The sequence below is a fragment of the Xiphias gladius genome, chromosome 10, assembly GCF_016859285.1.
Source record: "Xiphias gladius isolate SHS-SW01 ecotype Sanya breed wild chromosome 10, ASM1685928v1, whole genome shotgun sequence".
Taxonomy (NCBI): domain Eukaryota; kingdom Metazoa; phylum Chordata; class Actinopteri; order Istiophoriformes; family Xiphiidae; genus Xiphias; species Xiphias gladius.
In genome coordinates, this window is record NC_053409.1 from 17,015,292 (window position 1) to 17,159,470 (window position 144,179).

At 40.8% G+C, this 144,179-nt stretch overlaps 3 protein-coding genes across 5 annotated transcripts in view; all 3 read left to right on the forward strand.

Annotated features, from left to right (window-relative positions):
• The first annotated feature begins 54,593 nt into the window (after positions 1–54,593).
• Positions 54,594–114,191, forward strand: dph6 (diphthamine biosynthesis 6). 2 transcript variants are annotated; one of them, XM_040137298.1, is made up of 15 exons: positions 54,594–54,752; positions 54,950–55,085; positions 56,522–56,706; positions 70,520–70,593; positions 71,583–71,701; positions 79,378–79,439; positions 79,976–80,070; positions 80,198–80,291; positions 82,149–82,299; positions 82,727–82,852; positions 84,354–84,483; positions 84,637–84,811; positions 101,708–101,956; positions 107,307–107,694; positions 112,427–114,191. In XM_040137298.1, exons 2-15 carry the CDS (start codon positions 55,019–55,021, stop codon positions 112,543–112,545), a joined length of 2,034 nt encoding a protein of 677 aa, XP_039993232.1. In that variant the 5' UTR covers positions 54,594–54,752; positions 54,950–55,018; the 3' UTR covers positions 112,546–114,191. The 2 variants fall into 2 exon arrangements, with proteins under 2 accessions (XP_039993232.1, XP_039993231.1); XM_040137297.1 differs by having other exon boundaries at positions 54,994–55,085.
• A 2,611-nt stretch (positions 114,192–116,802) lies between these two features.
• On the forward strand, positions 116,803–120,915 carry LOC120794991 (zinc finger protein 770-like). Of its 2 annotated transcripts, none has more exons than XM_040136417.1 (2): positions 116,803–116,910; positions 117,265–120,915. In XM_040136417.1, the coding sequence occupies exon 2, from the start codon at positions 117,321–117,323 to the stop codon at positions 120,714–120,716; it is 3,396 nt and encodes a 1,131-aa protein (XP_039992351.1). In that variant the 5' UTR covers positions 116,803–116,910; positions 117,265–117,320; the 3' UTR covers positions 120,717–120,915. The 2 variants fall into 2 exon arrangements, with proteins under 2 accessions (XP_039992351.1, XP_039992352.1); XM_040136418.1 differs by having other exon boundaries at positions 116,819–116,917.
• A 263-nt stretch (positions 120,916–121,178) lies between these two features.
• aqr (aquarius intron-binding spliceosomal factor) overlaps positions 121,179–144,179 on the forward strand; it is a 54,444-nt gene continuing 31,443 nt past the window's right edge. Inside the window, exons 1-22 of the mRNA XM_040137409.1 lie at positions 121,179–121,299; positions 121,765–121,869; positions 122,417–122,473; positions 122,789–122,829; positions 122,930–122,965; positions 123,079–123,199; positions 123,385–123,525; positions 124,358–124,426; positions 124,593–124,693; positions 124,809–124,885; positions 125,811–125,875; positions 128,238–128,354; positions 128,491–128,604; positions 129,100–129,203; positions 132,193–132,295; positions 135,108–135,228; positions 135,790–135,931; positions 136,726–136,904; positions 140,769–141,073; positions 142,143–142,384; positions 142,594–142,743; positions 143,498–143,567. Coding sequence (XP_039993343.1) covers positions 121,795–121,869; positions 122,417–122,473; positions 122,789–122,829; positions 122,930–122,965; positions 123,079–123,199; positions 123,385–123,525; positions 124,358–124,426; positions 124,593–124,693; positions 124,809–124,885; positions 125,811–125,875; positions 128,238–128,354; positions 128,491–128,604; positions 129,100–129,203; positions 132,193–132,295; positions 135,108–135,228; positions 135,790–135,931; positions 136,726–136,904; positions 140,769–141,073; positions 142,143–142,384; positions 142,594–142,743; positions 143,498–143,567 — 2,430 coding nt within the window. The 5' untranslated portion in view covers positions 121,179–121,299; positions 121,765–121,794. The remainder of the gene's footprint in view (positions 121,300–121,764; positions 121,870–122,416; positions 122,474–122,788; positions 122,830–122,929; positions 122,966–123,078; positions 123,200–123,384; positions 123,526–124,357; positions 124,427–124,592; positions 124,694–124,808; positions 124,886–125,810; positions 125,876–128,237; positions 128,355–128,490; positions 128,605–129,099; positions 129,204–132,192; positions 132,296–135,107; positions 135,229–135,789; positions 135,932–136,725; positions 136,905–140,768; positions 141,074–142,142; positions 142,385–142,593; positions 142,744–143,497; positions 143,568–144,179) is intronic.

Genomic DNA, 144,179 nt, shown 5'->3' on the forward strand with positions numbered 1-144,179 from the left:
AGGACACAGTGCGGGGTCACATTGGGGCTCTTCCTGCTCTGCATGTTCCATGCCCCAATGCTCTGAAGGCCAGAGCCTGATTACTGCACTGGGATCTAGCCGCAGAGCGTTTTCATTAGGGAGAGGGCCAAGATCATCCAGGAAGGTTCCGGCCCATTAATACATTTGAAACGGCGAATGAAGGGGGGGGGGGGGCTGTCAGGGGATTTGAAAGGGGGGCTGTGGGTTATTTTGAAAGGGGAGAGCCCTGTGGAACGACCATGAGAGCCTTAGTGAATAAATACCCTGTGGATCATCTTAACCTCATTCTACTTTTTTTTCTGTCCTTTCCCTAAGATCTGCAGCCAATTTTCCTGCAATTTAGGATAAATTGTTTGTGAAATCCATGTCGATCCTTCCACTGGGAATCCATTCACAAAAGATAGAGAAAGGAGGACTTGGCTGGACGGATAACTGCAGTGAGAATGGGAACAATGTATGGAGAATCTGGTTAATCATCTGCTTCCTGTTTCAGCCTTATGCTTTTCATACAGACAATCATAACATGCTGTAGAAACAGATTTTGCATTCACACTTGAAGTAGCTTGGAGTGATCAAAGTAACTTCATTCATGGGATACCTTACAATATGACACTGACAGATGTTTGTACAAAGCAGTGATACTTTTGATATGTGTTTTGAGGTCTGGGGATTGGGGTCAATACAAGCTGACAAAGGCAGGAACTGAATTTCCCAGGGTTTTTGTTACCTAACATGTTCTCTGCTCAAACACCTTCGTCTGGCTGTACTAGAAAATACAAGAAAGCAGATTGGTATAATTACAATGAAGGTTAACTGCTCGTCTTCCCTCTCTTTAGTAAATATGATACTTCCCCAGCTAGTATTTGCACCACTGTAGGTGTTTTATTACCAATAACCATATCAAGTCTTTACTGCCGGAGGAAAAGAAATATCCCTTGGTTATTTTCCAAACTAGTTAATATTTTGTCCTGCGTAGTGGTGTAATGACTACAATTGATTTTTCATCATCTCTTATTAATGTAGCCTGGTGCCCCTGCAAATGCTAATCATATATTATGCTTCTCTACAATTTTCACTTTAACTTCTTCAATTACTGTAACTTAAAGTATGTCTCAATTCAAGGTCTTCCAAACCTGATGGCTGTATTTAAGTAGTCTGATGTGATGCTTCTCCCAGCTGGGTGTTTAATGTGAGTTGTTTTAGACTTTAAATAAAATTGTAAGTGCTCTCACCAGCCAGGGAAATTGCAGTCTATGTATTTCTGCACTGATTGGGGCTTTTTGAGTAGTTTAATATATTAATATGAACAATAGAGACCAAATATGACCTTGCATGCTCCACTGGCCCAGCACACATCCCAGACAGTGACCCTGCCAATAACACAAAAGCCAGACTGGGCTCACCAACCCAGTGCAAAGTGAGCTGTTAAAGCCTGACGTGTGTTTTGTCATTGACGCACGACAGGGAAGAGGCTGATGGTAAGCACTGAGCAGTGCTCAGGGAGCAGCGGGGGTAAAAAGGCTCTGTGACTTGGCAGCAAGGATCACAGTCTGTGCCAGCACAGCTGTCCGGCAGGCGTCTCATTCAGCGCTGCTCCCAACGTGAAAGCGATGACCAATTTATCACTACAGCAGCCGGGCACACAAGGACACAAAGGTGTAAGCCCAGCCTGCAGAGGAGAAGGGCTCAGCAGTGTGCTGACAGAGTGCAAGAGCTTTACACATCATTATCTGTCCTCGTAGACTTACATGTGCTAAAGTGAATTAATTGGCTTGTCTATCTAGACAGGAAACTAACAGAATATTTTGATGTCTTCATTATATTCATGGGTCACTTTTGCAATTATATTGTGATCTTTGGAAGGATTCCCAACAGCACATTCATCGTATCCCTTCCATACAAAGTTCTCCTTGTTTACTCAGTCCTTTTAAGGACATCTACTCATGCTCTCTGACAAGGGAAAAGCTAGGGCAACACTCAAATCACTTAAAGTTTTCAAGTATGTAATCCAGTCAACTGTTAATAACTCGCAGGGCGCCAGGCCTGTGGAATCTCTTTTGTGAGGAAGACAATGGTGAGAGGAGATTTTATGAGCAGGCGTTTCTCTCTTGTGCCAGGTTTTTGTTTACACTTTCATTATATCTCTACTATATTATCTGATGCCTACATCCTGAGTCCAATCTCGCGGTTAGGTTTTAATCTCCTGACGCACTCAGCTCACTCGCCTTGCTGTCCTGTGCCACACAGGGAATCGGAGAGGGGTTATATTACAGCACATGAATCAAGGCAAAATGAAATGCACTCCAGACGCTTTCAGATGGTTTTAATTTATGGCAGAGGCCTGCGGATACAAAAAAATGCATTAAATGTAATCTGATCACTTTATTCGATGCTGAATTTATGAGCAGTTGGACTCTGTCTGGCTGAGTGACTTATTTTAAAAATAGACCCCGCGATAGATTACAGATCTTTAACCTTAAAATTTGTTGATAATAGTATTAGCGATAATGAGAAATATAATTTCTATTTGTACATATTCTTTCAAGTAAAAAGGAAAGTATTCCAGCAACAACAATCTACGTAAAAGTAAGAGGAAACTTTACACACTAGTTATAGAATTAGCTCCAGTTACATGCTTTGGGATTTAAATTAGTTTAGGATTTACTTAATAAATCTAAGTGAATCTGTGACCTCACAAAAAACAAGATAAAAGCAGTTCAGAGATCCTAATAATCAGTCACTTGAGTAACACGTTTGATTTTTCCAGTACCAGTTTAGCAGGGATCGACTTTCTCCATCTCCTCTGTTGTGGTCTATGTTCCATTGATGTCTCAGTTGTAAAAATCATCTCTCATTCTGTGTCCTCAGAGATCAAATCAATTTATGTGAGCTGGATATCTGTCGTTGGACCAAATCCATTACGGTCAATCCAACCCGGCAGGGCATTTGGCTTGCACATTAAGAGGTCCACAGGCATTTACAGTGAAGTGAGGAGATGCATCAAGTTTTAATGCTCAAAGCCACAGAAACCAATGAAGGATTTGTCTGACTCATTACTTGACATTAATGCCTTGTGGCATTAAAAGAGAAGTGCAAAATGCTGTCAAACAAATATTTTTTTCTGCAAAACACAAGTGATCTGAGGTTGTTTTTAATCTTTTGCTCTGTTGAGCAGATAATGCATGGCCACAAGCAAGAACATTAGCATACAATCACACCATTTGTTCCAGCTTGTGTGTGGATGCGAAGACTTAGGAAGTGCATCCATCAGCAATTTCAGGGCCCGAGCTGAAAAACAAAATTGCCTCTTCCTTCCTTCAACTTTGACCCCTGTGCAACCAGTGACACCTGGTAAGCAAGGATGTTCCAGTGAATGGAGAAGGATGTGTCTCCTTCAAATTTACTGTGTTTTTGGAAAACCACAAGATGTGAACTATCATATCGTGTTCTCAGGCTTGGAGTTTCTTCATATGGAGATATGTCGATGTTCTTCTAACAGCAGCTTTTGAACATCTGTATGAGGAGGATTTTCTTATTTTATCCACATCCACTGTGAAATCAAGATCAATTTCACGTTTGGTGCTTGTGCATCTGCCTGCTCGCTCACCCTGCTCCATGGATGCATTCCTTACTCTCCCATTTCCAAAGTTCCCTTAAGTAAAATACCTGTCATCAAATTTTAGCCACGTTAGCAGCATGCTCTGTAGATGGCATCGTCAGCCTGTTTGTAAATCAGCCATTCCACTGCTTTGGTCCAGACTGAAATATCGCAACAACTATTGTGTGGATTGCCATGAAACTTGATGCATCCCATGAAACATACCTGCTTAACACACCTAAATGGCTATTGGCTCTTGGTCAACAGAGAAGTGAAATGAAAAATTCTGACCTTTTCCTTCATCATACTGCTTGAATGATACTTAACTTTTAACAACGCCCTTCATTTTCATCGTAGATCTCCAACTAACAGATACTGCAAAACATACAAATGAAAAACAGTTCAGATTTTACAGCAGTTTACATCTGACACCACAGTGAGAAAAAAGTGCGTATCTGCAATCTTTTGTCCAAAGATGATGCACAAAGGCTGAAGATAAAGCCCAAGAATGAGGCAATAATTGTGATAAATCATGTCATTCTGTTGTTTCTCCAGCTGCGCAGCACCTATCTTTGAGTAATTGCAAAACTGTACTCTCAAACTGGAATTACAAAAGGCCTGTCTGAATGTAAACAAAATCTTTAGCAAACAGCAGAACCACAGCACGGCGAAATCACAGGCAGCCATGTTTTGACAAGTGCACGATGAGTGTCCACACACTTGCGTGCTCGTTTACAAATAGAAAAGCTAACTCCTACCCACAATCCCTTTCAGAGCCTGCCACCCTGACTTTCTTTCTGCCTGACTGCTCACATAAGCTGTTCTTTTAATGTCAAGTTCTGAGCCCAGTTTTGCAAACTTTCTTCAGTTAAACAAAGAGAGACTACTACTGTATTCCATCTCTTTGCTTTCTCCACTGCAAGTGTTGAAATAGTTACAAGGACTTGGTGGTTGGTTCTGTAAAGATATTGTTAAAAAAAAAAAAAGAAAAAGAAAGACTTTTGGATCTTGAAGAAATTATTCACGGCTGTAGTTCAGAGGAACGCTCTTATGATGGGCTGTGACAAGTGTACCGCTCTAAGCACGTCCCTGCCAGCCTGGAACTCAGTGCTGCATGCCTTCCACAGACACCATTAGTGCTCTGAACTGGGAGAATGGCTCGTCATCACACTCTCACAGAGGAACAGAGGAACCGTGGTAACATTTCTGAGATTTGGCAGCAGTGAAGTTTGTTTTGAAGGCTCGCCAAAGTGAAACATATGATCTGAAATTTGAGTTTTGCTTTTAGTCTGGAGTAACATGTCAAGAGCTTCTCAATATTATTATCCCATTTGTAGCTGAGGGAGCAGATAAACACTTTTCATGTCTGGTGGTTGTTTTTTACCAAGATTACATCTGACGGTCACATTAAAATCCTATTTTTTGTTTTAATTTGAATGATTTGTAATAAATGGTATTTCAATAATAATTCATATAAGAAAACATCCATTGATGCATTTGTTCCATAAAGCGATTCAAAGTCATTTTTGAGACATACTTAAAAAGCAACTGGAAAAAAATGACAGAAAATGATTTCAAAATGACTTCAAGACGCTGCGGTGTTTTGTCTATAATTGCCCTGCGCTCTGTTTTGAGGTCCAGACAAGAAGGGTTTATGCATTCAGAGACGATAACAAAGGAGCTTCGCTTTAGGCCGAGCATAAGGACAATGACATGTCACCCTAGTACGCGCACATCAGAGAAAGTGATGGGACTGGGGCCATCCCAGACTACCATAACGACCCTGCACTTTCCGCTCATACATGTATTGAGATATGTGTGCCTTTGTACCTTTGGTCTATTATGTGTCTCCGACTAGGCCTCCAGCTATCCAGATGAGCCGGGGAGTTGAAGTTGTGCGCGGCCGCAGACCTAGTGCTGTCTGATGGGGAGAAAGAGGGTTCAAACAAACCAAGCCTGTGAATTATGGAGTAAAGCTTGCTCAGAGCGTTGTGTAAATTAGCCTGGTTACATATGCACAGGCCTCCTCATGCCCAGAGGTCCTACACCAACCTAAAGACATTGGTGACATCACTTAGGCGTCCTGTGCTTTTGGGCGGACAACAAAATTTTCACAGAACCATAACTATAGAGGGCGTGTTTTGATTTATTTATGTCTTACTTATTTTTTATTTTTTAACCAATGAAGTGGAAATTCTCCAAGGACATCTTTTTCCAAAATTTTGTTCTTTTCGTCTCCCATCTATGTGCTTGCAACTCGTCAGACACAGACTCACCTTTATCACTAAATGAGAGGGAATGGCTGCGTTCTCCTGACAGTCTATTATTGATCCTTTTCGGTGTGCTGTCAAAGATAGATCTGCCAAATTGCGAGTTGGTCTTAGCATGTTGTCTATCCATCTTGGAGCTGTGAGCTGTTAGGCAGGTCACCAGCTGACCAGTCAAACATCTGTCTTAAAGGGCATTTCAATCATTTCAATTCTGACACTGACAGCGTTAGAGGAGAGCAGCCAGGGTCAGAAACAAACAAATCTGTCTGTCAGGACTGTAACTAGAGTGTGGAATCTTGTCTGCCCCTGATTGCTCCCTCAGCAACACAGAGTTTTTATCCCCAAAGATCTGTGAAAACTTCTGTGGATATGATTCGCTTTACTAGTTTGCAATACGTGTCAATTCTTAAATGTCAGCGATGAGTACTGAAACTTCGAATAGAAGTATGGTTAGTGCAGTGAGCAGAAGCTTTGGAATCTATCGGAGGTCTGTCAGACCTAAGATACTAAACATGCCATACCAGTAATCATGTTAAAGGAACAGTTTTACATTTTGGAGAACTACATTTATTTACTTTCTTTCTGAGAGTTAGATGAGAAGATCGATACAACTCTCCTGTTTGCACACTAAATATGAAGCTTTGGTTTAAGAACATTTTACCCAAAGACTGGAGTTGAAAATGAAGCAGCTGGCTAACACTGGAACATTTGCAGACACGTTGATTAAAATTTGTTGAAAATGAAATGAAATGAAGCAAGAGCCAGGAGACAGCTAACTTAGCTGGGTGCCAAGCAACCAGAGGACACTGCAGGAAGCCATTGTGTCCATTTTGACTTTGAGATGTCATATAAGTTCTTTATCTTTTAGTTCTTATGTTAAATATTAAGGATATAAGGATAACCATCAGTGCAATGAGAACTGTATGTACCGTTGCATCACTACAACAGCTTTACCCTTATGTTTGCAGGAAATCCTGTACCTGTAGAAAGTGCACTGTAAGTAATGCATACCGGACATAGCTCAGTACTTTGCCTCACGCTAATGTTCCTGAAGTGTAACATATTTTGGATGTTGCTGTGCATGTATGTGCAACCTATTGTTTATGAGAGGGTCTTATCAGAGGACGAGTTTCAGAGGAGCTGCCTGTGTTGTCTGCCCAAGCAGAACCTGGTGAACCAATGAACCTGCAAACCTTGAAATGCAGATCTGAGGCCTGCTGAGGAGTGATGACAGCTGTCATAGCTCTGTGATAAAGTCAAACAATAGAGAGAGGGGGAGAAAAAAAGAGAAGAAGCAGCAACTTCAACACTTTTGTGCTGAAGACACAAGCGGATTTTTCTGGGGGGGGGGTGCGCTGAATTTTGCTACTCAGCATAAAATGTGTCGGATTGAGAAATAAATAAAGGCTATGAGTGACCACTTGAAACGCTGCTGCGCTGCAGGGGATTCTGCTTCCTTTGTTTAGATGCTAATATGCTGCTGTGATAGCAATATAGAATGAAGGGGTCCTCCTCTGCCTTTGATACACATTATCCCCCTGCATCTTTTTTACTAGCCTGGCACAACAAGAATACTATCCCTTGGAGATTAAATGAGGGCCTTTTGTTGCAGGCTGACCTGCAGGCACTGAGCAGCCATTAACATAAGCATATGGGTAATATCTAACATTGCTGTCTTCTGCTTTTGTGTACAAGAAATAATTACGCCTCAATAATATGGGGTTTGTTGTATGTACAGTATTGTGGAGTTCTCTGGGGGGATGACAATATGGCCTTAGATGGTCAAAGAATGTTTCCAATTCAGGCTTCAGTCTCTTAACATATTCATATTTAATGTAATGGTAAGATTATTTTCAGAACATTATCTGCTGCACAGGCTCAGACTATCTCATAAGTGACCTGGTCATGTCCTTGGTTTTCTGTGTAAAATGAGCCTGGCTGCCACACACAGGGTCACAGCACTGGATCACTGTGTGAGCTGCTACAGTGTGCTGAGGGTGTGCGGGCAAGCTTAAGTGAGACCCTGAGCAGGAAATGGACAGGAGGGGATCAAAATGAGTGATGGAGAGACAGAGTTCGACTGGGAAAAAAAGGAAAACACCAAACTAAGAGCAAAGACCTTCTCAAGTTTCATTTTAATAGCACAGGGCCATTTTTCTCCCTTTACACTAAGCACAGGCCTGGCCATTAGGGCCTCTGTAGAATGTGTAAACCTCCTGCTATTAAAACCACAATTTGCACTGTCAGCTCCTATGAGCCTAATCTATGACCACACTACAACCCCTCCCCCTTCTGCACGACTCAGACCCCTTTTTTCCCCTTTTGTAACAACTTTCAGGCCACAATAACCATCATCAGTTAAAGGCGGCGGGTCCATTACACTTCCCCTGTTCGCACAGCCCTGCATTAAGCTAATATTATCTATTCCCAGATTGGCCCAGCCCTTCACACACCCCATCAATTATTAATCTCCCTGCTCACAGCTAATGTTTGGTCTGAATTATTTAAACCTATCTTCATTTATCAATAAACATAAATGTTAAACAAAGAATGCTGATGAGCATGAATTACACTGTAAAAAAGTTTATGAGATTATTTGGATGGGAGGTGATTTATAGATGCGATATTCACCGGTAATGTTTCAAAGGAAGGAGAGAGGATTGTAAGGGCAGGGAGAGAGAGAGAGAGAGGGAAAGCACTCTCCCACCAGGGCTGGTCATTTTGTTTATGGTCAATACTGTCAGCACTTTAGCAGTCAAAGAGACAACACCATTTTCAAGCCACATTTCAAACTATAACTTGGTTTTAATCTAATCCTGTTTTTTAATGAATTAATTATTTCACGCATAAGTGAACCCAAATCTGTGCTCCAGATATCTGCTGCTGTTGAAAGCTCTTATATATTATACCAGTCCTCCCTGGGGTGCCATTACTGGTCAATACCCCTGCAGTGAGAACAAAATGAACCATCGCCTCTGAGATGTCCAACCTGTTAAAAGGAGAAATGAGCAGACATGAACACAACTTCTGTGATGGGTCTTGCTCCGACATAGAGGACCGTCCCGCTGCAGCGTTTTTAGTAATGAGGGAAAAAAGACAAACAACAAAGTTCTCTTTAGGCAAACATGTTTGGATATTATGGATGATTTATGGAGGCAGGAACAATACCAGTCCTGAAGGGTGTGAAGGAGCTCAGCTCAGGGCTGGCAGACAGATGTCACCTAAGAAGTCCATGCCACCTTCACCGCGGAATGCCGTGAACTCGTCGCCATCTTGCCCTGTAGCGGAGAGGATGGCTCAGAAGATACGAAGGAATAAATACCACCTTTACATATATATCAGTATAGAATTTATGTTAGACAAAGAAAGAGTGTTCTGGGTGTACATGTGCTTGGGATGGATGTCAGTAGAGTGGGTGGGATTGGTTCATCCCCAAGACTCTCATATACAATCCACCTGTTGTTCAAACAGGCTGAATGGACAGATTACATTTCACAGAACACAAAGAATAGCAGGCTGCAATCACAGAGATATGGGAAAGAGCAGCTACGCATTTATAGTGAAACCCAGGGGTATATTTCTTCATGTGATTTGAGATCACTCACTGACATTTTCCTACCATCGTTGTAGTCTAAATTTGATCATTCCCCACCCCCCCCTCCCCCTCACCACCTCACCACACCACCTAAATCCCCACCCTCTCTACCTCCATGCTGCCGTCTCCTGTGTTGAGTAAACAAGGCGGAACCCTCGTCAGCATGGTTAAGCTGGCGGCTCGTGACAGAACGCTGAATGAGTGATTTAAGGTTTCAAGTGAGCAGCTTTCACAGTTAATTAACCTGCTGATGGCTGTGAATGTATGGAGAGGACCAAGGGATTCTGGGGAGGAAACCGTCCTCAGTTGCTTTGCCGTTTCAAGTTTAGACAGCCACAAGCATTACAGTTACACAAGGGCTAAAGTCTACAAGGGGAGCGCCCACTCATTTGTTTCTATGCAAGCTGCCGGTTCTCCAGGTTTAGCCTTGTCTTCTCTCCTCACCTTCAAACATAAGAAAGGGATTTGAGCAAGAACATGGCTCTGAGCCCTTAGAGTATGGACAGGTGAGGAAACATTAATCAAAAGTATATGTGTACTTGATTCTCAAACCAATGCATATCTGGCCTGCTGGAACGGTGGAAAGCTTACTGAAGTTTGAAGACATTTCAAGTCAAATCCCATGCTTAATTATTATACAGTGTTTTTTCATTTGGATACGATTTCACTCTTTCCACCTTAAAGTCTGATACACAGGCCAGGAAAAATTTCCAAGTCCTAAATCCGTAATTACGGAAGCCCTGCGCCACTCACTTAGGAAGACTTGCTACCACAGGGGTGGCTAAATACCAGCGACTACTTGTCCCCCTGTGAAAGTTTCAGGAAGTTGGCTGTTAAGCTGCATTTCAATATGAGCTAATCACTCCCGCTGTAAATTTCCTAAACACTTGCCATTCACACTGGGAGGTCAGGGACTTTGGGGGTAGATGTGCGCCTGATTTGCTCTAGACCGATTGGAGAAAAACACACATACACACACACACACACACAAACACGCACACACATACACACAAACGCATACACACACTTTGAACGTGGAACATTAACAGTCATCAATGCTCACGCACTCTCACCAGGTTTCTTCAGAAACTTGATATCTGGCATGCTGAAAGCTGGGTCTTCACCTGTTAGCAGAACACCCACCGGTCTCCGGGGTCACTGTGTGTTTTTCTCTGGTTTGCCACCCAGGCAGGAATGCATGGTAATGGGAGGATAGTGTGTGTGATTCATGCCCTGATAATTACAGTGTGCTTCTTCTCATGTTTAGCAGCTGACTATTCAAACAGATGCTGTGGAGATATGCCCAGACAGAAATTTGTGTGTTTCTTTAGATGTACCTACTAGCCTACTATGTAATTTAACTGAAGCATAAATTTTCTAGAAGTAGAGTGTAATATTTTAATTGCATTTCATGAAACAAAGCTTGTAAAGATAATCTTTATTTCCATCAGCAATTTATTTTAAATTTTGCTATAACCAATTAATCTGAATGTAAATGGGTACTGCACTGACAATCTACATAAATGAAGTAATTGTCCTCCAAAATGGAGCTTTCGCATATTCATCTGCGCGGCAGTAATGTAGAATCTTGGCTAATTTACATCATCCTTGAGGCAGTGCAGCAAAACAATTTCCCAGTTAGGGCAAAAGCATTGACAAAACCAAATAAGAACATGTAAGTCATTATTGACTCTTAGCCTTTTTTAACTACTCTCTTAAGGACGCTATAATTGTCTATCCATGTATATGAGTAGCTCCAGGTTGTTTCAGATTGCTCTTTGATGAGTTCATGTAGCCTCAGTAAATTTTACAATCATAGTTTGTGTTGATATGGATTGCAGGGTAATCAGGAGAGCATTTGATAACCGAGTTCTTTTGCATTTCCTTGTTTAAGGGTTTTTTTTAAATCAGTTAAGTCTTTTAATAGTTCTAACAAAGTATTATGTATCCAAGCTGATAGAACTAATTGAGACTATTCTATGAATTTGTAAAATTGAAAAGAATCAAGATTGTATTACCTTCACTGTTTAAATGATTATAAAAAAAATATCATATTTATTTATTATATACTGTGCATATACCATTTTAACTATATTCTTGAGCTCTGTGTGAAAATCATGACATTTACAAATTCAGCATACACTTGCAATACTCATTTCTAAACTCAAAATAACACACTTCTTAAAGTGCTGAAATGCTGAGTGAATAATATCTGTATGCATCCATGTATGCTTTTTTTTTTTCTAAAGAAATGGGAATGTAGAATAGAATGCTGCACCACTGATCTATGGGACTCAATGATGCAGCCCTCTCCCAAGGCACTCCGGGATGCATTTAGGACATGCATGGAGAAAACAATGGCGGGTGTATTACCAGAAAAGATAAATCTATCTCATTAATCCCTTATTCTCCCAGGCTGGGAGGCACATCTAAGGGAACATGCAGAAGCAGTATTGTATGCTAGGATCTTTCATACAGATGGGCAGAAGAGAGGAAAGGAAGAGAGGAGGGGCCACAGTGTCAATCTGTGCATCATTAGACAGTGCAGCGATGGCGAGAGGAAGCGAGGGATTACCAAGATGTGGCTTTCAAAACAAAATGATCAATGATGTCTTTGTCTTGTCATATATAACATGCTGTATGCCTTCTTCTCTGAAGCCATGCATTAAAATTAAATCACTTTTTTAGAACATATGAAACTGAAGTATACAGACACTATGGAATTAAAACTAAAAATGAAAACAAATTATATATATGTATTTTATAATATTTTGCAGTGATTTGGTTATTTTGATATCTTTTCCATTTTTATATATATAGTATTCAATCTAAAGTTCAGATGTAGTATACATTGACGAGATGGAAATCTCCCTGTTCTGTAGCTCACAATTCCCTCTTAACCTTATTCTGGTGCATGTTCAAATTACCACCAGTAAATTCGATTGATTTCAGTCAAAAATGACATTGATTTTTGCCCATCTGAAATGGCCGGGGAGTCCATAAAACAGATAAAGAGGTCATAACCATTTTACCACCCTGTAGAATCCCACAGAAAGATTTAAGGGGTCATGAAGGTCTGATGGTTAAAAATGAGGCTTGTAGAGCGTCCTGCAAAAGGACAACAAAATGTACCAAGGATGCTGAATCACAAAAAGCTCCATCTATAAATTAGTAAGTGTCAGTAACTGATGGCTTTGAAACCGGATGTTTAGAGAAAATATTTTACTTTTGTGTAGAAAAATCTTGAGTTTATACCAGGACCTAAAAGTATCATTTGAAGATTTACATGGAAATATTTATCTCCTCAATAGTGCTACAAAGAACACAAATGGAAGTAGACAAACCGGGAAACCTAAGTTGATCGCAAATTCAATTAGGCAAATTCCTCTGCTAATTTCAGAGGTTAGCTGATATCCGATACATCTGAAGCTGGGAGAATCTCATATGGATAAGGCCTCTAAATGAAAAGCCTTTGGTTTAAGTGGTAGTGTGTCATTTGAATAGCTCCACTGTGCAGCTAACTAACGCTTTCCATAGTTACCAGGACCACTGTTTAGTATATTACTGAAATAACTACGTATAGACAAAATATGAGCTATTTGCTTAATATCAAGCAATATCTTGCAAGTGTCTCATTACACACACTCACTGTTATATGACTGCTTAACAATTTTCAGTATAAGGTAGTTTTGTAGATTGTGGAAATGTGTATTTTTCAGTTTTTTCCACTCACTTTATTAGACTTTGAAAGTCAACTTGCAGACTTTAAACTTGTTACAGAAAAAAAGCTGTTAATTATATATTGTTTTCACTAAACAGTAATCAAATTAAAAATGTCTAGACATTTGAAGTCTACCACTGGCCTTGATGCCTTGCTCCAGGGCACTTCAGCGGTGGCAAATGAGGTAGCAGCAATGTTATAGATTCACTTCCCACCCAACTTTATTTTGCCCATGTAGGGGTCACACTTCCATTTTTCTGAATCCTTTTCTCGAGTGCATTATTATATATCAATCATTAACTTTTACACTTTAGGTGAATGTGTTTGAGTTCTGTGAGCACACACCAGTGAGTTGATAGCCGGTGCCTGTATTGCTGACAGGTAAAGCAGTATTACTAATTTAATTCTCACGTTTATTTCTTACCTTTCCCTAGTCTGGACTTAGAGGTGAGGAGGCCGTGTCTGGGGGGGCAAGCTAGATTTCAGTCCTGTCAACCTTTTATTTCACCTCTCAGAGCGGTGACGGACGTACAAGTGCTTGTTTGCCCTTCCCGACATCTTCAGCTGCATTGGCCGTGACAGACTGCATGGAGGAAATAGACGGAGGGCACTTTCAAGGACCCATCAATCTAAAGAAAGATGAGATGTTCAATCCTAGTCGGGCAAACAAAAAAACCACACCCAAAAACTGTACTCAACACCATATTCATACAACCCTTCAAATCAGTAGATGATAGCTGGTATTCTGGTGAGAATGATGAGAGCTTTTTGGCAATCCTCCAGATCACCCAGATCCTTCAGGAAGTATCATATGGTCTCCTGAAATGTGTTCAATGCAAAATGAAAACTGAAATATATGATCATCGCTTACACATTACGGGTGCTCACAGATACGTAGGCCTTTAAAAAAAACTTGTCTTTTTCGGTGCTGATTTCAAAACTATAACCATACCAGTCTGCTGTAGACGTTCAGCTCAGCCAAATCCACATAATGACATCAGATTATACCTCTCAAAACCATGAAAATAAATATGTCTTTCTGCAGCCTTGGCATTGGGGTTTGCGAGGCTGGAGGGCCGCTGCTTTTTGGACATGCATGAAAGGTTTTGTCTTTATTTCACTGATCTATCTGGAAGTACTGAGACTTCCTCTCTGTAAACCACGGAAGTTTTAATGATAGAGTTGTAGAACACAGAGAAGACAGCTCTGCTGGACTCATTGCAACACTGTTACAGTCCCATGTGGTGAGCTCGGAAACAGTTCTAATTTTAAGCTAAGTGGACATCAGCATCACTGGATCAGCCTCAAATAAAGACCCTTTGAATGTATTTGATTTATGCAGTCAGTGCCTTTCAGTGGTAACCATTAACTAAGTCTTCCAAGTAACTCGTTAAATTTACTCAAGTGTTGTATTTAAGTACAATTTTGAGGTAGTACACAACAAAATATTTAATGATGTCTTTGTCTTGTCATATAAGAGATGCTGTATACCTTTTTAGAACACATAAAATTGAAGTACAATATGTGGAAGCTGTAGAACTGAACCATACAAATGTAAACAAATAATGTTTTTCATAAAGGTTATTGGTGATCATCCGTACCATTTTTCTTCACATTCAATCTAAAGTTCAGATATAACATTAATTGATGAGGCACCAAATTTCCCTGTTCGTGGTTTTCTAGCCCACAATTTCCTTATATCTTTATTCCACTATATATTCCACTTACCGTCAGTAAGTTTGATTGATTTCAGTCAAGAGCATCATTGATTTTTGCCATCTGGTGAAAAGTCATAGAGTTAATTTACTCAACTTCTCTACTTAAGTATAATTGTGAGGTATTTGTACTTTAGTATTTAAACTTCATGCTACTTTATATTTCTACTTCACAGCATTTTAGAGGGAAGTATTGTATTTTTTATTCCACTACATGTATCTGAGAGCGTACTTACTAGTTACTTTGCAGGTTCTCGTGTAACATACGACCAACAAGTAAAATATGGTGCATTTTCTATATATAAACTTATCAAACTGTATATAAATTTGTCAAAATGAAGCCCCTCCTCAATCAAGATGCAGGAGATTTACATGTAACACTATTTTTACACTGGGATATTACTACTTTTACTAAAGTAAAGTATCCGAGCACTTCTTCCACCGCTATTGTCTTCTAAACTGCTGTAAGTGTAATGTAAAAATGTATTTTTTTTATGGAGAAAATGTACCTAACAAGATGAAATTAACCTACATTCACAAAATTATTACTGATCATACAGAGCTATGTATCCTCCAGTCAACATGGGCATGCATACTTGGACCTGATGCTGAATGTTCTTTGTATGTAAAATACAGAGATGAATCAAATGACAGGGACTCGTTCGTTGCATGTGATGTGTCCACTGGCACAAATGAGCGCTGGCTCAGGGGTGGAGTCCATGTCTCTCCCTCTCTGTCAGCCGGTAAGGAACCCTACACAAGTGAACTTTAGAATGAGCCTTTGTTTTGATTGACTCTCCTCCTCTAGCTCGCCTGTCTTCCTTTGATCATGTCAGGCTTCTTGCTCTCCTCCTCACTCTGTCTACCCTCATGGGTCTGACGGGAGAGAAGACGCGTTCAGGGCTGCAACAGGAGAGAGACAAAAGGATCCCATTCACCTCGTCCGTTTCCCCCCGCAGGGCCATTCCTACCCTCACCTCCCAGCCCCCTCCTCAAGATCCTCAGTCAGGTGGCAGTCAGTAAGAAAACACAGGTTTTTCCCAGATACAAGGAGATTAGTCTCCCTCCATGCACTGTCAGTGGTACTCCTCTAACCAAGACCGGGGTCAGCACCTGTGGATATCATACCATGCAGCTGAAGAAGGATGTCAAAATGTGCCAATCTGCTGTCTAGATTTAGCCATTTTAGGAATGAAGAACATTTCTAGGGTGTTATTGTTGCATTTAGAAGTCCTCACCCACGATCATGGACAGCCATTCGCTTGTCTTGTCTTTATTGTTCAAATTATTAACTCTAACGGTGGCTAAAAGGTCAAGGCATGGCTGATTTTAACCATTGCAAATCTGTTTGAAAAGCTGTATTTTAACTCATCACAGTAAAATCCACACCCCTACTCTAATCGTCTTTTTTTATTTTAGGCAGTGTATTGATTTTTGGTATTTGTCCTGGTCGAGCCCATACATCTTTTGCTCTCTCATCTTCTCCCAGGCTCCCTGTAATACCTTGGTGCAAACACAGGAAGTGTCAGTCCTCTGCTATGCATTTGATGCTGCTGCCCAGCTTTAAATGCCCCCAAACTCTGTCAATAATATTGATGTAATCCACAGGCATTTTTGAGTGATCCTGCTGTCACGGGGACATAATGACAGGCAGTGAAGGCCTGATTGGATCTGCACTACAGCGAGGTCGGCCGGCGCACAGCCAACGCAGCCAGGCATTGATAAAGTGTCACAGACTTCAGTGCTTTGATTAGCCCTTCGACTAATGCCATGCTAAGCAGAAACATTACTCTGCCCCCGCTAGCTATACAGCTAGAGGAGGGGAGGGCCGGCTGAGGGAAAGGGAGAAAATATACTCTACAGGGAAATTAACCAATGCGGATGAAATGGTGTACCAAGGAAATTCTTGGATAAATTAACAACGCAATTACATTACATGACACACTGCAAGATGGATGAGGAAAACTTGGCTGGTATTATGTTCTGTTTTCCAAATTGCAATTTATTTGAGGGCTCTAATGGATGCCGTATTAAAACATCTTGGGCTGCGGTCAGATTTCATTGTGTGTCACCCAGACGTGATTGATGACCCTCTCTTCCACGCCCCACGACCCCCCACCCCCCCACCCACCCATGTCCTCTCTTGCAACCCTTTACTCCACCCTCCTACGTTTCCCCTCCATGCTGCATTCTCTCCACATTCACTGAGAGTTTTAAACATTAGCAACATTTATATGGATCTGGGAGTATGCAATTGATTTTCTTATCACTTAATTTCCTTGCTTGCTCCTGCTAGCGGACAATAAATTCTCCGCTATTTGCATAGTGAGAGCCGATATTTCCTTTTCTCTCACCCCATAGTAAAATTCTATCAATAATGCTCTTTTCCTGGAATCCCACCCTCTCATCATCTCCCTCTGATCTTCCTTTTGCCTTTTCATGTGCTTTTGTTTCAGTTGCAACGATAGCTCCAGCTATTCTTGGGATGAAAATATAATCAAAAGTATTTTTATTGCTGTAGCAAATGCATTAGTGTGTAAGGGACATCTGGAAATCATCCACAGCGAGCTTGCTCAGTTATGGCAATATCATAGTGACTTTATTTTACCATTCATAATTACTCACAGGACAGTGAAAGACCACATATGCTATGCTATCTGCTTTGAACTTGGGGGAACAGGGTTTGCCCAGATTGACCCGAACAAACGTGAAGCAACCCAATCCTTGATGCCCCCCCCTCTCTCACTCTGAGGTGAGTGGAGCCTTCTGGGAAGGGAAAGGTTAATAACATTCAGAATAAATCAGCATGCAGCACATCCCCTGGATGACATCAGCGAGTGCTCCTCCAACCCATAGGGCCATAAACAGCTTTGTTTTTTTTCAGGTTTGTTTCAGATGTGAGCAAACGGATAAATAATGAATGAGCCGCACTGACGGGACACATATTTCACTTAGCGGAAATGGCTTTAATGCAGTCGGCCTGTATTACACTCCCAATCACTGAAAAGCTGAGAAGCGGCATGGGGGAAAGGATGTTCAAACTAAAATCAAAGAGTGTTGAAGTCAGGTGTATCTCCAATGTAAATGACCTAGTTTTCAACAAAACTCCTGAACCAGCTCCTACCTGCTGTAGCCTAGGAAAGAATATGTTACATAGGGAGATGTGGAGTTGAAATTAGAGTTGGTAATTTGTAAACATTAATTTGTAGTGATTGGTTGTATTCATGCAACATAATCTCTGAAAAACAAGGAAATGCAAATAAAATTCTGGTTTAAGAAAACCATCTGGGAAATGCCATAATATTGACTGCTTTTTTAATTGTTTAATTTCTCTCAGACATTACACTTTCCTGTCAAAGCATTTCCCATTCCTCAAAACTGCATTGCTTATACATTCCAAGCATTTAAAATAAATGATTATTTTTACTTTTCGGGAGGGATATAATATCATATGCAGCCCCATGAATTTCAACTTTATGGACTTTGATTTCTGGTATGCAAAACGTCTTATTCTAATTCTCTATTTATTTACATATTCCCAACAGAAGTATTCGCTTTGTGGTTTTGGTGAAATTCAGCGTGACTTTCCCTTTTCCCAGGTCTCGATGGTTAAAAACAAAAGTCAGCCTGAAGTTTTTTTTTGGCCGTCACATGGCTTTTAGAGGGTTTGTCTAAACAAAGTTTGGGGTTTGTAAATAGCGAAGGTTATCTGGCCATCGAGGCCTCCAGATGGCGACTGAGCCAGACCACCTGCTATGGAAATGCCTTTGCTGTGAGGACTGGGTGGAAATAATCAGGCCCTGATTCTTTTTCTTACTCTCTGTGTCTCTCTCTCCCATACATACACACACATCTTCGTGGTTAACATGGTCGGAGCTATGATGAGAAGAAGCCCTTTGCTCATTTTCCCCTTTGAGCGCTGCTCTCGACTCCCCCTTTGCCCCCTCCTCTCTCCCCCATGTTGACCCCCCATGACTCTCCCCAGACTTTGCCCTCAGAAAAAAACAGCTGGACAGGGGAGGGCTTTCCTGCAGGTCCAGACCTATCATGTAAAAAGATGACACATCTTTTGAAGAAACTGGGCAAGAGGGAGAAGAGGCAGTTTCTGGAGAGAAAACATAAACAAAAGTGTTTTAATATGATAGTCGCCAGTGGCACACAAAGACGAGTGGAATGGGGCAAAAGAAAAATTGCTTGCAATACAAAGTCTTTGAATGACAGCCTGGAGACCTAAAGCATGAAACATAAACCTTGTTTTTAGAGTCTGAATGCAGAGGAATAGATTTTGTGTTTGTCTCATACTTTTTCTGTTAGAGTCAAATCCAAGTGAATGTATCTTTACTTTTTGTGTCTTTTATCCGGTATTTTTAATATGTTATAATCCAGTTAAAGTCTCCCTGTTTCAAAGCTGAACAACTTCAGTAAATAAGTAGAAAATATTAGTGCAATGTGTATCTTTGTTTCTAAGAACACTGTCCCACAGATGCATAGCCCCTTCTCCACTGTTTTAAAGAGAAAAACTCCTCGGATACCCTACTGTCTGTTTTGACACTTGACTTTGATCGATAGAGGTTCAGCATTGTGGGTGAACACACGCCCCCTTCCCCACAACCTGTTAAGAGGTCATGAAAAGCACCATTGTACATCAAAACAACCAACGCACTCCCTGCCACATCATCCAACATGACACATGTGAGACAACACTGACCACAACAATGGCTCAACGCCTTTGATGGTAAAATGCCTGAGTGTTTATTTACATCGCGCAGCCTCCTCGCCTGTCCGTCAGTTGTGTGCAGTGCGTTGGGTCTTTGAAGTCATCGGGGCACAGCAGTGATGCAGCATCCTGCCCAGGGCGTGTGAAGAAAGGCGGCCATATTGGCAGCACTTGTTGTTCTACACACATGGGCAGTATCAGACACAGAGTGTTTGATCAGGGAGAGTTTTTGGCCTTAATGGCAGAGGAGGATGAGCATGCAGCTGCACTGTGGTTTTTTGTTTGGACGGATGCAAAGTGTGGTTCAGAGATAATTGAATTCAAAGCGTTTTGGATCAGAACAATCTTTGCCTGTCCTAAAGATGTGCGTTAATCCGCAATCTTCTTGATTGTGTCAGTGATAATAGGCAGTAACTGGAAAATGCAGGAAATATGGAGGAAAGATGCATGCATGCTCACTGACAGCCATTTTCCCATGAACAAAACTGCACAAAAACACAATTACACCTCATGGACAGTCACATAGACACACACACATTTTGCATCACTGACACGGCCACAAATATGCATACAGGCGCCAACCTACACCCTCTACCCCCAGCCCCCGCTTTATCCCACAGTGTTAATTAAAGCTGAAAGGTTACAAAAGGTAGGAGCCATTAACAAGGCTACATATTACATTTAAGTTGCTTCTTTTCCTTACACCCTCTCAATAATTCATGCTATCAGAGTGTCTACAAGGAAGTGAGGCTTCTCTTCCTCCCAGGAAGCCTCAGACAAGGATCATCTGTCCACTGGACTCACCGTAAGTAAGAAAGTGTGGGCCACAATACATAACAAGCCAGCCCCAGCCTCATAAATAAATATGGTGATTGTTAATGGGGTTTAAAATTACTCTTCCCCTGTTCCCCAGCCGACTACTAGTGTGACCACTGTGGCATACAAGTGCATGGAGACTAGATGTCCCTCCAGATAGAATGTCTGGCACCGGTGATACCACAAAATGGCCACGATGCCTCCACTTCCACTTCGTCCTTGTCCTCTTTCTTTTCTCCAGATGCGTCATCTTCCTCACCTTTTCCCTTCTTCCAAGGTGGACCTTTTTTCCACATCTTTACTCTAGTTTCAAGGCGGCTGTTTTACACCAATGGATAGCGAATTTTTTTTTTCTCCCAATGTTTGCCTCTATCCAGAGCTGCTTTTCATTTTTATGCTCCTGAGTGTTTACTGATTTCTATCAGTGTTTGAATGTCATTACACCTGCGGCCACCAAGGCTATCATTCTTGAGGTGTATTTTGTTTATCTTCTTACTGAATTGATTTCACTCTGTTTGAGCATATGCATTCAGCAGACTGATAGCCCTACTTGACTCGTGTAAGGAAATACTGCTCAGGCATGTTGAGATATAGAATTATGCTGTGTGTTGACTCTGTGCTTTTTAAAAAATATCCCACTTATGTGGATGCTGTTTTGACTTTTGTTTTTATAATTGAAATATAATACAAAAGCAGTCTTCCATTTCCACCCACTTGTACTTGAAAATATATATTTCTTCTAATACTGAGAGAGCACAGAACATGCTCTCTAATAGAAATGTAAACTGTCTGTGGTCCATGTTTATACTAGCATTGATAAACATCATAAATTCAGGCAGCATCTGGTCTTAAGGACAGTGTTTATTTTTAAACTTTATAAGAGAGATGATATATTTTCTCCAGATTCCTTTGGTTCTGTTGCAATATTTCTGCTTGTTCATGTTCATTTCCCTTTCTAATTAATCATTTGGAACATACACTATAAACTTACCGAACAGGTTTTTTGAATTGTTGCATTAATACTTATTATTATTATTATTGTTGTTGTTGTGATTATTTTTATTATTATTATTGTTATTATCATTGTCATTATTACATGTGTAGTCTCAGTTTTACTGAGGAGTAGATCTTGTCTCTCCTGTTTTCTCCACCATAGTGTGGTGTAGTGTTTCTTGGTGCTCCAGCTCGATTGCATGCCTGTATCTCCCCCTCCAGGACAACTTGCATTATGGTCCCATTCTCCCGCAGCATTAAGGCTGGAGAAAGCAGCAGTTGGAGAACCACATCTCCAGCTCCATCCTCAGATTCTGAAATCTGTCATTCAAACCACTGGAGAAAAAAAAAAAATCTAAAATAAAACATCCAACAGCCAAATGATGCTCTGTTCTGTGACAAAATAGTTCTAGGGGGGACTCAGGCAATTTGCCTGAATTCTGTTATTCGCAGCCCCATTCTCATCTGTGTTCTGTACTCCCGAGCGCCAGCCTGAGCTGATAACAAGTGAGTGCACTCTCTAGAATGATGGATGGGCCTTAGCCATGGGCTTGTCAGGAGAGGGTGCAGGGCCATATGGAAGTGGCATATGGAAGCTCATAGTAGAAGATGGGGCAAAAGGAGGGGAGTGACAGAGATATACATTAAAGACACTGCTTTGCTCTTAAAAATGCAAGGTTCATCAGTTTAGTGGGGAATATCAGTCAGTAGCGCTTCCTTCCGTGGGACTGGAGGCAGACAAACATAGGCAGATGCAGGAAGATGTTTTTTTGTGATTGTGGCCCATTTCTTTTATGATTCCTTTTTAAGTTATGGCTACAGTAATGGCAGTAAAGACCAGAAAGCTATGGAAGAAACTGAAGAATTCATTTTAAAAAAAGAAAGAATCCCAATGGGCAGAAAATAACTATTGTTAGACTTCTGTTTTATATTCTGTGCATCTTCGTATTGATTCAGTGGTGTTGTTGTCAGTCACATTTAATTTCCACTTTAATTCAGAGGGATTCCTGCACACAAGTTCAGCCATGCAGTCCTGTGAACGAGCATTAATTATGTCTTCAGATCAAGCCATGATCAGTCTATTTTTACCTTTCTGTCTTTTTGTATGTGCATGGGTGCGAGACTGCGTGATTGTGTACTATCAGGCAAGGATGTGTGTGTGTGTGTGTGTGTGTGTGTGTGTGTGTGTGTGTGTGTGTGTGTGTGTGTGTGTGTGTGCGTGTATGTCCGTCTGTCTGTCTTTCTTAGTGGCCTGTGGAGTGTCTGTGGGCCCTGAGGAACTCTGTTTGATTGTTTAAAGCCTCTCTTAATTGGTGCTTTGTCTGTGCGCTCCTAAATGAGGCGGGACACCCACGGTGGGGGATCCCGTGGAGACTGTGGGCCGTTTGACAGCCCCCACAGTGGGGCCTGTCCCACAACCCCTCAAACTGCCAGCCGCATGACAGCGGCCCATGCTGCACCACCCTGGCCAATTAAAACTCAGCTGTCAGGACCAGACACTATACCAACACTGGGTGACTGAGTGTGACTGGGAGATAGCAGTGAGAGAGCGAGGGAGTGTGTGTACTTGCGTGTGTGTGTGTTGGGGGTGTTCATGTGCTCTGGCAGTCATTAGCTGATGAATAGACCCCCTCTCTCCTTTGCCTCCTATGCATTTGTTTGTATACACTATGTATTCATTCCAGCGTCATAAGGTGTACATAAATCACTCATGCCCATGCATGCTTTCAAACATCCACCCCTGGTTAGGATGTTTAAATTGTGAGTGTTCATGTCTGTGTGAAGGGTGTGTGGACGTGTTCTTTGTGAACTGAAGTGCTCTGTAGATAGGCTGCATTGGGTTACATGCAGACAGATTTGTAATTCGGGAGTAATCACTTAGGACAAGCCCGTAGACCATTTTATCTGGTCATGACTCTAGGCCAAAGTCAATACTCATAGTATAGTAATGAGTAGGGGCTGACTGACCACGTTTTATTAAAGCTCTGAGGAGTGAATCTGATGCCAACCTGCTTCCCCTTGAAAATATCTCATTCTCTTTCTTTCACACATTTTCTCCTCTCTCTGTTCCTCTGCCTCTCTCACTCACGGTCTGTCCACCCACAGCAGCTATCAGACCGTAGGCCTTCTGTTCATAGGTGGTAACAGCACCTCATTCCTTGCTTTTGTTGTCTAACAAACATAAACAAATCCCTTCCAAGCAGGATAAGGGGAATTATGGGCACTAGGAAGGATCTTGCACAAACCGAGCAGTTCTTCACAAATCCCTAAAACATCGAGCAAGTCTCTGCAACGTGTTTGGTAAAAATCTCATATTTATGTTTAAGACATAAAATCACTGCAAAACAGGTATTATGTGAGGAGATTATTCTGGATTGACAAAAGTGTGTTAAACCCCCCTTTTGGCAGGATCCAGATTTGTAATCTGAGATTCCAGCATTTGGCATAGATTCAGTTTAATCCCCGCTGAAGGCAAAATACAGTTATTGGAAACTTCTCACCTCGTCATAACCATGTTCGAGCATCACATAAAAGCTCACCTCAGCAATATAAAATCCTCAGCATTCTTTTCAACAAAGGGGATCATCTTACCTTATGGTCTCCTTATTGAATACTCTGCCTCTCTGTGGTAGATATGCTGTATGTAGCTAAGAATGTAACATTGTTGAAAAGGTGCACTAGCACTCTACCCTTGGGCTAGTCTCTGAAGGAGCATGATTTGATTGACAGACAGTTTCTATGGGGCAAAGTAATAAAGTCAGAGTCAGAAACAGTGTAGCTGCATATCCACCTTTTACTTGCTGTGTGGCTGAATAAAAATACAAGATGTTCTTTTTTAGTTTTGCTTGTAAGATAAAAATGCTCCCTACAAGGTTAAGGACTGATAAATAAGTAGAGCAGCATTAATATAGATATGGCTTTGCAAATTTTTATTTTGCAGCCAAAAGAAATAAAATGTCTCACGTGGTCAAGGTACAAAAAAACGGCAAAGAAAAATGGACCAATCTTAATGTCCACCCGTAGAAACCCTAACTTTTTTACTTCCTTCATTAGAGATATCGACATAGATTGTGCTTGACTACAAACGTGGTAAAGTAATGACAGACACATGGAAAAATACACACACGCTCAAACACACAGATGCACTCATCTTATCCTCTATGTCCTGCATCTGGAAGTTGCTCCATGAAAAGTGGCTTCTTCCTGCTCTCGCTGGAAACATTTTCCAACCAGTAAAAGGCTTCTTCTGGGAGCTGGCCCACATCCAGGAACACTCAGGCTTCACAGCTGTCCTACAGCGTTTAAATGCGGCATATGGTACACAAGTACCATTGTTTCACCACTAAACACCCTGTTTTTTCATCAAGGAAGAAAGGCCATTTAATGTCAGTTTTAGTTGAAGAGAAGAAAGAAGTTTTGAAAATGAAAACTAAGCTGTGAGAAAGAATGGTGCAGTTTTTTTTTTCTTTTAGGTTATTTTCTCAGACCATCACTAATTTTGGCAGTGATGACATTTTGATTCTCAGCCTGTGAGTTTGTGAAACAACACCATCTGTGTGCTTTCCTCTAATTAGGGTAATAGCCACAAATATTACTGCAACAGTTCCTCATGACAAGCTGTTACATGCCAATGTGTGAAGACTTTTCTGGGTTTGATAGGCACAAGTTAGCAATTGCACCAATGTAATTGAACAGCACTGCTGCATTTTAATAACATTCAGGAGGCCTCATGTTTATCGCATTTAGAATAGATCCCATGTAATAAATCACATATTGTTCTTTTCTTTTTAAGTGCGTTTTTTAAAAATTACCTGCGTATTTTTAATTTTCTGTATTTTCAGTATCCAATTTTTTAAAGTCACATCTTATGAAATGGAAAAAGACAGTACATATTATCATGTTTTCTAAAAACAATAAGACCTTTGTGCTGCACGCGATGAGAGCACGACTGCAATTACCGAGCTTCACCTGCTGTGCAACACGCTTCTCATTACCTCAAAAACAATATCATATTCATCATCAAAACCTGACAAAACATTTCATTTTAGGACACACGATACATCACATTATCTTCTCAATCTCCTTACTTCATTTTCTTCGGTACCATTTGAACCCAAAATCTGACATTAACAAATGGAAGTTAATTTGCCTCCCTCAGAACATGTTATAATCAGTCTAAAGGTTAATGTTTCTGCTAATTTATAAATGCAGGATTGCTGTCAGCGTGAGGGGGAAATGGTTTTGAAAGGCCTGACATTGTAAATTAAGCCTGTCAGATCGTCTCTCTGTGCCGGCGGATCAGAAGATGCCGCAGTCTATGATGTCAGACAGGCAGGCAAACAGCCCTGGGGGACAGACCTTGCTCCCTCACTTCGAAACACCGGAACGCCGGAAATTATGTGGCTTTAGAGAGGTAGCTTGGCGAACAGGCAGGATGGCGGGGGGTCTCACCTTTAGGGCCTGCGCTCAATGGTCGAAACTGTGTGTGATGTTGATGGCTGATGAGATTTTAGCTAATTCAGGGAGACTCACAGAAGAGGATCACTGGAATGAAGATGTCATGATTTGCCAATGCAGTGCATTGTGGGAGCATGGCAGCCAGACTCTCAAGCCATGTGTCTGTGATTAAATTTGCACTGTATAGCTATTTTTCCCCTTGTCTTTTTTACCCGTCCAAGAGAGAAAGGAAAATAAGCTCCATCAATGGCAGTCTTGCTGTACGCATTAACTGAATAGTTAAAGTTAGTAATGAATGGCACGTGTGGAGTAGAAGTCTCTTTCTGTCTAATTCAGACATGGTCAATAATTCAGGACTGGGTCGAACCAGCTATTCATAAATCCATTAGCAGGTTTTTGTGTCAAGTCCCCTATAAGTTTTTAACTACAAGCTAGTTTCAAACTAGTGATTTGCAAAATTGTGTTACACCAGTGCCTTAGCAAGTAAAGACTTTAGTAATGTGTAGATCTGTTGCTGGGAAACTTTTGTAGCACCATCCAATCAAAAGTTAGCTACGCAGCAGTTACACCTGGTGGTTACTGGGTGTAAATGTTGAGTAACAACTAATCACTATCTAAGAATTAGTGTGTGTGTGGTACACTCCTTTTAACTTATGCAATGTGAAAATATCTGCTTAGCAAACTCATACGTTATAACTAGGCCAAGTTTAAACTTAGAAAGTACAGTTTGTGCTTGATGAGTCTTTCTTCTACTTTCTTGTAGTTTATCATTGGTCCCTTTTATATTCACAGAAATGTTGGATTGCTAAATTTGCCTGCAAGGAACAAAACTCAGCAATGCCAAGTTCACATCAACTATCTTCCCCTCTGGAATTGCTCCATTCATGCTAAGTGTTTCAGACCCTTGTGGGATGGAAAGAATTACAGCTCTATAGCAGACCCTATAAGCCAATCGGACATTGGGGGATTGTTACAGAGGTACGAGGAAACAGCCAAGCTCTGACAAGCACCAATCTAGTCCTGCTGGTGAGATGATGAGGCCAAGAAGTAAGATAAAGATTATGTCAAACCTGTGGTAGAATCTTCGCCCATAAAAAAAAACAAAAATCTGATCCAGGCAAATTTCTTTCTCAGTGGGAGGAAATGGCAACCGACAGATTAGACATCTCCTACTGTAATCTGTATAAAGCTTTGAAATATATGTCGGCCGCAGGCCAATTTTTTTCTCTCTCTATCTATCTCTCTCTCTGTCATCCCATTACACACACACACACACACACACACACACACACACCCTCAGAAGCAAAATGAACAGAGGAGTTACTATAGCTGCAGATAGAGAGAGGCCTGGACTAACTGGACTCCTGTCCGTCAAGTATTTGTAGTAGTTGCATGTGTGCATGCGTATATGTGTGTCTCGTGTGCAAAAACATTCACCCTCTCCTCTACATTGGCCATCATTACTGCAGCCTGTCAGGACCCAGTCTAATGGTGTTTCACCTGACAGCCTCACAACCTTGCACCAAACAAGCAGCAGAGGGGCAGGAGGCAGAGGAGGGGAAGAGTTGGGAAGGTGGTAAATAAGAAACTAGAAGAAAATGTGAGAAAGTATCAAATTTATTGACAAGATGCTGTTTAAAGAGAAAGATGTCTTCAGTAACTTGTAGGCCAGTGTGATCACTATGTTATATGTATGTATAAGTATAGATATATATATGCAGAAGATTCTTTTGATAAGGGACAAATATCGCTCTGCTGTGTGAATAGGGTGCAACTCACTAGGCTTTCCATAGTCCCTGTACCATACTGTATCTGTCCAGTCTGTAGCTTCTGACAGATGAGTAAAAGAGCAGGTGTGTTGGATTTTTTGCCCCATCATCAAATTTTCTAGTTTCAGTCTAGAAAAAGGAGCATGTTGAGAAATATGAATGTTGTTTTTTCTGGCAGAGGCATCCATAAACGTAATCGATGTAGTCAGATTCATTACATCATGACTTTTTAATTTAGCAGGGTGTGCTGTGTATGTTAGCAACAGAATTAGATCTCATTTAGCCTTCCTTCTTTGCCATCATTAGTGGAGGACAGAGCTTTTTTTTTTTTCTTTTTCTTGTCCTGGAGCCTGTACATGTCTGGTTATGTCTTTGAGTTGACATTCCACGCTGTCTGTATGTCCCTGGGCTGTGCTGACCCCATGCTGGGGCTCCAGGGCCCCGCCAGAAGGGCCCGAGGTGCTTCATCAGGGTGACTTATAGCAGCTCTGATGAGACACACTTTCAGACAGAAAGACACACACATGCAGCCTCATGCAGACAGACAGAAACACTAATTCACACTAGTGCATCAGGCTCATGAATGCAGACACAAGAATAAATGCGTCCGTTTTCAACAGAGATGATGCATTTTGTCAACCACTGAATCGGTGTAATTTAAAATCTTAGAAAATAGTCCTTATTCTGTTCTCTGAACAATTTTGTTACAGTAAGTGCCACTTTTTTTTACAAATTAAAAAAGATATTGATTTCAAAATTTAATCATCACAACATGAAACAACAGGAGGGACATGGAGTGGCAAGCTCCACTACTAATTGCATACTCCTTTAATAAATCACTCTCCACACAATAGCAAGCACACACACACACGTGCATACATACACCTGGCCACCCCTTTTAATCACTATATTCTTGCTGCTCCATAGCCCCACCCAGTGTAGAACAAGAAGTGCATGACAGTGCTCTCTTGGACATGAGGATTTAATAGGTGACCCTGGGCTGCATGCTGGGTCCCCCGCTGCCTGGGCTCATCCAGCCGTAAAATGAGGCACAGGCAGGACCCGGCTGGTAATGAGAACTGGCATTTTGCTCAGGATAACCTCGGGAAAATCACTTCTATAAATACCTTCTATAAATAAAAGTTTACCTTGGCCCAAGACTGTGTAAGGGGCTTTCTCTGAAAAGGTCATCTATTGCCCCGACTCCGCCACGACTCACCATGTTCTTGTTTTCTTCCTCTCCCATACCTCTCTCTCTTTGTCTTGGTCTTCTGCCCCTTTTTTCTTTCTTCCTTTTATTTTATAAGGTCTTTGTGTTTTAACTGCAAAGAATATGGTGTGTTATCATTCATGGCATGTGACCCTTGAAGGGCCCCTTCATCTTTCTCCTGTGTACCCTCTCCTCTAATGATTCTGTGTATCATTGACCTTGGTCAGGCCAGAACATACATCCTGCAGTGAGAGAAAAGAGAAGGAGAGAGGGAAGGAGAGAAAGATACAGATTCAGCATGTAAAAGAAAAAGTTAGATAGAGAAGTAATGAGCAAACTCAGCAAATTTGCTTACATGTAGGAGGAAAAGGTTTTGGGGTTAGATGCACTGGCCCTGTGTTAAATACCCCCTAAAAGGCTTGTGTGTGTGTGTGTGTGTGTGTGTGTGTGTGTGTGTGTGTGTGTGTGTGTGTGTGTGTGTGTGTGTGTGTGTGTGTGTGTGTGTGTGTGTGTGTGTGTGTGTGTGTTTGTGTGTGTGTGTGTCTCTGTGTGTGTCAGCACCATGGCACCATGACACCAACATGACACCATGGCCATGTCTCATTCGTCAATGCCTCATGTAATCCGTCAGATTGAAGCGTAGCCACCATGTTCTCCGTTACCCACATCAGAATTGGTCCATATACAAAAGTAAAGACCGTCCTAAGAAAAGAGACTGAATCAGTCGTGTCAGCAATGTTATGTTCAATGTTTTTCATTTGTCATGTTCAAGTGACAAAGTCCTATAGTGGCCGACGTAATTATGATGGGTGTTAAGGAAAAAGTCAGGTTATTTTATTATGGAGTGACAAAATCTACCTAGGCAGAAGGTCAGGGTGGATTGGTGGCTCAACAAAATGTCTGACTTTAACACGGGGGACCGCACTGTTTCCCATTTCTGGGAGTCAATGCTGTTGTGTTTTTAAATAATGAGTATTTTCCTACTTGAATTATTGCTGTCTAGGGAATTATGTATCTCCAAGTTTAGTTATTAAGAATTTTTCAGTTAGAGTTAAGAGATTAACGGGCGGAAAACATTTTGCTACTTCTGAAACTAAATTGTTTAAGAGCCCATTGAAATACCTGACAAATGTATTGTCAGAAAGCTAGTAAACAGCCCAGTTTTTCTTAGCTCATGAATAGCTGATGCTTTAAATATACTGTACATGGTTTTCACAAGGCAAAGATAATACACAAAAATCTATTCTAGTATAGGTGAGACTGAAAATGAAACTGCTGCGTGACAGTCTCAGCGACTCTTGCATGAATCCATTAAATGATCTGACAGATTAAATAAAAGTCCCTTTATTCATTCCTAATTTCCTCACTCTCCCTCTGTGGGAGCTTTCATGACACAGAAAGAGCCAAGGACTCTCTCTGCAGGCCAGGTCACTACTTAAACTTCAATTAGCCCCCATTTTACTGCCTTTGGGCAACTTAAACTGATTAGCCTCGACCCTACTAGGACCGACTGACCTCCCAACACATCCAATACCACTTATTGATCAATATTCCTATTGATCCAGGCCCCCCATTGCTGGATCAAGGGCAAATGTTGCTATTGATTTGACCAGATTAGAGAAGACAAAAGGTTGCCAAATCAGTTTAGCTGCAACCTGCCAACGGGATATGACAGCAAGCTGCATGGGGATTTCCAGCCAGGATTAGATTTGATGAGTGTTAACTGTGGAATTGATATAGCTGTAGGACTGTACCGATCGGTAGCTAATCAAGTAACACAGTATGTTAATGCAGTCATGCTTGCCCTTTAAATGCATGAGGCTATACCAATCGATTTATCTGGCTAAACCCAGCTTTAGATCAAATGCAGATAGAGTCATTTATAAATTATAGCTAGTTTTTATGATGGTGAAAAATGAAGTAACCCGTGCAGTGAAATATTTATTTTAATCTGTTTCAGAAACATAAGCCCAGATACAGATCTTGAGCAGCTGGGACTCAGGTCGTCCACCAATCTCAGGGTTGGCAGTCCTGTCCCCCGCTCCTCCTGTCCACATGTTGAAATTGAGCAAGATACTGAACCCCAACAGCTCCCGGTGGTTAGGCCCAGTGCCTTACATGGTAGCTTGCTGCCAACAATGTGCGTGTAAATGGGTCAATGAGGGGCACATTATTAAGGGCTTTGGATAAAAGTGCTAAATAAATGCAGTCAATTCACATCCTATGCAAAGTGCATGGGTTGATTTTCATTCTAGGCGTCAAGTGCTCAGTAATTCCAATTCAAAATGAATAAAACCTTATTTTACAGAAGTTAGAATTTAGTATAAATATCATTAAAACAAGTTTCTTTGAGTTACTTGCAATGGCCAATGTTGTAGTGCTATGCCAACAGTAGTTTTCATATATCACTTCCATGTTTTTCCTTTCCAAGAAACAAAAAGACAAAACTCTAAATTCCACTTGGTGACAGATAGGAACTGGGTTTACTGGAAAATGTGGTATCAGCAGCTAACAATAACTGCCTTTACTGTGATGTTGATTATTTACAGTAACTACACTGAGGTATCACAATCAATTCGATAATGTGTAAAAAACTACTTCTAATGGCAATTAAAATGATCTGGCTGACTGCAGGTCCGGCTCCGAAGACTACATGGATATTGTTTGTTCTTCACCACAGGAAAAGACAGCAGAGAATACAAGGTGTTACACCACTGCAGACAACAGACTCACATATGCGTTCACATGCGTGTGTGTTTTGTGCATGCACACCATATTCTTTATTAAGCCATGGGAAAACATGCTTCCATCGCTATTAAATATTGATGTCCTGAGTGGGATAAAATGAGTGAATAAGTCATGAAACACTGACAACACAACACTCAAAGAAACAGAGCATGCGGACATTTGCAGTGTGTGATATGTGAATGTTACCACAGAGAGTAGGAGTGCAAAGGAGAGAGAGTTACAATGAAAAAGAGGAAGGGTTTGTATGGTGTATCAGTGGTGGTCTTTCCAAATTAATAACGTAATTAGGAAGTGGGAAACCAGAAGTAGATGTGGCCATTCTGTTTAGGGCTTTGAGGATCACTGACACTGAATAGACCTCACTTTGTTTCTTTAAAGTGGTTCATGAGCACTATAGGATAACGGAAAGCTAGTTTTACTGAAATAGAAATGGTTTATCCATATTTTTTGCCTTGGCTAGCTGTATGTATGAATTGGCAGCTTCACGCTGGACAACTAATCCCTAGTGGAACTTTTTCTCTTTGAGAGCTAAGCGATAGTAATTGAAAGATCAAGGTTCATTGGCTGGCTTTGGCTCTGAACGCTGAAGAAATGGCTACTTCCCTTCTGCTGTCCCTGGTGGTCTCATTTTGTGGCCATCACTTTTTTGGGTCAGTGAGTTAATCCCAAAAATATGTCCTGCCAGAACCTTGCCATTTATCTATGCGGGTATTCAGTGTCAAGCTCAGCATGGCTGATTCTCTCCGGGACTCCCCTCTGCTAGAGAAGACAGACCTGACTGGCAAACTCACACATTATCACCACAGTCATCTGATCCGCCTCTTCTCTTCTTCTCCCCTCATTCTTCTGCTAGAGAGATCTCTCCATGTAAAGTGCCGAAAAACAGCAGGCTAGGCATAGATGACAATGAAGATTTCATGTGTTGCAGGACTAGAAATATAACTTTACAAACAAAACTTTAATGTAATTTCGGAAAGCATAACACAAACCTTATTGTTGCCTAGGGCCAGATATTTGATCTTCAAGGACCTTTACACGGTATCAGCACTGAAACCATTCCAGTTTTCATCAGTTGGATTAATCATACAGTATGCCACAATGTTTTGGCAACTTCTTACTTGCCCACCACCAGTTCCAACTGAACCTTTTTTTCAACTCTCTTTGACATTCAAAAGAGAACTTACCATCAAGCTGAAATCCATTTAAGTTGTTCATACAAAGTCTAAACGCACTTAGAGAGGGTCTTCCCACACCCCCCGACGCAATGTGTATTTTTTCGCATCAGGCCTTTTCAGGAAGAAAGAATTCATAGGCCTGTCAAGTGCCATACAGGGGTTGAATGTGGTCATTTATAAGAAGCCGACTGGAGCACAAAAAAAAGCAAGAGAAGCCATTTTGGTGCTGTCAGAGGGTTTTGTGGTTCTAAAAGGCTGTGGTGATGGGCTCTGACACTTGGGGTCTTGTATGGTGCTTTTAAGAGCTTCGCGTGGGCACTCTCTGCATCACACACTGCCGAGCAAGACAAAAACATACCTGTCACTAGCAAACACTGCTGCTGCACTTAAAGAGATTCCTGGCTGATTCCATGCCAGTAGAGGTCTTGAGGTGACTTTGTGACATTTGTGTTGTACAGTAAAGTTTTTTTTTGGCTGTTGGACATTGAGTCTATAGTTCTTCCTGTGTGTTTGTTTTCATAGTTTCTTTGAAGAGTGAATTTGCTGACTTGCCAGTTGCCACGTATTGCTTGTGTGAATACTAATTAGTGAAAAAATATTAACATTTGTGTGCTTAGTATATTATTACCCCTGAAAAATAATCAATACACTTTTTTATTTGGCACAATGTCAATATTTTAGTCAAGTTCACTTCTTGCTCAAATGGACCATCCATCATTTAAATCCATCGCCTTACAGGAAGGCCGCAGTGTGCAAAACAAACAAGAGAGAGAGAGGACAAAGGAGAGACAATCCTCCATTATGTCCCCCTTCCTTCCTTCCCTCCCTTTCTTTCTCTTTCCCCTCATCCCCTGCTACCTTTATTTGCTGCCCTATTAACAACTGTTACTGCAGCTTTAATTACGCCCCTGTGATCTCCAAGAGTGGCGGGCACGTGTCATCTCCTTCCCAGGGGAGCCTGGGTAATTACCAGCATCCATCCAAGGGCCATTGCTCCTGTTCCTCAGTCGCCGTGGTGATAATCACACTGCCGCCACTAACATCTGTCCCTTGGGCGAGAAGTCCAAGTGGCCTAAGCCTGTCACGCCATGCCTTCCTGTGTCAGGCTTGACCTCTGACCCCACCCATGGCTCCATGGGCTAATTTGTTTACTCTCAGAGACAGGAAGGGACAGACCAGAATGCAGAAGCTTCAAGGTTTGAACATGGATATTCTGTACATTAATATACTCTAATGTGTGTGCTGTAGTACTGAACATTGCTATCATTTCTTTGTCTATTCCTACTCATATACAGTTTACAGACTTTTTGTTTGGAGCTAATTGCTCTAATTCTGCAGTTTTTGCAGTGGCATTTTTGCCCTCCACATTTTGGCCTTTAATTCTGACTCAACTTCACATCTTCCAGTTGTCTGCATCCAAACACCCACACAGTATGTAATTTGTAAATACAGAGTGGGAATTTTATGATCATCATTTGTGCAATCAGTTACAGAGGTTTAGTTCGTTTGTGTTCACTGTATTTGTGTTCAATGTATTTAGATAGATAGATGGGTAAATAGACGGATAGATAGATAGATAGATAGATAGATAGATAGATAGATAGATAGATAGATAGATAGATAGATAGATAGATAGATAGATAGATAGATAGATTTTATTAACAGTATTTTATCCTGCAAACAAATCAGAATTTTTTAGTGCAGAGTATGATGTTCAGACTCCACAATGATAAGCATGAAAACCTGTAGATAGGAAATATTTGTCATACATTTCATAATGTCATAGCCATCTGCTGTTGTAAAATTTTAAAGTCAGAGTAGTCTTCAGGGGAAATGTTCACCCGCCATCCTGAGCGCTTATGGCATTTTCTCCTGTTTGCAGCAGGCCTCAGTCATTTGTCAGTCAATAAGATAAATACAAACCATCCAACAGTAAGCAGTATTCTCAGTCAGTAAAAACATAGCGTGAACTACAGTATATCCAATCCAGGCTACTAAATTCAATCTGAAATTTTACTTACACACCACTGATTGTCTCATCCAGGCCTTTGTCTGAGTCCCATAAATACTATATAGAGGCCGGATTCAAAGGAGATCTGTCTGATACAAACTGGACTGAGATTTTGCAGAAGATCATGAACTTGTCCAGTTCGATATTCTTCCGATGAGCAGCATTCTCCAATTCTTGGCCAAGTTTTCATGGGAATAGAAAAGCACAGTTATAGAGAAGGAGTCAGAATTAGGGAACAATCAGCATACAAATCCTCAGAGACTATAAAGCCATTTCCCTCTTTCGCACTGATGAGACCCAGCAGCAAGTTTTGCCTCACTCGCAAACTTTTCCCATAATGAGAGGACTTAGACATCTCTGGCCACACTTACACACAAGAAAAAGAGGGAGGATTAACTGTGGGCACGGTAGATGAAGGGATAGGTAGCTACTCTAAATAAAGATATATTGCATATTTGTAGAGGATGAGGTGGGAGAATATAAAGAAGCATGGAGGCTTAAATAATGAAAAGCTTTCTGATCAAAGGGACAGGAAAAGAGATGTATTTAAGCAGGTCAGAATCTTTAAAAGCTGTTTTATTTATGCATTTTTTAAAAGAAAGTCATAGTCAATATTTGGCAGCTGTGACATTAACGAGCAACGTATTATAAGGGAGGGAGATTCATAAATATGCATAAAGATATTAGTGGGGTGTTAACAGTAAGCACCTGTCTACTTAACCGTGACAGGAACTCTGTGAGTGACTTTACGGAGACCCCACCCCCCACCACCACCCCCTTCCTCACGGAGCCACATGTGTCCTTCTTTACTTAACGTCGCCTCACCCTGCCAGTGACAGTACCGCTGACAACCCACACTCGGAAAAAAAGAACATGTTTTCAGAGATGTCAACCAGCGATGGTGAAAGCTCAAGGTTAGAGTTTCTCGTTCACTCGCCGGCTGGCACATCCGCCAGCCTGCCTGCCTGTTCTTCCTTTGCACTCTATGAATATTGGCTATCCACATTGTGAAATTAATAATGCATTTTCATATTTTTCCCCATCTCAAGATGTGGAGAATAGCATAGCATCTGTCAAGGCGGCTACCAAATCCAAACTGTCGAAAGTCAAAGGGTTATGCATCTTTTTTTTTCTGTTTTGTCAACGAGAAGTTAGAAGCTGTCAGGGGTATTAACTTTAACAGGGAGTGCTTCTTTACAGTTGGCATGTGCATAATTATGTTAGAAGTTTTATTAAAGCGGGTTAATCATCATTCTTTGTCCCCTGTAATATGAAATGTGCAGGTTGTTAACTGTCATTTCTCCCAGTTACATAAAATGCAATAAAACAGTTCACATGCAGCATGTTAAGTTTCTGCAATAACACAACATTGTGTTACCACATTAATTACTGCATCAGTAACAAAAAGACAAAGAAAAATCTAATAAAAAACTGAATTCTTTAAAAAAGAAAAATTTCAATCTTGTTAAATCAGAAGATACACTGAATTCTTCATTCTATCAGTATTTTGTCAACCCAGCTTCATCACATGCCAATACTTATTTTTATACTAATGTTTTCCAGCTCTTGTATACTGTATATCAGTGTGTCTAATCTGATTTAGATATGAATCTGTACTCTTAATCACATCGCCATTACACTGTGCTCATCATTATCTTTACACAGATTTGATTCATATTAAAAGGCAATGTATCTAATTAACTGACAGTATACATACGCCACTTACTGAGTAGTCAACCCTATTGTTCATTCCCATTCCTCAAAGTCGCACCAGAGTGGCTGTGTCCTTTGTTGACAGACGAGGAATAGCAATAGAATCATGAGAGAATGAGAAGAAAGACAGTGAGAGACAGAAAAAATGAGAGAGGAGGAAAAAGTGATGGCCATCTGGGATGACTCAACATCTAAGTCAGGGATTGCTGAATGTACCACATGCATCTCTAACTGAGACACACCGTAGGATGCCAGGCTCAGACAGATGCAGGACAAAAGGTGCTGTTGTTTACTGCTTTGTTCCTTCTCTGCTGCTCGCCCTTCATCCTCCCATCCTCTGTTTGCCCCCACGGGACACGGGCCCCCTCCTGCTTCAGTCAGGCAGGCGCTGTGTGGCTGATCTGAATGTGATGGCAGAGGAAAAAGAAGGCGGGTGGATTTGTAGAGAATGAGGGATGTGGTGGGTCAGAACCCAACAAGCTGTGCAGGGAGACTGCGCTCTCTCTTGTCTCCTTTTTCTCCCAGCACCAGGTGGTGCGTTGCCTGTTTCCACCTGCTCACCTGAAATGCCACTCTGCCTCTCCTGGACAATCACCACATGTCTTGCAGAATACTTACCAACACAAGGCAAAGAGGGAGACATGTGTGGAGGACAAAGAGGTTGGTAAACAGGCATCTCGACTGCCACCCACCCTTGCAGTGGACTTCTGCTCCCTTTGTGCCTTTAAAATATCTTTGAGACTTAAAATGCAGTTACAGACTCGGTACTTGATAGTAAACCATATAAGCTACCTTTAATTTGCAGCATACAATGCTCTTTCAGTGATGATTTAGTTTGTTTCTTAATTTTGTGATTTTCTTTCTTGCCTTTTATATCAATGGCTCTTCTCCATGTGGTTCATCAAAATACACATCTTCAGTCTTACTGAGACTATACTTGTTCTCCGTTTCCTCTCTCCCATCCGCTATGTTTGTTCTTTTGTGCTTTTAAGGACAGAGAGAGTTGGGCCTCTCAGCGCCACGTGGGACCTCCGAGAGCCAACCAGACTTGTGGCCAACCTTCATGTTCGATCAATAACTCTCTATAGAGGCTCCATCTTTGGAGTTTGTTTGTTTCTGTTATCCTGCTTGCTGTACTACTTACATCACATATAAGGTGATGAAATTGATCAAGCCTGATGCTTTTAACCCCTACATGACCTAGAGCATTTCAAAAAGGGGTTGGTTGACTGGTTTTGAACATGTGAAAAAAATAAGAATCTTATTGTATCTTATTGTATGTTCCTTCTCATAAAATCTCAAATATCTGTTCAGATGTGTTGGCTGGACTTCTAGTTCAAGTAGGAGGGTTTTACCCTCACTGCCAGCTATTTGATACCAAACAAAAAATACCTTGCGCCTCAAAAGATGGATGGACCCTGGCGCTCCGACAGAGGTCAATGATTTCCCTTCCTATGTCAGCTGAGAAGTAAACACCAGGACACAGGCAGCCATTTCAGCTCAATGTCTTGACCCATGAGCTCTGCTGTGAAGCTCAAGATCCCTATCTCTGAGAAAAGAAAGAGTGCCTACCCTCCTCCCACTCTCTTTGCCCCTCCCTTCCCACCCCACGCCACCCCGTCCTCTGTCCTCTTACCTTCATTACACATTTTTTGTTTATGCTTGGGCGCAACTGTGGCTGCTCCTGATGGTTTGAGGTCAGGCGTGACTGGCCACGGGTTACTCTAAATAAATACACACGGACTAGCCAGGAAAGAGCGGGTAGGCTCCGCTTGCCGCCAAATCACCCTTGATTAATCAGCTGGCAGATTCAGGGTGACTTTTTGTGTACACTCCCCACCACCACCATTCCTTCCCCCAGTCGACCCCCACTCCCATCACCCCAAAACCCATGGAAGGTGATGGAATTGGGACGGCACAGACAGGGCAATCCAGGCAGCTAAACAGACGGAGCGTTGCCACACAAGCCTGCCTCTGCAACAAACACATGTATCTAGGAAACACTCACATATACATAGATAAAGATATGCACAATTGCACAAATATGCTTACACACAGCACCTTCACTCAGTTCCTCTGACCAACTACTTCAGCTTGTGGTCTCATACTAAAGTGACAGCAAGTCCTGTTTTCAAGATTGCAGTGGAAGCAGAACACACGGCCTGTTGTCATACACTGTGGAGCCAGCTAAGTGAATAAAAACAGCATTATCGCTCTGTGGATGGTGATGATAATATTAATAATAAGTCAGAATGTGAAATACTTGCCTTTCAGAATTTATTTCAATTCTACCAATTCTGCCTATTAGATGAATTTTGTGAAGTTGAATTTGACATGGATAATTATGTGGTGGTTCTGTACGGCAGAGTAGCTGCACTGCAGACACAAATTGGCTGAGGCCTCCAATTGATCTTTGATTTGAAACATCGGTATAAACAAACGCTTTAGACACAGCAGACTATAACGGTTGATTCCATCACTCTCCACAGCTCTTTGTCCACTACCCCATCAAATTCACCTCACGGTGCAAGATAGTACACCAACCAGCACCAACATCTCCCCAACCCCTACCTTGGCTGCCATCATTAGGGGTGGTACTGTTCTCTCACCTGTCAGCTCCACTCGACCATGGATCATTAGAGCCTCAGCTGGACCGTGCAGACCCCTGTCACTAACCCTGACCCTTCCCTCTCTTCCTGGCTCCATACCTCTGCCCCTCACCCCTCTCTGCACCCCTTTCTGCCTGCCCTGGCCTTGAGGCTCATGCAGATGCTGACCTGGCGTCTAGCCTGTTTCCCCCCTGCTCCTGTTGCAGTTCCTGCTCTAAGCCCGAACTCTAGACCTTGCCCCCGGCCCTTGTGCCTCTGTTGCCCCCGGCATGGATAGACCTATCCCCGGGCAAGGTGTGGCCCCATGTGGCACGCCTGTCCAGAATACAGGTTATCAGCTCTGATCGCTGCAATACACTTCTAGCAAAACCTGCTGCCCTGAGGGGATGGAGAGATGGAGCAACAGAGAGAAGAAAAGAGAGAGTGATAGCAGATTGAGCCAAAGAGGGAGCTGATGAGTGAGGGGAGGAGGACAATAGAAAAAGAGAAAAAGAAAGGAGGTAGGGATAGGGACGGAATTTTGCCTGGAGGCAGGGATGAGGCAATGAGTACCCCTCAAAAACAAGCAGGCAGTTGGAGACCACCACAGGCACTTCTACAGAGGGAGAACATGGGGCTTTCAGGTGTGTGTCAAACACTAAGCAGCATGCTCTCTGTTCTTTGGTTCCTCTCCACAGCGACATGCTGTAGCCACCCCATGGACATCCTCTGGAAAGTGCAAACCAGACAGGTGAACTGCTTTTTTGATGACTGTTTGATTCTATAAGCTCCTCTTTGTCTTTATATTATTTTCTTTTTTTTTTATTTTCTTTCCCCAATCATTTTCTTATCTTCTTTTTATCCTGTTGTCATTTGTTTCGTATGGTTATCTGTTTGTTTTTCCACTTATTCTAAATTAACTTAAATGGATCCGTTTATGTGGTGACATATCACTTACAAGTCCAACAGATATCATATCTGTTGCTGGACATCAAGTAAAACCAAACCATATGCAGCCAATTGCTGCAAATAAGCTTGGATCCAGATTATCAGCACTAACAAACCTGTCTGAGTTTGAAGCGTCATTAATTCTCCAGCCGTTTTGTTTTGCAGTGAGATTGCCAAGCACTCAGTGAGGGTTGGTTTGTTATTTGTGGTCGCAGACATTGTAATCAGGCCTCAATAATCACACTTCCAGAAGCGGAATGCGCCTGGGGCCCATGCCAACAGGCTGTAATGTGGGGCGCTGCGGGCCACTGGCCTGCAGATACACAGGGCTGGCAGATGGAGGCTGCCATTAAACACGGACAATCAGAGAACACAATCACTGAGCAATACGTTGTGCACAGAGAGGAAGAGAGTAGAAGACATGCGGGCTTATTGTAGATTTAGTGTCATTACAGGAACCTGCATGATCCTTGATTTTGGTTGATTGCATATATAAGACTAACAACATGCAGGTTAGTAATGAAAGGACTTAAAAATACAAGTAAGTTTTTATAAGTGATTTTAAAGGATGACAGTGATCCAGCCAGTCTCAACTCCTAATGCAGCAAATCAGATTCAAATATTGGTGGTTTGGCAGTAACATCTTAATCCCTGACTTGCAAACTGGCAGAGAATCAAAGGTGGTTTTGCCAAAAACGTCAGGAGTGTCTCTATAAAATAATTACTGGTATGATGTTGCAGGATAACATAATGAATATTATGAGATCCTTTTCTATTTTGTACCATTGCGGAGCTGTACAGCATTGTGTTCAGCAGAAGTAAACAGGAAAAAAAAGATACACTTTTTCGTGGGATTTTCCCTGAGTCATAGAGAGTCATAGATTCATGTCAGCGAGGACAGGCATAAATTTAGCTCTGTTCTTCAGTTGAAGAAAACATAACTGGACCTCCTCTTTGAACTGGTATCAAAAATGACGGCTAAGGCTTCTTGAAACAGTCATGATGCTGTCTCCTATCTATAAATTCCACAGGCCAACATACTGTGGAATTTATCATGAATTCACTGAAGTCTGGAATCAGTATAACCACAGAAAGTTTTCTGACAAGCTGGCCTGAACGTCATCTTAATTTCATTTTAATACTGACTATATGACCTACAAATATAGTGGACTTTCACTGACAGATATAGCTGTGTGTTATCTGCATAGCAATGGAAGGCAATACCGTGATGGCAGATGAGGCGGGCCACTTGACGGCATTTGTAGTGAAAATTATATATATATAACAATCTGAGAAATTGTTTAATAGAACATCTCCTCCACACCCTTTCTCATTTTCTCACTTTCTCTTTATTTGTCTCTCTGTGTCTCCATCTGTCTTTTTCTCTCACTCTTTCCTTTAGCTCTCTCTCTCTCCCTCTCTCCCTATCTTCCAGTCCTATATCCTTTTTGTGTGTTACAGGAGTCCATGTTCCTGAAGTCTTGTAACATGACTACAAGTGTTCCCTGTTTTACTTCCTGACTGGAGAGATGTTGGTGGCAGTGGTGGTGAGGGTAGTACTCCAAGACACATAGCAAGCTCAGCAATCATGCCATACATCTCACTGTGACTCATTTATTACATTTGCCTATGTTAATCGCAGAAACAGGACAGTGAAAAAAAAAAAAAGAAAAAAGGACATGTCAGTCACAGCACACGGCCATGAACCCAGAGAGGATGTAATGAGGCCATCAGTTAGGTGACACCTGAGTGAACCTGACATTGTATGTACAACCTCTACTGGATCAGACCATCAGCACTTTCTAATCAGACTTTCAATTTCTAAAAAGCACCTCTGTAAACTGTAAATCTATCTCTGGAGAGCTCCAGGCTTTTGTGTTTTCCTTTCTCTAATTGTCCTGTTTCTCTGGATCGTAAATCTCTCAGGGAAGAGCCATTAGCAAAAATGGTATGCAGGAGCTCAGGCAACAGAGGCATTGCTGGTCTATTCACACTGAGAGGATGTCCAGATACTGACTCAAGACACGAGTGTATGCTGTTACAGTCTATTCACCAGGGTCGGATGACAGCATGTCTGGCTTGGCAGCCCCGCTTTTCATGTCAGCGACTAGCCAACCGGTGTTTGGGATTTCTGTGGTTAGAATGGTTTCCTTCCCCACCTCTCAGAAGAATTGAATTTTTGCATAATATGCTCCCCGAATGTCATTGTGTTTAGTTTTGTATGCTAACTGCTGCAAGTAGTTAACGATGTGATCTTTTTCCTGAGCTCATTTGCTTGACACAATGTGTTTCAACACAGTAGGAATAAAACATGACTGACTCAGTACATTGTAGACAAAAACAATGGCATCAAACAACATCTGACTAAATCAGAACTATGGAACACAGCAAAAACCAAGTCTCTAATTACTAGCCGTTCTTTATTATTTTTTTTAGCAGCACTGTGAGTTGTGTATTTCATGTGTTTAGGGCTTAACCCAGGGTGACGGTCAGCTCTGGGAAAACAACATGGGAAAGACTTCTCACAATCAAATATCCTGTTTTAAGTGTTTTGGGGGAGTTTGTGTAAGTAGGACTCACTCAGTTCAACAGTAGAATGATTTCCTGTTACAAATGCAAGTGGTTTGCTGATGAAAATGAAAACCGACACAGCAGGAATTGGCATCACGTAACCCAGACATGGAAGCAACATGGAAGAAATTGCAGGGCATTTTTGCAAACGCCACATGTGACAAATTTGCATTGTTTTCATGTGGTGGGATTATCTTCTCTGTCTTGCTTTTCAGTATGTGTCATTTCCTGAAGAGGAAAAGATAATCTACTTTTAAGAAATGTCTTTCTTAAAATGTTCCCATGCCTTTAAATAGAAAGAAGTAATTCCCTACCATCTCTGAAGTGGGCAGTAACATTATCTTTAATGTGAGTATCATTGCAGGAAAACCATCTTTGCGCCTCGACTTTAAGATTATAGAATAAGTGTGGGGAATTTATGACTAATCTATACAAGCATACCTTATTATTACTATAAATCATCTAAGAGCCAAGGAATGGAGGTATAAATGACCTTAACCATTTCATTAAATCTAATTAAATTAAATTGACATTAAAAGTCATAATTTCTGTCTCCTGTTTCATAACTGCAGATTAGATATGAGCCATGCTGGATCTCCTCTGCGTTAAACACATAGTGAGTACAGTATTACAGAGTTAATGGGACAGATAATTGACAGTGAACCATAGGAGGTTAATAATAGATGCTTAATTAACTCCTATCAGTTTGTTACACCAAACATCACTGTCTAAAGATCTCATTCATCCAGAGAGCAGGCATATTGCCAGCAATGGCCATATTTCCTTTTTTATGATCAGCACTTTTGGGATACACAAAGACAACGACTGTATGAACAAGAAGAGTGCAAGACCGTAAAAGACAAAACAACTCAAAACAGATAAAAGAGACAAAGTAAAACAATACATGTATATAAAAATACATATACACGTAACATGCATATAGGAGAAATGCTTTTTCTATACTATAAAGTATGTAGTCACTTCATAAGTAATCACATTGCTATGGACACGTACCTAGATTAGAAGGGCAGGCATGAACTTTGCATCTCTCCAACGTCATCAAAATTTATCAGCCCTTTAAAAATCTGTGAAAAAAAAACCCTACAAGTTGTTACATCTACAATTTATAAACTTTATATTTGAATGTAAAATGTTTGTGTTAGGGTGTGTCTTGATTTTTGCCGCATTATACAATATATTATAATTACGATAGTTTACCCCATGTCATAAAAACAAAAAATGCTGTAGTACAATAAGTATGTGGTCCAAAAGTTGCATACGAAAGAGCAGTACATAGGTATAAGGTTGTTGTAAATCTGTATAAAAAATGGCTTTAATCAAATGAGAAAAAGAGCAGAAACACTTTGTAGTCAGAAGAGTTTAATATGTACAATAAAAAAAATATAATTTTTAGAAATATTTTTGATATAGGGCTGCAAAGTTTTATTTACTGTATTTGACATATGTCACAATAATCTACTTTATACTCTACTCAATAATCTGTTCTGTTATTGCATATATACTCTGGACAGGCTGAAATGTTCAGAGCAAGTGTGTATGAGAAATATTTCCCCCTGGAGCATGAATTTGTCCATCAACGTTAAGGAAGTGAGAGTTTATTTTTTCTGACGCCACTAGACAGAATATGGCAGACCTGACTCTTGAATGTGAATGGTGAATATGACAGGTCAGCTACTGTCCCAGGCCCTCTAAGCCTCTCCTGACTCTCTGGAAGACCTCCGCTGTTTATACATATCTGTTTCACCTTTTTCCTCCTAAACAATTAGTGTGGAGGCCAAGAGGAAGCCCGTCCTGGGAGAGTTCCACATTCCAGCCAATGCGGCCAGCTGTAGGACATCATGGACATGTACATGGACGGGGTAGATGTGGATTAACACTTTTTCTAGCAATACAATTTACATGTATTCACTTAAAAAGTAATAGTGAAAACTGTCTGGAAAAGAAGCCAACAAGACAATAATTTTTTTTATGTCATTTTTTCAATGGACAGGGAAAATTCTCTTCTGTTGCACAATGAAACAATTAAATAGTAAATACTCTGGTCTTCTCCCTCTTTCTGTCGTTTAAACTTGTGGTAATTTTATGCACCGGAGACTCATCGAATCATAATCTGAATGAATGTAAATAGTGCGCACTGGAACACAGGGTTGGCAGCATGCCATGTATCACTCAGAGGACTTAAACAGTTTGAGAGCAAACTGATAGATGAACCTTGATGGAGATACAGTATGTGGCTGGATGGAGAAGGGAAGGTGCTGGAAGGTTGAGAATATTAATCATAGCAATTATTGAAAGTGTTTTTCGCTGACATCATCTTGCGGACCCATATATCAGCCAGGAGCAGCATGCTTATGACTTAGTGATACAGGCTGAGTGGAGGACATTGAGCTGTAAAAATTAGCAAGTTATACCGAATGAAAAATGAAGCCATCAGAGAGCCATAAGCAGCCAACATTTGTTATTCCAAGGAATTATTTTCAGGAAGTAGGCTTTGTGGATGTTGTTGTTTGTATCGTGGTTGTCTTTACTGTGAAATGCATTCCTTAAGAGATTTACATCTATTGTGTTGGTCTACTGTGCAGTTATAGTTGCTTAGGAAATAAGTGGGCTACAAGTAGCAACAACAGCTGAGTAGTATTTCATATTCACGGGAAACAAAAGAAGTACAGATATAAATTGATAATGTCAAAGACTCACACGCAAGTAATCTAAAAATGTTAGACAGGTGCGTGTATGTAGAAATTGGTGTCCTTTTATGTCTGCAGCAGGAAGAAGCCGATGCCAGGCTCTTGGATCAGTGCTTTCAGGACCAGAAGACACTTCCTTAAGTGGAAGTGAGCAACAGTAGAGAATTCACAGTCTTCCGTGGAATTAGGTTAACACTCAAATTCATCTTATTTTTTGTCTTAATTTCTCTTGCTTTTTTTTTTTTTTTTTTTTACTTCTGTGTCTTTCATTTTGTGTTCATCTCAAGGTGTTTACATCTAAAGAAAGATCTTATGTCATTGCAATGAAAGTATCCGAAAACAAGAAGCTTTGCTTTTTAAAATAAAAAAAGAAAATTGGGGTTTGAGCCCCTGAACCACATCAAAGAAAGTATTAATGCACATTTCATTCTTCTATCTGTCTTGATTCAGCTGTTTGACTGCGATGAAAGAATCACAAACTTCTTTTTATGTGACACTTATTTATACACTGTACCGCTCTTTCGTCATGCTCTGTGTAAGCCTGTGTGGCACTCCGTCCCTCCCTAAATTTAAGATGTTGTAAACACACCGCAGCCTCTCTCCTCTTTTGGGTCCCTGGGTCTCTAACGTGTCTCCTGCTGCTCACAGCTGCATCAGCTCCTCTGGGCAACCACCCAATTGGCTGGGAGTCCGCTGCCCTGACCCTGAACCCTGAATATGAGGGGTTAGCCAAGGGCCAGCGCAGAGGCTGAGGGTGGGTGTGGTGGCGGAGGTCAGGATGGGGGAGCTGGGGGGTAGAGACAGCTATTAAACACAACAGAGGAAGGACCATCAGGATGTGTCTTTTATAGCTGGCTGGTACTTGAAGGCATCAAACCCCACTCCCACAGATGAGAGGCAGGCTAGCAGATGAATCCTGTAAGGCTGGAGATGATGGGGTCAGGGTTTTTACAAGGTCAGGACGAGGTTAGTGGAAGGTCAGGGACTCAATAATCTCTCCTTTTCAGTCTAGGACATTGGAAGTGTGTTAACTCTGTCAAACCAGTGCAATCACCCACTAGGTCTTAACACAACTTGAGGCCTAGATGACACAAGAGAATAGTTAGACATTATTCACGTTCTTGCCGAGAGTTTCAAGAAAGATTCCACTTTCATGTCTGCATGGTAAATATGATGCCACAACCAGATGCCTGTTAGGTTAGCTTAGCATAAAAACTGGAACAGCTAACCTGCCTCTGTCCAAAGGTAACACAATCCACCTACTGGCACTTTGCTTCTTGGACCGGTTAAACAAATGAGATGCAACATGTTAAACAGTGAGCTTTGTGGGTACTAGTAGCAGGCTGGGGCTGTCAAAAAGCATTGATTTCATGAGCTTTATTGTCAGAAAATCAGACCTAAAAGACAAACCATAAACAAACATGGAAGTTGTGAAAAGGAACATGTAATTTTGGTCATTTTTTTTTTTTGGTCAAAGAATGGCTGTTTTGCAGCTGATATTAAAAGCTGAAGCTGTCATTCAATACAACATCTGGGAAAGTCTACAAAACAGTTCCCTGCTCACATGTTGAGTGAGACTGTTGATTTTCATTCCACAGTGAAATGTATGGAGCTGGATGGCTCCCCGAAGGAATGCATTAAAAAAGTTGTTCTAAAGTAAAAACAACAAACAATACATCCCCGAACATGCATTCTTATACAGCTGAAAATCTGAATCCATGCATCACCATCATCATCATCATCATCATCATCATCATCATCACCCGCCAGATGACCCCATCCCACCCACACCTCCTACACCTTCACAACCCTTCGACCCTCCAGCTCTCCAACCTCTCCTGCCTAACACAGTCTCCTTCCCTGTTTCATTTTCATTAGAGCCCTCCTGCGGGGACTTGAACTTGTCGCCCCGCCTGAACTGGGGTGACAGCTCACTAAATCACTGCCTTTTAGTGGTGCTGCCCCCTTTTTTATACACTTTAATCACCAGACTCCAGTAACCAGGAATATTGGGCCCAGTGTATGGAATTCTCCTCATAAAGGAAAAGGCAGAGGCCACTGATGTGCTTCTCATGGCAGAATCGCTGCTCGAATTCATTTTGTTCTTGCTGAAACAGTGGTGTAGAATTGATGGAGGCGGGGGGCCCTTTCTTACGGGTGACAATCAATTGCTCAGGATCAACAGGTTTTAGGCAGTAAACTTGAGGTCATCTCCTATCTAGCCGACAATTTCTCATCTGGTGATGCCGATGTTAATGCCGGTGGGAGGCCTTGGATTTTGTTTGTTATTTATGGTTAGTCACAGCTTTAGAAATGGTTCTGAATGATCGGAGGCTATCTTTCACACAGGGCCTGTCACAGCTTTAAAATGGTTAACCCCCTGTGTACACACTGTAGCTGGGAAGTGTATAAAAACACAGATAATACAAGCCGGTAACGTGGATAAATACAGGTTTTCTTTTTGAGAAACTTTTCTAAATAGAAACATTTTTTAATATTTGAATGTACAAATTGATCAGGACTTCAATGCTTATTTCTTTTCCTTCTGTGCTTGTTATCTACATATATACCGTATCTGTCTTGATTAGTTCCCTTCTCTCAATGCTCATCCCACCACTGTCCTCCTTCTCCTCCTCCTCTTCTCCCTGTATTTCATCTCCAATCCAGCTTTAATCCTTATCCTCCGTAAGGAAACCACTTTGTGCAGCAGCAAGGGTATTTAGAGCCAGTGTTGACATTGGACAGCACGTTAGACAAATATCCCCAATTCAAAACCACAAGACAAATGGCAGACCCGAGCTCACTGTGTTCTGGCAGTGAGTTTGCTGGTCTGGTTTAGCTGTGGCCTGCTATTCAGCACAAGGGACGTCTTACTGCGAGCAAAAAAACTGACCCGCTAAGGACTGTAAGTGGACAGATGAGAGAATATATGGGGGCAGAGAAAAAAAGGGAGAGATGGAGGGAAAATGGAAGGAAAGAAGAAAGACATGTGCTTAATGTTGAAAACGAAGGAAATAAAACCGTAGTCAAAACCAGAAGCACAGTAACTATGCTTTAAGATGGCATTATTACATAATAACTGAAAAATCAGCATTAACACTTTGTCTCTGGCACAAACTATTTGGTAATGATTATATTTGATCTTCAAATGTAAGTAAAAAAAATAAATCATTTGGTTCCAGAGGCTCTATGTGGAGGGTTTTGGAAAACCAGCAACTCCCACTGACAACCAGGTGGTAGCTTTGATTATGTGTGCACATTACATCATTTCTAGTTGGAAATAAACACATATACCCACAAACAGACAGCACTCACACACAGACATGGTGACTGTGACAAGCTATCCCCACACTCTCAACACATAACCACACGCAAACACACAGACAGCACACCGCACCACACACACACTCTTCAGAGATATGGGGCCCGTTTTGACAACCGCCAAGTTGACTTGGCATTGGTCAGACTAGAGTGATCCAAGAAAAGCAAAGCAGACCCACGAGAGGGCTGGGGCTTTTGTGTTTGTGGAGTGTCACACTTCATCACGAGGGAAACCCATAACAGGCCCAGGAAGACCTTTGAAGCTATGGGAGGGGTGTGTGGGAATCGCCTCTGTGGCTACCTCTGATGTCAACTCCAATATTCTGATTGCAGCTTATTTCCTGGTTTAGGATTGTGTTTGTCGGCTGCGAGGGAAACTGTCTGAGGATTGTATATCAGAGAGCAGATGAGATAATTAAAACATCCCGCCGGACAATTTACAGATTACAGACACTGGCCATTTTAATACTTATCCAGCTCAGTTACTATATTTATTTACCAGTTACTAGCAGCTAAGCTAAAATTTATCCTTGTAATGTACATTGATAGGTCAGAGACAGGAGAAAAATAATATAGTTTGTTTTGTATATCAGTCTGAGAAATGATTAAAGAAATATAAAAGTATTTGCTTTGTTGAGGCTTGTAATGAAGGTTTCAATTAAATCAATCAAACTTTATCACAGACTCAGGGTCCAGATAAAAGACAAGACATTACATAGAATAGATTATATACAAAAGCACAATAAAAAAACATGGTTTGAAAAGAATATAAATAAATAAAAACAGGTATATGTGTGATTTTCTTAGCAAATTGTTTTCATAATTGGATGGATTTGGGTTGCATAGCAACTAGGCTAAAAGTCCAGTGGTTTGGATTACTGTAGCAAAGTGTCTCTGTATACCATTAGGCTAAAGATCCTGTATGTAGAACAGTGTTTGGCAGCTGGTTCAGGTGATAGCAGTACGTGCAGTTTCATAATTGTTGGAATAGTGGCGTCCTTTAATGGACCACATCCTTTTGGGTGCAGTTTAACAGGGCTCAACCACTGAAGCCATAATTTGATTCTAGGATGCCAGAAGCGAGCAAGACAATTCCAAATCAAGGAAACCTATTTAGGAAAATACATTTGTACTTAAGGACTGTTAGCTGGTTTGTATGTTGGAAGGTTATTTTTCCTGTAGTTTTTTGGATTTTTCCTGAGACAGATTAACAATGATTAAATGTAGAGGTTTAACAGTCAGCTCGCAGTTTCGCATGATAATACACAATACAGGATTCATTATTTGATACACTTACAATATTTCATTTGGTTGCAATTAAACTATTACTGTAGTAATAATGTCTAATGTATTACTCTTGAGCCATAACATGTGCAAAGTCTGTGTTTTCAAGGTTCATTTTTTCTTAGTTTTTAGTCATGTTAGCAGCCTGGCTCTGGATGGTAATGTTTGCCTGTCAGTTTGTCTGATGGTAGGTTGATCGGTCGGTCGATCCACCACTTTGGTCCTCACTGAAATATCTCAGCAACCATACATTGCCATGAACTTTTATACAGACATTTGCAGCCTCCAGAGGAAGAATCCAATTGACGTTGGCGCACCCCTGACTTTTCCTCCTGAGCCACCAGCAGTTTGTAATTTTTTGGCTTATAGTGAAATGTCTTGACAACTATTGGATGGATTACCTCTCAGGATGAATTATAATAATTCTGGTGATCCCCTGACTTTTTATCTAGCGCCACCATTAGGTGAAAAATTAATTTGTCCAATACTTTATTTTATGTCCAAATATCTGTAAAATTAATGACATTTTCCTGACATTAGTATTTAGCTGAAAGCACTGTGCCATAAGTACAGCTTCAAAGCTATGCCCTAAGCTGTACTTAGGGCATAGCTTTGAAGACTAAAGTCCTTTTTAATAGTAACAATTAAAAGATGTCAGCATATATAGATCAAATTTCTGAACTGGGTTGGACTTGGTTGGATACCACTTGGCCACAATACCCAATATGTCACTTTAAAATTATTTTAAACTAATACAATGCAGACCCTTCAGAGGTGTAAGTTATGGTTTGGTTTAGTTTATATTGTGATCTTTTTTTTATTTATTTTCCATTATGCCTATCATCATATATTACTGATGTGAAATATTGTAACACTTAATTAAATGGATGCCAAATAAATTCAGGTTGAATCAAAATATGAGATATAAATACAAGTAGCACTGAATCAGCACCACTCTGAAATAAATCTGAAAGGCACTTTTCTGAACAGAGATGTTTATTATTTTAAAGACCAAATAATAGTTATCAGCAAAATGATCTCAGGGCTTTCACAAAAGAGCAGCAGGTTATGAGGCAAATTATTTTCATCCATTTTAATGCTTTTTGTAGTTTAGAAGCCAAATGGAACCAGGGTAAAAGCCAGATTTTCATTGGGGGATTTAGAGAGAGGAAAAAAAACTAATTACTGTTTGCAGACTGGGACTGTTGTTAAGGAAGGTGCCATGATCAAACACAGTTTGGATCAAACCACAACTTTATTTCACATTCTCTCACATTTCCAATCAAGGACCGCTTAGCCTCAGACATTAATGAGCCTACTAATCCATTTGGGCCCCTCATGATAACAGTTAATTGTCTGTAAAAATGTGTACAGATCCCTGTTTGGGTTGTTTACTAACTGATTTGGATGTGGTTAGGCCCTAAAGAGGTATCATTATGTTGATAGTTCTTTGGAAAATGAGCCCCTGATGGAGGCAACACCAGAGTGGAGTAGAGTTAAGAATACACAGGACTGCTTTAAACTGTTGCTCACTTGAGTGCCAATTTATCATTATCTTAAGATAACATTTGGCTATCATCTGCCCTCATTAAACTTCATCTATAATTAGAGTTTTCTGTTTTGCTCACTGCACTGTAGTGAAGGAAGTTAAGATTTTTTACATAAAACTCGGACATTTGGATGGACTTTGAGTGCCCCTGTAAGGTACAGAGAAAGAAAGAAAGAAAAAAATGTGGAAACTGGACTACCGGATCTTCCAGGCAAATGGCTTAAGTTGGCACGGCATCCTCTGTGTCCTCTGCTTCATGTTTGTGGCTTACTTGAAACTTAAATCCAAATTAAACTGAAATTCCAAACCAATTTGTGTTATGCATAAAGTCAGAATAAGAATTGCATATTGGCTTGAGTTGTAGCAGAAAGTTCTCTTTGGCAGCAGTTACTAATGTTTAGTTAAATGAGAGGAAATTGGATTACTGTGACAAGGTTTGCTGCTCACATTCTTCTGAATTTTATGTCATTAAAGGTCTCACACAGAATTAAATTTTATAATATTGATTTTTGAAGCTCAGTGGCACATGCGTGCCTAAATTAATAATATTCAGTACCTCTTTAATGGAAAATCAATCCCTAGTATATTCAAACAGATTTGTTGTAGTTTGAGTGAGTTGGCAAGTGTCTATGATTATATGGTTTTGGACAATTTAAAACCAGGTGTGGGGCTGTAATGTATCATTGTGGGGGATAGACTATGAAATTTTCAAGATACCACTATAGTGGATCTGTTTTTAAGATACAGTACTTTTTGATGTTCACATGAAAACGCATGTAATCATTTGAACTACACGTCTATTTTACATTGCACTGTGTTGCAGTGCAGCATATGTACTTGCTTTGTCATGTTGTTGTTGGGACCAGAAGTGTGTATGTGTGTTTGTATTCTGGCCACTCAGCGTGCAACCTTGGCTGGCCCGTTCTGACACTCAATTTATCGTCTTGTGATTTGAGGCCTTAGTTTCTCATTACACCCAAAGTTTTTGTGTCCTTGTGCGACAAAAATTAGTTTGTGTGTCTGTGTAAATCACCTGTCATATGCACATGCTCCTTTAAGAAAAGGCCAAGGGTGTCATTTGATTCCTGTTGCCTTGCTTTCATATTTATGCGTCTCATATTCACGTCCATTGGCTGTGTCTCAGTTGGGCTATCCATCAAGACTTTTTATCCCCATCGCACCAACAAAACGGACATAAAACGCTCTTTTACGTCAGCAAAATGCTGCCACAAATAAAACCAGAACAACACACCTCTTTATTTGTCAGGGGTAATAAACGACATAAATTAAAACTGATAAGTGACAAAAACTTGCATTAGTCATATCCTAGGGGCCGGGCTTTAATGGAAATTACCAGAGGCAGTGAAGCTGTATTATAAAGTATTACCCACAAAATTGGAAAACATAGGTGATATATTAATGAGTTTACAAAACTGAAGGACAACCACACCCAGGGGGATGTGTCCTACTCTCCAAGACATGGCCATTTTTCAAACCACCATATCAAAGAAACAGTTTGAAAAACTCATCCTGCCAAATGAAATTTCCAACATGTTGTGCAATATTCATTTTACAAATTTATTTGTAGTTGTTGTGTGTTGTTTTGGTGCTTGTATTGTATTTTGGTTCACCTGCCCACTGGCTGAGGTTGACTATTACCTGTTGAGTTATATCTTAATAAAATACATCAGCTTTCATATAAGTTTAGATTCTTATTGTAACCACATTAAATAATAATAGAATAATTGTCCCTGTTAAATAAACTAGAGTAAATGAATATTGTAAATGAAGAAAGAAGGAAACGATCAAACAAAGGAAAAGGGAAAGAAAGAAAATGTACTAAATTGAACACATTACATCTTGTATTTACTCACCTTTTTGAAAAACTAGGAATAAAAAAAAAAATCAACCCTATCAAGTCACGGATGTGCTCTAAATCAAGAGCATATTCACATGTTTGAAAAGTAATCTATGTTCTCAGTCTGTACTGCCTGTAGCCCACCACAACACAAATGATGCTCATCTGCAGGTTGTAGATGTTGTCATATATTCAGGAAGAATAAAGCAAAAACAAAACACAAACAAAAAAGGGAACCTAGTTAAAAGCAATGGGAAGAAGAGACGTCTCTCTCAATTTTGTACACTCAAACTAAATCAGTTGCCTATGGCCTGCTTAGGGGTAGAAGGTGAGGGAAGCACACAAAAGCAGTGAAATTATTCTTCTCTGGCACAACAACAGAGAGCAAAAAGAGCATCAAAGGCTTTCCTCTGAGCAAAATAGGGCTCCCTCAGAGGAAAAGCACAACCTGTGTGTGAATACCAGTGCATGGACTTTTGGTCCTCTCTTGAGACACAAGAGGCAAAGGATGTGTGTCAGTGTCAGTATTAGACTTACTCTGCTGAGCCACTTTGATTACGTTACAGTACAGTATACATTGGCAGAACTGTAAAAGGAAATTTGGGAGAGTTAGGAGAGTTTTAAAAAAATGTATGGGAAACTTCTGTTTTCAAATGTTAAATATGACATTTCACATAGGAAATGTCCAAAAACCAATTAAAAAAAAAAAAAATTCATTACAAAAAAATATGTTTCATGTAATATTGCATATGAAATTGAGGCTTTCACATGTGCTGTCTTATATATCATTCAAATATAACATGTGAAATAATCCCCACATGTAATACATTTATGTGGATTTTATTGTAGAAATAAAAATGTAATAATAATGAAACACGTGGACACATGTGAACTGGGCCTGCCTGCATAGTTGTTTGCATTTGCTGTTGAGAGATACTTTTTTTTTTAATGTATTTTATTTTCATTCATTATTTTTGCTACTATCCAATCATTATTTACTTACTTATTTTTGTTTGTTTTTCAGTTATTTGTTTTAATCACTTTGTGCCTTTTGTTGTTCAGCCTACAATATAGTGATGTGAACACCATTTATTGTCTTTTTTATTTAAATATTTTGAATTATTATACTTCCCTTGTTGACTTTGAACCACCTGCTTTTAATTTGATAAAAAGAGAGAGATTCCCAGGGACTGATTTTCTATCAGGCATATTAGAGGGCATCTTGGTGGAAAGAAAGGGTCCTTTAGACACCCGGAAGCCTTGCTCTCACATGTTGTGTACATACACCGGCTGCTAAGCAGAGTTGTCACCTTGTGTACCGTTATAGACAATTCTTTTGGTGTTATTAGGCTCTTGAGCTAAAAATACGAAGATGAAAGTGGTCGCTTTGATAAGGTATCCGCGCTTCTTTGCTGTAACTGTCTCAGAGATGTGTCACAGATGTTTTTTGTTAGCATAACTAACTGAATCTCTCTCTTAGAATAGAACATCTTAAGCCACTGGCACGGCTACGAACAGGTCCTTCATCGCTGAATATGAATTCTGCTAACCCAACTTGCCAGATCACTGACTAAACTCCTAATACCGTATAGGTCTGCATCTCACCTCTGTGCCTCCTTCTCACGCTGTGTTCCAGTGGGGGCAAAGACAGCTGTTACAACATGATGCAGTGTGTTGCTGCTGGACACCGGATCGTAGCTCTGGCCAACCTGCGTCCTGCTGACACTGGTGAGGAAGATGCGCTGCTGGGGTTTAGCTGTGATCCACGGGGGCTTGTTGGGCTATATGGGCCAGCCAGAAGCACTTCTGCAGAACAAGAAACTTAAGAGCTGTGCGCTGCAGAAATGTATGTACTTTATGTATGAACTGTAAGTAGCATGATAGATATGCTACAAGCCTTCAGCATGAAAAAAAGAATATTAATAACATCCTATTGTGTTCCTGGACACACTGTTCTTAGAGGAAATAAATAGAAAATATCCACATAATAAAATATGAAAAATATGTTGGCATTTTCTAAAAACCTTCATATAAAAGATAAGTGTCACTTTGAGCAATACTCTCTTTTGCAGGAACACCCTGTTCACACTCACACAGTTAAATGTATTCACACCCACAAGCGGCCCTTTACAACCCCAGTGTGATCTGTTGGCCACCGAGCAGCTCAACTGAAGCAATAAGGGTTTAAGGTACTTGCTCGAGGGCGTCACAGGGCTGGTAATGAGGTAGGGGCAAGTGCTGGCCTTTCACGTTACCTACCCAGGTTTATCCTGCCGGTAGACCAGTGACCCCAGAGTCTCTAGCCACCACTTCTAAAATAATGAATTGTGAAACAACTGAATAAGTTGTTGAAACTTCTAACATTCCAGTTCAAAATTTGAAATGTTTTATCACTGAAATTTTCACAGTAAGAGAGGTTTATTGGAGTTTAATTTTATTTTATTAAAGCATTTTTTATTTTAAAAATTCTTTATTTTATTTTGCCCCACATGGATCTCAGTGCTGGTATAACAATTCAGTGCTTAGTTTTGAAACAGTTTAAGAGCCCTTTGCATGCCAGTATTTTCAGCTGTCCCATTAATGTAATATTTGATGGTGAATTTTATAAACCTCCTGTTCATATATGGCACTAGTTACAATTAGCTATCCACTATTTGTAGATCATTTTGTTAACATCTGAAATAGAGCTGTAACGATTAGTTGATTAATGGATTTGTTGATTGACAGAAATTTAATCCGCAACTATTCTGATAATCAGTCAATTTGAGTAATTGTTCAAGCAAAAATGCCAAATATTTGTTTTTTCATGCTCCCCCAATCTGAGGATTTACTGTTTTGGGCTGTTGATTGGATAAAACAAGACATTTGAAGATATCACACTGGGCTCTGGGAAACTGTGATGGACATTTTTTGCTATGTTATAGACCAAACACCTAATCAGTGTATCGAGAAAATAATCTGCCTTAATCAGTAATGAAAATAATCATTAGTTGTAGTCCTAATCTGAAAATTAGCCTGTGGATGTTTATTTAACCTCCACTATTTCACATAGAAATTGCAACATCACATCCCGTGGATTTCAGTAAACTCATCATTTCATTTTTCAGACACATGATTAATGGCTTGTCATCAGACACTTGAACATCTTTTCTTCTATGCTGCAGATGAGTTGGACAGTTACATGTACCAGACAGTGGGCCACCAGGCCATAGAACTGTATGCTGAAGCCATGGATCTGCCTTTATACAGACGAACCATCCAGGGCTCGAGCCTGGACACCAGCAGAAACTACAGTGAGACAGAGGGGGATGAGGTGGAGGACCTGTATGAGCTGCTGCACCTTGTCAAGGTAGGCCTCTCTGTCCCCACCATTAGTGAGAGGTACAGTAAAGGATGTTATTATCGTAGCAGTGGGTCTGTCAGCAGAGTAGATGCTCCCTGACATTTGGGTTTTAAAAAGTGTTGATAAGCATTCCTCAGCTTCTTAACATTGACAAACAGTTGAGCGACATTATTTGTGTGTCACACATAGAAGAAACAAAGCAGCATGGGCATCCCAGTGCTGTCCCCATTCTTGCCGGCTGTTTAACTGAAGCCCAGTATTTACTTGTGCTTTAGTCTTGGTTTGCTTTGATGGCTCTTCAGAAAACTATCTGGCTCTGTCTGTATAAATAGGTCTATTTTTTATATAGGCTTCTTATCAAAATTTATCAATGATGTGTTCAAGTGTCTTCATCCATAATTTTTTTTACTTAGCTCTTTGCCTTTTGTGTCATGGGAAGATACAGTACAATCAGGCTGAATGATGCATCTCCAAATTATGTGTCACAACAAAATCATGTTTCTACAAGAAACACATTAAACTAAAAACTTAATACACTCTTTAAAGTGCCATTTGGATCATTTGTATGAACATCTTAGTCTCTTAGTCTCTCTTGAATATTTTTTCTGGCATCCATACCCTTCTGAGCAGCACACAATCGCTGATATTTTACATCTTAAGGGATCATTTTTGATAGACCAATTTTTTATATTATTTTATGTATATTTTCTATAATTTTTGTGTGTGTGTGTGTTTATGTAAAGAAATATGGCAATTTAAAATATATGTGCACGCAGACATTTAGTCACATATACGTAAACCTACATACGCACAACTATACATACACATAAAAAACTGTACAGGAGTTGTAGGAAGGCGAGTGATTATATCAGACTGCTCAGAAAAACTCAAAATGAATGAATGACATTAATTAGTAAATCTGACCAAAAATCTGGAATTATAAAAATCCAAATTTTTTTGTGAAAAATATGTGATGTGTTTATATGTGATGTAAGAGGCATAAAACGCTATTAATAAAATAGTTAATTTTATCTGGGATAGTATTATGATACAGCATAATAATATGAAGTCACTATTGCAGTGCCTCAGCATATACAAAATTAGCCATGGTTTTGACTGGCCACCACTCATATATGCTTGACTGCTTTTTAGTGAACAGGCTCTCAGAGCGCTACTAAACTTCTCATCTCGGATAAGGTTCATGACATATGTTACACTGTTGAGATGTTTTACAAGTCATTCTCTATGGATTCAGAGTCACTTTGTAGTCCATCAGCACTGTCTCAAAGAGGCTCTGCTTGTCTAGCTTCATCTGGCCTGCTGCACACTAACAGTCCTTAGCACCTATTTTAAAGTGCAACCAAGTTGCTAGGGAGATTAAAAAGCCATGTTAGTGCTTTTAGTCTGTCTTATTTAGTATATCTTGATTCCACTTTCAAAGTGGAGTAAGTTCTCTTTTATCTAACTCTAGGAAAATAGTGTACCTGTTGTATCAGTTTATCAAAGTTTTATGTGTGAAGTTGGAATGAGGTGCCCTTCAATAACTGGCTTCACAGGGAAAATTCTTTTTTTTTTTTTTTTTTTTTAACCCACTTGACAGAGGATCAGATGCAAAAATTAATCACCAAATTAATATTTCATCAAATACCACTTTTGCTAGGACACTGAGAAAATATTCATTTGATGCCAAATTATGTATGAGACCTCAGTGGTACGATGGGGTGCAGGGTGGCTGACTGACAGGTTTGAGACAACTGCGTGTATGTTTAACACACCGCTGGCACTGCCTGCCCACCTGACCGCCTCTAGCCATGAGGAAGCTACCTGGACGCACACTTACACGGCAGCAACAGCTCTCCCTGCTGTCAGCGCAAACAGGGTGTGGGGATTGATCCCGTGTAACACTTTTTCCCCTTTGCACTGCCACACCATCTCTCATTTTAGCTTGCAGCAACAAATTTTAAGGGCTTCTTATGGGATGGTGGATAGGAGTTTATTGTAGAGATGGGAGCTGGCTTGACATGGTGCCTGTTTCTTCCTGTAGGTCTGTGAGAAGACATGTTCATCCGGAGCAGAGGGCCACGCCAGGGTCCCTGCTTGTCCGCACACCGCTTCAGTGGCAAGGGCCAGTCAGCTTGCTTCAGGGCATTTCGCGCCTTCTGCCTGACTTTCTTTGTTGTCTTCTTTATAAATCGCCAGCTTTACACACGCAGCTATATGAGACAGCTCTTTTTTGTGTGTTTTCTTGTGAGTACACACATTCACACAGTCCAATTTATGGTTTTGGGGCTCTCATAAGTATTCACAGTGATATAGCAGGCGTGTCTCCAGTACGTGATGCAATATGCCATCTCTGCCTGTGGTCAGGGCTCTAATTGCAAAGGTCTGCTAATTTCCCATTTCCAGGGTTTCTCTGGTCTGACCTCAGCGGTCAGACGGGCCATAGATCACGGCAGTTGGAATCCCATGGGGCCCTCGGGGGCTAGCAGACCTCCAGTCATCTCCCCGTTTACCCCTCTCACCGTCATCAACAGACCTGCACCGTAAACAACAGGCTTCTTCTCTCGCTCACTGAGTGATGTCAACCATAATAATACAACTTTTTTATCTCAAATTTCAAGTTACTGCTCTCTGCAGTTGTTTTTTTTGGCATTCTCACTAATTGGTAGGTTCACTAATTTTTACCATTTGTTCTGCATTGTGAAGGGTAGTAAATTCATGGAAATCAATGAATTCCTTGTTTTTAGAAACTCACACAATTCTGTCACAGCATCTCAAATCTCCTCTTAAAATGTCACAGATTATGGTCACATTCAGTTATTTTCATTCGATATGCCTAGTTTATAATTATATATTCATATAAAAAATGTTTTTCCCACCATAAAGTTTGTAGTGTTGTTGATTAGTAAAGGAAATGATAGAGGAGAGAGAAAGGGAGAAAAAAAACACTTCTTTTGATAATGAGCTCTTAAATCACCCTTACTGAAAAAGAACAGTTTTAGCATGAAAAAAAAAGTGTTCTGTTTGGAAAGTGTGATATTTTGAAAGATTCTTTCTAGCCGTTTGAATTAATTAGAAGTTACAAGATTATATTTGGCAAATGATACTTGAGCATAGATAAAAGAATTTTCTTTCTCAGATCTGGAGTTGATGAGTTTTAAGTGGATATTCTTCCCTCTTCCTCCTCCTCCTCCTTTGCAATGCCGGCAACAGACTCATAGCATGAGCCAACAGTGCCATCTACAGACCATTCCTACAAGCTGACAAACCAACGACACTCTACACTTTGGCCTCTCCGAGAATGTTTGGAGCCATTGAAAAGAGTCAAAGGAAAAGATCATATTCTTCAGAACCGTTGGTGATAGAGGAAGAAAACCCTACAATAATAGAAAAAATGAGCTGTCTATTCACCGGTGGTAGTGATAATGGCTGAAGGACAATGTGGCCCTATCCTTGGCCCCTTTGCTCTCATCGCTGGCTGTGTATGGCAGTGTGTCTTTGAAGTGTGTAACCTGATAGACATGCAACCCAGAGCATCCCATCCTGCTAGGTGCTGATCTTTGAACCCGCTCTTTGAGCGGGAGAAATAGCAGTTTTCTCAGTGGCAGGACATCTATGGCTGTAAGGGTATATTATCATAGAACTGCTGATGTCCTTGTGTCTTCTGCCAGGCTTCCAAGGGAAGCTAGAAAATAAACACATAAAGATCAGTCTGTAAGTTTACAAAATGCCGATTTGTAGTGTGTAATTTTGTGTGCGCACACTGTTGGTTTTGTGTCCATACTTCATGTGTGTGTTTGGTCTGCTCTCCTCTGCTGTGATCTGCTCTGATGTGTGATACAGATCAGCAGTGTCAGTCACCCCTGGCTGTAACGCCAGTCCCCCCAAAGGCCTGCAAAACTCCTCATATTAGTCATATCACATCCCTCAAGTCCTTTATCCTTCTCTCTGTGCTCTGTGACCTGACACAGTGGCTCTTTATGCCCCGTGACCCTGCATGTGTGTGCGGGCGCGTGCCCGCTTGTGTGTTCAAGGTTAGGTCAAATCGGGTCTCTGTTACATGATAACAGGGTATCGCTGTTCTCCTACACACCTCTGCCTCTCTTTTATGCCCCAGTTTGACTTCTTTCAGCACTCTACAGTAGAAACAAAGTGCTCCAACAACACTCACCCATATACGCTCTTTTTCTGTCTGTCCAACCCACTGTATACTGCTATTTCCAAGATTGTTTTTCAACAGATAGAACATTTTACAACACAAAGGTGTTGTACCTTTAAAGCAGCACAACCTATATGGCGTGAGTGGTAGTGAGTTTTAGAAAGATGTGACTGTAGCTTCAATGACTTGATTTAGTAATAGATACTATATGAAAAGGTAGTGACTCTGTTGCAGCAACTCTGCAACCTTTGAGCTGATGAATAAAGACAAAGACATTTAAGCTCATTAGGGTGATGAGGGACAATAGATGATATCTATGCACACGTTCCTTTCTGCCAGCTGTAATTAGCAGCACTGTGACATCTCTGTCATACTCAGACCCAGCTTTGAGAACGATGAAAATGTTACTTTTCAAATCCAATTTCCTATCCTATGATGCATTCAACTTTTCAGAGACAGTTTTTTTTTTTTTTTTTTTTATAGCTGATACTTTAGGTCAGTTAACAGACAAATCACAAATTCCTCCCTCCTTTTTTTTTTTTTTTTTTTTTAAAAAGCCAGTATTTTTTTTCCTGGAGTTGTCTGGGAAAAGTCTTGGAGAAGTGCACTGAGACCTTTGGCCTTTGTAAATGAAACATTCCCTTCTGTTGGTGTGTGTTAAAACATCTTGTTTTTAGTGAGATAATCCTTAAATGTACACACACTTTTCCCTCCATTCCCTGTTTCTCCTGACCTTTATTACACCCCCTCCGCTATTCTCAGTCCATTATCGACATCAGCAGACAAGAGTGGGGCCCTGTGAGATCGCAGAGGCAGTCCGTCCACAAGTCCAAACATTCTTTTTCATACTTCCCTCTCCCTCACTCCTTCTATCTTTCTTTCACTGGCATCCGTGTCTCCATTGTATTGTCCTTGCACTTTCATCCGGACCCTTCAGAAGCCTGGCACTGCGTTGTTGCGACTGCCCTGATGGAGGTGTATCCTGCTGCGAGGAAAGGAGGGAGAGGGACTGAGGGAGAGAAGAAAGAAAGGAGCAGAGAGGAGGAGGAAGGAAAGATGGCTGGCAGGCAGGCAGAGGAATCTGCAGTTGAACCAGGAGCTCTGTGGTATTGATTAGAGAGCTGAGGTGTTGTGAGACAAGTCGTTGAAGGGGGGGTGTGAACTATGAAGGGGGGGGGCAGTCAAAATCAAACACGCAGCCCTTCTCTGATTACCGGCATGGTGCCGCATTAGGCTTACATTGGGGGCTCAACAGGAAAATGGATTTCTTTAAAAAGCTGCTTAATACATAAATCATGACCTCTGGGGTCACAGCGAGGGTTTAGGAGATCCGATCAATAACAAAGCTAATGCAGGCTTGTAGCTGGTTTGTGGGGCAGAGAGACCTCTAAATGGTGTTATTGGAAGTAGCTTACAAGCAGTCCAAGACCGATTGATAATCACTATGTAGAAAGTTTGCTTTATTACGTTTTCAGCACAAGTTTACAGTGCCTTACTTAAGTATATATTTCAGCATGAGCGAGTATAGATTCCTTCAAACAGCTGTCTTTCTGTGTCGCCTCTCTATGTGATAGCCATTGTTATCTTTTCCTTTGGTCTGAGACTGCTTGTATTTATGTTGGTCGACACACTGGCAGTGGGGTTGAGATTGCAGGCTTGTTTTGCACATGAGGAAGGATAGCATTAGCGCTGAGATAATGGTGCTGTGTATTGTTCGCTGGCCATGTGGAAGTGGTGGGACAGGATCTATTAGATGCAGGCCCATTTCCCTCCAACTGACTCTAACAGTCCCCACAAACATTAGATAAAGAGCCTAGCCCCAAGCCTTTGTAATTTGTTTGTATTTTTCTGCTTAATGTACTTTGCTCAATCTTGTTTAGCGATGATGGAAGCTGATAGCCTTATCTCTCCTTGCCAAGGGCATGAGCCACTACCACTGCTTGGTTGAACATTGTTCAAATGAAGAACGTGTATGTGTTTATGGTATTTTATTATGATTTTATTCTGATTCTGGATGAACTGCAGATGTATCCAAAGGTTATTTGCATTTGAGCTACTGGTTAATATGATCTGTTATGCACTGATGTAAAGAAACCATTATAGAAAGTGTATTGTTATAATTTCTGTCTTTGGTTTGAATGTTCATATTAAATATTAAGGGAAATCTGTGATCATTTTCTAGTCCTGGCTGACCAAATAGGATTTCTTTTCTCATTTTTGTCATCGTGTGTTTTGTCATTTTTTCTTCAAAATGCATTTGGATTTCCTTTTCAAAACAGCTGCTACTTTTGATCACAAGAGATCAGTTTTTACATGTTCACTGTCACCCTCGATGAAAATATATTTTTTCAGACTGCTTCCTTCTCTTTTTTAAAAGTCACATTTCAAGTTAATTATTTACATTCTTCCATGTGTTAACTCAGCTCTCCATTTGCATTCTAGCCAGTTATTTTTACTCTGCAGTCATATAGAAGTGTGAAAGTGAAAGTATTGCTAAGTCTTTCAACTCCCTGCCATTCATCCACTCCAAAATTAAGAGGGCTATTATGTTTTGTTTCGTGACCCATTCCCCACAAGAAATATTTGTGGCAGGCCCCATCACCTCCCGCAGCTAAAGTCATAACCAGCCGTAGAAAAACACTGTCTGGAGTCTGGAGAGTGGGTTAAACCAGCATCACTGCTATAATTTCTTCTAGTCTCTCTCAGGGGAGGGAATGGGGGAGGAGTGGAGGGTCCATGATGTCTGTTGGAGCTATGGAGGATAGAGGACAGGAGAGCCAAGATGCCAAGAGCCTGGAACCTGACCTCACCAGAAAAACATTTACATTTTGGTGTGTGTGTGTGCCTGTGTGTGTATGTTTATGTTTGTAGGCCATTGCACGACTGTGTGTATATACATGGACACTAGTACATGTGCGCACATACACCCTGCAGACTAGTTGGGTGTTATGGACCACGAAAAGCAACTGACATAGTTTGCCTCTCTGTGGCATGAGACTCCTTCTTTGATTCTGTCCTTTTCCCTTTTTGGAAGCAGCTTCCTGTCTCAGACACACAAACACTCATACCTCAGCCAAGTGGGAATGTTGCTGTGACAGAGCTGGGATTATGACTTTGTTTTATGCCTCACAGAAAAGTGTTGCCGATGCTTATTTATTGGAACACCTTATCCTTTTAGTGAGAGGCGAGACCTTGAATATTTGGAGGAGGTTACATTATTTCCTGTCATCCAAAAAAAAATCCCAACACAGTTGATTGTCTGAGAGTAGAGGAGCACAGTGACAATTTGTTTAATGTAGAAACAAGCATTAAAATATTGCATTTTTAAGAGCCATTAATAACTAAACTTTTGCTTGAATTGCAAGTATTCATGGACATATAGTACATCGATAAATGACCTTATGTCTCCCCGCTGCTTCCCAACATTTAGTTTTCCATGAGTGTTGATATGGAAAGCCTCCTTGTCCTTGGCCTGCTGAAACTAGGGCTTTGTGCTTGCTTTGGCCAAGGCCCTCTCCCTCCCTGCCTGACGAATGGCTGGGTCTGTGTTTACGTAACCATATATATCTGAGAGGAAACTCGTGAAACGTTAATCTCTCTACTTTTTAACTCTGATGAATTTCTACATTTTCCAGCTGTTCGGCATGGCATATTTATGCTCAGGCTCTATCGCTGAAAACAGCTCTGTCATTGTAAATGAATCACTATCCAAGACTAAAGAGTGTGTGTGTGTGTGTGTGTGTGTATGTGTGTGTGTAAACTTCAGGCTAGGAAACTGTACAAACACAAGCTCAACCATGAAAAGCTGCACTAGTACCTTCGTGGATAAAATCTGCAGCTTCTTTTTCATACATCTTCGGACCCGATCAGTGCACACAAGCCTGTCACTTGTCACATTTCTCTGGGTCGATGAGCACGCTCACTCATCGCGTTGATGAGGCAATATCCCATGTCATATCCTCTGTTGGCTGGTCACACCTGCATCGTGGCCTCAGTGGAGGACAATACTTTCCCCTATTCTGCTTCCTCTCTGCCCTGCTTGTGACTCTGACCTGCATCATCTCTGGAACCGGTCAGGGCATTTAGGCTTATGAGCAGCTGGCTTTGTGAGTAGTTTGTTTTTCTTCTTCCACCACTCTGTATGGTTGAAGACTGATACGCGGTGAGTCATCTTGCCTGCCCATCCACAAGCACAAAGGAAGAGCCCGTCTTTCAACAACTGCTTCAAACAGACAGCCCCACCAATTTACCAAGGAGAATGTCTCTGAAAGCCTTTCATAACGAGGTTTTGGCCGATGTTTGTTTAACAAAGACATTCGCTAAGCCTAAATGTCCATTTGTTGCTTTATTTTGATGGATCAGACATTGTACATAGTGTTTTAGCCTCAGTATACAATCTTGTGAGCATTGGGTGTAACTTATAACATTATAATTGGTATGTATCCTGTACCTTGTGCACACCTCTTCCACATCCTATCCCTCCTTTACCAACTCTGGGAGTCACCTTGGAGTGTCTGTCTGTACAGAATGATAATGAGAATGCTGATTTAAAACAAATAAGAACTGTCTCCCGCTACTAAGCTCACACTAAGCTTCCTGTCAGTTTGGCATGTCTGAGTTGCCAGCCCAACACGCCCCAGGACTATGTCCGCATTACATTAAACACAATCACTTGACCCTAGCTGGCCCTATCCCCTGTACCACATCTAGTTGAGCTGCTACAACGAGGTCCAACCCCCTCTCCATGTCCCCACCATGTAGGGAAACAGGGGAGAACAACCCCATTACATTACAACAGGCCCAGAACTGATGTAATGGAGAGAACATTATAACCATGTCGCGTCCAGTCACTTACTTGATGGATCCAGAAAGAGGGTTGATGATGAGGAGAGATGGAGAGGAGAAGGAGTGTTGGAGTGAAGGAGGAAGGGATAAGAGGCTGTGGGGTTAGAAGTATTGTTGATGTGACAGTGCAGAAGCAGCAATGGAGAGTATTTGATGGTACCCCAATGCCCTTGAGCAAACTGTCACTCCAACCACTTAAATTAATTTTTCCACCTTGTCTTCTTCCCCGCCTCCCTGCCATCACACACAAGCATACTACATACAGGAGGCTGTAACATAATAGAAATTACATGTCAACAACTTTGGAGTCATTAAAAGGAGGATTTTGTAATGGAAATACGGGGCCTTGTGTCTGCATTAGTCAAGATCTGCCAGCTCTGGCTTCCAAGTTGTCAGAAAAGGCTGAAGCAGGCATTTTGGAAATCCACCGTTTTGCAAAATGGTGCTTTGTATTGTTAGGGTGTATAATTAAGATCTCATTGTGACAGGCATTGAGAGAGAGCTAATGGGGGTTCTGATGTATTCCATATGAATATGAATATTGAATTTTTAATATTTTATTGCTTTCTAATTGCCTTGAATACTGTTAATGGCTTTGAGTGTTGAATATTACCCAGACTGAATGTGTGGCATGCGTAAGTACCTTTTCAAGCTGAGAGCTGATAAAATAGCTGCATTCTCAAGCCAAATTCCGTGCTTTATGATTGTCGTGCATTGTATGTATCTTTGGGGCAGATACATAGATTGACATATCTGTGACTGTGAATACATTTGAACCACTCTTTAACTCCCGTACTAAGATGAATGTATATATAATTACAAAGTTTATCACACACACTACCTTGATATAGAGTTTAATGGCCGTATCGTTTCTTAGTAGAGCATGTCTGCTGGCCTTAATCTTCCCCACAGCTGACATCTTAATAACTCAGCCCTCTCCATCCATTTCCACGGGAGACATCCGGATGTGGGGGAAGGATTAGTTTAATGAATTTGACAATTAGTAACAGAAGTTAATGACTGCATGGGGCTAAGTACCCTGATGGACATGGCTGGGGGGACTGAGGGCTTCCATTGCTCTGGGTCATAGATCCTCATTAATAGCTTCTCTGCCTGCCGGAGAGGACGGGAAGCCAGGCTAGGCCTTTGTTTAGTCTGCCTCTGATGGGGCTGCAAGGGAGTTGCACTGTTGCACAACGCCACGCCAGAATTAGTCCAGCTCTGGGCGTGAGTTAATACAGGGCCTCGGGTGCGGGATCAGGTTAAGCTTCCTTTAATGAACCTGGGTCATTAAATGTTGAAAAAAGAAAACTGACATGGTATCAGGGCAGGGAGGGAGCTCTTTCTTCGGATCTTGTGCCAACGGTCATGAAGAAAGAAAAGTGGTTTGTGGGTCACAGGACTCCTGATGACCTCTGCCTTCATTTATCATTGTTAGCCTCTTACCGGGATCCCACTTCTAATGTAGTCAAAACATCATTTAGCTCGATAGCTCTCATAAAGATTTTATTATTATTTATTATTATACTGTGCTTCATGAGCTACCTTGTCGCTTTGTCATGTATTCCTACTATAAACCATTTTGATAAATTTTTCAGCTACCATAAAATCAAAGTTTGTATTTTTTATGGCGTTGTGAATACAGACGGACCAATTCCCATAATATCTGTCAATTCAGATTTATACATACATATACCCCTGCTTCACAATAATTTATCCTACCTTTCCCACAGAGGATGAGAAAGTATGTCTAGAATTTGTAAAATCACGTCCAGAGCAGCGTTAGCTGCCCCCTCATTCCTGCCTGTCTCCTGGTGATAGCTATAATGGCGACAAAAACATAACCGCATCCAGAAATAATCATTTTCCAAAGCTATTTGCCAAAAGGTCTCGTAGCTAGAGCCTCCACTGAAAACGAGGATGTGTGAGAAATTTGTCTTGTGTTATCATTAGTGGTGAGTATGCCTGGGTATTATAAAGCTGCATGATGTCATGTAATGAGAGCCAGTGAAAAGAGAAGACATTTAATTGGTCAAGACTGACTTGAACCTCACAGGCCCAAGTACCTACAACTGTCTGCCTCCAGAGAGAAAGGAGACAAAGGGAGACAAAGAGACAAAAAACACAGGATTCTGTCAGGCTAAGTCTGATCCTGTCAAATTTAGAGCCAGTGGACCAAATTGGTGTTGATGTAGCGCACTCCCTTCAACACTCTCATTCTTATCTCTTTTCCTCTTTCTTTCTGTCTCTCCTTATCCCACTCTTTACCTTCTAATTTGCCTTTTTAGGAAGTGACAATTGTATTTAGGGAAAAGGTTATCATTGTATTAGAACAGAGTGCTGGCCCTGAGGCTTACCCAGAATTACATGACACCACCTGCAGCCCCCTTGGGTCTGTGCTGGGCTGAAATGTTATCGGTCGGACTTAATTACTGTCACTGGGCAGCAGAATTGACTGTAATGTATATTCCAGTGTTGGACATGTTGGAGAGATATTTAAGCTTGAGTACTGAATCCCAAGTTCTTAAGATCTCTTGGTGTTTAACTTTAGGTCAAAGAGTTAAATTCTAGCTGTGTATTTGCCTCTATGTGTTTAGCTTCGCCTTTATGCCTCACATCCTTTGCTGCACCATAAACACCACACGCATACAGTACATGGATGCAGCCACACACACAGAGGGTACATCCTTTATCTGATTAGCTGGCACGCCTACGCGGAGCTGTGTGCGTGCGTGTTTGTGTGTGTGTTTGTGTGTGTGTGTGCGGCACAGTGCGTCGCAGCTCAGCGTCAGCCCCCAGGCAGGGCATGGATTTCATTTAGGAAAGTATCAAAGGTTTACACGCTGTTCGCTTTAATCAGCATGTTTATCAGGCAGAGAAAAATTGCAGGAAGGGACCACAGGGAGAAGGAGGGGTGGGGGGTTATCTTAAGGACCAGTAGCCAGGGAAATTGATAATGGCTACAAGGTAATTTACTGGAGACTTGTGCATCCCTCTACTGCTTCTACCCTTGCCTCTCATTCTAATTACAGCCCATGTAATGTTCTAATGAATCTGCAGGTGTGAGTCTGTAGGGGAGGGGCATGGAGGTGGAGAGGAGGGCTGTGTATGTATGTGGGTGAGCATGCAGCTCTTGCTTGCACGTGTGCATGTTGTTTGTTTGTGTGTGTCACTCTGGATCAAGCCTGTTTTCGTGAGAGAAGATTGAACGCATCTCAAGGCTGTGTCAGTAACTCTCGAGTGCATAGTTGTCTCACTGTTTCTGAAATATGAATATGATATGAAAAGCAATTAGATTAGCCCTCAGCAATATTAAAGATACATGCCACTCACAGACACAATGCTCCACTGATACTTCAAGTTGTCACTGCGGTTCCGTCTTCCAGCTGGGTGTGGAGAGGATGGAAGCTACAGCCAGACAAACTCATCTCTCACTCACACTAGACAGCTGATAAGGTCCAGGAACTGCCCTTAGTGGTGCTGGTGCCTCCAGTCACACACTCACGTGTACACTCACGTTCACTCACAGAGCCATGTACGCAAACCTCCAGGGGATATGGGCTGGACCATAAAGGCCTTGATACGACCAGAGTGTAAACATCCCCACAGGATTGCGGTCCAGTGAAAGGAAGAGCTGTCAGGAATCTGTTTTCTTTGTCCATAACAGTTTGTGTGTGTGTATGTTTGTGTGTGTGTTTGTGTGTGTGTGTGCGGCACAGTGCGCCGCAGCTCAGCGTCAGCCCCAGGCAGGGCATGGATTTCATTTAGGAAAGTATCAAAGGTTTACACGCTGTTCGCTTTAATCAGCATGTTTATCAGGCAGAGAAAAATTGCAGGAAGGGACCACAGGGAGAAGGAGGGGTGGGGGGTTATCTTAAGGACCAGTAGCCAGGGAAATTGATAATGGCTACAAGGTAATTTACTGGAGACTTGTGCATCCCTCTACTGCTTCTACCCTTGCCTCTCATTCTAATTACAGCCCATGTAATGTTCTAATGAATCTGCAGGTGTGAGTCTGTAGGGGAGGGCATGGAGGTGGAGAGGAGGGCTGTGTATGTATGTGGGTGAGCATGCAGCTCTTGCTTGCACGTGTGCATGTTGTTTGTTTGTGTGTGTCACTCTGGATCAAGCCTGTTTTCGTGAGAGAAGATTGAACGCATCTCAAGGCTGTGTCAGTAACTCTCGAGTGCATAGTTGTCTCACTGTTTCTGAAATATGAATATGATATGAAAAGCAATTAGATTAGCCCTCAGCAATATTAAAGATACATGCCACTCACAGACACAATGCTCCACTGATACTTCAAGTTGTCACTGCGGTTCCGTCTTCCAGCTGGGTGTGGAGAGGATGGAAGCTACAGCCAGACAAACTCATCTCTCACTCACACTAGACAGCTGATAAGGTCCAGGAACTGCCCTTAGTGGTGCTGGTGCCTCCAGTCACACACTCACGTGTACACTCACGTTCACTCACAGAGCCATGTACGCAAACCTCCAGGGGATATGGGCTGGACCATAAAGGCCTTGATACGACCAGAGTGTAAACATCCCCACAGGATTGCGGTCCAGTGAAAGGAAGAGCTGTCAGGAATCTGTTTTCTTTGTCCATAACAGTTTGTGTGTGTGTATGTTAACGTGTTTGTGTGGTTTTGTTCAGATAACACTTTTGGTTACCATTGTAGGTTGAGCAAGGAGTATTTGGCCCCATCGGACAGTGACATCATATTGCTATTACAATACATGTTGCGCACGCTGTATAATGGAAAAGGCAAGAAATCTTTGTGGTTAAGTTTCCTCCACCTTTTCCCCCTCACAGGAAAAGGAGGGTGTTGAGGCAGTGTCTGCAGGGGCCATTCTCTCCGATTACCAGAGGGTCCGTGTGGAAAATGTGTAAGTCAAACACACACACACACACACACACATTCATGATCTAGGACACACTTTCTATCTAAGGTGCACACACACCCACTGCGTTTAGGCCTCTGAACTCGCACGCTGACGCACACTCTGTGGTCCATTGAAGGAAAAGACTACATCCTCTGTAGTCTTTACCTCACTGTGTGTTCCAAACTTGGACTGAGTATTGTTTAAATACATACACACACCCATATACACTCGAGTTTTGTTTATGCCATTTTATTTAGACTAGCTTTGATTTTATGGTGTGGCTATGTTTTTTATGGCGCAATGATTTAAAAGAAAAAGGAATGAAACTGATAGTTTCATAATTGGCATGATTTTGTTAACATAAAAAATGCACTTTTCCATTAGGGGTGAAATACAACAGTCTTATTTGCAGAAAGACGAGATGGTTACCTTGTGACACAGATACCCATATCTTTTTTTGTTCTTGTTTTATTCTTTCTCACATTATTTTTGCTTTTTTTTTTGTGTCCTCTCTCCTCTTTGTTCTCTCTTGTTCTAAACTTACACAGACTGGACATATTGCTGCACAAAAGCTCCCTTCTTAATAACAAATCCTGTTGCCAGTCAGCTATTGTTTCCCCTTCTACATGCCAGATCCATACATGTAAACATCTCAGCCGTTTCTTGAGTAGTAGACATTGGTGTGCAGACATTTTTGGCACCAGTTACCTGCTGTGGATGTGTGTGTTTCATGTGAGTTTATGTGACAGACAAGCCCGGGAGTTTTTTATGTTGGTCTACTCCTTGGAAAAAGCCACTGGCAGTGGTGGCAGGTGGGAACATGAGCTGTGGGCCTATCAGGGTGTCAGCCTTCCTACAAATGGAGAAGGTGCCCAGCCTAGTTGGCTTTGAAGTTCTTCTGGAGCTGGCAAATATTCAATATTAACTGCTTTGCATCTCCTTCTGTTTCTCCAACCTACTGCTTTCCCTTTTCCCTTTCACCTGTTCCCCAGATGTTTGCGGCTAGGTTTGCAGCCCCTGGCCTACCTGTGGCGCCGAGACCAAGAGTCCCTGCTCTCTGAGATGATATCATCTGACCTCCATGCTATCCTCATCAAAGTCGCCGCCTTCGGTGAGTTTGTGTCTCACTCTTTTATGTCTCAGGCAGCTGGTGAGCAGTCTGATGTCCCCTCCCTTCTGGTAACTCTTTTTACTCTCTTTTTACTGTCTATGTAGGTGCCATGTTGGTTAAGTAGTGTTTGGCACTGGGATTGAAGGGACAGAATTTGGATAAGTGTGGGAGGAAGACAAGAGAGGGAGGTGGAACCAGAAAGAAAAAGATAGACAAGCAGAGTAATGCCCTAATCATTAATCTGTGGCTTAGCAGCGGTGTTGAGACTTGTGCCAGCGGCAAAGGTATTGAAGCAGAGAACAATATGAAAAGATAAGAAGCACAGAGGGAGGAGGTGTGAGGGAAGTGCGCAGTGGTATTGGGTTGGGTGGGTGGGTGGAGGGGGGAGGGAGGTTTGGCAGTTGAGAAATAATCACAGGTGATTACCCCGCGCATTAATGCAACCTGTCAATAAGCGACACATGTCGCCATTGTGTGAGAAACACTGCATTCTCTGCTTATGCATAGCTCAGAATACATGGTCCGTGAAGCGAAGATTAAAATCTGGTATCTCTCATTTACGTTTTTCAACTGCTTCAGCTTTGAGGGAAGAGGTTAATGTGGTGTCACCTGCTCTCTGCCTGCCTGTTTTGGAGCCTGAGGACAGGAAGATCAGATTACTGCATAACAGGAGAGAGTAAAAAAAAAAAAAAAAAAAGTTTTCTTTTCTTTCTCTGGTACATGATGTTAAGATCCCTACCTACATCTAATTGACAGTGCAGCCAGATCTCCTTTGACGATGCAAGTGAAAAATGATAATTATGGCTACAAATGGTTCTTTTCACTCTCAAACTACCCATGGCGATAGATCATCGTGTAGACATTGTTTTTACGTGCTGTTAAGTGCTTATTGTCACCTTTGGTAGCAATCGCTCGAAAAGGGGGCCACGGCTGACTGATGACCCGCAGAGCTGAGGAAGCGCATTCAGGGTATTCTTCATATCTTTCAACACTGCTCAAATAACCTCTCGTGAAATCCACTTGTCAAGCCATTTTTCTTTGGTACATTATTTGCTGGACCCATTTGTCATTTTTAATGGCTTCATGATAAGGGACTTTTAGGTAATAAAAAATATAACTTGTCACATGCCCATCAGAGGAGAGATGATGTCAGAATTCATGGTTCCCTTTTTTTTTTTTCTGTGGGATTACAATTATAATTTACTTGTCAAAATTCATTTTTATTTCCACTTGTAACCAAGTAAGATCTCAGTCTGCATTTAATATTAATTGATCAATTATAATGCTGTATTAGCTTTCAGGAATAATGTACTTGTAGAGAAAATGCCACACCTTAAAGACCTCAGTCACCCTGTAGCCCAGCTACCTCTGCCAAGCTTTCTACTCTAAACACAACTTTGTCTAAAAGCAAATTCCCTGCATTTTTTGGAAGATTATAATTAGAAAGGAAAATCACCTCAGGTGCCTTTGAGTGTGTATCTTGGCCTCCCCTCTTTAGGTGTTTTGTGTGAGTGTGTGTGCATGTGTGTTTTGGCTACAGGTAAAAAGAAAAGATCTTATCAGCCCTGACTCCTCACCTGTCCCAAGGCAAAGGTAATTAGAAAGGAGAGTATTGAATAGGGGTGCAAGCGCCCAAGGCATTTTGGGCAGCACTCATATAATTGCAGCTTTGGTGGAAGCAGTTCTGAGCAGTGAGGTGTGCTGTTTAGGGGAGATTGGGTGACAGAAGGGCGTACCTGGTGGCCTTTGGTGTTTTTTTGTGTGTGTGTGTGTGTGTGTGTGTGTGTGTGTGTGTGTGTGTGTGTGTGAGAGCATAAGAAAGAGATTTGGAGAGATTTACTTGTGCAGACCTCATGCAGAGAAGAAAAACACAAATTTTACAGGGCAAAGGTTAAGTCTGCATCTGAGCTGAGAGCCAAAACAGCTTATGATATTCTCTGGTGGTATAAAATGGGTTTTGGTGGGCTGTGAGTAGAAGGAAGTCATTTAAGATTCATATTCCTTTATTAGGTACTGAGAAAGACAGGTGGAAACTAGCGGTGAATGGATAAAGAAACAGAATACTTTATTTCTTTCTTAAGGAAGGATATATTCCTTGATGACAAATCCCTGTAGTGATAAGACAGCTGTCCAAATGCAGGATGATCCTCTAAGTGAATTCTCTGGAAGTGTTCATATGCGTGCTGATGGCAGCCAAAACCACAAAAGAGAGAAAGAAGATTTTAGTCTTTTGAAGATGCCAAATTTCATGTAGTGACGTAAGTTCAACTATCTTTGTCTAAGCCTATGAATTTCAGAAAATGCCTCCAATTAGCAACAAAGCATTTCTCTCAAAAGGGAAATGCATATTTTTGTTGGGGAACTGTCTCCTTATAATGCAATATCTCTTGAGCTAACCGTGTTAATTGGCAATTCCACAAGCTAGTATTAAATATTCATGTAATTAGTTAATTGACTGATTAGTGCAGGTGTGTGTGAGGGCGCAGGTTCAGCCGTTAATTGGTCCTCAGCTCCAGAGATAATTGGCATGTGAGAAATCAAGGTCTGTCCGCCGGAAAACCTTTTATCACTGCATGATCTTTTACCTTTCACACGAACATAGCCTTTGTGCTGTGAAGAGGGGAATATATGTCACAAATTTGCTTCCACTGATCACCTCGCCCAATTACGGCCTTGATATATCATTTTAAAATATACCTAAAGGACAATTGATATTTAAAGACATAGAAATTTTACCGACCAATTTTTGAGTGTGGAAGGCAGTGAATGGGCAATTCAAGAAGGAGTTTTTTTTTCTTTCTGTTATCAAAAAGAATGCAATACAAAACCTGTTTTTTCAATCACCTACTGTAACTACTGTAAGAGCCGGAATGTTGGAGCTGTAGAGCCAAGACATATAGATATGGCAAATGTTTTTAAAGAAAGAATACAAGGCAAAAATACAAGAGGACATGTTTACAAGATTAGAGCATGATGATCAGGATTCAGACTCTATCAGACACTATATTAGCTGTTCCTGCAAAAAGACAAGATGCAATTTGCTCCTGAAACTAAGTGTGCTGTCCTCTAACCCAGGCCAAATGAACTTTTAGTCAGTTCAGTTTATCAATTCATATTATCTGTTGACATTTTCTGTACCACAGTAAAGCACTGTTACAATAACTGAGAGACTCGTGGTTTCTGACTTTAGAGTATTAGTACGACTGGGGTCTGAATGCGTAGCCTACTGCTAACGGTCAGGTTCATTTGCTTTCAGTTCAGTCAGTTCAGGCACTTGTAAAAGACAAACAATATTACAGTCAAGTTATCAAAATTAAAGAGAAAAAACAAACAGAATATGAATTCAATTCTAAAGTCAGATGTGGGTGCAACAAATTTTTACTTTATAAAAATAGTGAATTTTTTTTACTCTCAGAATTTTTGAGATTTTTTCTAAAACCCTAGTATATTTAGTTTACTATCATATAACATAAAGAAAAGCAGCCAGTCCTCACAATGGCAGAGCTATTGTGAAAAATGACTCAAAAGATTACTCACTAATCAAAATAGATGCTAATTAATTTTCTGTCAGTCGACTAGTTGATTAATATGCTAATCGTTTCAGCTCTAATGTCACAGAATCCATTAATTGTTTTCTTAGTTAAAAAAAAATCCCTTGTCCTGATTTTACTTTTTTAAAATTTCTCAAATTTTTTTTTTTTTTTTTTTTTTTTTTAAGTATTTTTGGGCAATTTTTGCCTTTTAAGATGACTGGAAATGAGTGGACAGAGAAGTGTGTGGGTGGGGGGGGGGTGACATGCAACAAGGGTGGGAATACATGGTCAGCCCTTCAAACCTCTCATTGCTCTATCCCCTTGCTTTTTAATGATAATGAATAACCTTTTCTGTCCCACAGCAAGAAAATATACACAAAAGGATGCCTCATGAAGTTGAGTTCCTGGACAACCATTTAAACCCACCTGCCCTGTTAGCAACTGATCACGACCTCTTCCTGCCAACTGAATTAAATTGATGTTTTTGAACAGTTAGTATAGGGGTCAACGTTCAGCTGAAGCAGCCCTTAACGGTTGATGGCCTGCAAATGTTTTACTTTTATAAAAGACCTGACACATATTGAACCTTTATGTAAATTCACCATAATTGATTTTTGTGTATAAATAAAGGTGAATTTTGTTTAGTTCGGTGTGGTTGCAAGTACCCTCGGGTTCTCCCCTTGATTTGTTGGACTAAAAAGATTTCATCTTGATGTGATTGCTACACAATTCATGCTGCCTATTATTCTGTTCACAGACACTGAATTTCAGATAAGAGCCTGACAAATTTCACATATAACCTTAATCTTATCATCCTTTGTACGGTGCCGCCTCTTTCCCCTTCTTTCTTCCTTTCCGTTCTGTATTTCTCTGTATTTCTCTGTCTCTCTCTTGCGAAGATCAGGTGATAGTGAACAGCCATTGTTTTGGCAGGGGTCTTTGAGAGCGCTGCTTAAAGGCTGATGTAGCTCACCTACTAGGGAGGAGATGCTTATTTCATCCATTTAAAGGCTAAAATGTTACACATCATGAATCCAATTTTCTCTGCCTTTTCTCTCTGAAGGCAGGGATTAAAGCCGAGCTGTCAGCTGACACGCCAGATCTTAAGACAACCTGCGGATGTCTGCGATACTGCGCTCAGCTCAGCTCAGACAGTATCTACAATCTCCCAGCTTTTAATTTAGCATTAGAGTCAGTAAGCAATATCACAAGCAGTTTCAATTAAATAGGTAACTCACTGCCGTGGGTTTACATGAATCAACCTGTTCAAGGTGGGAAAAGGCCAGTCATGATCATTAAAAAGAATTAGTGCAAAAGTGTGCTCTGGAAATAATTGCCACTGACTACTTTAACTGTAGAAGTGAGAGTAGCATTTTCTGTAGAGTTCAGAAGGAGAATATGTTTTTTTTTATCTGAGAACTTTGCCCTTTGGTCCAAGATTTGAATTTAAAAAGTGATTTTTTTTTTATTTTTTTTTTTTAAGCACAATCAAAGGGTTTTCCAGATTTTGCTTGTTATTGCAGGCTTTTTGCAATATGGTTAACTTGTATTGTGTCTTATAACGTTGTGCATAGGATACATTTTTAAAAAATCAATTTCCACCATTTTTCAAACCTCAGTATAAAAACCAACTTGATTGTCTAGATGGCTCCAGGTTTCCTGATAAACTTTTTATTCCTCACTAATTTCAACCCCTTAAATGTCGACAGGGTTTTTAAAAAATGCTCTCTCTCATTACTGGACTCCCTGGTTTTAAAGTTCACTGAATTTAATTGGTGTTTTATAGGATAATATGGGGTAAAAAGCCCTTTTAAAGGAGGGCCATTCCTCTCAGTCTCTCTTAGGGAAGCTCCTCTCTCTCCGAAGAGCGGTCTTGCTGTCTCTGGCGGCAGACTAATGGCAGCTTCTAGTGGGCTTATTTGGGTTTAATGTGGCATAATGAGGTTAGGTAATTGGGTTTAGGTCAAGTTGTAAAACAGGTTCAGAGGAGGGAGAGATGTGAAGATCATGTAAATGAGTGGTGTTAGATTGCTGAAGGCTCACGCTGGTGGCTACTCAAAGAGTTTTCAAACCATGTATTGTACATCTGCAAGCTCATTCTACCTATCCTCATTTCCAAATGGTTCGAGTAACCTTAAGTCAGTCAGGAACATCTATTAAGAAAACACTCATACAAGTGCTAAGTGGTCTTGGGAGAAATGCCTCCACATTAATGCCATCTTTGTATCATTTTATCACTCACCCCTGTCTTCCTCAATTTCCATCGTCCTCTTCCCTCCTTGTAAATATCAAATCATGTATCATATATTATTTAAGAGCAGGGAAGTTAATGAACATATTAAAAAATGTGGCATCCCGTCAGCAATTTGGAGCCAATTATTAAAATTTGTTAAAAGGCATGACTAATTAAAGAGGATATTTAAATAGGATTGAATTTTAATGCTTTTTTTTTTCTCCCTCCTTATTACCTTTGTGGCAGGGTTAAGATGAGAGGATGTTGAGATTAGATATTCTCACTCTAATTAAGACCACAGATCCCCCGGGAAGAGAATAAGGGCCGGCTCATTCTCTCCCTCCACAATCTCTCCGCCCTCCCTCCCTTCTTCCACTATGGCCCCTTCGTCTCGCCCCTGTAGTGCTGGACCACCAGGGCCCGGAGGAGAGACACAGCTGGGATTAAGATGAACTCGGGATGGGATGCGACATCCTTCCTTCACGTCTCCTCTCCCTTCCCTCTCGTCTCTCATCCGTTGCTCCCCATGGGGCCCACGGATGACACATTAACCTTTGAGGCTGTCAGGCCATGAGAAAAGAGAGATTATCACATTACGATTAACTTTGTTCTTTTAATTAAACACATGGACGTGCTGATGAACAGGACGATGCGATGCCTTGGAATAGAGTAGTTATATTAGATTTTCAGAGAAATTATTAGGGACAATTCAGCAATTTTTTTTATTGAGATGGCATTACTGTCACAACTGCACATCACTCCGTGTAGGTCATCAGTACCTTGTTAATGATTATGTCAATCAATTAATAGGCAGTCACAGAGAGAAAAAATGGAAAATGTTGAAGAGTAAGGCACTGCCAGTGACCATCAAAATGTTTTTTGATGGTCTTTTTTTTAGACAACAGAAAGGTCTTTTACAATAAACATGGTGGCAGGAGCTTATAACTCCACGGTTTGTAATTTCCCAAAATTTTGCATTTTTACATTCATGTCCTGTTATGTTATTATTGTTCCATTCTTTGTAGAAAGCACCTGGTTCTTGGAGCTTTTGTTATTTGTTGGAACAGTGAAGAATGTACAGTAGGAAAATGTAGGCCGTACTTTCTTTGTGAAAGGAGTTGTTTACAGGGTGAGATGGAGTTCACTGCGGTGCCATCAGGAACAGGCGTCTGGCAGGCAAAATCAGGATCTGGTGTCTCGAAGGAGTAAAACCCTCCAATGCTTAACAAGCTGAGTAAAGTGTTCACTGTTTAAGTGCTCCCTTTTATTCCTGCTAATATGTACATAATCCCAGATAAGGCTTATCAAAATCTAATCTTTCATTGAAGCAATCATCTAGGTCTGGATATCTTATTAAAAGGGCAGGAGGGAAGGGCAAAAGGCTGTTTTTATTTTTTTTTCTAGGAGTCTATTTGTTTGGTTGGTTACTTATTTTTTCTGTTTGGGGGGGTGAGCCTGTATTTTAGGAGTGTGCCACCACCGGGTATGCATACAAAGCCTTCCTCCACCCTTCTCTTCCCCTCCTTCTTTTCTCTCCCATGCCTGTGAGTCACTTCCATGCACCATTTCAGGGGAAGGGTAGGAAAAGGCAAATAAACAAGATCTCTTTCCAGAGTTTATGTTCTCAAAGGGAACTAGATGAGGGGGCGGCGGGTGAGGGGGTGTGGGCGGTCTGTGGCCAGCAATTGAAAACTGTTGCCCTTACCCGGAGAGATCTGTGTACACTACTTGCAAAGTCAAATAAATAGATCCAGGGTGCAGGTTTACGTGTGTGTTTGTGCGACTGCCCGTAAACCTCCCTGCCTGTCATCTTCAATCACTGTTCTCTGTTCCTGATCAGACCTCTCTCTCTCTCTCTCTCTTTCCATACGTGCGTCTGTCTCTGTGCATATTTCCCACGTGGGTGCAAGGCCTGGATCCAGAGAAGCACTTAGGAAAACCTCTGGCTGACATGGAGCCCTATCTGAAACAGGTCAGAGACTGGTAGATACTCTACTGCCCTGTTAAACTCTTGACTGGAGTGCATCCATGTATTTCTATGTGTGCGTCATTTGCGTACAGTCAGGTTGCCCCATGTTCATGTTCAAAGTTGTCCAAAGTCTTAAAATGTCTTGAAGTGCTTAATCTAAATTCAAAGCTTAATACTACAGTGAAATATACACCGACCAGCCACAAATTAAAACCAGCTACCAGGTTTAAATTTGTCGCTTATCGGTGTATATTTCTTTCCCTTTCAACTATAGTCTCAGAATGATTTAATTCTCACTGCACTGCTTTCAGTGATATATTGTGAGATCATCACAGTCACACCAATCACGTTCTTGTTTTACCACAGTTTTGCAATTGATTTTGGTATTTTTCTCTTAGACTTGTGTCCGAAAGGTTTAATAAACTTAAAATTGATCACAGAGATGCTCTAGTAATGGAAAAACGTTTTAATTACTTTTATTGTGTTTAAATGACAAGCAGGAATTTGTGTGAATTGTTTGTTTTGTTTTCACTGATTAGCTCTCCCAGAAGTATGGAGTCCATATTTGTGGAGAAGGAGGTGAATATGAAACCTTCACCCTTGATTGTCCTCTCTTCAAAAGGAAGATTGTTATGTGAGTGAAACACTATTAACTCAAAAGTATTTGTCTTAGTTACAGTTTTTATATCATGCGTCTGCATTAACGTTGGGAAGTCGCTTTTTTGTCAACAGTATATGGAAGTTTTAGTTTGTTTGTGCAGTGATGCAGCAGAGACAGTGATCCACTCAGCAGATGCCTTCGCTCCAGTTGGCTACTTGCGCTTCACCAAGATGCACACCGAGAACAAAGACAGCGTGAGTCAAACTTCTGAAAGAATCCATGAGCATAGCTCGTTTCACAAATAAGATCAATGCTTTTCAATGCTGAATCAATAATTTTACAACAAAAGTTTGAGTCGCTTTGGGGCTGATTACTTTAAAACTACTCTGAGGGCAAAACAAATACAAGAACAAAACCCTTTGGTGTCTGATAACTTTGTAGAGGAGAAGAGAAATACAGAACTGTAGGGTAGGGTTCAGATCAACCTCCAGAGGGCCAATCTCTCTCCTGCACTCTCTTGCTCTTGGTCTCTCCCTTCATCCCTTGCACTCTCTCCTCTAGCCCCACATGGCCTACTTTGACGTCTGCAATATTCACTGCAGCCTGAAACTAGGCCCAGCTTAATAAACATGTCTGCTCACATTAAGGCGCTTTGCATTCAGGTAGCTGGCTTAGCGGACACAGACGGGGGTTGCACAGAGGCAGTAGGAAATGGATTTTTGGTATATTAGAGGGACCTGAGTGAGGCTTTACAGACTGGAAGGGTGACATTTTTAAACATTTTACTTTCCTTGAAGAACAGAAAACTTGAGCATGGTTAAATGGGGCGACATTGACCTAATGTATAAGCACTTTTAATCAGTCTTGTTCAAATTGTCTGGTTTAATAAGACACCTACTAGCTGATGAGTGTTCCTGGTGACAGGAAGTGCTGCTTGTACGCCGTTGTATTTGTTGCAGTGAGCTAAGAGGATAAGGGTTACACTGAGGGGTGGCGCTCGCCTGTAGATCAACATGTCTCCAGGGTAAAGCGTGTGATTTGCACGTGTGTTTCTTTGCACATCACACAATAATGTGTTTTGTATTTGTATATGTGCAAGAGAGTATGTGTTCCTGTTTGTAGCCTTGCGTGTGTGTGCGTGTGCGTGTGCGCATGTTGGGTGGGGGCTGGGACAAAAAACATACCCCCATCCCACAACCTCTGTGACCCTGCAGCCTCACTCCCTACAGCTATATATTTTTTCACTCCCCACACTGCTGCTCCCACCCCCATCACACAAACACACACACACACACTCTCACAGCCCCCCCTAGGTTTCTTGGGGAAGAGCAGGGAGATCCAGGGTCTGCAAGGGGTGGGGACGTGGGGGGCAGGCAACCAGGGGAGAACCTGCCCTGGTTCAGCCTTCTGAAGCTTTTCTCGTCAGGGTGACAGATCTGCGGTGACACCAGCACTAGAGGAAACTGCACCGGGCTCAGGGGGTGGGGATGGACCACCATCATTTGCCCTCCGTTAATGCTAGTCAAGCTATTTTTCATGCTGGCCGAGAGAAAGGGGCTGAAGTATAATTAATTTGATTATCATATGGCCTAATATAGTTGACAGCAGATGAGGGGGGTGAATGAGTGTTGGGAAGGGTGAGGGGGGCGTTGAGAAAATATGAAATATGTATTTAAATGTGTGACGCCCTAGCAGAATTTGGCAGGTAATATGTATGCCTTAGAGAATGGTAATGATTTGTTATTTAAAGAAGTAGCAGAGTGTAGTATAAGTAAAAAGAAGAAAAAAAAACTTGTGAAATCCAAAACATGTCTCACCCATCCAGTCATGAGGTTTGACTGACAGCCAGCATGATTGAATCTACAGTATCAGAAAAAACCACTCCCTATTTGCCTGAACAACGAATATGTTAGCATGTTGTTTCATATTCATTCACCTTGAAGTTATGTGTGTCTGGGCCCTTGTCATGAAAGACTGACAAACACAGCCCGCTCGGTGGGGTATTTGAAAAGGTTGGCTAATTATACAGCGTTTTGTCTGTCTATGCAAAAGGCTCAGCGCTCTTTGGTGGGTGTTTGGCCTGATGTATTCCCTGTGGTGCTCTATTGCAGGATGTGGTGGCGAGAGCTTTGCCCCATGGTAGTTGTCCTTGCCAGAACTCCATTGACAAGATGACTGAGGAGGTGGAATATGCTGATCAAGCTGAAGACAACCAGCAAGAATTTACATCAAATTGTGACCTTAGTTGTCAGCAGGGCCAGGGTGAGATTCATTTATTGTGAGACATGCATGCGTGAGTGTGTGTGTGCGTGCATGCATATACGGGTGTTTCGGATGATATCTGTGTGTGGTGAGTGCTCCCTGAATCTGTGTCATGCGGCCAGCATCAAGATGCCGGCATTTTTGAGTGATTGTTTGACAAGCGCTGTCATTTCATAAGTGTATTTGTGACAGTCTCCGGATTCGTTTCTCCTTTGGCATAAACCACCTATGCATGAGTTCCTTCTCATACAGTATCTGTCCTGGTTATAGATGAAGACACATATGATATTTTGTATGTCCTGTAAGTCTTGATCAAGCATTATAAACATTGGACTAACAATTTGTGGTACTGCCTGCACAAAGTACTTGTGCAATTCTAAACCCGCTAATCCTCTTCCTCGTCATTATATTGTATCTCTTCCTGTAGATCCACCTCCATCCTGCTCACCTAGAAGCTCTAAAGGCTATCAGTGGATCTCTGGCATCAATGGCCTTCAGAGCCAAGACCCTGGGATACAGGGCCAGACATCGGCAGCTTTCATACAGCTGCAAAGTAAGGGAAAGTGTGAGAGAGAGAAAGTACAAGAGAGTGAACACTTATGAAGAACATGGCGTACTAGAAATGTGGACATGCTTTTTAATATTTCTACACTCAGGAAGAACACAAAGGTCTACTAGGAAATTCTTTTTTTCCTCTCTGAAATTGCCGAAGCAAAAGGTACAGAGGTCGACACACACAAGTAAACTAGCCTTTCATATGTCATGTTTTCTTCAATCAAATAAAAATTACATCTTTGATACGATCAAGGGGAGATGATACAGAATTCCTTTGTCCAGGGGTGATTTAAGCAACTCAGTAAAATATTCTTTACTTTAGCCCTAAAAAAAACCAATGGAGAGAATCATATGCGGAAAAATTCTTTGTCCCTTGGGTGTCTTTCTTTCTCCTTGCTCTGTTAGCTAAACATACACGCGGAGGTGTGGCAGAGCTTGAAAAGTCGTTCCTTATTTAAAAGTGCTTGTCAACCCAGCAGGCAATACCCTGTGTGTCAGAGGCTCCGTCTGTCACAAGAATGGGATAGTGAGTTGGCCACCAAACAAGGACAAGCATTTTAAATTAACCCAAACCAGGCCTTTTTAAACTCACATACAGTGAAGTCATGTAGGCTGGGTTATTGTTTTTGCCCTGCAGAATTTTAAAAGTGTACACTTTTACTGTGTATCTAAGTCTTTTTTTTCTCTTTCTCCTTTTTGATGGAGAAAAAGGAGCGAAAGATGAAAAGCATATTTAATGTTTATCGTGGTGCTCGGCTGAAAAGCCTTCACAGTGCAGAGACAATATTAAACAAGTTAATATTTAATGAACAACCTCTTTGTATGAGGGCAAAGTAGTCTGAGACGCTGGTGTTGGCAAAGGAAAAACAAACTTGAAGCTCTTTCAAATGATTGTAGGGAGAACAGCTTCGCTTTGAGCCCTTGCGCCTGCATTGGCAACCAAAGCCTACGATCTGCACACATACTGTATTAGGCTGCGCTTTATAAGACGGGACGAACAGCACTACCACTTGAAAGCAGTTTGAATGGATTTCAATATCAGAAATATCTTTCATTAAACTATCCACCCCTTAACTATAGTGGTGATAGTGTACAAATGACTGTTTGATTTACTATATTTTTAGGTACAGCACAGCTGTAAGACTGGCAGTTTAAACTAAACTGAGTTAACATGGTCCCAAACTGCTATTGAATATACCTCTACAAGCAAATGTCTGTACACTGACTTAGACTCAAGACTCATTTGTTCAATGCCAACTTTGTAAGGTGCAGTGGGAGTAAATGGAACTTTATAGAGGTAAACCAAAAAGGTGGTTCTCAGAGAAACATTTGCATGAAATTGCGGACCAGTTATAAGGGAGGATGTACTAGGGCACTGTTTTTGGTCACAAAATTACTATACCAACAAGGTGAGGTAAGGTTATGGTAGGTATAGTTATGTTACCTTAATTTACAATATGTCACACTGTATTCATTTATAATGTGTTGCATGTGTCCAGGTGAGTTGGACAGCAGAGGCTGGAAGATTAAGGACATTATCCTGGTTCACCTGTTCGTGAGCAGCATGGAAAACTTTGGTCCACTCAACACAGTTTATAAGAGACACTTTGGCATAAACCCTCCAGCCAGGTAAAGGTGCAAACACACATACAGACCATTGTCTTTTTCTGTCTTCTTTTGTATTGAAAAGCTCAAAAGCCTTTGCTTCTCTTCAGGATTTTCATTCTTAATTTCAGTTATTATTACAGCATCCATTCCACATTTCCCCTCTTTCTCTTGTAGGGTGTGTGTCCAGGCTCCTCTGTCCGCTGGTCAGCTGCTGCAGATGGACTGTCTGCTCCATGACTGGATCGAGCCCCTGCAGGAAGATTGCTTCCACCAGAGAGAGGCCCTGCATGTCCAGAGCCTGTCCCACTGGGCCCCAGCCAACATCGGGCCCTACAGCCAGGCCCTCAGGGTAAGACTCTAAAGTTCACAAGAGGAAGAGGTGGTGGGTACAGTGCTGACGGGTTGAATTTCATGGCAGCCAGAAAGGACAGTATATGCTTAAATGAGCCTAATTTGTCTTGTAGAGCTGCAACTAACAATCATTTCCATCATCAGTTAATCTATCAATTGGTTTTGGGGTTAACTGATCCATGCTTTAGTCTATACAATGCCTAAAAGTAATGACAACTGCCCATTAAACATTGCAAGAGCCAAAAGTGATGTCTTCAAATTGCTTATTTTGTCTGACAAACAGTCAAAGAAACCCAAAGATACTAAATTTACAATATGTAACCGAGAATGTTTTAGATCTTCACATTTTAGAAGCTGTAATCAGGTAATTATTAGCATTTATAAATAAGTGATTACCAATAGTAATTTTCTGTTAACCCACTAATCAATTCATTTAACTAATCAGCACAGCAATGCTGTCTTGTTAAAGAATATCCTTTACAGGGCAGCCTGTTAAATCAATGTTCATTAGTTCATCAGTTCCTATTATTATTGTTCATTTTAACCTTCACATTCCTGGTTTGGCTACTGATTGCAAAAAAATAGTGAACCCTCTCCCTGTGAATCCCTCGATCCTTGTCTGGGAGGGGCTGAGCAAAAAACAAGGAACATCATTTTCTTTTGCGTTATAGGTGGCAAATCAAAGTGACACTTTAGGAAGGTAAGTAATGGATAAAGGGAGGGATACCAAAGGTTTAATATGATGACTGATGAATCTCTATGGTGATTCTTGTGCTGCTCGGCTCTTACAAAGCAACTGCACTGTCTCAGATAATGTGCAGCACTTTGTGTATCTCTGTTTTCTCTGTTTTTGTATAGATGCATACATGCAGATGCATGTGATTGTTGTTCAGTGTGATAGTTCGTTCTCATTACTACTTTTGTGTGTACATGTAAATATGTATTCCCATTATAGTGGGAAGTATGTATCCATTTTTGCACTTGTTTGTAAAGCTACGAATCGAACTTCTTTCATATTGTTTAAAAACCAGAAAGAATGTTGAATTCAAAGGCAGAGCAGAGGAAGTGTGGGCCGTGGTTGCACGGTTGGCTTGGTGTTTTGTTTACCCAGTGTGTATTATATGGGATTACACTTGTCAAGGTACTGTCAACAAGGATAGTGTCCATCTCCTCCACACTGTCCTTGATCCTGCAGCCAAATCCGTCCATGAGTGAGAACATGTGCGGATTAGCCATTTGTTTCGAGCTTGACGGCATATCTCACCAGTCTGTCACTGAAGCTCAGAGGATCTTGTGCAGTTTGGATTCCTGAGATGTACCCTACAGAGTCAGGTTTGCTTTTAACATGCCAGCAGTGTTTGATTTCGTCAATGGAGTCTCATTGAGACATGAAATTAAAGTCAGCTGTGAGCATGAGCTATTGCATCTGGAAAACAGTCTAATCTCTCATCCTTCTAATGATCATTCATATCCAAAGCAATTTGAGAAAACAGAGAGAGGAGTTTGCTGGCTCAGAGCTTTGCACAGCGCTTCATATGATCCCCGCGTTGTCTCTCAGGGTGTCTGCTCCTTCTCAACGCTACAATGACTTAATTTGATCAAAATTGTATTAACAATTCTTCAGTACAGCTAGAGATTTTTACATATTGATACAATTACCCCCTTGCTGTGACGGCGCATACTGTGCCACCCCTCTACTCACGAGTACCACGTGGACTCCATCTTAATGGCAATTTTCCTTGGTGACTGTTGCCATGTGACACCATAGCGACAGGGCTGTGCAACAACAGAGACTGAAAAGCTGCCGTCTGAGACCAGATAACCTGGAGCCCTCCACATTCACTGTCTGTGGAAAAAAATTAGTAATTAAAAGAAGGATCCAGCTTTGGAAGGGGGGGAGAATTTGAAATGATTAAAGGATGAATTTGTGTTCTTAATTATGTCCAGATAATGTAATCATTTTGGTGAAGCAAGGGTGTTTTGCGATGAGTTATTTGAAGGGGCTGTGAGTTATGACTTTATAGAGAAAATAAATAGCAAATGATATTGGCCTTTAATTAGTTATCTGGTTAACTGTTTACTTTCTTATTAATCAGACAAATCTTAGTTCCTCTGTAGTGCATGTATGGCTAGTATAGCTACAAAGTTATCAATGCCAAAACCTGTTGTGACCAGTATATTCATTTTGACAAGTGTCCAGTGGTTTGAGAGAGAGCACATGGCTAAAGACAGAACATGGCACTCTGGCAAGGCAGGATTTGACCACAATAGGTCTCAACATTGAAGAGTGGAAGTGTTGGAGGTAGAGAGAAATGGCAATGGGGATTGGCATGTGATGGATGCTGGATCTTCAGACTATCAATCTATTCATCCGTCTGTCTGGCTTGTCATGTCTCTCAGCTTCAGCTCTCAGGAATGGCAAGCTGACTGAATGTCAACTTGGCCTGGAAGACTGAGGGATTCAGATCTGACTTGATTTAAAGAATTAGTTAACCTTTATGAAGTCAAAGCTGGGGGCCTCTTCGTGTATTTTATGTTAATGTATTATATGGCCGTAGTTTAGATAAAAGCCACAGGATATAAAGACAGTGATTTACTTTATGCTTTGTCTTTACATTTTTTCATATTGTTCCTTACCGGTTGCATTCACCATAATATATATTACTTGTAGTGTAATATATTGTTTGCGAGTCTGGTAGTATCAAAGTTCTTGCCACTAATTGTTTTGTTTTGCTGTCTTATTTCTCAGAGATCTAATGCAAATTTTGCTTTGATTTGATTTAGACACAATTTGCATAATCTAATTAAGATATAAGAAATGTCACTCTTTTATTACATCGGTCAATTCATTAAAAAACAAATGGTGCTCTCATACATCCAGTTTTTGTTGCAAAATATCAAAACAAATTCTCTCATTACAACAAAAGCCAAGTAATGGTGTGCTTTTAAAAGACATAAAAGTGATTACTACATTTTCTGTCAGTTGTTTCTTAGAAGGAGCTTTTAAACAATTCTGTTGCATTAGCATAATGGTAGGAAAAAAAGAGCATGGGCCTGTTTCTTTAGCCAGCAATGTTCCACATTTTTACATAGAAATCCATTTGTACTAATAACAGACGATTACGCTTATGAGTTGCCAGATGGAAAAAATTGACCTATCATTTACTAAAGTCAGAGTTAACGACTGGAGTCTCAATCTGTAGCATTTTTTCCACATCTTTTTAAATTAATGTTGCCCGTTCCGTCACATTCCCTTTAGATCTGCATTTATGGATGCAAACACAATAGCCAAACCAGGTTTGACTAGAAAGACTATCAGCTGAATGGTTGTTAAACATCTCCTCTTTCTTGTTAAGGTAAGTGGCTCACCCCTGGGATATTTGCTGGGAAATTATACTCACTGATCAGATTCTGTGGGCTATGTTTGGGGAGCTGACTGCGCTAGCCTCAGGTTGCTGGTGAACACTAACCCCTTGCCTCATTCCCCTAATTGTGAGTGACAGTCAATATTGTGGAAGACCGACTCGCACAAGCTCGCGATAGGATTTGCATTGGATTTTGAAAATTGTCAAAGTTGACTTTGAGGCATCTGGAGGGAAGTGGATCTGACGTTGCCAATTAACGTCAAAGGGAGGGGTGTATTGAGCCGAGTGCGAGAATTTGAATAATTTTCTTACAGGAGTCTAAATGTCTAAAAACCATGAACTGAACTTTGTCTGACCCTCCTGATGAAGAGTTCAGAGGTCAGGCTGAGACACAGTGAGGTTGGGCCACCCATGTAGCGCCAAAGAGAGGGAAGTTTCTTCTGCTCGTTTGAAGCCCCTTTTTGATTTGGTTTATTTCAGCCAACAAGGTATAGACAGTATATTACGGTGTTTTCCATTAGAAATGTCACGGGAGAACAAATAGTACATGATGAGTTTGTGAAGATAGCAGGCCCACCAGTAAGGTTCTTTATGGTGAATAATCAAAGGGTTGACAGCTGAATATGAGCTAGTGTGGCGGGTGAGAAAGCAAAAATTTTAATGATGAATAACAGAAATTAAGCTAAGTGCTTTAGTTTTATGGTTTGTTGTTCTCACCCAGAATGTTTCACGACTGTAAAAGAGCCAACTTGCACAATTCAGCAACCCCCCACCACCACATCAAACACCCCCTTCATCTCCCCAAACTTCCTCAGCCTGCATCTAGAGAATATATCTACCTCAATTACCACAGAAGAGTAATTAGCCAAAAAACCGTGTGTGTGCGTGCATCTGCGTTCAGGGAGGTATTCATGCAGCATGAACAGATTAATTAGGACATTTAACTTCATTTCTAATTCAACAAAATTAATCCCATAAAATATGAGGGATCTCGGAGGAGGTGCCTGTCAGCATCTGACGCCTCTCCCCTGTTTGCCATAATCTATTAAAACCTAGCTTTTATCTCACCTCTCCCCTGTCATACTTTATGGATTTTTTCATAAACACGGCCCATACTTCATAAATGTCTCAATTTTCTAGTCTATTAACATTACTTCAAAAGCGCTTGATAAAAGAGGAGGGCATGCGTGAAATAATGCACCAATAATATGAAACGCTGGAGGCAAGAACAGTAGGGGCGGCTCTCTAGCGTGCACACTCAGACAATGCAAGGGATGATATCAAATTTAATAAAAGAACAAATGATCACTTCCAACCAAGGAGGAGGGGAGATGAGGCACGGAGCAAGGGATGGGGCCAGGAGGAGAACGGTTGTTGAGTAAATGAGTCGATGAAAAATGAGGTCTTGAAGGCTTAGCAGTTTGAGCAGTCATGAGATTGAATGCTACTCAAAACTACGGTGTTCTTCAGCACATGTAGATACTTGCTCCTAGTTGCAGTGGAGGATGTTAACACAGCCTTGTTTTTTCTTTTCATTTCACTGAAGGCACAAGTAGAATAAGCTCGCTGTTTCCTTTCCAGAATGCCCGAAGTGTGTGCAATGAGTTGAACCTTTTGTCTGGAGAGAGTCAGAAAGGTTTTGACTGACAGTCAAGCTTCACCTCAGAGCCCTTCCCCAGTGAGCATCGATTCAGTTCCTGTCTCTGAAGATCACTGGAGTCTGTCTCTGTGGGCTTTACTCATCCTACCCAAATGCTGGGGTCAACTGTCTTCAATTGAACTGGACACAAACAAAACACACTGATCAAACCCAGGAAGACCTTACCACAATGGCATGTCGGCCGTGTGCCCCGAGGCCAGGTCTCACAAATACACAGACAGACACACACAAGCACCTGTGTGCTCTTTGTGATAGGCCCTGGCTGTATGACAAGGTAAACTGGTTGGGTCATCAAAATGATTCACAGGTGACTCACTGTAACACAGTCATGACTGATAGGACAGGTATATGGCTTTCAAAGCAAATTCAGTGACATGCAAATAGATGAAGATGTATGCAAAGAAAAACAAAACAGGCAATTGACTGTACTCATTAACTAATACCATCAATAGATTCATACCTAACCATTTTTTGACAAATGTTTGCTTGGGTGCAGTCCTGTATACTCATGTCATTTATACATACTCCTGGTTACAGTTTTATATCCATAAATGGGAACAGGACATCCTTTCCCTTCCTGTAATATAACGCCACTTCCCAAGAAGTATATCTGCATTGACACATGGTCGTAGCTCTGTTGTGGGACAGTGCTGGGGCTGTTGGATGGGGGGCTGGGCACTTTTGCCCCATGTATGTGAGAGGTCAAATCAGACCACCATTTAAATCTGATGAGGGGGCAGTTTTATGGGAAGTGGTAGATGGCAGCAGGGATAATTATGCTCGTTCCAACCCTATCCCACGTGCCCTAATTCCCCCCTTTCTCTTCTGCTGTGACCGCATAGAGGCTGACCTACCATGGCGGGAGTCATTTTCAGGAGTCAGTGCGTTCTTTGTTACATTATCCTGTGCTGCTGCTGCTGCAGCACCACGTGGGCATAGGCTGGTATTACCAGGCGAGGACAGGGGAAGGACTGGATCTGTCAGAGTGCATCGGCTCTCAGGCGGTCGCCTACGCCGGCGCTGTGCCTCTGCCCCAGCCCCTGCCACACTCCCACTCATTAATGGGCCTGGCCCTGACAACTGATCCTAATTGCCTTTGAACAGCTCTTCATGTATTATTGGTGCCTGACTGCCTTGGTTCATGTCAACAAGCCATGGGAAACAGAGACAGGATAGGCGCAGCCATCATCCAACTTATTCATTCACATACATGCACAAAATGTACACACAGGCATACTAAATGATTTGGGTGACACATATACTTGATATGCATATAAATAGATGTATATATACGTTGTGTGTGCACATGTACACACAGGAGGACATCTCACCACTTCACCATCTTTAAACAACTGGGAAGCCTCAAAAGACACAGATCTCTGGTGCCTCTAGTGAATGGTCAGCATCCTAATTGTAGTTGAGTCTTTCACCTCTTCAGTTTTGCAAATGACTTTGACGCTCTGTGAAAAAAGCATTGTATACTTGTTTTTGTGACTATATGAATAGAATAAACAGGAACATTTAATGGAATGTAGATTTAGGTGATCAGCAATGACGTATGAATAAGATGTTATTTGATAAATGGTAGACACTGCTTTTAATTTGAGAGAACCATATGCTACATGAGTGTATATATGTGTGTTTGTGTGATTGCGTGTGCGTGTGGGTGCGTGCGTGGTTGTTTGCTTCTCACTTTGTCACTGCTAATGAGTAGTGGAGGGGTGAATGGTTCAGAGACATCAAGAAGGCATCTGAAAAGCGTCGTGTAAAGATCCCACCACTGATATCTGCCAAGACACTCGCGCCATTACAATTGCAATCACAAACACGCAGTCAAAACACATCAATTATTTGTAGTCCCATGTGTGAATTATTACCCCTTATCCAACTATTTACTTCCCATTTCACCCCTCTATTTGAATTCTGAAAAAGGAGAAGTGGGTTGGCTTGGCTTTTTATTTGCCGAATGAAATAACTGAATACCAAATGCATAGATAAAAAGCATAGCGCCGTGTCCTGTCCACTCCCATCACTGTCTGAGTGAGGAGAGACGTATGACCATCCCATTACTATGGTAACTAGCCACTATATTCAGAGCTGCCCGGGTACGTCTCTTCCCCCTGCAGTGACGAGAGGGCATAGCTGACAGGGCCTACACGCTCTCACACACACACACACACACACACACACACACACATACTCACACAATATACACACAGATACACACAAAAGCACACAGATGGGGAGGGTCTGGAAGATGCTCCTTGTGAAATATACACGTGCGGAAAATACAGACAGAACAATACATGGGCCAGCCCCCACAAATGCTAGTGTGGTGAAATAAGGAAACTAATACAGAACATCTTTAGGAAATGTAACCCCCTACCTTTGCAACATTTTACTCATACCCAGAATATTTTATCCAAAATGGTAGCCAAACAAACATTAGAGGACTCTCGCTGTAAAGGATTTAATTAAACTTAGGGAAATAGGCACAATAAAAAAACTACAATATGCTTTCATATTTTTGATGTTTAGTTATTAGCCAAATCTGAATTGAATAAAGTTGTCTAACGTTTTATTAATGAATATTTTGTTATCATAAAATAAATGTAGTAATGAAGGGAATACATAGAGATATGTCACCAACAAACACAGGCTTCATAACACTAATTGTCACCAAGCCAGACTGAGAGGCTGTTAGTAATGGCTTGTTACTGCAGCAGATTCACCTACTGACTGTTCTGTACAGCACTGAGCTGCAGATTGTGTATTTTAGGAAACTGCTATTATAGATGATTTCTATAATTATTGTGCTCTCCTGTGTTTCCACGATTCCATAAGTTGCACACATTAAAAGTGACAGTCAGTGCCTCTGGTTAGAAATGATTATTACATCCACATGCAACAGTGTGCTAGCATTGCCATTTTATCTTCATTTATTAAGGAGATTTTTCTCCCTAGCAGGACTAAAGATGACTCAGAAAAGAGTTAGCGTTTACATTCCATTTACTTTTGGCCACTTGCTTCATCATAAATTTCACATGGAGCAATTCTTCTGAGTAGTAACTTTTAACCTGGGTCATTCATTTTTCAAATGCCATTGTCATCAAAGCAGGCTTTACTGAGGTAAAAACTGCTGCAGATGAATAATATACAGCCTCCTGTTTTTTTCTGCGGACATATCAGCATGTTCACTTTTAATATATATTTATTATTGATATTATAGATTTATTATGTAAGGGAATGTCAGGCCCCTCGAGTCTAGGTAATGTAATGAAGTTGAGATGTTCAGGGTAAGAGTTCATCCAATATAATATAGAGTGCACAATATTTTCCACATGTCAGAATTTATTGAGTTGAATTTGATGCACTGACAAAAAATGTTAATATTTGCTATATTTTTGAGTAGGGATTCAGTACATTTGCAGCATATTGTATTTTATCAGTTTGCTACAGTGAGAATAGTATTACCTTTAGTGCATATTTTCATTAAAATAACACTTTTAAGAATTCCAAAGTAGATATAAACAAGTATTTCCTAGATAGATAATCTTCTGTCAGATTTTTAGTTTTTTACTATTAATCCTTTTATTGACACTTTTTCTGGTGCATTGGATTTTTCAGTATTTATTGATAAAAATAAACACAGAACACACAAAATTTATACTATTTTTATATTTTATTCCTACTTTTTCATCCATATTTCTACAATTCAGTGGTGGAATTTTTATACAATTTTTTAGACTTTACCAAAAAAAAAAAGGGGGGGGTAAAATCCAGGGAGACTTCGGTGCTGTCTAGCCAGCCTGTCCATGGATTGAGTGGACTTTGTATGTATGGGATTGCTGATACTCCAGCTGCCCTTTGAATGCAGCCATACTGCCATCTGTTGAGACGAGAAGGAACTACATGTCTTTTTGCTCTCCTCTGCATTTTCTGCATTGTCTTGTTCGTTCTGTCTTTCAGTTTTTGTTTTTCTGTTATTCACGTTTTATTTGTGAATTACCGAACTACATGTTGTGTCCATTACAAGCAAAGCGAAAGGGCAGGGAAGAAAGGCTGTGTGTGTGTGTGGATGAGTGTGTTTAACTGGAAGTTTTGGATGTGGATGCAGAGTACTCTTCTCTCTGGACCAGCAACTTCATGTCGCTGGATCACAGGTGATTTGTTTTAGCAATTCACACTGTCTTATCCAGAGACGTCATTTTACATTTTGGCCTTATCCCTCATATCACGAAGACTTACTTAACTCCACCACAGCTGACAGTTACACTGTAATGGTTGGGCCACAGGACTTTGTGTTGACATAATTATTTTGTGCCCAGGTTAAGTTAGTGCCTCTATTACCAGCCAGACTAAGAGATGTAGCTTCAAATAAAAGAAAAATATGAAAAGACAGAAGAGATGAGATGGTCACAGCTGGGAAGGGAGAAAGAACGGGGGTTGAGTGTTGCAGTTTCAGCATCATTCAATCAGACAACATGCCCCTCAGCTGAAACAGCGAGACCCTCCCCGATTCTCTCGAATTAGGGAGATTAGCAGGAAAGCGCATAATGCAGGATGATGGAATTTGTCATAATTTGCATTGTCCTGGAAAGATTCGGTTTGATAGAGCGATGCATGGAGGGGCTTGTCATGTCCTACGGGCAGGTCATAGAGGAAGCTTGGCAGAAATGATTTTTGCGATATGTGCATCAGTCGTAAAAGCCTCACAACCAATTTGTCAAAAAATGTGAGGTCGGGACAGTTGAAGGCAGCAGGGCATTTTGCCTAACGCAATGAAAAACCATGCCCCTCCATCACTCTTCATCCACAGCCCAGCTCTGGTGTGGCACAGTACTCCAGAGCAGCAGACAATTTTATTACATCAGCTTTTAGTGTTTGTTATGTTATCTTATTTCTTCATTTTAACATGATTGTAGTAACAGCAAATTAACACCACAACAAAACACAACAACCATACCAAATTTGATCAAAACTACCTGGATGACGTTGTAAAAATCATTTTTTACTGATGGTGGAAATATGTATTTATCTATTCTTTTTTCATGCCTGTTGGCATTCAGATGTGTCCCTGAGCATCCAGCAGTCAGGCTCCCCTGACCTTGTTTATAGTACTGAGCGGCAGTTCCTGACCAGCATAAAGTTGACCAGAGCTGACATGACAGTGTTACTCTTCCACACAGTTCAGTGTCTATGGAATGGGCATGTCGAGGGCAGACATACGGGCACAATAGAAAAATACACATAAGCGTACAGAAGGTGGGGGTTGGGGAAAGGCCAGTGTCCCTAGCTCAGACTGACCACACATTTCCTCAACAATGGCTCATTACAGTTGTAAAATCTTGAGTATTCTTCTAAATCTGTCAGCATAATAACCATGTGTTTTGAACATATGCTTGTGGTTTGTTTTCTGAATAAATGTGCAGTTTTAGACCCGAGAGAATGCATTCAGAAATACCCTATACTTGCCTTTCTTTGTGCACTTCATGCAGCTATTTATGTCGCCGTTTAAGTAACACTGATTTTGTGTGACAGTTAAGCATACAGGGGTTAGGCTCAAGCTGGAGCACAAACAGGAAAAAAAAAATAGCGAGGAAAAAATAGAGATAGTAGAAAAAAGAGGAGGAAATAAAAAAGGCAAATATCTCGCTCACCCTTCCCATGAAGACTTAAATGAGAAGCCTAACATGGGGAGATATCTTGTAGAGGAGAGAGAGGTTGTGGTTCTCCTGAAAGGTTTGTATTTGTAGAAATGAGGTGTCAGAAGAGGCAGTATTTCCTCAGGGCGCAGCACAACATGAGCCCATCTCTTATCATTTCCCACTCCCAGACGTGATCAGCTTTGAATGCACTAATGCTGAAAGAGCCCCACAGACTTGAAGCCAGTTCAAGATGAAATCACAGCACACATGCCTGACAAACTGCCATCCACCTCACAAGGATTAAACAGTCGTTGCATATCAAATCCCCAACAAAACGCAGAAATAATATATGCACTTAAATACGTTCAACAAAACTTCAACCTTAGTTTTTTATGATCCCCTCATTTTGAACTATCCTGAGCTATTTTCTTTTCAATAAAAGAAGAAAATTACCAAAGAGAAAAAACAGTCAGAAATTGACAGAAATTTGGAAATGTGTCACATATATTAAGAATGTTCTATAATGGATTAAAAGTGATAAAAGTGTGTCCCATCACACATCATGCTTCTTTAACATTTTGTGTATATTCACTATTAACTACAACTTTCAAAAATAATCTTAAAATGTTTAAGGTATGAGTTTGAAAGCCTTGCCCAAGCACCCTGAAAATGCGCTCATTTACCCTACCGACTCCATCGTGAGGGTGCAAACAACTCTCAAAAGATGTACACCGTTAAAGATTTTTCTCGTAAATAACGTTAAAGAACTGGCAGCACACAAACTATAAAACTTTCCAAGTAGCATGTGTGTATTTGTAAGGACTGCACGAGTTAATGCCTTAAGAAATGAATCAGTGACTTAGTGACTGAAAAAGTGACTGACTGAATGGCTTAGGGACCAAGCAGATGACGAAGAAAGTGAGAGTGGATGACTTAGACGGTGACCGAGCGAGTGTGTCAGTGATAAACACTGACTTGGAAAATGACAGAGAGAGAGTGAGTAAATGACTACCCAAGAATGACTTGGTGAGTTCCTGAAAAAAATGTGGCAAAGAGACTAACTGTGTGAGTGTGTGAATGTCTGGGTTCACTGACTTATAGAAAGTCCCACTCAAAGTCCATTTGTTTATTTACAAAACTGGAGACACAAGGGTTGACTGAGGTCATCTTTTCTGGGCGACTTTCCCCATCCATTTTGACAGGATTTTGCCTCATCCAGACTTGGTGCCTCTCTCAGGATTTATCCTGTTGAACAGCCTGAAAAACAAGTGTGTTTGTTCGGACTTGGTGTGAGATAATTCTCTTATCAATTTGCACTCTCGTATCAATAGCACTGTCCTGGGGTGTACAGTAAGCATAGACGTATGGATGGTCCTCCCTCGACAGACACAATCCAATATATAACGTTAAATAAACAAATCCACCACAACTATGGATTTTGGTAGTTTCGTAGTTTAGCTTGCAAGCTAATAGTAGCCAACACCTCCCTACTATGTGCTACTACGCAGACAGTAATTAAATGTTATCTTAATAAAATTAGCAATGTTGTTTTTGAGAGGAGCACTTGAGAGATGTTCACTTAGAACTAAATAAAATTAAAATTACCCTGTATTTTGGAGAATCCGAGCCAGAAGTCCATTAGCAACAGTACAGAAGTAGCTAGCTGGTATGCTCTGACCACTTATTTGTGTGTGTTGCTTACAGTGTTTGTGTGTCCGTTCAGACTATGTGGCAAAAAGTCAGTAAAAACTGACTTGAATAAAGTCAAGTGTGCTCTACATTTTGTGTGAATACAATTCAAGTAAAGAAAACAATTTTACCGAAACAATACTAAACATAAAGATTGATTAATAAATCAGAGGGAATCTCAAAGAATAGATCTCTGGATTTAAGATAGAAATATATAATGTTACAAGTAACAGAAGCGGATGTTTTGATGTAAATTTACAGGCAATTTCTAACAGTGTAGGAACATCTCCAGGAAAGGACATACCACATATATTAATTACAGTTTGCACATAATTACCAATCCTGTAGCTGATACTGTACTGCCATTACCCCTTTAGCTTGGTTACATGTGTCCTTGCATAAGGGAAAAGTTGCACCATATTAATCTTACCTATTTTACACATTTTGTATTATCATTTTCCTGGTTAAATTATGCATGAGGTCTCAGTGGGGAGAAATGTGACCATTAGCATATCTGATAGGAGCAGTGGAGCAGTTTTCAACCTCTCTCTTTCCTTGGAACCAGGCAGAAAAACCTGACTGTTCGTCAATAACAAGTAATTTTATCCAGGCTCAGCCCAGTTCATCTGTACCATTCTAAAGCTCTGCTAATGACACTTGGAGACGTCCCCAACACGATGGAGGCCCAGAGGGCTCCAACACCAATGTGAATATAGTCTAGCACTGTCTGGTCATCTCTGGGAGCTCTATGACAAAACCTGCAATTAGATACACCTCAGACACACCAACCTGAAATGAGACACTGTTAAGGGCTGGAAGCGGACACAGACAGGTGTCTGTGACAGTATGTTACTGTCTGCAGCTCACAGAGATGGAGAGAGAATGTCTTTGAGATTGGTGACCTTTTGGCAGGTCATTGGGTTTATTAGAAAAGTGATGGTGTTTTAGCCATGAAATACAGGTTGATAGAGCATAAAACCAACACACAGCTTATTTAATATAAAAATAGAAAGTGTGTGTTGTGATCACCTCAGTTGTTGAGCTAATTGGAATCTTGTTTGGCTTAGAGACTGTTAAAACAAAATTATTTTGAAGTTTCTATCAAAGTCGATTTGTATTATTAGAACTGGATGGAAACTCAGTATTACTGTTTATTGTGTCTCCATTGTGATGCATATCTTGAAGAATTTCTTAGAACAAGATATTGTGGTTCACAGTTTTCATGTTTGATAAGTTTTATTATGAAATATGAAACATGAAATCTGATACATGAAAAAAGATGATAAACAAACAAACAAACAAATCAAATTTCATCAAATATTGAGATTGCGATATAGCTTTGATAATCATCATGATCACAAACCCACTGTATGTTTCCTTTGATAAAGACTGATCTAGGATACAATATAAATAGTAAATTTTTGCCTTAAAAGTCACTTTACAGAAGGTGGAATGCCTGACAACCTTTTGAATTATGGCTAGCAAATATCAAATATTATGAAGAAACAGAAGAACAGAAATAAACCAACGTGGACATGTAGTATTGATTCACTGTGAACATTGTAAGGAACTGCATCTTCCCTTTTCTCTGTGGGCCATTTAGACTGCTAAGGCTAGCATTTAAAAAAAATACTTACCTTGTTATAGAAAGTTTAATGTCATATGCAATTGTTTGACCCTTATGAATATTGAAGGATCCCATCTCCGGCCTATTAAAAATGCATGTGGCATTGTGGTTGTTGATCACGTTTAGAACGCCCATGCAAATTGGACTGTCTTCCCTGTCAAGGCCTAAGATGAATAATGTAGTTGTGTTGTATATTCAGGGACACACCATTGACAGTCAATTAACAAGTTTGATTGGTGTGTGAACTTATTCTTTTGAACTGTTAATTTTATGTAAATAGTATTCGCTCTCCCTTCTCCACTGTCTCTCCCCCATCCAGGTTCACTACAGAAAGCTGTGCCCCCACCACCGCAAACCCCCAAATCCCCAATTCCACCTCCCACTAAGAGTAACCAGAGTGGGATCCTTAATAATTGATCATCACACACCTGCTTGGTAGAAGCTATGCGAGTCTGCCTTTAACAGTCAAGGGGCCTCACGTTAGTCCCTTTTGATATTCAAATCGACAAATGGTAGTCAGGCTTTATGAATTCAAAATGGAGCTAGCTCTTTTCATGTGGACAATCTTGTTAAAAGATTTTGGCCATCCATCCAACCTGATGGAGCCCGTCTTTGTTGGAGTGGATATGATGGCATTTGATAGCTCATAAATGGAATGCCAATGACAATTTGTTGTTGATGTGTGGGAATCTGGCTTTTACGTGAGGTAGACATAGTAACGCAAGCTCTCGGGCAGATCATACTTGCAGGTAAATGATCCGGTGATTGAACAGATTGTTTGAAAGCAGCAAGGCCTTATCTCCTCCCTGTTTTTCCTCTCACTCACTCATACCCCTCTTTCTCTTCTTCACTCCATCTCTTGTCTCCTGCACTGTCCCAGTTATTTGGAGCAGCAGAGATGGAACTCGAAGATTTATCACAGTTGACAAGTGAACCCAGGAGCTAGGGATCATGGCAAACCCATCTGATTATGGAAATGGCCATGACCATGTCAACCCTCTAGCTAAACCATTGTGTGGCTAGCATCTTGTTCTGCTACTGTCCCATCAAAGACAGCTTTAATACACTTCAGAAAGGGGAAATATTCTGTATTAAATTCCTCCTCTGAACAAGTTATGTCATGGCCTGCCACCATCTGTGTGGTCTTCAGTGAGACAATCAAACAGAACCAAGTAAGGGAAACAAAGGATTTGTTTGAAATGAAGGGAAGAAGAAGTTTGGTTTGGGGGTGCTAAGGCTTAACTAATCTATTGTCCACTTTAACCCTGGTAATCAAACTGTGAAACACAATACCCCTCGCTGTGCCTTTGCTAATCAGTAAAGTATCTTGTCTCGGGCCGTGTATCAATTGATTCAGGCCTCCGTGATCCTCCCAGGACATCTGCATGTGCTCCAGGGTCCCTACATAGGCCAGCAATTATTAACATGTCACCAGCATCTGTTTGCAATGACCAGCAGCTAGTGTCCAGCACTAATGCCATCCGACCTCAAACACTGGTGAGTTACAGGGTCTCTAAAGACCTGACCTCCTTAATGCCACTCCTCATCCCCATCGTCTCTCTGCATTAAACAGATAGATTTTTTTTCAGGATTCATTATACAAGAAGGTTGAGGTATTTAAAAGACAACTGAGCTTATTATCACATGGTTAATCATGCTGATAAATAGCATTGGTGGCACAGAGATACATTGTCAGGCTTCTCACAGAATACCTGCTCGTTTTAGAACTGTAAAATAGAAAATTGTTGATGATAAGATGCTGAAAAATGGGAGAGGTGGAACTTGTTAATTAATGCACTGCTACTCAAATATACAGTATACTTATATTTAATGTTAATTTGATTATAGCACGTCACTGATGAATATTGCTCTTACTTTTTAATAAAACTCTTTTTGGAGTTTGATGACTTGTTTCTTACACCTAGTTTTCTGATTGAATAGCAGCTCACTGTTCAAGTTTGTAATTGCCTGATTAAACATTCTCACTCTTTACCTTATTAGTTAATAAAAATTCAAGTACAGACAGGAGTTCCGCAGTTTGATGAAATTGAAATTGAATGAATAATCTGGTCCTGATTATATAATGCAAAAAAATCCACAGTGGCCACTTTGTCTTGTAAGAGCAAAGGTTATCATGATCATTTTTCATTTTTGACTAATTTCTATAAAAATTTGTATGGATGCTATCAAATAAATGTTTTATTGACAATCATGAGTCATATTCACTGTTCTTTTTCCCTTAGTAATAAGTTTGTATTCCGTTTGTTCCGCGTAGCGTCCAAATACCAAATGGAGTTCTTTAAAATGCTGTAATTGAGAGTCAAGCAATAGATTAATTTAGTAGAGAGATTTATGGCTTTACCTTGTCGAAACCGCAGTCCATTCTTGTTTTTAGCCAGTTTAGTGGTGTGGCTTTGGGGATGGTAATGTTGGACTGTTGGTATGTCCACCACTTAGTCCCAGACTAGATAGATTGCCATGACATTCATGGTCCCTAGATGATGAATTCTGACTTTTTATCTAGCACTGCTAGAGCTGGACAAAGAAATATGTAGAAATATATTCCTCAAATATCTCAACATCTACATGATGGATTGAGAAAACGACGTAACAATGTAAAATAATTACTTTTGTGATTCCCCGACTTTTCACCTAGCGTCACCATGAGGTTGACATTTTTGGTTTTGAGTGAAATGTCTCAACAGCAATGCATGGCCATGAAATTTGGTACAGAAATTCATACATTCTCAGGATGAATTGAAAGCATTTAGCATTTAGCTCAAACGACCACTGTGCCTAAGTACAGCCTCACTATAAAGGCTATAGACTCTTACTCTTGTTTTTACCATTACAAAGCCAACAGTGATAGTTACGCCATGTTTTCCTTCTATGTTTTCTTCTCCAGGTAGATGAGTCCGTATTCTGTGCAGGCCAAATAGCTTTGGTCCCCTGTACCATGCAGCTGGTGAAGGCTGGCACCAGGACGCAGGCCCACTTGTCCTTCAGCCATGTGAAGAAGGTTCTGGAGGCTGTGATCAGCAGCTTGAATCTTACTCATGTTGTCCAGGCTCACTGCTACACCACAAGACAACAAGACATCCCCATCATCCGAGCTGTCTGGGAGAGCATGCTGAGGGCCGCAAAGGAAGAGAAGGTCAGCCAGTATGGAATGAGATTTTTGTTTAAGAAATATATGCTAGGGGTTATGGAGGAGAGCCATGTCATGGCTGCTTTATTATATTTGCAGATAAAATATTGATTATACTTATAATACAATATTACACCCACATAGGATGAACATGTTTAATGGATTAAAAGACAGTGGGATCCATTCTTCAATGAATAAGTAGAAGAAAAGAAACTTTATATGGTTGCCAGATTTTTCAGAGAAGCCTTTCAGATTTGTGTTGTTGTGAAATAAGGGAAAGTTCCTCGCCCCTCTCTTCCCCCTTGAGACCCAAGCCGCTGTGGCTGATATTTACCAGTGAGTGCGCTCATGAAAAGTTGATGATGTGGGAAACGCTGGTGTCTTTGATAATGTGGAGCTTGGCACAGAAGCAGATGTCTTCCTCAGAGCCTCCCTAATCCTTTGCCCCCACACACCATTTTGGAGCTCAGTTCAAGTCTCAGAGCAGCTTATCCCCCTCTCCACCCCTCTTTCCTGCCACCTCCCTCCATCCTTCCCTCCATTCCACCGCCCCAGCTTACAACCCCTGTTTCCATACGTCTAACAGGGGCACCAGTCTCCACTGGCAGCCCTTCTCCTCCCCCAGTAATCTGTCTAGCCATGGGAATAGGGCCTAAGGGAAAGAGGCAGGAGCCCACCTCCAACATGTGGCTCTGTGCAGTGGTGAACGGTGTTAAAGACTGCAGAGTGGCTGTCAACTTTGTGTCAGTTCCTCAAAAGTATAGCAGTATATGAAATTCACAATGTGTAATATTAATGCCAGCAATCATATTCTAAAAGATCTTAAATGCTAGATATTCATTTCAGAATTCCATTTAAATACATATTCTACAGTTTAGCATATCTCAGGCAGGAGCTGGTATCTAATTGTGAATTTATTCGACACATTTTGGCTTATTGTAACTCACAGTGAAGTGGATTTTAAAAGCGCTGACAGTGTAGCATCAACTTAACATGTAGATTGGGGGGTGAGGAGACGAGGCTTGTGTTAGAGATCACTGAAGATGGACAACATCACTCATCTGTTGTGCTTCCATGTGGTGTTTAAGAAGAACTCAGAAATAATACCCATCTGACTCTCAGATTGAGCAGCTCTAATTGGTAGCTCAGGGTTTTTCACCTGTAAACAGGTGAGCTCTTCCCTTAAGAACAGACCTGGTTTAGGTGCTGGGTGACTAACCCAACCTCACACGTCTTTGTATGACGTCCTAGCTTGGCCCTCAAGCTCGCACCTCGCTTCCTCTTCAAGTGCAGATGCATAAAGTACAGCAGAGGATAGATAGGGAGAGCAGTTGTGGTGGGGGCTACTGTTTTATCCTAAACTTGGTGAAATGCTCTCTCCCCGGGAGTGGGATTATACAAAGCACTGTTGCTCATTTGAACTGACTGTAATTACAATGTTTAACTCAGGTCAAACACTCATAACTCCCACAGAGAACAGTAATAACTTCGTTTCCACCAGCTGGCATTAGCAAAAAGAGTCTTACTTCACTTACAGGCAGCTTGATGAGGTGATCTCTTCAAACATACAGGCAATTCAAATTTACATAACAGTGGTAACTCTACAGTATAGGTTAGTAACAAAGTAAACCAAATTTATAAAGCCTTTTTCAAAACTGAAACTGTAAAATGTTTTATAGAAACATATAAAAAGAGAGAAAAGAAAAGGAGAAAATAAGACAGAATATATGCATGTACACTGAATAGAAATTGAATTATTGCTAGGAAATAATGTGATACAGATATAGATATAGATATAGATAGATCATATTTTGCTGCACAACAACCTGTTACATGTCATATAATGTACTCATGTGAGTGTTTAATTTTGGCAGTCTGATTTTAATAAACTGAACTAAAAAATCTATAAAATTTTAATTCAACATGTTTAAAAATTAAATTAAGTTATACCTAATACTTGTTTCATTAAGTCTCTAACCGTCATTGACAAAAAAGTTGTTAAATATGTCATTAAGTAGGTAAATGCATTATATGGAATTTTATTTATAGTCAGTTAGTATAGGTGTATGATTACTGGAGATTTAAGTAATTAAATGATCAATTTACACTTCTTCTTATTCCATCTTTTGGCCCAAAATACATCCATTGTAATGTATCCTGATGACAGTTGAGCCCCTAAAGAAACCATGAGCAAAACATGTAATATGTGGTTCAATTATGAAATCCAACTGTTGGATTATGTAGCCTTATACTCTTTTATACATATAAACGGTTAACTTTTCAGTGTATTTGCAGACACCAGACCTGTGAAGTGCATGTTTCTGATGGAAACACCGGTGCTTAGCGTGTCTGTGAAGCCATGGGGCCATGTTGTTTTTATGCCTTGATAATTTATCTAATCAGGTGGATGAAGAAGCTTGCAGGGTTAATTGGGAGCATACTGGAGTCTCTACAAGTGTGAAATTGTATTTACGGTGCATTAAACCACAAAGAGCCTGTTTGTCTTTGTGCGTGTAAGTTTGTGTACAAAGGTTTGAAGAACAGGGAGATGCTGATGTGATAAGTCAATAAATGTTAAACACACATCTCGTTGTGTAGCCAACAGGCTCTGAAAACATCAAAAAGTAAAAAAACAGTTATTAAGCAGGCTCCTTTTTTTTTGTTATTGAGGCTAAAAATACGTCTATATTTTCACATGCACTATTCATAAACACAGGTTATTTTGATAATGTGGAAAAGATTTTTAAAGAAATTATTGGTATTATTGACATTTGGATAAACTGAATTTAATAATAATGAATTTCCAGTGTGGAGAGTTTCTTCCCTGCATACCACAGTAAATCCTTTCAGCATTATTTGTCTACTGCTTACTTAGGACTTTTGAAGTAACTGTCCTTTGCCTCAGGGTTGTAATGGCCTCATTCCCAAAGTTTTCTTCACCCCACTTATATGACCCTGTGTGTTTCATTTACACAAACGCAGTCTGACAGGCTTCTTAGTGGAATCTTAAGAAAAGAGAGTGATGAGGGAGTAAAAGGTAAGGGATATTATAGCAGACTGACAGCACTATAGTAAGTGCTGGGACATAGAGCCACATGTCGAAGGCCTCCCGCTGGGCAGGAAATGTAGGGGAACTGGCTAAGCAGCGCAGGCCCATCAGCTCCCCGCTGTTCCCCGCCTTTACACCACTTCCTTATTACCGTGTTTACCGTTTGGCTTTCATGCCTCCCAGCCCTCCAAACCACTGCACGCTCCCGGCGCATGGACGCGAGTTAGAGGGAGGAGAGCGGGGAGAAAGAAAACAAACATAAGGAGCGGCACCTCACACCCCATCAGCGTAGAGAGCTGAGCCCAGCAGATCTAGACTTCATGCGTTTACCTGCTGCCTACGAAGTGAGAAAGCACTAGGCAAATGGCTGCATCCCCAGGAACCAATGTGGGATGAAGTAATGAGATGAATTGTGTTAAGTGGTTGGTGTAGAGCGAAAGGGAGCCCTCTACACAAGCACAAACACACACACACACACACACACACACACACACACACACACACACACACACACACACAAAAACACACACAACACACACACATTGCCACCTGCCTGCCCTCCCAACTTGCCGCTCCAGCACTCAGCTCCACCATATATCAAAGTTTGTGTTTTATTGGGTTAATTTAATAAATGATCTCTGGTCAGGTAGGGATGTGTGTTTTCCCTCTCACTCCTCTGGCAGGGACAGACCCTGGAATGGAGGTCTGACTACAGTCAAGTCTGAAACATGCACGTGCACATACAGAAATGCGCACACACAATAATGCACCTTTAGCACATTTAGATCCACAGAACTGCTGAACAAATTTCCCACCCAATGTAACATTTTGGTGGAGACATTAATAAAGGACCAAACAGAGACTGATGTAACCTCGTCCGACAGCTCTGACAAAAAGTCAGCAACTGCGCTGTGACAATAAAGTCCTGCCAGAGGCTGGAGCGGAGTGCTGAAGTCCCCCTGATCTCCTCGTGGACGGTCGGTTGGGTATAGTACCTCAGCACCCAAGGCCTGCAGGGTGGCCTTTAAGCCTCGCTGAGCAAGACCCCCTGTCCTGTCACTTTTCTCCCCAGTTTCCACTCTCTGTTCCATGTTCAATCACTATTGACAAGTGCACAAGCAGTTCCCTCTAGGAGAATACCTAGCCTGTGCCAGAAGTGCTAATATAACATTTATCAAAGCATAGGACACGTATGTGTGCTGTCACTTTGTCTGACATGCTAAGAGGTCCGTGCTGACACGGCTATTGTTCTCTGCTCTTGTGGTTGTTATTGCTGATCACTGCAAGCTCGGCTCTCTTCAAAATCAGCAGAGTAGAGAAATCTTAACCTAACCCCTGCACACACACTCATTTCAGGATGCTTGCTTTTTTCAATTTTTTTCACTCTCCAAGGCAAGAGGAGAGCTGCTGATACACAATTACGCGTTTGCTCAAGTTTAATCTGAAGGTAAGTGCTGCTTCAGTGAATCTGGCGGATTGGGTCATGACAGGCCATCTGTTGAAGGGACAAAGAGGCCATGGTCTGCTCTTGTCAATGATTTCTCTTTTTTTTGTGAGTGAATATCAAAATAAAATATAAGTAACCTGTTATTATTCTGCACTTACGAAGTGGGGTGTAATTGGATGAAAATTGATCCAGCAAATTGAAAAGGGGGTTAAGTGTTTTTGCCCTATCGACTCCAACTGAAACGATGGTTATATAAAACACTCATTTCTCTCGCATTAGCAGATGAAGCCACAGCCAAGTATTATTAGAGGGCCACATTGTAGCAGTGCTCCAAGACATTTTGTTACTGCTAATGGCCCTCTGTCCAGAGGAGAAAAAAAATAAAGAGATTTTGGCTCCGTAGATAAAATTGAGGCAGTTTTCCACTAAATGCATGCGGTGAAACTGCCATAACATATTGTGAATGATCTTCTTAGAAAGGTGAGAAGTCATCTTGGATAGGACCTGTCATGTTAGCAAATGCAGCTCAAAGTGAATGCATTTGTGTTTATGGTGGCTGTAAGCATTATGGATTCTTTCTGAATTGTTTGTACACTATCATTACCAAGGGTCACCTCACAATCTTACGTTAATTGATAGCCTGTCAGTCTGTCAAGTAAAAAGCCTGTCATAGTGCTGTGTGGTAGAATTTTTCTGATGTGCTTTACAACAATGTTCAATATAGATGGAGTAGTGTTTGTGGTCAGACAACACAGCATGTATCTCAGCAGGAGGGCCATGCATTTGATTGTAGTGTGTGGCACAATACAGTATATAATTTGCCAGCCAGTTCATTTGAATACCGTCTGTCTGCATTGCAGGACTTCTTGTGGGAGCCTGACATCAAACCTGTTCCATTATTGGTCGTTGTGGTACCTGCCTTACCCAAGGGTGCAGCTGTTGAGCTCCACGTAACTGCAATTCAGGATGATTCCACCAAAAGGACTTCCTGTCACATGACTACAAAGGTGGCATGCGGTTCCATAGAGTGCCAAAGTGTGATGTCTGCTGACAGGTGTAGTGCTTCACTTTCCCTTTCCCTGGCTGTGCCTGGTGATAACCTGGAGGGTACTGATGCAAAGGATGTAACGGAAGCAGTTGCTGTTATATTCAAGAAAGCCACGAAGAAGATGGATGCTGAGCTGGTGCCACTGTGTGCCCGGGTGTTTTATAAGTGTGGCCACTCCCTGGCACAGCAGATTATTAAAGGTATGTCACTATAGCTCACTCAAGACACCACACACAAGCTTTCAATTGATTGAATATTTACACTCATCAAGAGGATTCATCCTAAATAAGCTGCTCTGTTAAAGGCAACACTTCTGAGATACGCTGCTCTTGCACGTTAAGCTTCACCTCGCTGTATTAAGGAAAACAAAGTGACAGCCTGTCTCTCTCTCTGCACTCTCTTTTTAAGAAAGTTTGAGCTGACACTGGTTTAGTAAACTCCATAAAGTATTCTAGGAAGCAGTGCCCCCAGAGGATCTTCACTCCTTCCTGTGTTTAATTATTGTAAATCATTTGTTGTGTTTGCACTGTGTACAGTAACCCAAGCAGCTGGCACAGTCTTTTGTCATCATTACACTTTTATATGCCAACATCTACTGCTCTCAGGATTTTAGGTTCTCATCAAGGCAAATGTGGAGCGGAATGTGTTTGATCCTGAGAGACGTTCTCTCTGAGGGAAAAGGGCGATGGGCGCATCGATCACACAGGCTCAGTTGTCAGGTCATCGCTGAAGCAGTCGATTAACATTTTTGAATCTGTGCCAAACCAGCCATTTTACTGTCATTTTTAGCTTTGACATAACTCATCTTCTGGAGGACATGAAATTATGGTTACCAGTGATGAATGGGAAAAAGGTTGATCTGTTTAGAATATGGGTTGATATGGATGACAGACGAACAGTGCTATTTGTTTTGTCACCTAATTATATAATTGTTATTCAGCATTGTTTCACGATTTATGATGCATGTAATTTATTTCTTCTGTCATTATCCACAATAGAAGAGTTACAGGATTTGGCAGTGAGGAGGTATATTATTAAAACGTCTCAAATGTAAATTTTATAAATACAATTCTAATATTAATAATACAAAAGATATCAGAAAATTACAATTGAAGCTTTTATATATAATAAATTACATTAAATGTTGTTAGTTTATTTCTTTATTTATTTTTAAGTTGAAACCATGAACAGTGTTAGTGGGTTAACTGGAGCAAAATCAACCTAGATCTTTACCCTTGGAATGTATGTGTCTTTGAGTATGAACAGCACAGGCTGCTTCCCTAAAACCATTTACTGACTCATCATTGAGCTGGAATCTGTTACCTTGCCCTGCACGCACAGCTAAGCCCCGGAAGCTTACCCAGGGGTGTTTTTATGGGTCACAGCCTATGCTCATTGGGTGATGAATCCAAAAAGTCAAAGGAAGAAAAGTAACACCTCTGGCACTAGCAGTCACAGCCTTGCAACTGCTGCTGTCAGTGAGCAGACAGACAAAAACACTGGAGCAAAATGTGACTGCACACCCCCTCCTTCGGTGACTTGCGTTAGGATTCACAGCTGAAAGACATGACATATGGTCCAAATGAAACCTTTAAACATCTTGTCTCAACTTGTTACTTACGATAGAAAGGTTCTCTCAAAGACAGACCCCTCACAACTCAACCAAAACCTCCACTTCTAGAGACGGAACTAAATGCTGTTAAGAAGAATTAAGAATCCATTATTTTACACAGCAAGTATAAAATGGAGTAGGTTTTGATCTCTTTTCTTCTGAATACTCAAAACATAAAACACAAGGTTACCTCCAATACTTAGACCTACAGTGACTGATTTTGGCCACTTGGGGGCTTGTGAACACAACATTTAAATGTTTTCACATTTTACCAGAGACCGTCTTGCGATGGAATCACACAGGCCACGACGCCCGTCAACATGTTGACGTTCCGACCCATGAGTACTCAGTAGTCATTACTACATAATTACAAGAGTACTCAGTGCTCACGGGTCGCACCATGCCCATATTCGAACTCAGCCTTCATTTTGATCTCAGCTACACACTTAAAGTTTCGTGACTGCTGCTTCTTTCATGGTTGTGACACTCTCACGGTGACAAGAGAGACAAAGATAAACACCTGCCGAAGTACTAAAACCACCTCTGTGGTAGTTCTCACTACAGTAGGTGTCTGCGGGATCACATTTTGCCATGATGACGCACGTACTGACACACACACACACACACACACACACACACACACACACACACAAATTGTGGCAAACAGTTGCCTGTTTACACATCCTGCAGATATGGAGCAACATTCGCATTACTGAGCGCAATATCTGGCAACAGCTAAAAGCTCCGGTATGATCAGTCTGTCTGCCATTTGGTGCTGGGCAGGTAATGTCCAGTGGGTTTTTTAAAAACATTTTCACTGAAAACGGCTACATGCTGCTTCTGAAGCTTTGAGTGCAGTGAAAGTGAACCAAAAAAGTAGAGTCGTGTGCTGGAAAAACCAAAACAGTGAGCTAAAAGGCACTATAGAGCTCTCTAGAGCTGAGGGGAACTGCAGTGGTGTGATAATATTTTGTGTCTATCACTATGAGCAACTCCTTTCGCATGCAAGTAGTGACTTGATTTGTTGGTAATATAAGTTATTGATTATAGCTGCTTTACAGAAAGGAGATGAAATCTTCTGTTTCTCTGTGGCTCCACTGCACACACCCAGCCCCTCAGCCTCTTTGTCCATACTCCTTTGACTAAATGAACAATTTTCATGAGCCAGCACTTGCTAATTACCACCTCGTTTACCGGTTAATTTGACCAGTGTGGAAGTCAGTGTAGCACAACTAAAAACCACTGGCTCTGGGCCTTGGCCACTGCTTAAAAGCCCCATAAGCCCAGCAGGCATCAGCCATGTCACACTAGAATCCCCTTTTCTTTCCTTTTTACCACAGCCTTTACTGACACCCCTTCTTCTATTAACTTAGACTTAGAATATTTATATATTAATCAGTTTAAACAAAAAATGGCTGTTGATGTTTAACATAAAAGGGTGTTGGGGGAATTTATAATGGTTTGGTTTTGAAAACACAGAGATTTAACAGCAGCCTTTTCAGCTCCCTGTGTGTTCGCTGTGAAGCAGATTAATGGCTGGTCCTCTTGGGTAGATGGTTTAGTTCCATCCCATTGCTAATGTGATGGCTTTTGAATCTTACAGCCTCTGTCCACTGGGCCTCTCAATGGGGCTCCCTGTGTAGCCCAAAGGGGGGCTGAGAGACAAGGGGATGGGGATTGGGTGTGTGACGGGAAGTCCTCATAGAATTTAGTGTGATTTTTACAGACGAATTTATAGGGGTTGGAGCAAAGCAGTGTGTGTAATTACTCCTTTTTTAACTCACAGGGACAAAAAAACACAAAATTGCATGGTCACTCAAATCACCTTCACCCCCCCTAGTGTCTCTCATCCATGCATAAGCAGGCATGTCTGTGTACACAGACACTGAAAGGGGCTCTCAAATGGAGAGCGCAATTATTTCCTATCTGTTAGTACAAAGATTAAAACATCCTGACATAAAACAGGCTTAGTGTGCAAGGTGTGATGAAGGGTGCGTTTCTTCTCTTAATAAAACCGTCCCGTCTGTGATTTCCCTAGCTTGTTCAGTTGTCAGCTAGCCATCTCCAGAGGATCCTGTTTCCCAGGGTGCACCACATGCTCTGATAACACATATTTAGGCTTTTAATGTCATCTAAAAAAGGCCTGTGTTCAGTGGGAGCATTTTAAGCTGTAGTGCATATTCACTAATTAGGGTGTGTGGGCTCTTTGTAACGATGTTTGGCCTGCTGCGTGTGCTTAAAATGAAAAAGAATGAGGCTTATTAAATTGTGCTGAGCTGCTGTTGAAACCTCTCTGTCCTGATTTCTCTTCCTACAAGTTCACATAGATGTCAGACAGCAGTACTGCAGTAATAGTAGATAAAAGAGTACTAGTTTGTATTTGTCCACGAAAACTCAAGATAACTGGTCAGGAATTACATTTCGACATACATCATATTAGACAGATGTTGTTAATGTAAAGAGATTGACGTTTCGAAAAGTGATAGTACAGTTTTGACACAGTATGCTCTCCCAGATGTGTATCTCTATTGTGACCATGCCAGAGGACGTTGGCCACACCCAAGTCCCATCCAACATGCTGTTAAATTAGAAGAAATAAGGGGGGGACAGTCAATCATGAGACAGGAACACTTGTGACCAATTAGTATACAGAGCAGAAGAGGGAAGAGGCAACATGCCAGTGGGCTGCTACTAAATAGACAGGCTGTCATCAAGACCAGGCTCTGAATTCTCACATGTCCACTGTCCGTCTGTAGTCCGGCCATGCACACACACACACACACACACACACACACACACACACACACACACACACACACACACACACACACACTAACAAAATCTCTCGGCTCCAGTAAAGATGAGGAGCAGTTCCAACACAGCTTCATAACATCCCAGCACAACAGGAGCAGACGATCCATTCCACTAGACCCCCCCCCCCCCGAGACAAGCTGCTCAATTGTCCAAAAGGACATGGCTGGGTTGCCCCCCCCTCCTTCCCTCTGTATCAGTGCGTGTTTGCTTGTATATGGCTCTGTGAGTTCAGTTCTTGCTGACCATATGTCTGCACTGCAGGGAGTTAATTTTTTTTTTGGGGGGGAGGGTTCAATCTGCCAAGGATTTAAGAATGCCAATAATTTGTAAATAGGCCCATGTTCCCTGTTCAAAGGTTTAAGTACAGCCTCTGTCCTGGGACAGCCTCGGTGGGACAGTTATATGAGAACCTACTGTCCAACTCCAGGTAAAATTTTTATGACACTAACATCTCGGTCTTCTTTTGCCCTTACCCCCTTATCTCCCACCCAATCTCTACCTCTCAGGACTTGAAGAAAGTCTACGAAGCTCTCTAGAAGAGTCCAGTCCATCCATGGCCCTGGTTCCAGCCCTGGACTTGCCTGACTCCCAGATCCTCCACCTGTCCTGCTGGCTTAGTTTATAGAAACACAGCTAGAGTCAACAACCAGACTGGAACAGCACTGGAATTCAGTGGGGCTTGTCTGGAGGAGCGACTCTGACAGCCCAACACCTAATGACTTACAGGACCTCAGTGAATGTGGAAAAGAAAAACTACATAACTGCTCATTAATGTTAAATGTTTATCACTGACGATTGTTGAAATGCAAAGCTGTGTCTGTCTCCAAGTGGTTTTGATGGTGTGTGGTTTTGAGGATGTATTTATTCCACTTCACACCCCAGAATTTAGGGCCAGTAATCCACTGTGTCCCTCGCTGGAGTTGTAGACTGCAGCAGCTGTTACTCGGCCTTGGAGAGGAGTCTTAGGGAACTTCTGTAACCTAAGGCTGCATACCAGAAGACTAGAGACCATGGTCAACAAAAGGAGACAGTAGCAGCTTCTCATTCCATGAGGCGATAAACTGTATCCCCTGAATCCTACTGTTTCTAGTGGAATTTCTCTTAGCAAGCTAGCTAACACCCCTCATAAAGGCCTAGCGCCACCGCTGACACCATCTGTTCATTTGTAAACCTATAGATTTACTGTGTGACTGGTTTGTGGCTGCGTGTAATGTGTGCGGATGAGGCGACTGTGTTTCTCCCTCTCATGGTCCATGGGATTCAAGGTGTGTTATTATTGTGTAATAGGCAATCAACACCAAGCACCTGAAAAGATTAAGCCTCTTTATGTTTTCTATTGATTCTAAGGCAGCCTGGTTAATAGGAGAGGGACGCTACCACACACAGCTGCAGGGCAGGTGTGTGTTCTGTGTGTGTGTTCTATGTGAGTGAGTGTGGGTGTGTTAGGGGGTGTCAGTGTGACAATGTGGGAAGAAAATAACACTATTAACCATTGCTCCTGGAACATTTCTTTTCTCAAGGATCATGAACCGTATTGATGATCTGAGTTGGGATGCATCTTCACCCTGGCTACTCTCTTCATCGCGCTTAGGATGGCGGGAGGGTGGAGTGAGCTATTGATCTTCACGCACCAAAATGTTGTTTTGATTGTTGTTATCAAAAATTGAACAATAGAGGCAGCCAATAGAGCCTGAAGATTTTTATTGAACGTTGAAAAACACAAACAAGCAATTATTTATGACAGCGAGCAAGCCAATGCCCCATAAATATACAGCGTGTGTTAATGTTCACCTGTTTGGTTTTAAAGGGCACCACCAGGGGGAGTTTGTGAATTTTTGAATGATGCAGCTGGCAAATCAGCACTAAGATATGGGTATTTTTTAATAAAGTATTTTCATGATCTATTTCTACACCTCAATCAAGTAAACACCCATAAATTCAATTCACAAATATTTGTTTATATTCCGATATTTTCGATAAATGCAGCTGTTTAACGGTCACAGATTTGGCAATGATACACAGTTCTGAGGAAGAAAAATGTTTTCTTTTTCAAATGTCTTGGTTTCTTAAATATCAGAATGTGTGTAACAGACACAAGTAAGGTGTTGGCAAACGAGACTGTTCTGAGCAAATGTGTATGTTCAGCAGTTTTCCCTGATAAACAATTTTTTTTCCAAATTAAGGAATGAAAACTAAGAAAAGACATAAGCCTATGGAAATGTGTTTCAATTATATGTGGGCACTAGATTTGATTGTATTATTAAAATTCAAACTAGCAAGACGTTTCCTTATTGAGTTTTGATTTCATGTGCTTTTTTTCTATAGTGGAACAACAGTTAAATTTCAAGAAATCCTTATAAAACAATACATAAAAATACATGCATAGCATTTCAGTGACACAAAGGAGCTCTGCCACTGAAATTCAGTGCACAAACAACCACTTGTTGATCACACCGTAAACATTACATGCTGCCTTTCAGCGGCCATGTTTTCATACAAACACAGGCAAAGCCACTAGTATATCATCACACGCTCATCATAGCCAATGTGATCGCCCATGGCAGACACATCTCTTTGTGTCCTTACCACCGTGTTTCCTCACAAAATGGAAAAAGACAGGGTGACATTTGGTTTTCTCATGTGTTTTGTCAAATGTACATTTTCTACCAAGCTGACCTGCAACCGCTCCGCAAACAAACTAGCTGCTGTGGTTAACGTTGTCCTTTGTGCGCAGTGTACCAGCCTGCGGCCCTTGTCATTATGGCCTTGCACATGGACTTTAACTCTGTGTCTCTTCCTCCAGGCTAGCCGGGCTGATGTGTGCGGCTCTCTTTCCCCATAGCAGTGGGCTACAGTAGGGGAGCCCAGCTCGGGCGCAGCCTTGCTGCACGAGACGCCTGCTCCTGACATTGTCGTCTGTTTGCGTCTGCGACTGACGTTTTTTTTTTGAATCATTTTTGTTTGGCAATGTATTGTTCTATTCTCCTTCTCTTCTTCCGTGAGAGCGCGTCTCGACGACCACACCACGGACTTAATAAAACTTGCTCTGTCTGCCGAACTGGCGAGCCATCACATGCTATTGTGCGGTGTGTGCTGCCATCTCGTGGTCGACATAAGCAGTGCAAGTTAAAAGCATGAAAGCTTCCAATTCAACTGTAAACGGTATTGGTACTCAGGTCCTGAATGGGAAAGGCATTGGAAGTAAAGGTATTTTACACTTGCCTCTCCTTTGTTAAATCACTTGGAAAAATTGCTTCAGTGTTCCATTTTTAGGGATAAGATACCAAGATACTGAATTCATACTTTATTTCTAAACGTTTTTTTAAATATCTACAATTTTACTGCTTTCACTTTTTTAAGTATTTTTAAATAAGTTGAGGGTTTGTGCACTTATAATCATTATTTGATATTTCTGATTATCAAAAAACTGTTGCTTTATTTATATGTAGTAATGAAGGGTGTTCTGAAAATTTGGAGAAAATGCTTCTTAAACAAGATTTGATATTTCTCTAGATACAGCTTTCTCCATTTTCTGTGTAATGTGTGTAGGAGGCAAAGCACAATGTACTAAAGATATAACTCATAACATTAACAGTAACCATGTAGGTGTACCAGTGTACCAGGGCCCTGGTACTTTAACACCTACATGGAATGCAGCTATTAAATATGTTAGATACACGTGTTTGACAAAAGAGCTGCAGCTAATGAATATTGTCATTATAGATTAATCTCTCAATTTTTTAAAATGTATGAACTAAACGTTGCTTGTTTTGTCAGACTGACAGTCCAAAACCCAAATATATTCAATTTATATTGATATGGAACAATAAATGCAACAAATCATCACTTTCGAGAAGCCGAAACTAGCAAAAGTTTGGCATTTTGCTTGAATAACAACTTAATCAATCAGCAGCATTGGTATTGATGAATTTTTTGTCGATTTCACTTCAACTTGACTAGTCAAATTGTTAACGGTATGAAATACCTGTTGGCTATCCTGGACTCTGTGGTATCTTTGAAAGAAGGGGGAGCCAAAGGCACATAAAAAAAAAACCCACCCACACCACCTCCTTTTTGATTCTCGCCATCCACTTGCTATATCAATATCAAATTTCCTGAAAATATCATGAAACAGTTGGGCTAAACCCACAGAAAAAGAGCACTGCCTGGGTCTTAACTAAACTAGAGTCACAGACCAAACACCAGAACAAAAACCTAAATCTAGACTCAACATAAAATGGAATCATATTGTCATCTCTCTGTTACCCCTGAAAAGTGCCACAGGATTTGTGCAAAACATAATGCTCTTCTGTTTTTCAGACCTGCCAAAACACAGAGGCAATGTATCAAAGGCATAGCTATGTACATTGGCAAAACTAAACAACACACACATCTGGCATAGCATGGAAGAGCAGGCCCACTGACTTCAGACTCAGAAGTGTTGTGTATCAATTTACAGCATAACAAACAGGTTTAAGGACCACAATGAACACATCGGGGGAACAGATGTTTTAAATGAAGAGTGAACAAGGCCATACACTAAAACTAGAGAAACCCTCAGTTAACAGGCGAGTGGGACTGCGAATCTGCCTGTCTGCTGCCTACAACCCTGGTATAATATCACTGCCTTTCTCCAACACACCCAATAGTCCTGGCCTGTGGATTTTACATTCAGAAGGCAAATCACTTTTGGAGTCTCATTTATTTATAATAATAGGCTATGAAGGTTTAGCTTTATAATGATTTAATTCGTCAATGTCGTATAATACAAAAAAATAAACATCACTAAAATAACATCCATGGCATGACGGTTTCTCACATCTGCAGGTCTGCCACTGATAGGAACCAACGATCTTTGTTTCCCGCCGTACATTTTGAGAGACGTACATGCTTGTTGCCGGGGTGACGTCAGAGCCCGTTAGCAAGAAAGCTAACACGGCACTCATTGTCAACTAATAATGAGCACATTAGTTGTAATAGGACGTTAAAGGTATATAGTAAGTGCTTTTGACTTATACGCCAGCATAGCAAGGGTTGCTAGTTAGTTTGGATGTTTGCTGCAAATTTTTGTTGTGTTGTTAACGCCTTTGTCAGTGCCCCGTGTTATTAGCGCATAATGTCAGTTATATTTAAGGAAAATATTGTATAGTGTCATTGCAGTAAAATATTTTAGACATTTTAGGTACGTAATTTTCCTTACATCAAGACATACATTATTTGAATGTCAATTACAATGAGGTTTACCATATTATTGCAGTATTGTTTCCCATTGTAAATTGTCAGTTGCACTGCTCAGAGTCCTCCTTCCCTGCTTTGAATTTTTATGCCATATGCTTTGCCCTAGGTCTAGTAAGAAGATCATCCACATGAGTGTTGAATCACTAAGGTGGTGATTTGAAAATGCATCAGTGCCCCGTTTGTCCAAAATCTTTCCCGTCGCCATATAAACTTCAGAGACATCATGTCATCCATACTGGCCAGAAGCCGTTCATCTGTAAAATCTGTGGAAAAGCCTTCACGCAGTCCGAGCATTTAAAAACACATGTGCAGAAGGTCCACGATTCACGGCTTCCAACAGGCAGTCTACGGGATGGCATTTTAACAAATGACCAAAAAACAAACTGTGATAAACCAGCTGCAGGGATGAACACACATGGCAGTAGTAATTATGCTATAATGCCATCAGGTGTGTCTTTCTCTGTGGCCTCCCAGCCAGAATGGAAAAACCGTTTAACTCACAAATTTTTGCTTCCTTTGTCTGAGACTGGAAATCCACCCAAAAATATGCCACATGTAAATGGTGGCTCAGTGACCCAGAGCAGTATCTCATATGATATGGATCCAATACATAAGGATCAAGTTGATTCTGCAAATATGGACACATCTGTATGCAATGCCCACAATGGATACACCTGCAAAATCTGCTTGAAGTCATTTAGTTCATCTCTTCAGCTTTGGATTCACTTACCAACTCATGACAAACCAAAACCATTTGAGAGGAGCCAAACTTTTTCGAAGAACGCCCATGCGAGTCAGTCACAGTCACAAGAAGTGTGCTCCAGGAGAAGCCAAATGACTCTGAAACACCAGTGTCCTAAATGTCTTAAAAACTTTTGTTCACCATCCAAATTACAACGACATTTTCTTATTCATACGGGCCAGAAACCCTTCTCATGTACAATCTGCTGGAAAGCCTTCAGGCAAAAGGTACACTTGAAATCTCATTTAAGCTCAGCAAATAAATGTTCACTTTCTGCAATCAGTGCAAGGAAAAGACAGAAGCTTTGCAATGACAGTCAAACCTCAGTTTTGCAGCCTCAGTCATCACTTCAGCGATGCACCAGTCATAAGACTCCTGTGAACTCATCAGTGGAACTCAAGCTACAATGTAAAATAAGTGTAAATACTGTGCAGGACCTGAACAAGACTGAAATCAAGTTGGATGCACTCGTTAAACCAGAACAACCATCAAATACAAGAAGTCAGTGTCAGGATATTTGTAATAAGTCAGGTGAACAAGAGCCACAACACATGACTCAAAAAGATATGAAACCATTCCAGTGTATGATCTGCAACAGATCATTTTGGTTGGAAGTTAATTTAATACGTCATCATAAAATTCATAGGAAACAAAAAGAACTGGGAAGTCCTACTCCGGTGCAAGACAGTAATGAAGTGAAAATGTCTGATTCTGAAGCAGTAGAACGTTTACCTGAAGCTAGTAGTGCAGACTCCATTGACTTGAATGTCATTGTTAAACCGGAAAGATGGAGGGAAAATTGCAATAACTCTTTTCCTCAAGATGCTGCGTTAATTGCATCAGCAGAACAGCAGAGGGACACCTGCCAAGCCACCAGTAAGCAGCAGAGAACCAGCACTTTACATCAGTGCCATACATGTTCAAAATGTTTTCCATCTGGATCAAAACTTCAGAGGCACATGATGACTCATACCGGACAAAGGCCCTTTGGCTGTGAGATGTGTGGAAAGAGATTTCGGCAGAAAACGCACTTGAGGGTCCATTGTCGCACTCACCTGTGGTCCAGATATCAGAAACAGCGATCACTGTATATCAGTTGGCCGCCTTCGCGCATAGGTGGGTTTAACACAAGGACTGCAGCCGACGTTCCGATCCAGGAAGTGTTAGCACATAAAAAGGATGTTGAGACACACACTGGCAGTGATGTACTCTCTACAAAACACCTGGATCAGACCCCTTCTATATTAATTGTTCAGAATAATGACAGGAGAGAATCGGAGAACATATTGTTGCCAGATACCTCAGACAGAAATGAGGTTTTGCACTTGAGAAAGGTTTCTAAAGTTAATGCGAAAAGGACACAGACTGCTAAATCACTGCAAAATCAAGGGAACATACAACACAAGTGCTTCCAGTGTTTAAAGTGTTTTCCAAGTGCCTCTAAATTACAAAGACATGAGATGGTACACACAGGCTTGAAACCATTTCAGTGCCCTACGTGTGGGAAAGCTTTTAGGCAAGCTTCACATCTGAAAACCCATGAAGGAATACACTGTAAGAGGAAACCATCCAAACCAGTCAATCAACAGGTGAAAATCAGAAAATTGAAAATGAATAGTCAACAGCAGCTTTACAGGAGGATCAATGTTAATTTCCCACCTCAGCAGAATTCTGTAAGCACAGACATTACACATTCAGTTTTTGATGGTGCAGTAAGTAAAGGAGAAAGTGTGATGCTCTGCACCAGGCGTAAACTTCCTATCACAAAAGTGAATGGTCTCTTTAAGACAAACACTAAAACTAATACTTGTCAAAAAAAGAAACTTCACATATGCCGAATATGCTGTAAGAACTTTGCTTCTCCATACAAGCTCTCAAGGCACTTGGTCACTCACTCTGGGATAAGGCCATATAAATGCACTTTGTGCAGCAAAACCTTCACACAACGTGGCCATCTAAAAGTTCATGAGCACAGATGCGGACAGGGTAACAGGATCTCAGGTTATACTCAAACAGAAATGATAAATACCAACCATCTCCAGGATGAATGCACTGAAAAACTTACTGACTGTACAGATTTGGATGTGAGTGCAATAAGGGAACAGAGAGAGTCACATTATACCAGTGTTGGTGATTACACAGTAACTGATGGAGATTTATCTTATTGCACAGAGGCAATAGACACTGAATGGCTGGCAGTACCAGAAGTAGGCTTACAAGAGGAGAATAATGAATCGGAGAAAATGCAGAATAAATACTGCGATCAAGTTACAGACATCTATGACCAGGCTACAGACCATTATAGTTATTCATTTCCCTCTGAGCTTGCCTATGAAATAAACAAGCTTGTCCAAAATCAGAACATGGCAGCTCCACCTTTGTCACATCAGTATGAGGATAATGCACATAATGTAGAAATACCATGTCTACATAAAGAAGTTACAGCTTTTTCAGATAGCAACAACCTGGTCGGTGATGAGCATGTGAGTTCTGTGGATGAGAATCAAATCCAGGCAGATTTCCCAGATGACTACTGGTGTGAACCACTAATTGTTTTTGAATGTGACAAGTGCACTGCAAGTTTTATTTGTGAAAATGATCTTGAGCAGCATCTTTGTTCAACTCATATTCAGCCTAAAATGGCAGAGTCAGCCCAGAAGAATCATTGTGACATTTGCTTCAAATATTTTGTCTCTCCCTCTAAACTTAAGAGGCATTATCTTATTCACACAGGTCAGAGGCCATTTAGGTGTGACATTTGTGGCAAAACTTTCACACAGTCAGCACATGTCAGAACACACAGACTGACTCACTGATTATCAAATGTTACTGTGTGATGTTTGCTTTTTTGTGTAAAATGGTGTATATGATAATCACCATTTGTCATTTTTATGATGTTTGTATATAATGGTATGTATGTAAAGTACATAAATACCGTTAGTGAGTAAAATAATGTATTATATTTTTCCTGTTTTTCCTGTCTCATATATTACATTTTGAAACTTGTTTTATTTGTTGTTTTGCATTGTATCATTTTCAATTTATTCTGACTGTACATTAAAACAATTCTCAAAAAAAACCCAAAACACTTTCACTTCATTTTTTATATTTTTGATTTTTTTTCTTGTACTATTTAAAAGTATATTCGTTAATTAAATTGTATACATTTTCCCAGCGGTTTTCACACACAACAGTTAAGAGCTGTGATTTTTTTTGACAAACATGAAAAGGAACGGAACGGAACGGAACGGAAGGAAAGGAAGACGTGCATTTTGTACGTGGGGACGATTTTGGGGACGTACCCATTTAGGAAGTTAATCGCATACAGCGCGTTTTGGTTGTGTACATGCGTAACAAACCGTCCAACGGCGCCTCACTCATGTTGAAAAATAAATAAAGGTCAGTGAGCTTACTTTGTCACAATTTTGTGTATACCATGGGACAGTGTGTACCGATATCATCAAAAACTATTTCAGTTAGCTGTATCTTAGTATCGCTAGCTAATTAGCTTAGCTCATCACCTGATATTGTTAACTGCTAACGTCTACTAATTTAAGTATTGTACATCGATATTTTAATATTATCTTGTAGGGACGTAAAGCTGTGATTAGCAATTATCACAAAGTTTAGAACTGCACACAGTTCACTATTCTTTACCGTATAACTTAACATATTAAACTATTTAATCTAGCTAGCTAACTTTCTCTTAACTTTCAGCGCTATACTTGCGGATAATTTCGTTGCCCCACATTTTTAAAGCCAGAAATTCTGTACAAATAGCCGTGTTCACAGCATATTTGTTTTGGTGGATAGCTATAGCATCTTTCAAACAACATATTACCGATTTCTACTCTTTTCTCACAGTCGACGTTGTAGCTTCTTGAGAGGGCCACCATGGAGAAACAAACCCCCGCTAAAAAGGCTGCAGCTCCTTCTGTGTCTCAGATTAATGCAGAATATGTCACACAGGTAATTTACATTGTACATGTACACTACACAAGTGGTCGAGCACTGTGTGTTGAAATAAGTTTTCTCTGCTCTTTTAATGCTGAAGATAGAGAGATTGTCTCCTCACCTACTGTGAGTTTTTCAAATTTACCTGTAAATGATCTAATACGTCCACCAAGTCATCCTGAATTGTACGTAAAAGATACCCACTACATCCTGTGTTATTGTACTTACTGTATGTGTGAGATGGGAAGATAGGGTCAAATGGGAGGAGTGTACCTCTGACAGAGGACATGAGGATTTGTGCTGTGGATCACAATGTTCAGTCTAGAAAGGAGTCCATCTAAATTCGTGATTTTTTCTGTCTTTGAATAGTTAGGAAAGGATACTGTATATCCAAGCCAGACAACCAAAAAAAGTATATATCTTTTTTAGTTTTTAGGTTTTCCACAAACACACCACCCTGTTATACATCATTCATACCATGTTCTGTGTTGCTTGATGAAATTTTGTATGTTCATGCTGCCATGTTTACTACTGTTGATGTGTTTGTTGTTTCTTGTTTCAGTTAGCTAATAAATATTGGGCTCCTCATGCAAAGAATAAACTACCATTTGACCCTAAGGTGAGGCATTCCTGCATCGTAGATGTGACAATATGTATAATTTTTGTAGCTTAACTACTCTTACAAGTATGTGGTAATTTTCTGTATACTGTATTTATCATAGTGTTGGTTACATGTGTGTTGTTTCTAACCAAAATGTCTTTCAGCCATTTAGTTTCATATGGTAAATGGTAAAGAGGTTTGAAGGGCTGCTTTTACCAGTTAATGAACTTGACCTAAACAGACAAACATACATTATGTTTTTAGCATTGAGATTGGGGTCCTCTGTGTTTGAATAAAACCTAAGAATTTTAACAGTCTTTGCTGTTTGTTTAGGTGATGGAAGATGTTTATGAAAAAGAGATTCTCAAGTCCAAGTGAGTGAATATAAAGAGCCCCTTTAACTTGAACTTTTAATACAATATACATATTTTCACTTATTTATCTTATTCTGTTGTCTTTCCTGTATGTTTTCAGATTTGCCATCAGAAAAATTATGCTGCTTGAGTTCAGGTGAGATATTTCACTTCCTCTTTTTCCTTCTATTCATTAAGTAGCCACTAAAAAAAAAAGAGATAAACGCAATTGGTGGATAGTTATTCATTTATTATTTTTTCATCTTTTAGCCAGTACCTAGAGAACTATCTGTGGGTGAACTACACTCCCGAGGTGTCCAGCAATGCCTACCTCATGTCCATTTGTTGTATTGTCAACGAGAAGTTCAGAGAGAACGTCCCAGCTTGGGAGGTAAAAAAAAAAAAATCCAGTACTAATCCAAGTTCTGACTAGTTGTCATTGCATTGTGACCCCAACTTCTGAGGAGACCATATTTATAAAAGTTACTTGAACACTACATTTGTCACCTCCATGGCTACCGTTCAAACGGATCACTTTCTAAAACATTATCTTCTCTGTTTTATGGTGTGTATCAGGTGTTCAAGAAGGAGCCCAGCCACTTCCCTTTCTTCTTCAAATGTGTGATGGAAGCTGTGTTGGCAGGCGAGGAGGCTGGCCTCACTCTGAAGGAACAAACCGTGCTGCTGGTCTTCCTGGACCACTGCTTCAACAGTCTGGTGAGTATCTCTACACTGATATCCAATGTCTTGACTTACCCACTGGAGAAAGTAGTACCTTGTGGAATGTCTGGGGGTGTTATTCTTCTGCCAACAGAATAAATGAGCATGTTTGCATCTGTGCCAGTACCTAGATTACTGGAAGTCATCATTTATACTCTTATTACAATATTTACTTGGTTTAAAGTAACATATTTTCTCTAATAAAACCAAGTCACATAGATTTAATTTAGAAATTCCATATCGCTTAACACAGTACCATGAAAGCAGAGAGCAACCGTTGTAACATGAACCACTCATTTGAGCATTTTCTTTTCATTTTTAAATTTGACATTTATTATATTTCATAAATCTGGATTGCTAGACTTTCGAAAAGTATTAATTAGTTGACCTTTGGATAACAACATAATTAATGATGTTGTCACTCTAAATATGACTTAGAGGCATTAGCAAAACAATTGAAATAATCAGGCTTTTGCTTGTTGATGGTAAGAATGCCAAAGTGCCTTTTTGATACACGTGGAAATTAAGGCAATTGTTTGTAAAGTCCACAAGGTGGCAGTAGTAGAAAGTACAACTTAGGTCAACTCACACCCATCACCCATATCCTGTATAGCCGCAATAAACCACTGGGAAGCACTGCAGATATCTCACTTTAAAATCTGCTGTGATGGCCTACTGCACTTTGATTGTATTGTATACGGGCCTCTAAATATTTTAGTCGCGGACTTTTATCATGGGCTGAAGTGTAATAAAAATCTGTCATATGCAGTACATTTTGACAGCTCCCTCCCTCTCTCTCTCTCTTTCTCTCTGTGCACTTCCTTCCCAGGAGGTAGATTTGATCAGAGAACAGGTGCAGCAGCTCATCTCTCTGCCTATGTGGATGTGCCTCTTACCAGTAAGATGTCAACCTACTACCCTAATTAAGTTATTCTTGTGGTTATTGGCGCACACAAAGTAATGACATTGTTTGATAATTTCATTGGAATTTCATTGCTTCCTTTATATGACATTAATCCTTAGATAACATTGACTCTGCTGATTTGTTTCTGTCATGGTTGCAGTCCAGACTCCAACATGAGCTAAAGAAAGTTCCAAAGCTGCAGAAGTTCTGGAATCTAATAAAGAAGAAATTCGATAAGATGGATGCTGACGCGGCTGATCAGTAATTTTTTTTTTCTTTGCTTGTGTGTTCAAATTTATACAGACTAGGAAATTATCTGTTGTACCCTATGAGTTTCTAAACTCTTTCTGGTTTTTCTTTTTTTTGTCTTCCTCAGGGCAAAAAAAGAGAGGACCTTCCTCTCAGCTCTCATTAAAAAATTTCTTGGAGTTCTCATGTCAATTCCTCCATCAGGTAAACAGGAAAAAAATACCTTTATTCTCATAGTGTTATAGTGTACAACGACTTGGAAATGGAAATCTTTCAGCAAGAAGAACAGCCATTAGATCTTGGTCATCTTTTAATAAAAAAATGCATCCCTGGATTTGATTTCTGCCTCCAAATAATGGGCAATGTTTCTTGTGTCTTTGGTCCCAAAACAGGTCTTTGCATGTGTTCTCACTACATTTCCCAGCATGATTAATGTATTTAGGCTTTTAGAGCCTGCCCAGTGTCACAAAGCGTATCTCTTGAAACCAGTGCCATATTGCCAGTATGAAAAGAAATATTACCCCTTTTCATCACTATTTCAGTTACACTGCTCCCTCCTTTCTTTCTGAGTCATGCAGCCATCGAAGGAGCATGTGCTCCAGCTGCCATGGAGCCACTGGCACTAACTGCTACGTTGTAATGCAGGCCGACACAGAGGCCCCCCCACCTGAATGCTAAAAACAGAACATGTGTATTTGTGTGTTTAGGTAGAATTCAAACCTGACAGAGTAGATTATAATCTAATGCCCAGTAGGAGTCGCATCACTCTAGTACTTGCTGCATACCTCAACTTTAAGTGTATACAAACTTACACACACATATGCATACCAACAGGCTTAATGAGGGCTGAGAACCCAGCATGCTGCTGTGCTGGCAGTGCAGTATCTCATAGTGAGGCTCACACTCAGCATGGCAACTTGGTATTGTCCACATGTGTTTGCTGTCCTCATGTCCTTGGTGATAACTATACAACCTCCTTTCCACTGTTTTATCTTGCTGCTTCCTATCTTTTTTAGCCTTGGCCGTGAATCATGTCTGCTTGTCTGTCAGACTGCATTTGTCATTGACAACGTGTTCCCTGGTCTAAAATGAATTGCTAACCTCTGTGATTTTCCCTCCTTTCCCATAGATACTGTATCCATGGACAAAGTACATTATTGTGAGAGATTCATTGAACTCATGATTGATTTGGAGGTAAGACAGAGCCTCTCCTTCCATAATCTTATTCAGTGAATATGAAGTTGTGCTATTTGAACTTTCTTGTGCTCAAAGAAACTACAGTGAACTATGATGCACTCATTTTTAACACAGACTAGTAAGAAACAAATTTTATCTCTTAATATGCACTAAAAGAGTATAGGTCTACAGTATATTGGCTTAATCATGGCATCCTGACAAAAGAAGTGGTGTAAACATCTGTTTCTGCAGAGCCCTTTTGCCTTTTTTCCTTTTTGTTTATAGGTAACTCCTGTAATGTTTATAGGTAACTCCTATAAACATAAAGCCTGATGGCTTTTGACATGTGACATAAGGTATAGAATAATGTGTAGTGTCGGCTTGACGTAATGTTTAGATCTGAGAATAATCCCTGTGTTTGAAGGAATGATAGGTCATATTATTTCTGCAGTGTATGGTGTTATTTTTAAATTAACAACATGAAGGTCCAAATTCACGATTCGATTCTTCATGTACGTGCTGTTGCCTGCAAATTTGAAATCTGCTGTAGTGAACTTTAAGAATGTCTTCAAAGTGAAATGCATTGTAATTAATGCAATTGTTTAGAATAGATTTTAAGCAGAGCTGCATCTATATAACAACATTTAGGGTTTTTGCTATGATCAGTATTTTTGGTGTTTTTTTTAATTTGAAAATGCATCTGTATTCATCCCGTTAAAAAAAAAAAAAAAAAAGTATTATCCAACAATTTGAATCAAGAATTGAGATTGTACCATTTCACAGTTTCCATCTTTTGTTTGTTTTTGTTCTGCCTTTTTTGTACGTGGACTGGGGCTGTTCTGCAGCATATTGAGCAGCTCTAGTGAAATGTGCAAACATTGTTCTTTTGCCCATATAAATCGGCCACAAATGCTGGTTTAACCCGTGTCACTGTGTTGGTCTGAAAGGGGTTTGGGTTACAAGATAAATGCTCCTTTCACCACGTAGACCTGGACTAAATACGTACCAGTTTTTGTTGCAAGGGTTTTCATGACAGTTACATCGGTTACGGTATAAGACTTGGCATTTTCAGGGTGATGAAATAGCTCATAAAGATTAGGAGTGTTTATGAAGTATTATATTGGTTCATTTAAAAGAAATAATTAAGGAAAACAAATTTTGACATAGTGTTTCAGGGACGCAATCTTGCCAATGTGGTTGGCTATCTGGAGTGAAGACACAATGTCACATAAGATTGTTGCTCCTGCTGCCTGTGCAGATCTCCTGTTACTAGCAAAGGAACTCAGCAGATTTCATCTGGCTGCTGAAAGGCTGGCCTTGCTGTTCCTGGCAGTGGCTAGTGTCTGGCCAGCTGACTGTCTCCAGAGACAAGTCGTGTCCTTTAGTACTATCCTTTTACAAAGCATCAGTTGCCTGAAATCCATACTTCCCCTCTCTGATGACAACCTGAAAATTAATGCAGGAAAAAAGATCCCTGTTTTCATGCCTGTTTAATGCCAGCTGTCAACTGTGTTGAGATCAAAGATGGCATTTGGAAATAAAGGTATCTGTTCTCTGAGTGTTTAAGTTTCACTTGCTGCACCTGCTGCCTTTTGAAGAGCAATTTTCGGTGAATAATAGGTTTTTTGTTTTGCTGGTGTTTTTGCATTTCAATTTTCCATCTCATATTCTATGTCACAATGCTGTTTTTCCCTCTTGGCAGTTCTTGTCTTATGGCTTTTACAGTTTAATAGATTGAAGTCCTTTTTTGTTCTCTGTGCCCCAGTCACCCTCTCACTCAGGCAGTCAGTTCATCAACATTTTCAATGTTTGTTATATTCCTAGCACCTCTGTTATCTCATTTTGACATGTTACCTCTGTTTTTCCTTCAACGCATGTTCCTGAGCTACAACAGCAAATAAATAATGTCTTATGGAACTAGCTGAGCCAGATTTCCCCCTGTACTCTTCACATCTCACTGTCAGCTTGCCTTATTGTTTGCCTCGCTATCATATGTTTCAAAACATCCTCAAGACAAGAAAAGACCATGGATCAATAAGATGTATAGATAATCATGGTTCAGATTCTGGGAACTGTGGTTGTTGTTAGTTGAATTGATTCATTTGACCCCTGAGAGGTGTCAGTTTATACAGTACCACATTCCTGTTTTTCTGTGGTGGAGGAACATCAGAGCATTTTTGCTTCAAGTCTAACAAATTTATTCTGTCTACCTGGAGTTATTTTTTTTCTTCTGTGCTAAAACAGCATTTTTCTCTTCCCATGTTTTTTTACATAAATGCATTCCAGTTGTATACAGCTTTGATCACTTAAAGGTCAGTTATGTTAGCCCCACCTGTAAGCCTGTAGTCCAATGCTTAAACATAGTGTCCTATGTGTCTAGGCCCTGTTGCCCACCAGGCGTTGGTTTAATACAGTGTTGGATGACTCTCACTTGGTGGTCAGCTGCCACTTGTCAAGCATCACCCAGAGAGAAAAAGAGGGACACCTCTTCTGCCAGGTAGAACAAAGCAAACACGAGAAAATTTATGAATGCACACTTGAAATGCTTGCATACATGCATATTGAGATCAGAATCACCCCTGCTCCCATTTTCATCCGTAGAAGTGACCTATGCCATTGTTTCATCTCTGTAGTTGTTGGACATGCTGAAGTTCTACACAGGCTTTGAGATCAATGACCAGACAGGAAACGCCCTGACACAGAAAGAGATGACTACCCTGCACTATGACAGAATCACCTCCCTGCAGGTAAAGATGCGTAAAAAGGGGACAGACAGACATACAATGGCATATTTTAGCTTCTGTCTCTGTTATGCTTACTTTGTTCCTACTGTTGTTTTTCTTTGAGCGCGCTCAGGGTGTCTCTCAATGACATCTTTGGGTCTCACGTTTTTCCACAATGGGCTGTCAGTACCAAGTGTGAACTTGTGTATTTTTCAGCTTTTTTTTTGGTTTCTGCTCCTTACTATACTGTTTGACTGAGGGCTCTAGCCTCACAATGATACTTCATTGTGACTTAGTGAGGTGTATCAAAAATGCTTAACCATTGCCCAACTTTGCACGTGTTTGTTCTGTATCAGTTATCATTTGATTATCTTACTAGAAAATACAACAAAACCTTCACTGAATGTAGTATTACTTTTGAGTACCATATCCTGGTCTGTTAGTATGAGTAATAATGTTAATATCATGAAGCTATCTATTTACACATCGGTTTTTTGCTCTTTGCTTTCTGTCTTACAGAGGGCGGCATTTGCTCATTTCCCAGAGCTGCAAGAGTTCGCTCTGTCAAACATAGCAGCAGTAGACACTAGAGAATCCTTGACCAAACATTTTGGGCATCTCAGGTAAATCAAAACATTCGAAATGAATCATGAAACGAACTTGCAGTTTATCAGTGCACAGATGGAGGGATATGGTGGGGGTTATGCATGATTGGACTGAGTAAAATTACAGTGACCTGTTAATAATAAAACTGTTTTAGCAAGAGCGTAGTTTTATCTGGCAGAACTTTTTCTTGATGTGTAAGTGTACTTCATATGTAGGCTCATCTTTGTATGCTTTATACCATTTTGCCTCATGTGCGAGTACTCGCTCTACTTACCTTTCTATGGGACCCTTGGGTTCTGCATGGTATTAAGAGGAAACACTATAATTTCCAATTTTTCTCGAAAAGCACTTGGCCAAAAGAGTTTCACAGAAACAAACCCTCTAGCAAACCATTACGGAAGGATATACACAGATCTGACCTATGAGTTCTTCTGACCAACAAAACATACAATCTGCATTGAAAGTACAGGCACACATGCAAACTTATACCCACTCTTCGTCCAATGTTGCTGTATAGCATCAGCACCACTGTTGCTGCCTGACTTCCTTGCTAAATGGCAGCTAGTGAGCCCTTGAACAGGCAGCTGGTACCAGCCAGAGAGAGAGGCACGCCTCATTAATTAAATCGATTTGCAGTGGCTTGAGAATAAACTCTTTGAACAGCTGTGTTTGTCAGATCATATTAGCTTGCCAAAGAGCCAAAAAGCACCTTTGCTTTGATGCGCTGGCCAGTGTGTGATTTTTTTTTTTTTTTTTTTTTTTAAACTTGCACATGTGTGTAAAGGAGAGTGAGAAGAAATTGATTTATTGGTAATTTGTATTTACTTAAGGGTTTATCACTTTTCTTGGCACTTGATATCATAATGAAATTTTTAAATTATTGACACAAGCTTTTAGAGGGTCTTAAAGCCATCATGTTTTGGCTCTATAACACACTCTATACTCTAAGTGAGCGACAGATCACGTGTTTGTTTTACACAGTATGTGATGTCTCTATTTGTCATGATTGCTCTGAGGTGCTGTGTCTGACCAACATAAATTTCCTCTTTGCCGTGACTGTTCCTATTTCCATCACCTCTTTTTAACTGCTGTAGTGGATTATAAATGCTTAAACCCTGCACTAAGTTTCTTTGAGTCAGGCAGAGGGTTATGAGCCAAGCTGAGCTGAATCAGGTAAAGACTTAACTGAACCATTTCATGTATTTCTAGAAGCTCTGCTCCTTTTCCTTTTCATTAGGGTTTTGAATATAGCAGGAACTGCATTGTTCCCTATTCCACAACTGTCACCAAAGAAGCTCCTGGGTAACTCCAAATATGCCAATCAGATTTAACGAGGCACTTTTCATCCAAACAACTCATGCTAATGCCAGTTTATTCCAGCTGCGCTACCCATGGGCTTAGCTCCGAGTCACCCAGCGCTCTGAATTTATCCGTTAAGTCCCCCAAACGCACAAACGCAGCATTATTGCATAGCCTGCCCACACAAACCCATTCTCTCACATACACACAGACACACAAAGATACTTCTTCCAGTTACATAGAACATATTTAGTGTCATTTCAGGCCAAAATTGAATGAACACCTGGTCAAATAGAATTCATCACTTAATGAAATGCTAGAAACAGTTGAAGACCATTATCGCTCCTGGAAATGTTGATGTAATTAGTTTTGTGAATCAGTTCTTCAGTATGGTCCTGTCACTGGAGAGGACCTTTATATTTTATCAGTTCCATTTTTCTTTGAATCCTGGCTCCTATTCTGAAGATATTATGTCACTAATGACACAAACTAAGGTAAAGCAGAAACCACTTTAATTTTCAGGAGATTACTCAGCCATAAAAGCCATTTGTCGTAACTTTTTGTTTTTCTTTTTATTTAATTAAGAAAAAGGGCATTTGATGTTGTCAAATGTAGTAACTGTATGCACACAAGTGTCTAGCTAGTTGAAAAAAAACTGCCCTTAACTGACTGGGTGATGTCTTCAGTAACTTGTGCTTTACTGAAGTGATGAAATTGCACTGCAAATTATCTTGATAAAGTTTATTTTTATTGGTTTACGTAAAAACTAAACAAGGGGTCTAGACAGCCTTCAGGCTATAGAGTAAAGTTACTGTGGACCTGTTTCTATTATGTCCATATCCTTACCTTACCCTGCCAGTGGCTGAGCTGTCAGTCATGACCTGGTCCAGTCATCTCCATTACTCAGAGTGAGTTGTTGTGCTGCTGTTATGTTGTTGCTAAGGGAAGGAATGTCCACATGACCTATGCCAGGTCATCCACTGGGCCACCAAACTGCAACATTGGCAGAATTGCCAACCCACTGGCCAAGCTTGGCATCACAACTAGCAGAATGCATGCAGATATAGTCTGTCAGTGCCACGTGTGGCTGTCCAGGCCTGTCACAATGTGTCCAGGCCCTGTCCTTCGTTGTGTACCAGACCCTGCCTGTGTCACAGTGTATCAGCCTGATTAAAACAGGTCTGTATGCAGAGAGCAACACCTCAGCTTTCAGAGACGGAGATGGGCTTTGATTTTCATAATCCTGTCGCATCAGTGCGCCCCAGCCCCTTAACACACACGCTGACAGAGCAGGAGTTTAGAGTCAAAGCAAACAGAAGCATCGCTTTGTGCCGCAGTGGTAACAAGCACAAAGAATTTCGATAAGGCTGTGTATCTTCACGCACATAGTGTTGTCACTGTCACCATTTAAAAATTCTTTGTCAGAAGGAGAGGTAGTGTCCCAAAAAAGCACGTAGACATTTATTTCTTTTTAAATATGATGTATCAAAGTAATGGTATATAGTCAGAATATTTTTTATCATCATCATGTAATGGAGGCATCAGTTTATCCATCTTAATCTTCACCATTTCAGTCAATAGCAAGTCATTCTCTTTGGACAGCAGTTTTCATCTGTGCTCTGAATAAGAGTGTCAGCTAAATGTGTAATTTGCAAATACTATTCTTCTAGCTGACCAACCACTTGTTTATCTCATCTATCTCTCTAGTCCCAATACTCTCCACCAGGTGGCCTCGTACCTTTGTCTGCTGCCAGAGCTGCTGGATGGGCAAGACACCACCTATGAGAAGGAGGTTCTCCTTGAGCTGTTGGTAAGTGTGTTCATGGCTTTTATTCTCTTGTCTATGCAGGCATTTGATACATTAAGCCATAGTGGTGTTTTTTTGGTCTGTAGCATTTAGAGTTGTCAAGTAAATACCTTGTTCAGTTTCTTTCATACCATGCAAATCTGAGGCATCACAGTGGACTGTATTGGATATTAAAGAATAATATATTGTAGAGTTTAATCTTGATGGAAAAAGGGGGCATAGGTCACTAGTCTAGTCCCTTATCCCACAACTGTGAACTTGTATTATCTTCAGTGAGTCCAGACGGGTTGCATTTTCTTCTAAATGTGGTCCCGTTGTTTTTCTGTAAATCAGTTATCAATATATTTATCCCAGGAAGTCTTGAATGCCTCAGACCTTTTAAATTGACATTAAAGAGATTGTTTAGTTGTATAAGGGAATTAAGCAATGCTTCCTGTACTGTCTGGTTGTCAACTGGCAATATAAAAGAGTTATAGTTTGTATTGGTTTACCCCTGCCAACAATGTTGGCAAACATTTATTTTCCAGAACAATAACTGGCCAGTCAGCGCTACAGAGTAATAGGTTTTGCTTTACTCATTTTTAATTCATTACTTCAAGCTCTTGACCTTGGAATACATATAGTATCCCCTCTTCACTGCCCGTCCCTCTTGAATTTGCCGTCTAATCCAATTAATGCTTTATGTGGTCATTTGTGTGTCGTAGGGTAAATTGAAGACAATGCTGATGAGAAAGAGGGCCTTTTTTTTTCTTTCTTTCTTTTTTTTTCTTTTCTTTTTCTTTTTTTTTTTTTTAGTACCTCTTGAAAGGCTGGAGCTAGTTTGATTGTGCTCTTTTGGTTCCCTGTCCCTCGCTCTCCCAATTCTCATTTTTAAAACCTCTCCAGGGACATTCTGGACCCTTGTCCCCTTAGTGTTCCCAATACACACTCACACATCTGCTGTTGACCTCTTCATCAAAGTGGGTGTTTCAAGGCTGTCCTGAGGTTATTCATAATTACCCAATCAGACCCTCCCCAGGTCCTCTCTGAGAACCGATAGAGAAGAGGTGTTTCATAATTAGCTGATTAGACTGTTGTAGGGGACAATGTCAGTGGACTCATTTGTGTGGCCTGAGGTTGCCCCCAACAACCAACATCTCTGACCGGGTGGGTTTAATAGTGCCACAGGACTGGAACTCTACCACACAGTAGCAAAACAAACATGCATGCTGCAGAGAAATAGTCATAAATATGCTTAGGCAGGAAGAACCGTTCTTTTTGAGAGCTAATACCACTTTTACACCAGTGCCAGTGTTAGACTAGTTTAGGCTTTTGTATTTCCTCTGATGGAACAGATGAGCTGGTTTGTATTCAGCAGCAGATATAACTCCCCTTGACATAGTAAATAATTCATGAAATGTATGTATTTTTCTAGAAAAGTAAAGATACAATAGTAAAGATCTCAGTTTAGCAGATGCTAGGGTCAAAGACAAATGCAATAAAATAGAAAGTTACCTGCACATCAGAATAGTAGGTCCCTCTCTGATCAGCAACTACCGGACTGTTATCTTTAACTAAATTCCCAAATAAAAGAAAAGACTAGAACATATACGTATTTCCTCAAATAGTAACCAGGGCCTTTATTTACCTCAACTGCAGAAGGTAACAGACCTTTATTTGAAGCAGGTTTTAAGTGGCAGCCTTTATTTCTAACCCCCTCTGTTTGATAAGTATAATTGGTCATATTTTAGTACGAAGCCTCGTTTTGATCCGCTCCCTTTGCCCTGTTGAAGTTGCTGCATTACGCTGCTAATACAAACGCAACACTTCAGGTAACTGTTTCAGATTAAAAGCCCACTAGCGTTTCAGTGGACAGAAACCCTTCATTTCTTAACAGGGCTTTAGTTGTGAAACATTTGCAGGCATACTATATGCAACGACAGCCGGACGGGGTTAAAAGACAACAAAGCAAAGGGAATCAGAATGAATAAGAATGAATGAATCAAAAGCCACCATTGTTTCAGTTTGAAAACAAAGTGCTGGAAATAGTGTGATTCAATTTTTGAATCTATTAAATTAAAGCAGAATAAATGTACATTATGGTTAACTGGCATTAATATTATATGACAGACACCAGGAGTTTATCCACCCATGTTTTTTCCCCGGCCTGTATTTGGCGAACAGCCTTTATTTGTTCGTGTTGACCACACCTCCGGTCATTATTTGAGATCCGGCTTTTAATTGGCTAATGGTTTTTATTGAGGAAATATGGTATAACAAAAGAAAACAGTGACTTCATAGCCAGTGAAACACATCCATATGTGTTAAACATCTTTATCTAAAGTTAAATAAAACATTGTTATAAATGAGTGTACAAACATTATTCACAGATATATATCCACAAGAATCCTTTGACTTTGACTTAATACTTCTTCTAATCCTTTGACATTGCTGCCAGTCCTTTCAGACATAAATGTAAAACAATGTGGGTTGCTGTTATGACGAGCCAAAACATATGTAAATATTTAGCCTTTAAAGTAGCCCTTACATTTATGCCCATTTTGAAGCACACAGTATTGAAAGTCTCCAGTTAAACCAGACATTTGTGGTGGGTATGATGCAATGATGTATTGAGTGACCAGATTTTGTGGAATTTTTTTTTTTTCTTAATTCAATGGTCTGTCTTCTTGTAAGGGACAAGTTAAAGATTCTAGACACTGAGCCAAATGGGCAGAGGAGCATTTGTTCATTAACCTAATTTCTCTCCTGTGTCTCTGTCCTCTCTGTCTCTCTCTATCACACTGTTTGCCATTCACACACAAACACACATACACAGGTATCACGTCATGAGCGCAGAATCTCTCAGATTGAGCAACTTAACCAGATGCCCCTTTATCCAACAGAGAAGATAATCTGGGATGAGAACATTGTCCCAACGGAGTACTACTCAGGCGAAGGTGTGTGTTGCATGTGTGAATTGTGATTGTGTTTGCATGTCTGTGTGTGTCTCTGTGAGTGAGTTAATGTGCACTAAAGAGCACATGCTAATTTCAGTGTCTAGTCAGTGCCTTATACTCAAGTATACACCCACTTGTTGTGTTATCCATTATCTTAAGGGCACTTATGGGACTGAACTGGCACCTCTCTCTTAGGGAATCCTCTTTAGTTGGCAAGGACACCTTCAGCAACTCACATACTACTGATGATTCAAGCAACGTCCCTCATTTGCTGTACCATGTAGACATGCAATACTTTGTACAGAAGCATTACAGAAGTATAGAAGATTTGCACAGGCAATATAACAAAGGTAGCTACATATATATCTGGCCATTCAACCTTTTTTTGTAATTGTATAGAAAAAGTGATGACTTTTGATTGACTTACTGTGTGTGTGCGCGTGTGTGTGTGTGTGTGTGTGTGTGTGTGTGTGTGTGTGTGTGTGTGTGTGTGGTAACTCAATTATTTAGTTTATTATTCACTATGTGTGTCTGTGTCTATTCATTTGTCTTTCATCTCAGGCTGCCTGGCGCTGCCTAAGCTGAATCTCCAGTTCCTGACCCTCCATGACTACTTGTTGAGGAACTTTAACCTGTTTCGTCTAGAGTCCACCTATGAGATCAGACAGGACATAGAAGATGTGGTGTGGCGTATGAAACCATGGTGAGATATCCTTCATGCTGTAAAGCTACAGGAAACATGATCTAGAATCTCTTAATGTTTACTTGGTACAAGAAGAGAAATTGCTCAGACTTTTAAAAACTTATGGTTGGAAAAGTGGTTGGAAGATGTTTTCATTTCTGTTAATGTCACATAGCCATACTGCTCTTTAAGACATCAAAGGTCTGAAAAAGTTATCGCTAGTAAATGTGGGATTCCTTAGGTAAGGCATCAAGATTGAAAAATCCAGACGTATTTTTCCCATACTCATATTTTCAGAATGAGCAGTGAAATGCACGGGTAGCATACTCAAGAGGATGTGATAAAAGGCTTTTGTGTAATAATAATAATTAAATTAAGAGTAAAAATTATCATCATATAGAATTTGTCTTGAGTTTGAAATAAGATTGTTGCACGCACACTGAGCATCTCTCATTTTTTTCTGCCTATCTGCCTACATAGAACAAATTTCTAGCTCTAACTCTGCTACAGTGCACTTTGTCTTTTTACTTCAGTGAGCAAAGATTCTTATCATACCTCTCAAATTGTGTACTGGCACATTGATAATATTTTATTAACCTACTGTGACGTTTAGTACACCAAATTTGGAAACCCATTGCTTAACATAGTAAATGCTCCCATTATGTCAAGTGATGTAGCAACTTCCTCGTTGTTCCGGCAAAAGTAAATAAGTAAGCAGTAGTGCCATGTGCTGCCCTAAATCCAACAGATTTTCAATCTTGACAACAGTCCACAGTGCTTGTCTAACTTCTTGTTGTGTCTGTCCCTCGACACAGGCAATCAGAGTATGGTGGAGTGGTATTTGGGGGCTGGGCCAGGATGGCTCAGACGATCACTTCTTTTTCCATAGTCGAGGTTGCCAAGCCCAACATTGGAGAGAGCTGGCCAGCTCGTGTCCGAGCTGATGTCACTGTTAACCTCAATGTCCAAGATCATATCAAGCAAGAGTGGGAAGGTAAAAGTATATGTCTATCTGTCCATCATCTGAAGATTTATTTTTGCAAATATTTTGTATCTTTTTTCATCACTTTTATATTTAATTGTCTGTCTACCATTTATCACACATACATATGTAAATCCAGCTGCATTCTGTATTGCTCCATTCATTTTGTTGAATTTGTTGGCAAAATAGCTACTGACCCCAAAATAAACCCCCTCTTACATCTCAGGAGTATGATACATTATTATCTTCCCCCCTTATGTATTGTGCTGCCATACCTTTACTTTTCTGTGTCTCCTAGCAGTCCATTTAGTTAGCAGTTGATAACCTCCATAAAGTTTTCGCCTTACCACTCTCTTCCATCCCATGGGCCTTGACTCATGACCCCCGTCCAAGTTATGTCTCTGTGAAGACATGCTATTTCTGTGTAGCCTCTACCACTGAGCCTCTTTGTTTTATTTCCTGATCGTTTTTCTCTCTGTGTCTCCGTGTGTTTGATACGGGCACTGTAGATAATGTTAACAGTTGCTTGTCAGCTTTGAAAGACATTGATTCACTGGGAACATAGGAAGCACAATGAAGCCTTCAGCAGGCTGTCTGCTATAGCTATAGATGTTTCTTTCAGTGGTCAAATGCTGTAGAAGTAATGAAATGATCACTAGTGTTAAAAAAGTAAGCCCAAAATTTATGTTTTCACTTTCTTTATATTCACTTTTATGGTTTTACTTTATTTCTTGAAATATCATATGAAATATTACTTCCTTCCAACCAGTAGCCCTTTCCCCATTGTATTATTAGAGCCTCATGTTTTAAAGATCAGGTGAATGCTGACAGGGCAGTTTCTCTTGCATACACACACACAGACACACACACACACACACACACACACACAGACACACACACACACACAGACACACACACACACACACACAGACACACACACACACACACACACACAGACACACACACACACACACACACACACACACACAGACACACACACACACACACACACACACACACACACACACACACACACACAGACACACACACACACACACACACACACACACAGACACACACACACACAGACACACACACACACACACACACACACACACACACACACAGACACACACACACACACACACACACACACACACACAGACACACACACACACACACACAGACACACACACACACACACACACACACACACACAGACACACACACACACACAGACACACACACACACACACACACACACACACACACACACAGACACACACACACAGACACACACACACACACAGACACACACACACACACACACACACAGACACACACACACACACACAGACACACACACACACACACACACAGACACACACACACACACAGACACACACACACAGACACACACACACACAGACACACACACACACAGACACACACACACACACACAGACACACACACACACAGACACACACACACACAGACACACACACACACACAGACACACACACACACAGACACACACACACACAGACACACACACACACACACACAGACACACACACACACAGACACACACACACACACACACACACACACACACACACACACACACACACACACACACAGACACACACACACACACACAGACACACACACACACAGACACACACACACACACACACACACACACACAGACACACACACACACACAGACACACACACACACACACAGACACACACACACACAGACACACACACACACAGACACACACACACACACACACACACACACACACACACACACACACACACACACAGACACACACACACACACAGACACACACACACACACACACACAGACACACACACACACACACACACACAGACACACACACACACACACACACACACACACACACACACACACACACACACACACACACACACACACACACAGACACACACACACACACAGACACACACACACACACACACACACAGACACACACACACACACAGACACACACACACACACACACAGACACACACACACACAGACACACACACACACAGACACACACACACACACACACACACACACACAGACACACACACACACAGACACACACACACACACACACACACACACAGACACGCCACATGCACGCACGCACGCGCACACACACACAGACACACACACAAGTGACAAATGATATCCATCCTCCCATCAGACCTCTTAGATACAATCATCCACTGCCTGGTCCTCAGGAGAGGGTCAGGCTGGTGTTGTCATGGTGACAGTCCCAGTGAGACCTGACCTGTGTACGTCAACATTCCATTAACCTGAGGTCGACAACAACACTTGAGAGCTTCGGGCCTTGCCCCTGCTTTATTTATTGGATTTAATTGAGGAGCTGCATTGGCTATATCTGGATAGATGTGCTTCTGTAAGAGGACACTGAATGTTCTTGTCCTGCAGAATATAGTAATATGTCATATAGGAAACATTCATCTCTGTCTCTGAGACAAGGTATTGCCAGCAAGAATGTGTTCTATCATTACAAAAATGATTTAAACATAGCATGAAATGTATCTGTAGGCTACCATATTTCACCAATAAAAGCCTTAAAATTTGCTGTCATCAAATATAAGAGTCAGATTTTCTGTTTTGTCTGTGTCCACACAGAAGGAATCCCCTCTGACCAAATCCAAATATCTGGTCTTTCATGGAAAGTAAAATATATTTATACAGTAACATGATCTTTATTTACTGTGCAGTGCCCTTCCCCACAGCCCAAAGCAGTCCATCTGAGTAGTTGGTTCATCTGGCTTTTCTCCTGTCGGAACATGTGTCCATGCATTGAAACACCCTTTCTCCTATCCTCTCTCATCTGTTTGGATTAAATATGCAGAGGGCAGGGCTTTCTAAATAGACATCCTGCCAGGGAACATGCCCTACCGGTGTCGGCTTGGTTAAACTTTTAGTTCCTCAACTGGGATAAGTGGTACTTTGGCTAACGGTTGGTGGGGCAATGTAATTTAAATTACTGGACAGTTGGTGAAGGTGTGGGGAGATACAAGCTGAGAGGTGCATTTTGAGACACTAATAATTGACTCCCATACTGTCTTATAAAAACTGTAATGCTCAACGACAAAACATTTCTGTAAAATATGTTACCGATTTACAAAGTCTACATGAGTTAAATGAGCAGTGCAATGCATCTCCCTTTAAATCACATGTTGATATAATGCCACCTTTTAATAACTGACAGTTGAATACAATGTCACATACTTGTTCTCACTGCTCACGCACCTCGGCCCCGCTGTCCATATTGTTATCCAATGGTTTTGAAGGTGTTGCTTCCACTCCTAAGCTCTCACCACACTCACGCTTTTAGTAAGGCGGGTTTGATGATCCCCACATAACTATACACACATGTGATCACAGACACATGTAGAAATTCATGGGCATACACATCAGAGGACAAAAGGATTGAGTTTCACTCTACTGCTCTTTGCCCTGTAGCTTAATACAAGAATCTATTAAGCCATCTGTTAAAGCTGTGCTTGCTGCACCACACAGGCTCCCAATGGAAGTAAGCCTAAAGCCCGTAGCCTGTCAGTCAAGCATCTATATGTAACTCCTGTTGCTAAGGAGTCATAGTTCTGTAGCAAGGCAAGCCAGGGTGAGCTCTTTTGAAAGGGTTTTATTTTTTAATGTAAGGATAGGATGGAAATTATATTGAAATCATGGTTTTTACCTCTGAGAATTAGCTGAATTAGATTTAGTTTTAATATTTACCCCTGTCCCTCTGAAGCATTTTCTGTTTCCTATTTTACTGTTCTGGCCTACGTTTAGATTTTTATTTCGATTGTACACTTTGTAACAGTGTTTTCAAAAAATACCATACAAATTTAGATTTATTACTTCTATATTTATCACTAAAGGTGCCTCCTTGCTCTAACAAGCATTCTCCCCACCACTTTGTTCTAGGACCTGAACCAAAGCCTAAGCTGCGAGGGGATGCCAGAACATTCCGTGTTTGGCTGGACCCAAATCAGTATCAACAGGACATGACCAGCAGTATTCAGAGTGGCACTGAAGACCCATATGAGACTTTCAGCATCATCATGAGACGCAAACCCAAGGAGAATAATTTCAAGGTTTGGAATACATGCTGAAGCACACAGATCAGCCCTCACTGCACAATGTATTTGAGTGCTTTATTTTCAGACCTTGAGCTCTGGTCTTACCAACACCACCTCTGAGTGATGTATCGCACACATTATGCTCCATCGAGAATTGCAGCTGTAAAGTTGGGGCCAGGGCAGCTCTGAGATTACCACCCACTCAAGGCCCTCCCAGTGATCCCAGTGAGAGACACTTCTCGCTGGATATTCATGTCAGATGTACCACTCTTTCTCACCTTTAAGAATCCACTTGTGGCAGCAAGCCAACATTGTATACTATACTGTTGTTATGCTTTCTGTAGGAAAGCAAAACCATGTGATATTGTCAGCATAACATACAGGTGTTCTCAGCAGAACCCTGTTGTTAAAGAAGGTTAACAAAGTAAAATCTACATTGATATTTTCACAGATATCAAAGTTTTTCTGCAGGTCATAGAAGTTATCCATGTGAATATATGTAACTTTTGTTAAACATAACATCTGTCTTATGTTGTTTTGCTCCATTTTGTTCAACATTTTTTTAGAATGTTAACCATGCACACACTCTTTGCTGTTTATCACTTCCTTGTATCTGAGAGCTTCTCATTACGGCTTTGACAAATCTGCTTTTTCTAATCCCACACAACCATTTCTGTCTTTCACAGCCGGAGCAATGACAGATGTTTTTGAAGTGTTTCTTTTTTTTTTTTCTTGAATTTGAATTGCACAGGAACTAATGGGTATTCAAGAAACATTCTTCTCCATCTTTGATGTGTGACACAGATAATAGTAAACACATTTCCCCTCACAGTGTTTGATGCACAGGGTGTTAGACAGTTTGCGGCTCATTAAAATATAATTGACAGACATACAAATTACCTGCTGTCCCATCAGCCCACCACAAAGCTATTCTTATCCTACTAATCCACCTCTTATGGGATGGTTGTCTGTTGTCTGACATGCCTCATTCCGTTGGATTTTCTCCTACAAGTTTTTTTTTTTTTTTTTTAACTTTACAATCTGTTGGTTTGATATCTGTCACATATTCCTTTCTCTGTCTCAGGCAGTGCTAGAGACCATCAGAAACCTGATGAACACAGAGTGTGTTGTCCCAGACTGGCTTCATGACATTATCCTAGGCTATGGAGACCCCGGCAGTGCCCACTATTCCAAAATGCCAAATCAGATCTCCACATTGGACTTCAATGACACCTTTCTGTCCCTGGACCATTTACGTTCATGTTTCCCTGGTTACACCATAAAGGTCGCTGAGGAGAATCCTGAACTGCAAGTCCCCCCTTTCAGGTGAAAGCCAAAGATCCAATAATCAAGTGAAAAAAAGAGAAGTCACATTTGATTTACCTCAATCGAAGTAAATGTTTAGATATTAGTATTTTATTTACTTGCTTTTGTATAATTTGCAACTACAATTGATGCCACAATACTACATATTATATTGTATTGTATTGTGGCCATAATAATCGTTCTTTTTCCTCCTCTTTTCACTCTCCCAGAATCAAGTTTCCCATCTCAAACAAAACAGACAAAGGGAAGAAGAGAAAGGCAGATGAAGAAGTGGCAGAAAAAGAGGAAGACATGACCTTGGTTGTTGAGCCCTATGTCACCCCCAACCGTGGGCCGTATCCCTACAACCAGCCCAAACGGTGAGAGGTCAAGGCCAAGACTCAGACCTTCCAATTGAAGGGGGGTCTTAACGAGATTAGGGGTCAAAAAGTTGTTCAGTGTTTGTTTATAGCTTGACTTCTCTCTGAAGTCAGCAAACTGTCCGCTTTAAAGATAGTTACACGTCAACTAGCATAAAGTATAAACAGTCATTCTTGAGGTCCAGGTTTATTCAATTGTAGCATACCATAAGTACTTACCCTTTATCCAAAACATCTTTTCAGTATAAAACACAGGTGCAAGTTAAATGCTTATTATAGTTACCCTACTCTGGGCCCTACTATTTTGATTTGTTTGTCCGTGCTTGTCTCCATGGTATCTTTTCTGGCTTGTTCGCCATGTAATGTTGTTGTGCTATTTTGGTTGTTGTTATGGCTACAGTAATAGATGGAAATTTTTATTTAATTAAAGGTGAACAGAAAAGGCTTTAATATTCCTGTACTTATTATAAAAACCAAAAAATAATTACCCATTATCGAAATTTAAGATTCATCTGGTGGTGTTTTAGGATTTCCACTTTGCACTTTGATATATAAATCTTGAGAGCAACATGTCTACTTAACAGTCTTTCAAGATGGTGTCAGAAAACTTCATAACGTATCTTGCGGCATTAAGCATCTCTTAAAAAACAAATGAAAACATTCGTAAACAAATTTTGTTAATGCTGTCAGTTTCATTCAGTATACTAGGCTAATTACTTGCTTTATTAATATCAGCAATGTAAATTTCTTACAGGAATACAATTCAGTTCACTCCTACTCAGATTGAAGCCATTCGAGCTGGTATGCAGCCAGGACTCACCATGGTAAGGACTTGGTATTTAATCTTTCACTGTATAAGTTGCTCACTTAAGTTTTAAGGTTTAATTGAAGCTTTCCACAGATAAAACGCAAGATTTAGATAATGTATTTGACAAAAATCACAACATTTCAAAAGCTTCCACGAATATCATTTTTGGATATCTGGCTTCAACAGAAAAAGTGAGTCCCAGAACATTGTAGACTTAATTAGGAGGACAAAGTATTTTTAAATTAGTTATCATGCTTACCCTTGAGTGAATGTGATGCTGTCTGGGCCAAGCCTCGGTCCAGTGAGTGCTGATACTGCAGGTGCACACTGTTCAAGCTCACTGTTATAAAGCCAAAGATTTGCAGTCATTAATCTTAGTGATGTATACCAAGATATTTCCCTCAACAGTAAATATTCTGTTCTGTGATGTCTCTATATCCATCAGTCATGTAGAGTGATGCCTTCTTGGCATATGTCACAATGATTAGGCAGCCATACACACACTACCCTCTGGCTTGCCTAGCTCAGCTTTGATGTAGGGAAACCAAGGAGCTGATTATGTACTGATTTATGTAGGAATATCTAATTGGGCTTACTATTTTTAGCAGAAATTACTCACCTAAGAGAG

Bases quoted from the DNA above. Each gene is read 5' to 3' on its own strand.
- dph6 (XM_040137297.1), top strand. From the start codon at position 54,730: ATGAAAGTGGTCGCTTTGATAAG. The intron at 79,440-79,975 runs GTCAGAGACTGG...TTCACTGATTAG, and splicing joins TGGAGCCCTATCTGAAACAG to CTCTCCCAGAAGTATGGAGT. The intron at 80,071-80,197 runs GTGAGTGAAACA...TTGTTTGTGCAG, and splicing joins TTCAAAAGGAAGATTGTTAT to TGATGCAGCAGAGACAGTGA.
- LOC120794991 (XM_040136417.1), top strand. From the start codon at position 117,321: ATGCATCAGTGCCCCGTTTGTCCAAAATCTTTCCCGTCGCCATATAAA.